We start from the raw sequence: 112,633 nt of genomic DNA, 5'->3' as shown, positions 1-112,633 counted from the left end.
ACATAAGTGTAATTGTCCAATAAACACATCTCAAAGATATGATGACAGATCAGGAGAGGAAAGTCTGGCCTCAAGGCCTAATCTGATCCAAAAAGGTCCCCATTTGCTCCCCATACTCTGCCCCTTGCTTCTGGATGATGTCCAGTTGGGAGCATGAGGAATGTTGAGTTACTATTTAGCAGCTGACTTGATGGATCTAATATAGCTGGGACTAGCAAAAATTTTATTTCTAGCTTTATGGGCTGAATCAAATAGCTCTTGGGTCTAGAAAATTATGCGCACATGCTATTGTCAGTCTCCTTTTAGAGACTTGGTTCCAGCCAAGGAGAAAGTGCATAAGAAAAGCTATTTTGTAAAAGAAAATGATTTTTTCTTGAAAGAAAAGAGTTTTTACTAGGTATTGTAGTAAATTGCCTGAAATAATGAGATGCTGTCTAGGAAAAGTAATTTGTAGTAGAATTGCTCCAGCTAACCAATCAAAACTTAAGTTTATGATAACAAAAGTGTGCTGGCAACAGACATTTACTGTAGATCTCTTTCATAGGAGACAATTAGCAACATAATTTGAAAAATTTTGTGTTCATGAATGAAAGTGTTATTTCCAGTTTAAATGTGTGGTACTTACTTTGAAAGTAGTTGTTATACTCCAGACTCTTCATCTTTGTGGCTGAGGGTAGTACTATTATTTCCTTCAGTCTAGGCACTTCACATATAATTTTCCTTAATGAAAATATGCCAGTTTTAACCTTTCAATGTTCAGACCGCAAAAGCAAAATTTTTGCAGTTTAATAAACTTTTTCCATGTTTTTTAAGATAGAACCAATTAGGAAATGACCGTGGGGGCGCAACAGATTAAATCGCTGAGCTGCTGAAGTTTCTGACCAGAAGGTTGGTGGTTCGAATCTGCATGATGGGGGTGAGCTCCCACTGTTAGCCCCAGCTCCTGCCAACCTAGCAGTTTGAAAACATGCAAATGTGAGTAGATCAATAGGTACTGCCTCGGTGTTAAGGTAACGGTGCTCCATGCAGTCATGCTAGCCACATGACCTAGGAGGTGTCTACGGATAACGCCAGCTCTTTGCCTTGGAAATTGAGATGAGCAACACCAGAAGGAGAAGCTTTATCTGTGTTTCGTTGTTTCTAGGCATTGAATTTGCCTTTGTATTTGTGTGTGCTGGAATATGCCCTGAGTCCCCACGGGGAGATAGGGTGGAATACAAATAAAGTATTATTATTATTACCTAGGAATAAAAATCGTGTTACATAGTGTTATAGCACTTTGATATCATTTGAACTGACACTGCTACATCCGAAGGAATTTGTAATTTCGTGAGGCACTAGACATCTCTGGCAAAGAATACTAAATGCTTTGCAAAACTATGAATCTCATAATTCAATAGGATGGCGCCATGGCAGTTAAAGTACTATCAAAAGGCTGTAATGATGTTGTGTGAAACTCTTTCATTTGCAAACCAATCCCCCCAAAAAGAAGAGAGGCATCACAGCCTCTTCTTCCAAATTATGATTCATTAATTATTATTGCCAGATGTGTCACCAGCTCAGGGAGGAGAGACCTTTGTTTTTCTTTTTCTTTTTAATCAATAAATATAGCAGTAGGTTAACAAGACTTAAATCCATATGACACCTTCAAGAAACAAGAAAGTCATAACTCTGTGCTTCAAAACAGCATGTATCCTGTGTTTATATGCATGGGATATATGCAGATTTAATTATCAACTTGTTTAATTAGCTCTAAATAGAATCCAGAGAATTAGGAGTGTTCAAGAAACTTCATTTAATTTGCTGTGCGGTCTTTATTTTAAACATATTGAACACAAATCAACATGTTTAAGTTTCATTTCAATGAAAGAGATTTAAACATACAGTCAGCCTTAAGCGGCTGAGGGGGAAAAGGAAGGGGTCTGAGACTGTTAGGAATTGTGGGAGTTGGAGTAAATTTTCCCCAAAATCCTCCAGTATTTTTTTGTTGGTTATAGAGGCTCTGTGTGCCAAGTTTGGTCCAATTCCATCTTTGGTGGAGTTCAGAGTGCTCATTGATTGCAGGTGAACTATAAATCCCAGTAGCTGCAACTCCAAAATGTCCAGGCCAATTTCCCTCAAAATCCACCAGTTTTCAAATTTGGGCATATGGGGTATGCATGCCAAGTTTGGTCCAGATCCATCATTGTTTGAGTTCATAGTAAGCTCTGGATGTAGATTAACTACAACTCCTATAGATCCCTCCAAAGACCGCCAGTATTTTTTGTTGGTCATGGGGATTCTGTGTGACAAGTGAGTTCCAGGTCCATCATTGGTGGAGTTCAGAGTGCTCATTGATTGCAGGTGAACTATTCATCCCAGTACCTACAACTCCTATAAATCATGGTGAATTCTCCCCAAACCTCTCTAGTATGTTCAGTTGCTGATCAATTCCTCTGTTTGCTGTGTGCCACAGAAAGCAATAGGAAAGGGTTATGGGAGAGGCAGTGAGCAGGATCATGCAAATTCCACACCAGGGGAGAGAATAAGAAACACTGGGATGTCTGTGGTGAAGGAAATATATAAAATCTAGGATGAAATTGTCCCGGTATGAAAGCCTTCACTTGGGTAGTGGGCAGTATGGTGTTTGTGGAGGACACTGGCAGGGCCCTTGGGCATATTTACGGCGCTCGCTATAACCTGCAATGTAATTGGAGGGAAAGCCATTGTGTCTCCTGGGTAGTGGGAGCTATAGCTATTTGTGGAAGTGGGAACTTATCTGTTTAAGTGGACACCTCAGCCCCCCCCCCCCCCCCACACACACATATATTTTAATTTTTACTCTGTGTATAGACAGATAAGTGAGGTCTATCTACTTGTTAAAACATTTAAGCACACCAGGATGAGGAAAGGAGTCCATTTAGTACAATTAAAAGCCTCTAGTTCATCCAGATTGTGTTGAAGCCTAAAAGCTGGCTTCCCATTCTATTTTCTTGGTTGGTTCTTTTAGACTTCTAAACACTTAAGGGAAAACAGGTCTATAAATAGTGGTGCGAATGTTTCCTGTGAGACATTTTGGCTTTCATTAGGTAATCAGGATTCGGAGTCCTGAAGTTAAGTAAAACCATCTTCATCCCATTTGGAGTCCTAATGTTTTTAAAAGCAACTTTGGCATTTTCCTTAATTCACCTGAAACAAGTTGGGTTTTGAAAACCTTTTCTGCGCTTCTAGAGTGACAAGGATCTAGACAGGTTTCCATGAGAATGACAGTTCGGCTTTGTGTGTTATATGCAAACTGGAACATTACGAGAATCAATCAGACAGGACTATATTAATTAAACAGTATCGCAGAAGAGTAAATGTGGGCCAAAAAAAGATAATGTTAGCCATCAAATATCCATAAGATGAACAGAGTGAGCAATGAGTTTACCTCCGCTGAAAGGAAACCACTGAATCACAGGAATGACATTCATCTCCAAAGTTTAATTTTAAAGAGGTGATTGCTTTCCTTGTTTTTATTGTGTGCTTTTAATTTGTTTCTGACTTATGTTAGCCCTCAGGCGAACCTAGCGTGGTGTTTTGGTAAAACTGGTTCAGATTGGGCATCCCCCCCGAGGCTGAGAGTGTGTGACTTACGCAAAATCATCCCATGGGTTTCCAAGGCTGAGTGGTGATCTGGACCCTGTTCTCCAGAATTACGAATTACATGCATCTGCACAGAAGAATTAATGCAGTTTAGCATCACTTCAGCTGCCATGGGTCACAGGATTTCTCGTTTGATCTCCAGTGTCACAAATTGCATCTGCACAGAAGAATGAATGCAGGTTGGCACCACTTTGGGTCAATGCTATTAGTCATGAGATTTCTAGTTTGGTTGCCAAAGTCACAAATTGCATTTGTGCAGAAGAATTAATGCACTGTTGAAGGTTTTCATGGTTGGAATCACTGGGTGGCTGTGAATTTTCCAAGCTGTATGACCATATTCCAGAAGCATTCTCTCCGGACGTTTTGCCCATATCTATGGCAGGCATCCTCAGAGGTTGTGAGCTACATTGGAAACTAAGCATGGAAGGTTTATACTGTATATCTGTGGAAAGTCCAGGGTGGGAGAAAGAACTCTTGTCTGTTGGAGGCAAGTGTGAATGTTGACATTAATCACCTTGATTAGCATTTAATCGCCTTGCAGTTCAAGGCCTGGCTAATTCCTGCCTGGGGGAATCCTTTATTGGGAGGTGGTAGCTGGCTCTGATTGTTTCATGTCTGGAATTCCCCTATTTTCAGAGTGTTGTTCTTTATTTATTGTCCTGATTTTAGAGTTTTTTTTAATACTGGTAGCCAGATTTTGTTCATTTTCATGGTTCCCTCCTTTTTGTTGAAATTGTCCACATGCTTGTGGATTTCAGTGGCTTCTCTTTGGAGTCTGACATGGTGGTTATTAGAATTGTCCAGCATTTCTGTGTTCTCAAATAATATATTGTGCCCAGGTTGGTTTGGCACCACTTTAATTGCCACAGATCAATGCTATGGAGTCATGGGATTTCTCATTTGGTGAGGCACTAGCTCTCTTTGGCAGAGAAGGCTAAAGTCCTTGTAAAACTACACCTCCCCAGGATTCCATAGCATTGAACCATGGCAGTTAAAAGTGGTATCAAGATGCATTAACTACTACACTATATTTGCTATCTTAGGCCCCATCTACACTGACCATGTGATGCAGTTTCATCAATTTCCTTTGTTAACCACCTCTCCTAACAGCTTGTGGCGGGGGACAACACAGTCAAAACATATCAACATAAAATACATACAACAAAATATACATAGTGTATATTAAAACAAAGAGTACAAAGATCAGCACATAATGGCAATAAAATGCAAATCCAAAACTCATTATTCAAAGGTGACTGAGTAGGCCTGCTAGAAGAGATGGGTCTACACCAGGCATGGGCAAAGTTTGGCCCTCCAGGTGTTTTGCACTTCAACTCCCACAATTCCTAACAGCTGGTAGGTTTGACCATGCCTGCCGTAGAATGAATGTAGTTTGACACCACTTTAACAGGTATGATTTAATACTATGGAATCTGCTGCTGCTCAATCACATAGTCGTTTCTGACTCTTTGTGACCTCATTGGACCAATCCACGCCAAAGCTCCCTGTCGGCCGTCGCCGCCCCCAGTTCCTTCAAGGTCAAGCCAGTCACTTCAAGCAGTATAGTGTCTAGATCCAGGGAAGTCATGCTTTCCCTCTATTCTGCCTTGGTCAGACCACACCTGGAATACTGTGTCCAATTTTGGGCAATGCAATTGAAGGGAGATGTTGAAAAGGTGAAATGTGTCCAGAGGAAGGCAACTAAAATGATCCAGGGTCTGGAGGACAAGCCCTTTGAGGAGTGGTTTAAAGAGCTGGGTATGTTTAGCCTGCAGAAGAGAAGACTGAGAGGAGACATGATAGCCATGTACAAATATGTGAGGGGAAGTCATAGGGAGGAGGGAGCAAGCTTGTTTTCTGCTGCCCTGGAGACTAGGATGCAGAACGATAGCTACAAACTACAGGAAACGAGATTCCACTTGAACGTTAGGAAGAACTTCCCAGCTGTGAGGGCTGTTCGGCAGTGGAACTCTCTGCCCCGGACTGTGGTGGAGGCTCCTTCTTTGGAGGCTTTTAAGCAGAGGCTGGATGGTCATCTGTCAGGGATACTTTGATCCTGCTTCTTGACAGAGGGTTGGACTAGATGGCCCACAAGGTCTCTTTCAACTCTATGGTTTAATTATTCACATTTGCCAAATGGACATGACATCGTTTTTCCTTTTCAACAACGGCATGATTGCCATTTATTTCCAAAAGGATATCTGCTCAGAGCCTGGGTACAGTTATTCTCCAATAGGGTTGTTGTGAGTTTTCCAGGCTATATGGCCAACGTTCCAAAAGCATTCAGTACTGACATTTCGCCGACATCTATGGCAGGAATCCTGAGGTTGAAGGCTCTGTTGGAAACTAAGTGAGCTTTATACATCTGTGGAATGTCCAGGGTGGGGAAAAGAACTCCTGTCTGCTTGAGGTACCTGGACACGTTGCAATTTACCACCTTGATTAGTATTTTAATGGCCTGCAGCTGGTAGCTGCCTGGGGAACTCCTTGCTGGGAGATGTTAGCTGGGCCTGATTGATTCTTGTCTGGAATTCCCCTGCTTTTTGAGTCTTGCTCTTTACTTACTATTCTGATTTTAGAGTTTTTTTGAATACTGGTTGCCAGATTTTGTTCATTCTCAATAACCTTTTCCAATAGGTTATGCAACATTCACACAAGCTTCAAACAGACAAAGAGCTCCTTCTCCCACCTTGGACTTTCCTCAGAAAGAGTAGTCTCACTTATCCAACATTCACTTATTCAACATTTTGGATTATCCAACGCAGTAGTCAATGTTTTTGTTGTCAATGTTTTCAATACATTCTCATGTTTTGGTGCTAAATTCATAAATACAGCAATTACTACATAGCATTGGAGCGTATTGAACTGGTTTTTCTGTTAAGTTTGTTGTCTAACATGATATTTTGGTGCTTTATTTTTAAAAGCATAATGTAATTTGATGTTTAATAGGTTTTTCCTTAATCCTTCCTTATCAGGGCCGTAGCCAGAAAAAAATTCGGGAGGGGTTTTGAAAATTTCGGGGGGGGGGGGGGGTTGAACCCCTGACCCACCCGCCAACCCCCCCCCGGGTTCAGACCTGTCAATATCTGCTTGAGATAGTGCCTGGAGGGACTCTTAATTTTTTTGCATCTCATAGACTTATCATGGGGATTTGGTTAACCAGTTAAAATTCATGAGTATTCTCCGCCTTCCCTATTATAGCCCCGCTTCCGGCGGCGTGGAGTGGAGCACTCTGACATCATCCCCCGCACCCGGTGACGTCAGCGCCGGGAGCGGTGTGGGTGACGCCGGTGCGTGGTGACGTCCCCTTACTTAAAGGTGCCCCGAGCGGAGGATGGAGGCAGAGGCAGCAGGGCTGTGGAGGAGAGAGGCGGCGGAGCGGAGGCCGTGAGCGGCGCAGCCTCTGGGGACCCGCAGGGCCTGGAGCCCGCGCAGCCTCGAGGAGCGGGAGGAAGGGAGCTGCGGGGAAAGAGGCGGGACAAGGTGCGAGCGGAGCAAGGAAGGCGTGAAGAGGAGAAGCAGGCGAGGCTCGGGCTCCGCAAGGCGGTGTGCGAGAGGGGGAAAGGCGCCTCCTCCTCTGCCTCCGCCTCCCTCCCTCCGCAGCCGCTCTGCTTGTGGTGCTGCAGAGAGGGAGAGACGGGCTCTTTTCCGCCGCGCTCCTCCTTCTCCTCCTCCCTCTTCTTCCCATGCCGAGCAGATGGCAGACCCACTGCGGGGACAGGCGTGAATGAAGGCAGCGACGTCGGGATAGGGAGCCGCCTCTTCTTCCCTTTCCTCCTCCCCTTTCGCCCCTCCATCCGTCCGTCCAGGGGATGCGCGGCCAGTGCCCTTCTCTTTTCCCGGAGCCCGATGTCCGCGCCGGCGAAACGGCTCCCCTTTCCTCCTCTTCTTCCTGCCGTTGCTGCTGCTGCTGCTGCCTGGGAAAATGAAGCGACACCCCCCATGCCGCTGCTGGCGGGGGTGTTAGGAGGAGGAGGAGGAGGAAGAGGAGGAGGAAGAAGGGCGGCGCTGCGCACACCGCAAGCCCCCGCCGGATCCCGCGCTGCGCCCGAGGAAAGGGGCTCGGGGCTCGGGCTGCTCCTGGGCGAGAGGGCTGACCGCTGGAGGAGGCAGGATCCGCGCCGCTGCTGGGCTTCTCGCCCTCGCTGATCGGAAGAGGCGAGCCCGAGAGAGAGAGCGCGAACGCCTCTCCTTCTCCCCGCAGAAGGAGGGGGAGGCAGCCTTGGCTCGGGCGCCCCCGTTTCTCCCTCTCCCTTGGACCCCGAGGCCATGGGGGAGAGGCTCTCCGGACTGGCTCCCTCGTAGGCTCACACACAGAGAGAGATTGAGGCTGCCTTCTTTCCTTCCTCTCCCTCGGAAGGGTTGTGATTTCCCCCTGGCTCCGCTCCCACATGCCTCGAGACTGACTCTAGCGTTGGCAAGCCTGCGTGTGGAAGCGCCTGGATTCCGTGTAGGATACAGAGAGAAATACATTACACCCCTCGACAGAAGGCCACGCGAGAGGAGGGTCAGCCTTGCTCACTGGACGGACCCCAGGGCGTTGTAAAAGGGGGGAAAAAATAAACCCTTGTAGGAATTGGTCATCCAAACCGCTCGTCTCATTGGCCATCATGGGGTAAGGATTTCTTCCCGACTCAGGGAGTTTTGAGCCCAGCACGTCCCCCCTTTGCGTGCCATGCGCCTCTTTGGAAGGCAGGCCAGAGCATTAAAGGGAACCCATAAGATGGAATGAAGCTTAGTTTTGGAATATGTTCTTTCTTCCTGGCTAGACAAGTGTCTTGCTCGCCCAGCAGCACTAAGATATGTGACCCAAAATAAGAAGGAGTATTGTATGTTAACTGGTGAATCTATAGATTGACTTCATAATATCTTCTTCCTTCGTGGCTAGGCAAGTGTCTTGCTCGCCCAGCAGCACTGAGATATGTGACCAGAGCCATGGATCCACTTTCCCATTAAGGCTTGGGCATGGCTAATGTTAAATACTACTGGATAGTTTGAACCATGTCCCTCCAGATCATTAAAGGGCACTCATAAGAAGGAATATTGTTAACTGGGGAATCTATAGCTTGGCTTTGAAATATCTTCCTTCCTGGCTAGGCAAGTGTCTTGCTCAGCCAGCAGCACTGAGATATGTGACCACAGCAATGAATCCAATTTCCTATTAAGGTTTGGGCATGGCTAATGTTAAATACCACTAGATACCTCACAACCTCTGAGGATGCCTGCCATAGATGTGGGCAAAACGTCAGGAGAGAATACTCCTAAAACATGGCCATACAGCCTGGAAAACATACAAAACCCTACCACTAGATAGTTTGAACCATGAACCACCAGATCATTAAAGGAGGAATATTGTTAACTGGTAAATCTGTAGATTGACTTGGGTATGTCTTCTCCTGGCTAGGCAAGTGTCTTGCTCAGCCATCAGCACTGAGATATGTGACACAGTCATGGATCCAATTTCCTATTATGGTTTGGGCATGGCTAATGCTAAATACTACTGCATAGTTTGAACTATGAACCACCAAATCATTAAAGGGCAGCCATCAGAAGGAGTATTGTTAATTGGTGAATCTATAGATTGACTTTGGAATATCTCCTTCCTTCATGGCTAGGCAAGTGTCTTGCTTGCCCAGCAGCACTGAGATATGTGAGAACAGTAATGAATCCAATTTCCTATTAAGGTTTGGGCATGGGTTAATGTTAAATATGACTGGATAGTTTTCAACAGACTTCACAATCTCTGAGGGTGCCTGCCATAGATGTGGGCGAAACATCAGGAGCGAACGCTTCTGGAACATGGCCAGACAGCCCGGAAAACTCAAAGCAACCCAGTAATTCTGGCCATGAAAGCCTTCAACAACACATACTACTGGATAGTTTGAAACACGAACCAGAAAACATTTGGGTTGCTTTGAGTTTTCCTCTCCTGACGTTTTGAGCATCCTCTCCTGACGTTTTGCCCACAGAGGTTGTTGAGGTCTGTTGAAGACTAGGCAAATGGGGTTTATATATCTGTGGAAGGTCCAGTGTGGGAGAAAGAACTCTTGTCTGTTGGAGGCAAGTGTGAATGTATTAGTTAATCACATTGACTAGCATTGAAAAGCCTTGCAGTTTCAAAGCCTGGCTGACTGCTCCCTGGGGAAATTCTTTGTTGGGAGGTGTTAGCTGGCCCTGATTTTTCCATGTCTGGAATTCCTCTGGAACATGGCCACACAGCCCAGAAAACTCACAGCAACCCAGTGATTAGGCCATGAAAGCCTTCAACAACACACACAATACATTTGTTGCTTTCCTTTGTTCAGCTAGGAATGCCCAGAACTCCTTTAATCTTATTTCCTATTTAGCCCAAAGAGGTGTATAGCTTCTCCTTTTTGCCAGCACATGCATGTTCAGTCTAAACGAAAATGTCCTCTGAAGCCCACATATTTTAAAATTGCTGCTCCTTTTTGGCCCTGTTGGCTGCTCTCGGAAGAGAGGGAAATGGTTCCTTAACCACTTGATGGGATTGATGAACAGCTATTCCAAAGTTCCTACTATGCTTTGGCTCAATGGTATGGCTAGATGGCATTTCTGAAAAACCTCCAAACCCTTCTTTCAGTGTTTTATGGAAGTGGAACGTAGGATCTAAGCCAGGCTTGGGCAAACGTAGGCCCTCCAGGTGTTTTGGACTTCAACTCCCACCATTCCTGACAGCCTCAGGCCCCTTCCTTTTCCCCCTCAGCCGCTTAAGCGGCTGAGGGGGAAAAGGAAGGGGCCTGAGGCTGTCAGGAATGGTGGGAGTTGAAGTCCAAAACACCTGGAGAGCCCAAGTTTGCCCATGCCTGATCTAAGTTGTCTAGTCTGTGTGTTGCTTAAAAATGATTTCTTTCTGTATTAAGACAGCACATACATGATCCCATTTTTGTGACAAAACACACCAGTATTAATAGGAACTCAGATCTAGCTCTTTCCTGGTGGTCTTTGTGGGATCTTCTAATCATTAACTAATTGTTCTGGAATAGTACTTCAAAGAAACCTGTGGAAGGTGACATCCCTATGCCCTGCTGCCAAGTTCTATATTTTCAGGTATTGTAATACCCCTATTTTGTCTTCAAGCGGGCATCTGGGGAAGCCACATAACATCTAGGAGTAGAGGAATTTGACTCAGAGTCCCTAGGGTTTTATACTGTAAAGCCCAAGTACATATTAAGAGGCTGACGAACCCAGCTGAAGCAGTCATTCTGCATATAATAGTTACTGTAAGGTAAAACATACAACTGTTATGTACAATTGTACTTATGTGAATTACTGGTATCAGGGATTATACTTAGTTTCAAGCTCTCACACATGAGGCAAGCAAAGGAGGTGCTGGAGACATTAGTAGAGCTGATGGGTGTTGCTTCCTTAGGTTTAAACTGTGTATGTAGTGTTGAATTGTGTAGTCTGTCTCACCTCAGCCATCCAGAGGCATTTGAGTGGAAGAAGAGTAGACAAGAAAAAATCTGCTATTTTCAGCTTAAAATGTCTTTCTCCAAGCTGCTCTCTCCACATCAGTGGTTCTCAACCTGTGGGTCCCCAGATGTTTTGGCCTTCAATTTCCAGAAATCCTAACAGCTGGTAAACTGGCTGGGATTTCTGAGAGTTGTAGGCCGAAACACCTGGGTACCCATAGGTTGAGAACCATTGTTTCATGTGTAAAAAAGAAGATATATATGAATAGAAGAAAAGATTGGAAAGAAATATTTTACTTGAAAAACATCAGCATAGACTAAATAGCTATTTCCAACTCAGATACACTCTGTCTCAATGTGCTCTTGAGGTTTTTTTTAAGTCTTAGTGGGCCTTGATGGTATACTCCAGTTTACCAGCTTCTTATTACTGAGAAAGTAGAGAGTATATGTTTAGAATTATTTCACTAGAATAGTTTCTTTCTTTTTAGGGAAGTGTGTGGCTTTTGACTTTGCATTGTTTGGATGCATGCTCATACTTTGTCACCTATTTTATTTTCCTTCTTTGAAAATTAGTTTTTCTGGCCTTGAAGAGGCTCACCCTTTCAGACAGGCCCTATATCCCAGGACCTGATCCCAGGTTTTCTGCTTTCACCTGTTGTGCGAGTGGGCTTTATTAATAAAAGACCCTCCCCATAAATGCACAGCAGAGTAAATTATTAGCAGTAGCGTGACCCAGCAACAGTAGCCAAAAGTGATAAAAGAACAATTGGTCCTTTCAGTGCTTGGCTTACATTTTTGTAATTAAAAATACCTAGTTAATTTTTAATATTTCTGACAAGTGTGTGGCTTTTGGCCTTGCATTATTTTATGTGTATTCATACTTTGTCACTTATTTTACATTCCTTCTTTGAAAATTGGTTTTCTGGTCATGAAGAGGCTCACTAAGGGCCCTTCCAGACAGGCTCTATATCCCAGGATCTGATCCCAGGTTTTCTGTTTTCAACTGGATTATATGAGTCCACACTGCCAGATAATCTGGGATAAACACAAAATCTGGGATTATATCCTGGGATACAGGGCCTGTCTGGAAGGGCCCTAATTGTCTCAAATTGAAGGGCCTAAATATATTTTGGACTAGGCCCAATGGTTGCACAGCTTCTCTGATCTACTTCTTCATGGGAAAGACAGAAGTGTTGTTGGACTTTGTATTGATTTTCATGTCATGTTTATGTGAATCTATTGGAATAATTCTTAGAAGTATGCTCCCCTGATTTATAACATAGATGTGTATAGTATTGATCTATAAGGCTGTAGAAAATCTGTGAAATAGAAAACCTTAATTACATTTTCCCTTTACCAAAAGGTATTGAAGCTGTGCATTGATGCCTCTAAAAAAAGATAATGTAAGATGGAGATAAAATCATGTTAATGCGTTCCACAACACAACATTGCTATCACAATGAGAGTTGGTGGTTTTCCATGATAGTGGTTCTGATTTTATTCAGAGAATGGATGGCTGTAGTATTTCTTCGCACTGGAAGAATATGTACAGAGGGAATAACGTTTAAAGCAGTCATTTTGAAGCACTAGTTACACATTTACAAAAAGAGCTACCATGCTTGGCATAGCTCTTGTTCAGAATCCTTTGACAAGGGTTGTGATTAAATCAGCATGCTTTCTTATTTCTGTTTGTGAAAACCAATAGAAGCAAGTTCATTTGACTGTATGATCAGCATGGTTGAACTTTACTCATCTACCATCAAGTGTGGAAAGAAAGCGAATACCCAGGCCTAGAGGGAAAATGCAGCAGTACGATGAAAATAGATATTCTTTACTAAATGTTGGTCTTGTAACAAAACTATTAAACATAACACTGAACTCTTGTTTGCCTTACATTTGTATCTAGTTCTCTGGAACTGTCACTGCTACATTTACAGATCAAAGACTTTCCAGGTTTTCTTTTGCGACTTTCCAGATACATAAGTATAAATATTTCATAATTAAATTATTTGTATACCAGCTAAGGCAATGCCATATTTACTAGAGAATAGATCGGGCAAGTAAGTTCCTAGCATTGCTTATGACCCCTAGACCTATTTTCCCTTCCCCTTGGCCCACCTTTTTTTTTGTGGTGGGTTAATTGTATCTCCTGAAATCCTTCAAATAGAGCAGTGGTTCTCAACCTGTGGATCCCCAGATGTTTTGGCCTTCAATTCCCAGAAATCCTAACAGCTGGTAAACTGGCTGGGATTTTTGGGAATTGTAGGCCAAAACACCTGGGGACCCACAGGCTGAGAACCATTGAAATAGTGCCTACCACCTTTCTAGCCCAATTACCCTAAAGACACCAGGTCCCATCTGATCTTAGAAGGTAAGCAGGGTCAGATGTGGTTAGTACTTGGATAGGAGCCCGCCAGTTAATATAAGGTTCTGTAGGCTATATTTCAGAGGAAGGAGATGGCAAAACCACCTTTAAGTGTTCCTTGTCATAGAAACTTTTTGAAATTTGTTATGTATCTAAGTTGACAGATGGTTTGAAGACACATGTACATATCACCACAACTTCTGTGTCATTTACTATTTTTTAAATCCGTTTTTCAAAATCAAAAGTGGATTTCAGAATATTCGTGTTATTATTTTTCGGCTTTTCATTTTTGGAAAGTCATGCAGCCCCCCCCCCCCCCCCCCATGGAGTCCCAGGGACAGAAAGTTTCCCATCTGCTGCTTTGAGTTCCCTTCAGGGTGGATAAAGCGGGGTATAAATAAATGAAATAACAATATAATAATACACATACAGGTGGACAGCCATTTCTATTTTGTAGAATACATCATTTCATTTGTGGTTGCTCATATGTGTTTAAATCAGTGTGACATGACATTGACAAAATGCAACTGCGGCACTATTGGTTCCTAAATTTAGGTCCCAGAACTTGCTCAAGATATTTTGCTGTTAGAGACAGACTAACAAATAGTCCTCAAAGTCAAGGTGCATATACTGAAGGGTGGCTAAGCCACATAAAGTTGAATACTCAAGTACTCTTCTTGGTTTGACCTCCATCGCCACAAACATTACCACTTTTTATTATAACAATAAGCGGATCTTTTTGACACCAAACAGTTCATTTGCTTTTGTTCGGGTTTTTTAAAAAAGCTAAATGAATTGCATAGGTTAGTCAGATAAACTTTATGTGCCACACATAGAGCAGATAGTAAAGGGATATTGAATCAATGGGATTACATGTGTGTGGCTTTATCATAGCACTTATATCTAGCAGTTGACTTTAGGTTGTTGAACTAACCTATGGCTAACACGTTTGTTCATTTCATTGGTTTACTATAGGTAGAGTTAACAAAAGCCAGCATGGAGTAGTGGGTTAAGTGTTGGACTAGGATTCTGGGTGACCTTGGGCAAGTCATACCTTCTAAACCTCAGAGGAGGGCCATGACAGACCCCCCTCTGAACAAATCAGTAGGCTGTTAGAGATTGTGGGAACTGAAGACCAAAACACATGGAGGGACAAAGTTTGCCCATGCCTGTGATAGATTCACCTTAGCGTCACAATGTCAGAAATGACAAACAAAATAGGTAGTTATTTCAGCCCTTGAGGCATTTCTAGTGTATACATTCATCAAACAGAACTTGCTTTAGTGCATGCTTTGGATCCCAACTATATATTTGAGCTATTTGGGTTGATTTATTTAAAAAATATTCTGACACTGGCACTATTGAAAGAATAATAATAATAATAATAATAATAATAATAATAATAATGAAGAGTAATATTTCCAATTTGTTTCAGTGCTCTTAGCCAGAAGAGTTCTGATGACCTCAATGAGTCAGCAGTTGACATGTGCCGTCTTTCATAGACCATGTGCGTAACAAGCTAATACAAATGGAAGCATATATGTGCAACATGTTGTGTTTTAACTTTTGGCTGAGCTCCTCATGGCACCTGGCCTGATTCCCATCAGTCATTGGGTTTCTCTAATTTTGACTCAGGTACACATGATATCCAGCTGCTACTGACCTAGCAGTTGGCTAACATTTCATGCTTGTACAAGATAGATTGATCAAAGCTCTCAAAGTGTACTATCAGATTAGCCAAGCTAGATGCAATATGCTTTTAAAGCACCACGGAATGATGACAACTTGTTGTTTGAGTAAAGGATGTGTGCATTGTTAAGCCCTTTGTGCATCTTCATTTCGTGTGGTACTTTTTCCCCCAGCTGCTGTCCTCTTCTCTGAAAATCATTTAAAAAAAAAAACATTCTCCGTTCAGTTTGCTTGGGATACAGCTAAAGGCATCAGATTCAATCTTAATTTTGGAGGCTAAACAGGGCCAGCTCTGGTTAGTACTTCAATGGGAGACCACCAATAAAAACCAAGTGCTGTAAGGGTATATTTCAGAGGAAAGAGTTGGCTAAGTCATCTTGCCTAATAAAACCCTGTGAAATGTATGAGATCATCGTAAGTCAGCTGATGACTTGAAGACATACCCATAGGTTTGGAGCCCTAAATAGTCATTTCCCCGCTTAATGATGGTCCCTGGCCAGTTCTTTTCTATACAGTTAGGACAGTTTTGTTTTGAGTGTTAAGAAGTACTAACACCACATCTAGTTTGACTCTTTCTTGCAATGTCAACACAAAACCAGGAATGGACTTCAACTCCCACAATTCCTAACAGCCTCAGGCCCTTTCTTTTTTTTCCCTCCTCAACCACTTAAGCAGCTAAGGGAGAAAAAGAAGGGGCCTGAGGCTGTTGGGAATTGAGGGAGTTGAAGTCCAAAACACCTGGAGGCCAAAGTTCACCAATGCATGGTCTGAACTGTGGTTTAATATAATCTAGACTGTGGTTTAATATAATCTAGTCTTGGGAATTAGCAATTTAGAAGCATTTCTATTTACCTCTGTTTATAATGTATCACCAAAAAAGGAAATTATACATTGCTTTGTGAAGACGAAACAGTATTGGCGGAAAGAAGCAAGGCAAAATACTACCCAACTACTTAATATTTTGTTTTAAATCCAGTAGTTACATTCCTGTAGGCAGGAAAGCACATAAAAGGGACAGCAAACATGGATTACTGTTTTGCAGCAAAGTTTGATGCCTTATCTCTTTCTGTTTTCCATTAAATACCCTTTGGTTTCTGTATCACAGTGGTTCTTAATCTGTGGGTCCCCAGGTCTTTCGGCCTACAACCCCCAGAAATCCCAGCCAGTTTACCATCTGTTAGGATTTCTGGGAATTGAAGGCCAAAACATCTGGGGACCCAACAGGTTGAGAACCAGTGCTGTATCGGTACCTAACAAATTATTTTAAAATTCATTTACCCTACTGGAAGTGCTTCTTAATTGCAGAGCTCCTTGTAAATTACATTCTAATTTACCTGAAATTCTTATTTCAAATATTGTAATTCTTTGTTAATAATTTATATGTTTGTAGAAACTCACCTCATTACTAGTAATGCTGGCTGTTCTATCTCCATGCAACTCACAATGTTAAGTTTGGCAAAGAAGAGCTAACAGAAGGAAAGAAAGAGGCAACAAGTAAGTGAAAAGAGTGATAGTAACTGCAGTGACAGCCATTTAGAACTTTCCTGTAGCTTGGAATGGAAACAGCAGATTAAACTGTGGCTTCATGAACTTGAAAGAGGCATTCTGGTATGAAATTCTGGACACTAGAGACAAACAGCCAATGTGATGTAATGGTTAGTATTGACGCTTACTTGGAAAATCTGTGTTCAGACTGCTGAGCCATATATTTAATCAAGTTGCACTCTTATTTTTCCTTTTTGTCTTATAGCTAACAAACCTCAATGTTTGCTATGAAGATAAAATCAGGTTACCTCCATGTGCGATATCCTATGATGGTTGGAGAAAGGATAAAGTATAGCATTACTGATAAAAAGAAACAATAATTGGGTGATGCATACAGTTGTTAGAGCAGAAGAGCTTATGGCAGCTGAGAATGACAGGATAGATTGTTTGGTATCAACTCAGTTAATTCCCATGCTTTTAAAACCAGTGTTCCTGTTTCATATGCTTCAGATAGTAAATACATATGGCAAGGAAATAGCTGCTTGATATGAATGCTAAAACACATTTCCAGTTAGTCATTATAAAACCTAGTGGGGGAAACATTTACACTTGAGTATAATGCAATATTTTGATTAGAAGATAATATTGTTTGTGTCATGTTGCCCCAAAAGTTAAATAGAAAGTGATGTGTACAGAAGATATCATATACCATATTTTTATGGAAGTATGTAACACTTCTGTCAATAAACATTGAGAAAAATACATTAGGATATTGTATAGCAGAAGTAGTGTCTAAGACAGTCTAAAACCACGAATCTGATTAACCAGGTTCTTCCCTAAGAACTGGACATTTGGTTGGGAGTCATAAGCTTAGTCACTAGAAGACATAGGAACCTGAACTAGCTTAATATGGACTTGTAGGTTCTGGTGAAATATATGAATTAGGGCCTCTTGCAACTAGATGCTCGCTTCCAGCACCTGTCATTTCGTTAATTTATTGTTGTGTGTCAGACCCTTTTCTCCAACATCTATTCTTTGTGTTCAGAAGCAGAGTTTTTAAACAAAGTTGTTGCATTCAACATGTAGTTTTAAGCCAGCAGACCTTCCTTACTGTGAATGAACAGTGTGCTTTTGCTTGTGGTATATTCATTTACATTTTACTCTTCGTCTCCAGATAAAAGTAACTGGAGAAGTGTTTTGTGATGTTCAAATCAAGAAGCTCCATCCATGGTTTCTGTAGTGTTGTGTCTGAACTATCATTTCTGGCTTGCTATTCTACTAACAAACCAAAATAAAACTAAATAAACATTTGCTTATGGCTATATTGATGTGCTATTTGAAATGAGACAGTATTGTCTTCCTATTCGTACCCTTTTGTATTTTGTCTGTTTTACCACAGAGGGTCTTTTAAATAGAGAAAACGGAATGGCTCCTTTGCACAGTGCTTTGGTAACACTAGAAATCGGCTAAAAAGCATCCATAATGTGTTGGTACAAGAACCTTTTTGCTAGGTTGGTTCACCTACATGCCTCAGAAGTACATAGCATATGTCTGCCTCATCAAATAGAGACATGAAATGTCATTACCATTGTTAATATGACATTAGTGAGAGTGAACGTTTAATGAATTTGATGCTCTTCATTATGTACTATTAAAGGTGCCAAGAGACATGCTCACTTTGTAAAATATATCATCTAAATATATCTCTGCAGAGGAAGAATGGTACAGTTAGAGTGATGAAAAATTTGCCACTGCTATAATATCATATGGAGACTGTAAACTCACCTCTTGGAAAAATAAGTGTTCTTCCTCATAAGCACAGTAGAGTAGCTTTGTGACTATATTGTGCCTCGGCACAATCCAGCCACATGATTTAATTGGCAGATAAGAGCAATCACTTGGCACTTCAAGCTGGGTCAATTGCCAGGTCATCCCATGTCACTCCACCTGGGGTTTAAGATGTATTGAGTATCTTAGAGCTTGCTTTCCAGCATTATTTTACTTTAGAGCAGCAAACATGGAAGGTGTAGGCCTTCCCCTGAAAGAAAGGTATAGGTTTTCTGTTTAGTAGCCTTTCTTGTGAAATTGACAGTTCCCTTCATATACAGTAGCCTCCATGTAAATCACATGTGATTTGATCTTGGGAGGGAATTTTGTGTAGTCAGGTCACAGCTTGTTCACAGGACTAAGCAGGCATGCTTATCTATCTTTATTTTGCCTTGTGATATAGAAATGGAAATAATGTTTTGCCATGTCCCAACTTGCAATTGAAACAGCAAATGTGCACAATCAGATTTATAATCAGATTTGGTGTGGTAATAGGTGGAGTTTGAAACTGAATGTGCAGTGAAGTGCCTAATTGAACAGAACTCCTAATTTTCACCATGTCAGTTCTCTCATGTGAACTGGCCCAAAGTCAAATCATACTCTAGTTTTCACAGGGAATTGAGGCTTTAAATGCCGTGGCTTATTCTTTCACAGTGTTGAAACTGCCACAATTCACTTACAGCTGTCAGCTTTCAGATGTTGTTGAGGAAAAAGTAGACTATAAGCATACTGTGGATGAGTTATCTTGTCTGCTTCAGTGCATGTGGAGTGTGTTGAAAATGCTGACATAGCAAGGATGTAGCGAAGTTTGCCTGGTGTTTTGGCTCACACATCCTCCCCTAATTTTCCAGGAGGTTGATGTTGAATAGTGATGTTGGTAGGGAGCAACTGAACCCTGTCAAAGGGAGCTCAGCATAAAGTTAAATAAGTCAAATTTGATATTCTTGAATTGTACATGATGTTGATGGTTGAAACAATAACTTTAAACTTTTCATAGGGAGCACTCTGTGTGCCTGACATAATGTCTGACATATCCTATTCTGTGGTGCAAGGGTGATATGAAAAGAGTAAAAACCAGCCTTTTAGCCCTTTTAAAAGCAAACATATTTCATAATTTTTGTTGGATGAGTTGCACCTGATGAGATTAGATATATGTGAGAAAAACTTTTTAATTATTTTTAATTGATTAGCTTTTTATGATATTGTAACATTCTTTCAGTTTGCAGAATCAGAATGAAATAGTTGCCAGTTTTGAAATCAGAAATAGCTGTTTTCAACAAATACGCCACCAATAGCAAAACTGGACATGGTGTTAAATTTAGTTTACTGCTTAAGCTTATTTTCCCTCCAGATAACATCAAAAGCTCTAGCAGTGTTGTTTAGCATAGAGATAATATATCCCTTTAGTCTTGGACAACAGTCTTGGACAATGGCTCCCAAAGTCACCCATGTAAGGTGGAATCGGGTGTCAAACAGGGATGTGTTATTGCTCCAACTTTATTTTCCACCTTCATCTCTATGATATTGCACCTTGTTGATGGGAAGCTTTCTAAAAGCATGGAGATCATCTATCAGACAGATGGCAGGCTATTTAACCTCAATAGACTGAAAGGCAATGGTAAATCCCCTAGAACAAATCTTGCCAATAAAACCACATGACACCTTCACCTTAAAGTGGTCATAAGTTGGAAACAACTTAAAGATCCATAACAACAAATATTCAGAAACAATTGTGTGCTGTGCGTTTCTAAGTGTAAAATAGAATAGCTTTATTGTCATTGTACTATTGCACAACAAAATTAAATGCCTTCTCCAGCACATACCACAAAACAACACAGCTATCTCTTCACATCCCAGCCACTACCGCACAGCCCCCAATGCCACATCAATGCAAAAGCATGGAGTTCAACATAGCCACAGCTCTAGGATAAAAGCTATCTCTCAGTCTGTTTGTCCTTGTCTTTGTTACCCTGTACCATCTGCCAGATGGCAATAATTTAAAAACAATGCTGGGTGAAATGGATCCCCAAGAATGCTCTGAGCTTTCTTAAGGCTGCAGGACCTATAAAGTTCTTCCAAAAAGAGGAGAGGGCAACCAATGATTCTCTTTGCAGTAGTGGTGACACTTTGGAGCGCTTTCCTATCTGCCACTATGCAGTTATGAAACCATGTGCCAATGCAGTAGGTTAAGACACTCTCTTTAGCACAGGGGTAGAAAGTCACCAGCAGTTTTTCATTCAGTTGTTGGTTCCTTAGAAGTCTCAGGTAGTATACTCTCTGCTGGGCCCTCTTAGCCAACGCTACCACATGGGTGCCCAGGTCAGATCCTCCTTAACAGTGACACCCAGGCACTTAAAACTGGATCATGAAAATGTGCAGTGCTTGTCAGAGAGGTCTGTAGGTGTGCACAGGCTCAGAATTGCAGATGGTAGATGAGTCTTACAAAAAGAGGACCCTTCCACAACCATTTACATTTTACAGGTCCACAGTGACCCTGTTAATGCCACACACTTCACATAGATTGTGGTGGTGGTGCCATAACCAGCCACATATTTCCCCCTTGTGAAGTCATCTTGTAAGAGGTGGTCATCAATCTCTAGTCCTTCCCAATATTCCCAGCCAAATGGTCATAGACACTCATAGATATTTCCTGTTACGTGGGGATGCGCTTAATTGTGAGGTTGTAGCTGCCGCCGCACTTCTTTTGATGTCCCTCTACCTGTCCTTCCATATCCTGGTAAAAGCACCATCTCCTCACTCCATTTACCACCTTCCCACCATAAAGACTCTCTTTCTGCTGGCTGATTTTGAGCCCCTTTCACACACTTTGCTTTTCAGATTTTAAACCCCTTTCCCAGTAATGCATGTCCTCCCACTCTCCTGCTGTCAGATTTTAAATCACTTTCTTAACAATGCATATCTTTCTCACTGTCCTCAAGAATCATATGTGGCTCAAGTTACCTTCCACCAACCTATTCCGTCCCCCACTAACTTCTCCCCCAACTCCACAGCTATACGATGGAGCCTTGGATCCACTTGCCAAAGGTAAGGTTTTTTGAACTGAGTTAGGGCTCTAAGAACCACATTTCAAGCAAATAGTCAAGAACATCATGTGTCTGGGTTGTAGCAGCTAAGAGGCAAGTTCTATTTTTTTTCCAGTGTGTGTAGACATGCCCTAGGTTTGGTGCAAGGAACACTGACTGAGCATGATTTCATTCTCAAAAGAATGATAGTGACTTTCAGTTTGGCTTAGAGAAACAGGCAGTTGGCCATATACTTGCCTTGAGTTCTGGATATTCCTTCATTCAGTTGTATCAGCCTCTGCCTGAAGTTGAGGATTGGAATGGCTACACCTTTGTTTTTCCTCTGAGAAAAAAGAGGAGTTTGGAGTGTACAGTTTTGAGGAAACAATCTTAAGGAAAGGCAAAGGTTTCAGCTTTGCCTTCTGCTTGTATTCTGTCTTGTAATTTGGGTCTGACAGATTAAGTCTTAGTTTATTTCATGTAGTAGCTAACCTGTACAGAAATGGAAGATTAACTCTTCTTAATACCATTTCCCCAGGGGGAAAACAGATTGAAAAGCCATCAGATCAGAAACTAAGTGAGACTGGCAGTTACAATGATGCTGTTCTACATAAGAACTCTGATCCTGACCTTTGAAGAACTATAACGCTAAGCATCAATTTTTGAGAAATTAAGGGCTTCTGATAAGTGCTTGAACAATAAATACAGATAAGTGATATAAAGATAATAAGCACAATATCACTGGCATGTGCTAAAGCTGCTTAATCCAGAAGATCCAGGAGCTCTTGAATGCTAAACACGATTAGTGATTGATTTTTTTTTTTTGGTACTGTTTTGTTTCATTTCAGTAGACATGTGGAATAAGCCACAGAGAACTCTGCCTTCCATTTAGGGACAGAAGTGTAGATTTACCTTTTTCCCCTTCTAAGCACACTGAAGCCAAGTGTATCTGTGTGCTTACAGAATACTATGGCATAAAAATCATAACAAATAGAATTGTAATGAATATAAACTTTGGCATCTTACCTAAGTTGAATATCTGTAAGGAACCTTGTCTTTATGTACAAAATAATGCATTATGGAAAATATATGGTATTTTGATTCATTGTCTGTTGGAGCCTCCGGTGGCCTAGGGGATAAAAGCCTTGTGACTTGAAGGTTGGGTTGCTGACCTGAAAGCTGCCAGGTTTGAATCCCACCCAGGGAGAGCGCGGATGAGCTCCCTCTTTCAGCTCCAGCTCCATGCGGGGACATGAGAGAAGCCTCCCACAAGGATGCTAAAACATCAAAACATCTGGGCGTCCCCTGGGCAACGTCCTTGCAGATGGTCAATTCTCTCACTCCAGAAGCAACTCCGGTTACTCCTGACACGAAAAAAAAAAATTCACTATCTGTTGACAAATTGCATCAATATATTTTGAAAACCCTGCAATAGATGCTTGTATACATTTCCACATTGTATCCCTACAAAAATTGTAGAAGTTGTGCTTTTGTGCTTTTTTAACCACCCCTTTATTTTCTGTGTTATTTATTGATTGTTGCAGGTCCATCTCTCAAATCTTGCTACCCTTTGAAAGGTAGAAGCTCATAGGTGTGTGTACTCAGATAGTGTAAAGTACCAGTGAGGTAGTGTAAATTGTAGTTTTCTATCCTCACTAAGGTAGAACTAGCTTTTGATAGGACATTTTATCTGGAAATTAACAGACTAAATTGTAGGGGAAGCACACCTATGAATAACATTTAATCATTTTTAATGAAGTCTCAAGAAGTGGATGGAAAAGGAGCCATTTCCATTTCAACTGTGGCATGGCACAGGATAGCAGTTGTTGAAAGGGATAGCATGATAATAGCTTCAACTACACGTGGAAAACACAGAATTCTTGGAAGAAATGAGAACTTTCTTGTCAGTTATTTTTTGCTTAGATTTTCCTTTATTTGAAAAAGAAGAATGCTTCTAAAGAGGAAGAACCTTTAGTTTTTGTTTGAGTTACACCCTCCCAATTAAAGAAGTTCAGACTGTGCATCACCCCCCTATTGCTAATTCAAAATATAGGCTGACTTCAAATAAAAACATGAGGTGTACTCCAGTTTTCATTTCCCTAAAGAGAAAAAAATCTTTAATCACAAGGCAAGGAAATTTGGACAATGTATCTCTCTTCTCCTTGGCTCATTCTATGGAAAAGAAGTGCAGGCACACACACAGAAGCTATTTCTACCTGAAAATCAAGTGTCCAGAGAAGGATGACCAAAAAGACCACAAGTTTGGAAAGCAGTCTCTGTGAGGAACAGCTTAGGGAGCTAGGTATGTTTAGACTGGAGAAAAGAAGGCTGAGAAGGGGACATAATAGCTATGTTTAAATATTTGAAGGGATGTCACATCAAGGAGGGGGCAAGCTTGTTTTCTGCTTCTATGGAGACTAGGGCACGGAGCAATGAATTCAAACTGCAGGAAAAAAGAGTTGACCGAAACATTAGGAAAAAAACCTCCTGATAGTAAGAGCTGATCAGCCATGGAATATGCTGCATTGAAGTGTGGTGGAGTCTTCTTCTCTGGAGGTTTTAAAGCAGAAACTGCTTTGATTCTGTGTTTCTGCATGATGAGGTTGCACTAAATGGCCCTTGTGGTCTCTTCCAACTTTCATGATTCTATCCAAACCAAGTATAGACACTGCACATCTTTTCAACTCATTTTAATCAATTACTATTATTGCAATACAAGAAAAAGTGACTTTTTTTTTGCATATTGGGGTCTTCATGAGTAGGATAGCACGCTATTTGGCATATATATGATTAACCTTATTGTATGTCTCATTGCATCTCATCCAAGGATGTATGAATGAGAAGGCTACCCATTTAGTAATAGCAAGGACAGGCACTAGTAGAAAACTTTCTCTTCAACGGCTAGAACGCTTTCTGTTTGTTTGGGTCCAGTCCAACTGAAAGATCCTATTTCCCCATATGATCCTGAGTTTTGAAATGTCGGGGGGGGGGGGCGTTCTCTCTCAGTAGCGTTAAGTCATTAAACACAACATTCCTACAAATATTGATCTATTGGATTAGTAACTTTACACAGGACTACACTGCAGATCTGCTGTCTGTAGATGGTCCTTTCAATTTGCCATCTATTTTGGCCCATCAGTAATGCTCTTTGATAGGAGTTTATGCTGTAGTGTTTATTTGGATTGGAAATTAGTGTTTTTCCTTTTGTATTTCCATTTCAAATTGGCATGTGTGTGGTTGAGCTGTTGTCTAAATGTCTTTGCTTCAAGAGTCTTAGATCTAACCACAACTTACTACTTTTAACCAGAGCATTTTTCCTCTTGGGGGATATATTTTATCTCTGTGTATAAAACATATGCTGGTTAAATGTTGTGGAACAGTAGAATGTGGATATTACTATAAAACAGTGATTCTCGACCTGTGGGTCCCCAGAAGTTTTGGCCTTCAACTCCCAAAAATCCTAACAGTTGGTAAACTGGCAGGGATTTCTGGGAGTTGTAGGCCAAAACACCTGGGAACCCACAGGTTGAGAACCACTGCTATAAAATAAAGTGATGTCTGTAACAAATTTATCAACTAGAATAGATATTTGGCTTTTTGTTTATCTTTGTTTTTCTTCATTTGGTTAGTCACTCGTTGATGGTTGTCAGTTGAATGTATGAACTTGTTCTGTTGAAAAATGTAGTGAGGTTAAGAGAACAACCCTTGGGTGTTGCATTTATGCTGGCTGACTTTGCATATGCAGAATGTCATGAAGATACATGGATGATCTAGTCCTAAGAATCTGCTGCAAGCTATAATTATAGATGCCAGTTGAACAGCTTTTAAAAGGAATTGCACAAATACATCAAAGATAGAACTATCCGTGTCTAGTAGCTATGGTAGCTATATATTTTCTCCAGTATCAGCAGCAAGATGTCTTTATATAACATTTATAGCAAAACGTGATATTATACCTATGTCTTATTTAGGGGGCTGCAATGGCACAGTGGGTTAAACCACTAAGCTGCAGAACTTGCTGACCAGAAGCTGGTGGTTCAAATCTGCAGGATGGGGTGAGCTCCCATTGTTAGCCACAGCTTCTGAAAACCTAGCAGTTTGAAAACATGTAAATATGAGTAGATCAATAGGTACCGCTTTGGTGGGAAGTTAACAGCGCTCCATGCAGTCATGCCAGCCACATGACCTAGGAGGCACCTACAGACAACGCTGGCTCTTCAGCTTAGAAATGAAGATGAGCACCAGCTCCCAGAGTCGGACTCAGCTAGACTTAGTGTCAAGAGGAAATCTTTAAAATACTTATTTATGAACCTCGTATAGGCAGCTAGTTGGCTACTGAATGAACATAATGTTAGGCTAGCTAGGCCTTTATTGTGGTCCAGCAAGACTCCTGTTTCTTAATTTTCAATAATGCAGCAGGACTAAATGATGGCAACTAAGGAACTTAGTTCCCTCTTCCAGTTCTTGTGGAAGAATAGTCATATTAAACTCACCTGGAAACTGAAGTTTATAGTAACAAAAGTTTTTAATCTTTGGGGCTAGCTGGTTGGAGAAGATTAGGCTCTCTTGCTGTCCATCCACAGTGAATGGTGACTAAAAGGAGCTTTCTTTCTCACCTGTTCTGACTTCCAGCATTCCACACACCAGACCTGGCATGCTGGTGCCTGCACACTTGTAAAAACTTGAAGCAAACAAGGGCTTGACAAAGATTTTCTGCATTACATCTGGCCTCTATAAGGGCAGGGCGGCTCTGGTTGCTTAAGAATAAGTCTAGGTAACATTTCAGGATTGTGTTGTCAAAGGCTTTCATGGCCGGGATCACAGGGTTGTTGTATGTCTTTCGGGCTGTGTGGCCATGTTCCAGAAGTATTCTCTCCTGACGTTTCGCCCACATCTATGGCAGACATCCTCAGAGGTTGTGAGGTATGGAGTGTGCTTGGCAAAGGACAAGAAGGTTTTTCCTCAAATGGATGTGTAGAAGGAAAGTTCATCTTCTCAAACTTGTTTGTATTCAAAGATTGATAGACATGTCTTCTCTGAGTGATCCCTCTTGCCCTGAGATGCTCCCCAGATGTTTTGGACTATAATTCCTAGTATCTCCAGTGCCTCTGTTCATCATACTCACTGGGCATGATGAAAGTTGTATTCTAAAATATCTGGTGCACGTCAGTTTGTGGGGAGACTACTTTAGAATAATATTGTAACTCCAATACTAGCTCCTACATGGAGACTAATATCAGGATCTCTATGTGGACAATTTGTACGTGAATTTATGTTTTTAGAATTCTGAAAAATATGTAAAATACAATAATTTGGGTTTAAACAAAATATTCTCCTGACCAAAAATATGTATAGAACTTTGTGAAAAGAATAGTGCTACATTTGCTACATTTTACCAACCAACTCCTCATCATAGAGCATATTATGTTCTACTCAGAACCCTTCCACACAGCCATATAACCCAGACTATCAAGGCAGGAAACCCAACAATATCTGCTTTGAATTGGGTTATCTGAGTCCACACTGCCATATATTCCAGTTCAAAGCAGATAATGTGGGATTTTATTCAGCTGTGTGGAAGGGGCCATAGTTGAATTGATAAATAACTAAACATGACATAATGTCTGAAGAACACTTTGACCATAATATTGGTGTTCCAAGGGCTGGTTATTTTATCATGGTAATTCCTATTCAAATTTTCATTTTGCTTCTGCTAATGTTTTCTTGTTCAGATAACTTTAGATCAGTAAGTTCAAAGATCCATAGGGCATCTGTTTGACCAGTCACAATCTCTCAGTTTAATGCATCTTTCATGATTCTTGGGATGATAAAATGTGAGGGGAGGGGAGAAAAAATGTAATATCCTGTTTCATTAAAAGTGAGGTGGGATTGTTGGACACATATGTACAGCTGCAGAAAAGATAGCTTTTAGATATGCAATTTAGCTTGTTGTATGTGTGTTTTTTATTTTTCTCTTCTTTGTCTACTTTTTATATATTTCCCTGTGTGTGAGTTGTTATTATGTAGTTATTTAGGTGTGTAGTTGGCTAGTAATTTTTATTAGTTTGTTTATAGTAGTGTATATAATATTTTGAATGTATGTAAGCCTCAATTAAAAATCATCAAAAATATGGGAGGAGTGGGATTGATGCCTCTGAAAGAAAGGTTTTTAAATAAGACAAACAAAGTGGATTGCATGTTTTTGAAACTAGCAGTATGATAACTCATTTTCACTGCATTGCATAGAATTAAGTTTATGCAATGGATTTTCCCGTATACTTTGTCTACATGTTTCCATACTTCATATGAACAAAGGATTTCATTATTTCCTGCTGTTCATTCTCTCAGAAGTGGTATATTAAACTTATTGGAACCTGTTGGGAGAGTGAAAACTTACTGAATTAATGCACTTCATAAAGAGAATTCTCATGTTTAAGCTTCAGAAATCTTCAAAGTATGAACTATATTCAAGTTGAAGTGAAGGTCATTGTTCTGATTCCCCCCCCCTTTCTTTTTTACTCGAAGAAGAGTGGTGTTCAGACAGAACACATCCATAGCTCACTTGGAGAGCTGGCTCAGTAAGAGTTGTTACAATACCCAGTTGTTCTTACGAACACTTTGGAGCTTTATTCTTTTTATAATTAGGATTTATAGTAGAGTTGGCTTGGACTGTTTTTATCTCATTTTGATTCTGCCTTGCTTTTTTTGGTGATGTAAACTGTACTTATTGGATTGGCGGTTCGACTTTGCAGTTTTTGACTCTGTTTGAGTCATTGTTTTTCTGGTGGTCTATTGAGTACCTTTAAAGATGTAAACTGTATCACTAAAATTGCTGAAAATGTTAGCCACTTGAAGTGCCTTTTGTGTGTTGGAGAATAGTGTTCATCAATCCTTCATCTTCCCATTCCACCTTGAGCCTTTTCAGACTCCTTTAAATTCATATTTCCATTTGGTCCTCAAACTGTCTCTCATGGAGCCTGTTTTTGCACCTGCTAAATGTCAATGGGCAGATCAGCCACAAACAATCCCATGACCCTGGGTTGGTGTCCTGATTCCATGGGCTGTCCTATCTGGATCCATCTCAACACATAAGATTCATAAGTGCCTTGTTGGACTTTGCACTGTGCCTTTTTGTCAGGTGGCAGGTACCTCACTCCTTACTGTCATCTTCACAACAGGAAAGTGATTGCTGGACATATCTAGATCATCCTCGGATTCATAGCTTCCACCAGATCCGTCACTCATTTTTCCAGGCTTTGAATGAAGCCCTTTCAGGCCTGGTTTCTGGCCTTTATTGACCCTCTGGCAGATTGTCCATGGAAAATACTAATGATACTTTGAGTTAAAGCTCACTCTCTGCACTGGTGTGTAGATCCAAGATGTGTTCAAATTGGAAGACCGTTCTAACTTCCCTAACAATGGAAGTCACCATCAACATTTCCTTAGAAGGGCAAGCAGCTCATTCTGCGAGGTTCATGGTAAAGGGCTATTGGTCTCAATAACTTTTTGTTCTTCTGTCCAGTGGCTTGTCCATTTCCTTTCTCAGGTGTTACTTGGCAGCTACATCATGGCATTTTCAATGTCTTGGAAAATCATTCTTGAAAGATTAGAAATTACACCTACATGTGCTAGGTAGGGCTAACCACCCAGTGGAACCAAAAACTAGTGCACTGCTTTCATAATTGTCCAAGAACCCCTTTAACCCATGGTTTCTTGTGACCTAAGACTACTCACCTGAAAAAGTGCCTTTCTAGTATTAATAACCTCTGTCAGAAGAGCCAGTGAGCTTTATGCTTGGTGGTTGGATCAAACTGACCTTCATTTCTATAGATATAAAGTAGTCTTGAGACTTGACAGTACATTGTTACCAAAAATTGTGTTTGCCATCCGTCTAAACCAGGATGTTATTTTCCCAGTGTCCTTTTAGAGTCTTATCACTGATTTAGAGCTAGTTTACCAGTTTAACAGCTGGTAAACTAGCTGGGATTTCTGGGAGTTGTAGGCCAAAACACCTGGGGACCCACAGGTTGAGAACCACTGGTCTAGATGTTGATAGACAACGGTTTCTAGACAATATGAAGAATTCTTTAGTGCTTGAGAGTCCAGTTCCTAGAGGATGACCTGTAGACAGATCAAGCCCCCATACCTTTTAATATATGGATCAAGCCCACATACCCAATGTATGCTAATAATAAAAGGGCACTCCAATCAAGTAATAGTTTTCTAAACAATTCTACTGAAATGGTGTAGCTGTATTTCTCTTTTCAAGGGTGTAATTTTGCAACTAGCCAGGTTGAAAGCACTCTAAATAAAAGGAGGAATGGAACATCATTTGTGACAATGTGTTGACTGATTATTTCCAAGTTAAGAAGCAAGAGGGCAGTATCTGCTATACTACTAATGTAAAAAAGAAAGTTCTCAGAAGAGATAAATAGGATCAGATTTAAATCCGAGCCTCTCCTGCATTTAGTGTGATTAAACTGCAGCCTTTGAAAAAAATAATGTGACTGGACAGTCAAATATTCCTAAATCCCGTTCATTTGCTTCTGGTCTCCCTTTTGTGTCTGAATGTAGTTTTTTTAAAAACAGGTAAAGATTTTAAAATCTTTTTTTAAAAGGTCTAAGTGCATTCCGTGTAGTTCTTCTAACATGTAACAAAATAAAAGGAGAAAGCAAATGTATAAAGTGCATGTCTGTGTCACAGTGACCTTAACAACTGAGAAGCATCTTGTCTAAACTTGGTTTCTAGCATGTTTTCTAGGGTTGATTTCTGTGGTCCCTACTTTGTCACATTTCACACTGGATAAATTCATTTTATTGACATGGCAAATTGTTTTAGATTGAGACATATGAAAAGCACATCTACATCCAAGTGCACCTAGCAGCTGCTTCAGTTCGTGCTCCCTACACAATTTCTCTTCGGACAGAGTTGTGAAGCAGGTGGGACCTTGTATGCCCACAGTCTGTTGCAGTGAGCAGTGAGGAAATATATAAGGAAAGGTTGAGTGGATTGGGCATGTCCAGCCTGATAAAGAGAAGAATGAAGGGTGAGATGATTGTATTATTTCAATATATTATAGGCTGTCCCAGAGAGGAGAGAGTGGGTTCGTTCTGTTGCCTCTGAGGGTTAGACTATAGGGAGCTAATCTACTTCCCTACAACAGTTTCCTCAGAAAGACTCTGGCACAAGGTGTCTTTAGACAGTGTTGAAGTATCAGTTGATTGTGTTGCCAAATGGCCACAAGTGTTTCGTCTACAACCATGGACCCACCACCATTATCTGGAGAAACTAGATCTCTCCTTACATGTGAGATATGTGTCTTTCAATCCCAGATAATGGATTTAAACATGTGAGCAATGAATTAATTTACTAATCATTAATTTGGTCCCGCTCCCTAGTCCTCTCTGACCATATTTTTATGCCCCCCACCCAGTTTTTAGAACCTTTCCTTCTGTCTTAAACAGTGTTTTCAGTATGTATATCGCCATTTGTGTTAAAGTTACTAAAATTGACACAATATTCCAGCCTTATCTTTACTAATGCCAAATAGGTTGGAAGTATTTGATGCTTCTCTTAGTGTGACCTTAGATATCACGGTAGCTGTTTTGGTGCAAATGGAAATCAGAAAGATGAACCCACCCAGCTAAAACAACATATGAGACTAGATATGGGTCAGATTCCTGATGTTCCTGATGAGGGTGGGCTGTAGGCTTTTGATTTTTCCTTTACAAGCACTTTTTAAATCACATAACGGTAATACTTCAGGAATAGAAGCTATATAACTGTGAGGTTGAAGAAAAGATTTTTGTTGTGGATTGCTACCATTTAATGAACCACTACAGGTTCATTGCTTTCTGATATCTGAAGAAAAGTTTCACGTAGGTGAATCAGCAGAAATGAGGTTGGAATAAGGCACTCTGTATCTAAGTGTAAAATATACCTAGACCCTGTTTTTTAAAGCAACTTCTAACTCATATTGCAGTCCTTCCACAAATTGCAGTCCTTGTAGAATATTCCCCTGCCTCCACCCCCAGGTAGTCACTCTGATGTCTTTTAGGAATTTGACAAAAATATATTTTCTTTGAATATTTAAATATCAGTTCACTGTTTTTAATCAATGGCACTTTTTAAAGCTGAACATATCTTGTATTCTTATTAATGAAGGGCAATATATTTCTAATACTTTGAGGAAAGGAAATACTGAAGGTGCAAAATAAATTTCCAGTCATATCTCTAATACTTGGTGCCACGGCTTCAGTAGTGCTGAAAGACCTTTTCAGGGAATATGCATCCTACTTTGTTTCTTACCCAAAATTCATTCATTTATTATTTAAGGCCTTCTCTTCTCCTGGCATGGGATTCAAAGCAGCTTTTGAAAATACTGAAATATTTTAAAAGATAATAATCAATTGGCGAGCACAGCCCATTGCAGTATGCTGATCCGTCAAAACAGTTCCATGGGGGGAAATTAAATATTGCAATGTCTATTAAAGCATTAACAACTGTTTTTGTAAGAGCCATTGGACAATTGATTTGGAAAGTATACACAAGTCTTTGTTAACTGAATGTCCAAATCAACTTGAAATCTGCACTATGAGAAATTGAAGTGAGGCAAAAATTATATAGCTTTTGATGCTATATTCCTACGTACAGAAATTATACTAGGCTCCTTGATGTTAATGAATAGTTCACATTCTTTATATATTTTTGTCTGGCTGTTGGGAGCAAATAATGTAACATATATTTCTATACCATATACAGTAGAGTCTCACTTATCCAAGCCTCGCTTATCCAAGCCTCTGGATTATCCAAGCCATTTTTGTAGTCAATGTTTTCAATATATTGTGATATTTTGGTGCTAAATTCGTAAATACAGTAATTACAACATAACATTACTGCACAACTTTTTCTGTCAAATTTGTTGTATAACATGATGTTTTGGTGCTTAATTTGTAAAATCATAACCTAATTTGATGTTTAATAGGCTTTTCCTTAATCCCTCCTTATTATCCGAGATATTCGCTTATCCAAGCTTCTGCCGGCACGTTTAGCTTGGATAAGTGAGACTCTACTGTAGCTTGATTGTGAAATATGGCTAAGGAAGGCAATAACCATAATGTATCACAAGACGTATGTTATTGAAGAGGAAAAAATATACAGGAGTTCAATTTCTAATTATGAGCTGAAATTTATTGAACATTTGAAGTTGTTTTTTTTTTAAAAGGAGATGGTCAAATTAATATAACTAGGCATCACTTTCAGTGAAAGAAAATCACGCTTGTAATTATTGACAGCCACTGTTAAACAGATTGACAGATGGAGGGTGGGGGAGGGGAAGGTGGTAGATCAGCAGTGCCTCTATATTTAGAGATGTCTCTTTTATCTTACTGTACAGCTGGCCACTCAATTTGTTTTAAAGGACTTGTGCCTCTCTTTCCTGTGAGTACTTTCCATGTGCTTCACAGTTATATTGCACACTCCATGCACATAAACCTGGGGGAGGCAAGTACGTTACTCATGCAGAGCCAAGTCCAGAGGGGCCCATGGATGGAATATCCAAATGACCTGTGTACCACTATCCTACGTCCCAATCAGATCCATCACTTTTACTTTTTGCCCTTCAGGGAACAACCCATCTACAGCACCCGAGCTCATGTCTTCCAGATTGACCCTAACACGAAGAAGAACTGGGTTCCCACCAGCAAGCATGCTGTTACAGTGTCCTACTTCTACGACAGCACAAGAAATGTCTATAGGATAATCAGCTTGGATGGCTCAAAGGTAAGCTGTATGGGTTTTTTTTTAAGCTGAAGTAGAAATGCACTGACCTTCAAGTGTAATTGTCCCTGTTTTAATATCTTAATATTTAACACAACACAGTCGGATGGGTTAAAGTGTGATCTAGAATAAGATAATTGTTCTTGAAGCTTGCTGTATGATAGAATATGCTATTACATTTCAAAAGGATTACTTATTAAACTGATGGCAGGTGTTCAAGCTTTGCTTCTGGCATGTCTGTGAAATTCACTATATACGGCTCAATGATATATCTCTTGGTGTGTTTTAATAAGTGTGTTTTATAATATATGATATGTGTATATACGAAATATATGAATATTTTTTAAATTGCATCATAATATAGGGCAATGCAGTAACATATATGTATGCTTTATTCAAATAATTAGCTCTAGTCAATATAGCAGACCTTGTTGAGCGTCCATAATTTTATTAACACAGAATTCACTTCAGGTAGAAAATATAGCCATGGTTTTTGTAATGCTTTATGGTAAATTCACATAAAGTCTCCAAATTCAGAGTATCATCTACAAATAAGATCTTGGCTATTTGACATTATAATGTAAAGTCTTTAACATAAGAGAGCTGTTCTGACAAACACAGAAATTCTTTCAGATTGGCATTGGACAAAGAAACAATCTAGTGCTGGAAGAAGAAGAGAGAGATTTTCAGTTAGGTGATAAGTGTATCAGTGAACAATGCTTGCTGAATTGCATATAGAGAAGGAAAACAATCTGATGCATTTACAGAAATACATAATACACACAATACATAATGCATTATGGGCAACTGGGATAGAAAGTTACTGGGCAAAAGGGTATCTTGATAACTTCACTGGTCTGATTTATTTTCCCAAGGGAATGGACTATGACTATCTGCTTACCAAAGTTGGTTTATTCACCTATTGTTTAGTTTACATCCTCCAGAATTTATCTTTTCTGACTAGAATGAAGAAACTGAAGCACAATCCGCTTCTTGTACACTTTTTCTCTTGTACACATACACAAAAATTATAGTTATTAGGAGCAAACTTCATAGCCATCATGGATCAAATTAATTGATGGTCTGTCCAACAGTCATCACTGCACTTGTCATGGCTCCATCTGGAAATTTATGTCCTAATTGTAAAAGACTATGTGGATCCAGAATAGGTTTCTACAGTCACTTATGGGCCCACCACCAAAACTCTACCCTTGGAAGACAATCATACTCTGCCATGAGTGGTCACCTATAGTAGTAGTAGTAGTAGTAGTAGTAGTAGTAATTTTATAGTTATTCAAATATGTGGTGTGATTTAAGGAGAAAAAAAGCGTTCCTTGCACAGTCTGCATTTTGACATTGAAAGATAGAACACAGAAGGAATTGGGAAATTAATGAGACTGAAATTGTGGCATTATCTCAATGCTCAGGACATGAGACTGAGGTGACTTTAAAACATCAGCATTATCTGCCTTGAGGTGTAAAGAGATTCCTTCTAAAATCCTCACTAGCTGATTGAGGTCATCTTTGGAGATGAGGCTTCTCAAAGTTTTGATAATTTATTTTTCTGCTGCTTAGAAAATCAAGTTCGTAATTATTGGTGGTTTGTATTCTTTCAGTATGATCAGTCTCCTAAGTCACAGAAAGGGCTAATTGCAGCCAGTATTCAGGGCAGATACTGATGCAATATAATATAATTCAATCACTACAAGATTCCTTCATTGAGGTCTGATGGTAAAGCACTGAAACCTATTCTGAGGATATTGATATTGATAAAGGTTTTCCTCTGACATTAAATCTAGTTTTGTCCGACTCTGGGGGTTGGTGCTCCCCATCTCCATTTCTAAGCCGAAGAGCCAGCGTTGTCCATAGACGCCTCCAAGGTCATGTGGCCGGCATGACTGCATGGAGTACCATTACCTTCCTGCTGAAGCAGTACCTATTGATCTACTCACATTTGCATGTTTTCGAACTGCTAGGTTGGCAGAACCTGGGGCTAACAGCAGGAGCTCACCCCACTCCCCAAATTCGAACCACTGACCTTTTGGTCAGCAAGTTAGCAGCTCAGCAGTTTTATCCGTTGCGCCACCGAAGGCTCCTACTGATACCGATATCCAATGTAATTAATGCAATAGTGGAGATATGTTCAAAAGCCCACATGGTTAACACTATTATCTAGCACTACCAACTGGATTTAGAGTTACCAAGCTTTAAACAAGTATACTCCAGTTTTGTTGAGTGGCAAATGTCAGGCTCCTTTGGTGTAAGTCTCAGTTTCTAATCCCAAGGAAGATGACCTTCAGATTCAGGAACTGATCTGGCTAGAAGTGTCAAACTTTCCATGTCTCAGACCTCAATTCAGGGCTTATTATTGCTTTCAAATTAGCCTTTCCTCATTCCTGGCCTGCAGTTTACTTGAGCAGGGTACATATGCAGTATGTAAATCGTATTCTTGGAAGTACTTGAAAAACACTGAATTCACTTCTGTCAGAGATGCACTAATTAGGTTGGCTTCATTCATTGAGGCTTCTGGAATAAATTAAAAATGGGGCTGTATAAACATTTTATTATTGAATTACAGCTTTTATAAGTAAGGATATTAATAATACATTCTACCTTTTCCCTTAAAAATCTGGTGATGTGCACAATCTCATGTGTGTAGTTTTATTTGACCAGTAAAAATGTGAGAACACATTACAAGATACACATTTCACAGGACATAAAGATTACACAGGGACTAGACTTCTCTCAGTCTCTCCCCCCCAACTTTGGCCCCATCTACACTGCCACATAATCCAGTTTCTGAATTATTATTATTATTATTATTATTATTATTATTATTATCATGTTTATTTATAACCTGCTTGATCTCTCCCATAGGAGACTCAAAGTGGCTTACATTAAAAGTATGACCGCGTAATTTAAAATATACAAATATGCAAACATTAAAAATAATTGAACATAACAGTATAAAAATTCACAGTTAAAATGCATTAAAACATATTCAAAGCTAATTCAGATTATCTACTTTGAACAGCCCGGGGCTGTGGCGCAGGCTGGTGAGCAGCCAGCTGCAACAAATCACTCTGACCAAGAGGTCATGAGTTCGAGGCCAGCTCGGAGCCTGCGTTTGTCTCTGTCTTTGTTCTATGTTAAGGCATTGAATGTTTGCCTTATATGTGTAATGTGATTCGCCCTGAGTCCCCTTCGGGGTGAGAAGGGTGGAATATAAATACTGTAAATAATAAATAAATGAATAAATAAATGACAGTCTAGATCCATCCCGGCCTATGTTGTAGGTGCATTCAAAATTTGATGGTGCTAACTGATGGGCTGTGTATCCCTTTCCTGGTTTATATTGTGTATCACAATCCAAAGAAGCTATTAACCCAGCCGAAAGAGAACTATTACAACTCCTTTTCCTTGCCCTCTATGGGACTTACCTGCATATTTGATATAAATGAATGATCTAAATTGGGAAAGGGTGAAAGAGGCCCTTGCTTCTGCCACATCTTGGATGACATATGGAATTTTCCTGCTGCTAATTTAAAGTGAAAATTGATACTGTATTGGATGATGCAGTTACAGAAGTTCAACATAATGCGCTTTTGTAAATAGTCCACGTATCCATACAGTTGATGCAATTCACCCAGTTTTCTTCTTAGCTGCTTGCTCTCTTTGTGCAACAAACACTTTTTTCATAAAACCTTTTACCTTTCTCCACAGTTGCCCATGTTATTTTGAAGTTGTTACTCCCATAAGGAGGTGACAGCTGCTTCCTAGAAATACAATATTCCTGAGTGTCTGTAATGGGTAAGCCTGCTACACTCTCATTTACATAGATCTCTAAATCAGAGAAGGGCAATCATAAACACATTACACATTTCTCAAATGCAATGGGGGCAAGATGCAGTCTTACTCATTCTTGTGTCTGTTACACAAAGAGTAATGACTTCATAGGGCTTAATGATAATTTAATAGTCTTGGTTGGGAGCAGTCTGTCTCACAATTTTCCACCATTGATAATGAATCTCACTAATAATTTGCAGATCTTACTTAAATTTGCAAGAGAGATTCTGCATTTTGTGATAATTACAGTATCTTTTCAGGTATCTGGGATATGTTTCCTTGAGTAGTGTAGTGAACTCTTTTATTTTCTAAAATTTATACCCCCATCCTACAATGAACAGGTAGTTTCCAAGGTGTGTTTATGATTTGACTGATTTATTTAATTCATTTCATAATTTCTTTTTGTACAGGCAATAATAAATAGTACCATCACTCCCAACATGACATTCACAAAAACATCACAGAAGTTTGGTCAGTGGGCAGATAGCAGAGCAAATACTGTTTATGGCTTGGGATTTTCCTCCGAACATCATCTGTCAAAAGTAAGTACAAGTACAGAACTTTTTGACTCCTCGGAATTGTAAAGTATTTGACAAACTGACTAAAAAATGGGCAAGATAGCATCTTGAATTGAGTGCTGTGCTTGAGAATCCTATTTTGGGAGAAAGTTGGGAAATAGATTCAATAAATAAATAAATAAATGCTGTCTACAAGGAAGAGACTATCCAAATGAAACCTGAAATTTCCACTGTTTTCCTCAAAGTACAGTAGACTCTCGTTTATCTAGCCATCACTTATTCAACGTTCTGTGTTATCCAACACAGCCTGCCTCCCACCTGAATCCACAGCTGTTTCTCTAGGCAGCAGTGCACTGCGGGCCAACACGCTCAACAACAACACAAGTACAGCCACACACCCAAACAAGTGGCAGGCTTGTTGTAAAATATGATGTTTTGGTGCTTAATTTGTAAAATCAAAACCTAATTTGACGTTTAATAGGCTTTTCCTTAATCCCTCCTTATTATCCAACATTTTCATTTATCCAACATTCTGCCAGCTCATTTATGTTGGATGAGACACTACTGTAATTAGAAAAAGCAAAGTAAGAGCCAGTGGTTTGAATGCTGGACTCAACCACATGTATAAGTCAAGGGCATGTTTGGGGGCCAGCATTATGAATTTTGCTATGATTCATGAATAAGTTAAGGGTAACACCTAAGGGCATGCAATAAACAAATCCTTTCTTCTCCTTTTAATAATGCATAGAAGGAACATACTTAGAAAGAGCTAAAGAGAAGAAAAGGATTTGTTTTTTCAGGGGTTACAGTTGAGTGTGTGTATAAATTCAATTGCATTGCTGATCCTTAAATACAGATAGGGAAAGGAATATAAATGAGGAAGAAGAATGCTGCCTGGAAAAAAGGAGGGACAGGAGAAGAGGAAGGAAAGCAACCAGCCTCTATTGTGAACCTCACAACCTCTGAGAATGCCTGCCATAGATGTGGGTGAAACGTCAGGAGAGAATACTTCTAGAACATGGCCATACAGCCCGGAAAATATACAACAACCCTGTGATCCCGGCCATGAAAGCCTTCGACAACACATATGGAGGGCTGCGTGCCTTTAAAGCAGGCATGGACAAACTTTGGCCCTCCAGGCCTGAGGCTGTTCGGAATTGTGGGAGTTGAACACCAAAACTCCTGGAGGGAGGACCCAAGTTTGTCCATGCCTGCTTTAAAAGTTTTTGAAACCTGCTCTCTTTATTTATTTATTTACAGTATATATATTCCGCCCTTCTCACCCCGAAGGGGACTCAGGGCAGATCACATTGACACATATAAGGTAAACATTCAACATAGAACATAGAACAGAGACAGACGCAGAGGCAATTTAAACCTTCTCCAGCTTCCAGCTTCCAGAGGGTATGCTTGATTCCAGCCACAGGGGGAGCAGCTGCTTCATCATTACTGTGACGGCACTTCCTCATTCCAACGGCAGCTGGATGATTTTTATGGTGTCGTAAATTACCCTCCCCACATATAAGTGGTACCTAAATTTCCTACTTGATAGATGCAGCTATCTTTCGGGTTGCTTAGGTCAACAACAAGCAGGGGCTATATTTTATTTTTTTAAATAAATCACACTTGGTCAGAGTGATTTATTGCAGCTGGCTGCTAACCAGCCTGCGCCACAGCCCGGCTCCTCTTAAGGCGGGGACATCCCAGAATTATGGGGCAACCACTGGCTGCAATTCTTTCTGTGTGCCTTAGTTGTTTCAGATAACATGCTAGAAAAAGATATGGAAGGAAACTTTTTGTGTGGTGCATTGACGCCAATTTAAATGTCATTGGTCAATGGCAAGGTTTTTGTATTGACTAGGTCATTAAGGCATTGAGGAAATCATTGGGCCTGAAGATTATATTTTCTTCATTATTCTATTGGAATAATATAATACTTTCTAACTCTAATACGAAATACAGCAGCCAGGGCATGCTTCCTTGATTAGCAAAATGAACTTTGCATTGATGCCAGTCACTTCTTTTTGTATGTGGGAGGGTTAGGCACAGTGTGGTGAAATTGCTCCCCACCCCATAGAGAAAGTAAGAGGGCATGCTGAGGATTTTAAAAAGATGTGTGTGTGTGTGGGGGGGGGGGGGGGGGATTGGGGCACAGCAGAGTGCAGCTCTCTTCAGACTGATGAGGCAGTGTGTACACTATGCATTTAAGGACATTGCCCAATCTGCTCTCACCTACTGTTAGGATAGGCAACCTCCCTGCCCTATAGCTGACATGGTAAGTGATCAAGAATTACGTTGTGCAAAACATCTGGAGGCTAGGAGATGGCTCAACCACAGACATTGGCTCTCAATAAATTAGGAATTCCAGGCCCTGAACCTGGAACATTCTCTATGCAAAGTATTTGTTTTTTCACTGGGTTATAGCCCCTCAAATCTAAAATAACACTGTGAGTTTTAAATAGCATTCTGTGTGTGTTGGGGTCATTTGCCCAACAGTGCTCCAGGGCATATTCTAGCTACAAATTGCTTTGAGTATTTGTTACAGTTCTTCTGCTCCAGCAAACATATAAACAAGCTGGAAATGCACAAACTCGTCCTTCAGTTAGTGAACATATGAATAAACCTATCTGAGGACTGAAGACCAATGGTAACAATACACCATTTCATCTTGTGGAGCTCTTCCCCACATGTGTAACAGTTTTCTTCATAGGTTCATTTGCTCCATGAGAAGGTGGTAGAGAAAGGAAAAGTTTGGATCCAGTCCAAGCAGCTGATACTTTGAAGTAAAGAGCCATTTAAAATGGATTGAACCAGATTAGGGAAAGAAACAGATATTCTCCCTCAAAATAAATAAAAAAAACAAGGTCTTCTTCTTCCTAGCGTTTGTCCCACAAATTCATAGGGTCTGCTTTGCCTGTTTTTTACACATGGCTTTGTTTTTGGCATTCCTTAAAAAAAAACCTTCATGGTTTTGACAGGTTGCTGCAACTGTTTATACTGCAGCTGGCGCATTGCATTGCCTATCACTGCAGACCGCTGCCCCGTTAGTTGGTTAACCAGACAGCACTGCTGGAAGCTGGGGTCAAATTTTTGCCAGCCAAAAAAAATGAACAAGATAGTTTCAAAAAAAGTGTATTTAATATTGGAAAGCCGAAGAAGAATCTAGTATGATAAAGTGGAAGTAATTAACCAGTTCCATAACAACAGTTTCTTTCATACTTCAGTAGAATCCCAATTTGACTGCGGTTCCAAAAAATATCCCACCCAGCATCTTAAGTGTTCCAAAAACTTCAAATCAACTTGTTAATGGGGGAAAATTCCTACCATTCAGAAAAAGCTTGGACTACATCAGTGATCTCATACAGTAACTCTGTTTAACTAGCATATCAAAAATTCAGAACACATCTGCAATGCTGCATTCTGCTTACAGAATGTCAACGGAAGACTAATCCGTCATTTTCCATATACTTTCTATAAACCATTATTGATGACCAGAATACCCAAGAAAAGTGGTTAATATATCAGTCATATTGGGGACTGTTTGGTCAGCCAAATTCTGCTTTGTAGAGTGTATAATCATACAGTCTTTACTTTCAGTTTGCAGAAAAATTTCAGGAATTCAAAGAAGCAGCACGACTAGCTAAAGAGAAATCCCAGGAAAAGATGGAATTAACAAGTACACCCTCACAGGTATGTTCTAGTCTCTCTTCAGATTGCATTGTGGATGTACCAATGTTAAAAAAAAACCTACTTTGACCCATCTGCTGAATGGGTCAAGGTGGTTATGCCCCATGGGAAGTATACATATAATATATATATTTATATATACATATAATATTCATAATATTATATTGTAATATGATATAATACTAATAATACAATGTAATAATATTAATTATATATTATATTTTACATGTAATATTACTAATAATATTACAATATATTGATACAGTACAATATAGTAATTTATTACCAGTATTGTACTATGCTAATAATATAATATTGTATGTAAATTTAATTTGTAAGCCGCTCTGAGTCCCCTTCGGGGTGAGAAGGGTGGCATATAAATGTAGAAAATAAATAAATAATAAATAAATGGGAAGTCAGGTGCATGGCTGTCCACATATGGTTTCAGTTCTATGTCTGGCATGATTTTTTTATATATATTTGAGAGTGCTTTGAGGATCAGCAGTTCTGTTGAAGAACAGTTGAAGAAGCAATAAACTGCTCAAGGTGGTGGTCCCTGGACCAGTGCAAGTTCCTAAGGCTTTGACTGCTAGTCGCTAATAGGTTTTCAGGGAAAAAAAAGAAACAGTTATAGCCAATGGCCACAAAAATGGTGCCAAAGCATAGCACATTGGGAAAAACTGGCTAGGTCCTCTCATCTTGAATCTTGAGAAGCACTGCAGTTAACTATAGATCAACAAAATGATGAGAATGAACCAATTAATTTCAGAAGTTGTAAGCTAAAGATGGAAATAAAGAAGTAGGTGAATGAATGTTCATGCCTACTCTACATCCTTGTAACTACAATTCCCTTAGAGCAGGCATAGGGAAACTAAGGCCCAGGGGCCAGATGCGCCCCCCCCCCGGGTGTTTACCTCAGGTCCTCCTCATTTTCCGTGTCCTCTTGGCAGAAGGACATAGTGACCTGCCGTGTCCTTATGACAAAAACATGGAGGAGGAAGGCACGTAGCAGCCAAGAGCCCTCTGGAGAGCTCTCAGCCATCGTGTGTCTTGCCCAGCATAAGGTGGGGGTGAGCGGCCCCATCCTTATGTCGGAAGGATGGCTCAAGGAAGGCACGCAGCGGCAGAGAGTCCCCCAGAGCACTCTCAGCCGGCGCCTGTCTTGTCCTCCTCCCAGCATAATGCCAAGAGGACAGCCCGAGGATTAGGGGAGCAGGATCAGTGCAGTCACCCTGTGTCCTGACTTCCTCCCAGCAAAAGGATGGGGTGAGCAGCTCGGCCCCCCTTCCTCCTGGCCCAGCCCACCAGCCCGGGCCCACAATGCGGCCCCAAAGCAAAAAGGTTTGCCCATGCCTGCCTTAGATCATATTTATGGCTTAAGTAGCTTGAGATTTTGAATGAACTACCAGTAACCTGTGTATTTGGTTGCCTCGCATAATCTGTAGAAAATAGAATTTTTATAATTCTTATGTGTGCGTTTTCAACTTCCCATTCTATTTTCCCATAGTTGTCCTGTCAAAAGGTTTGTGTGTGAGAGAGAGGACTGTAGTCATCTTGTCTCCATCTATTTTTCATTGAAATTTTTTCTCCAAAGATTCTGGGCGAAAGCCACCATTAAATTGCATATGTATTGTGTACTACATCTCACCTTCTTTTTTATATGTAGTAATCTGCTCGCCTGTATGAACATATTATAATGGATGGTATTTATATTTTAATGTATTACGATTTCTTTGTGTGGAAAACAATATCCTACTCATTTTATTAATTTATATTCAGGCAAAATCTAAAAGCCACTGCAAAATGGGTGATGAAAATAATGTGTGTTTGTAAATACATACTACAATTGCAGTGCTTCAATTTCAGGTTACTTTTGTCAGAGATAATTGTTATATCTTTGCTGCTGTTGGTCTTTACAGTTACAATTTACTTTGTAATATATAATTTTGAATAACCACTTGAAATATGGGTCTTTTATATTTTTATATCTGTCCACCTTTTGGTACTCCCTTATCTTTGCAGGATATATTCTGACATTGTCAGCTTAAGAATAATGGTTCAAATTATCTTTGCCCCAATTACTTTTCTCATGTACCTTCTAAGAATCAGATTATAGTTCATGCAATCTCTTTTGAAATAAAAATTATACATGCCATCTAAAAATTATGTACTCTTTATGTTAAAATACAATCCTATGTTTTCAGGTATTCTTTAAGAGATTGCCATTGACTTTCATTGAGCACATTCTCGCTTCTAGGGTTACAAATGTGCAGAATGTGCAGAATACGAATAGAAAACCATTTTAAAACTTCTGATACTTTAAAATCATACTAGGGTAAACATTTGGGTTTTACTGTGCTAGGAGATCCAGTTTCTCCATTTGATTCAAGTTGTCAGACTTTTGGCACTCCAGATGTTGAGCTGTAATTTCCAACCAAAAGGAAACAAAGGAGAGTCTTCAAACAAACAAAACACCAAAGGAAAATCAGAGAGGAGAAAATTCTCCAAATTGGCAAAAAGCATTCATACAGTGATAAGAAATCCTGTGAGGAATATGGGGGAATACAAAAGAATAGAAGCCTATAGAGCAGTGGTTCCCAACCCTTTTTTGACCAGGGACCACTTTGACCAGGGTTACGAATCAGTTTTTGGTCAACTTCAGCTTCAGCTTGGTTATTTTGGGTGCTGATTCAGAAAATTGCATTGGATAGACCACGTCAGCTCTAGTTTCTGATACAGAACATATGCCATCCAGTAGTCGTCATCTGTTCACCCACAGAAAACAATATTTAATAATCAAGAGCTGATGTGGTCTATCCAATGCAATTTTCTGAATCAGAACCCCAAATAACTCTAGGAACAGGCCTAAAAATGAAGACATCAAGGCAGCCCCACTTCCAGGCACCACATGGAATGGCTCCATTCAGGGAGAGGGAGGAGGAGGAGAAGCCAGGAAGCTTGTTGTTGTGCCTTTTCGTGGGTAGTCAGCCTCTCCCCTCCCGGCATCCCTGTTGTCTCAGCATTATAAGAGGGTTTTGCGAAACCAGCCACTCTCATTGCAATGGTGCAGTAGCGGTGAGACCGTGGACCAAAGGTTGGGAACCACTGCTATAGAGAATGTAATATAACAACATATGACAACTTACTAGGCCATAGATAAACAAATGACTACTGTATAATTGTTTTAGCAGAAAATATGTGACAATGATATAAATGATAAAACAACAAAATCCTAGTAAGCCAGTGTACATTGACATCAGCATACAGGAAATGCAATATGGTAGTGTACCGCCGCTTATAAAAAAAGATATACAGCCCAATAACAACTATATAATAGCTGCTTCAATACTGATAAAAAGGTAAAGGTTTCCCCTGATGTTAAGTCCAGTCATGTCTGACTCTGGGGGTTGGTGCTCATCTCCATTTCTAAGCCGAAGAGTCGGCGTTGTACGTAGACACCTCCAAGGTCACGTGGCCGGCATGACTGCATGGAGCGCCCTTACCTTCCCATTGGAGCGGTACCTATTGATCTACTCACATTGGCATGTTTTCGAACTGCTAAGTTGGAGCTAACATCGGCTGCTCACGCCACTCCCGGGGTTTGAACCTGGGACCTTTTGGGGTGCAAGTTCAGCAGCTCAGTGCTTTAACACACTTTGCAACCGGGGCTCCTCAATACTGATAAAGAGTCCTAAAACCACACATGAAATTCCACAGTTAAAGCTAAAGCCATATAAATATTAAAGTCTATTCAATCATCCATGTGAGTTAGACATGTGAGCAGTACTATAATTCCCACAATCCCTCAGCATTGGCTCTACTGGCTAGAATTGCTGGAGGTTGCAATCCAACAGCATTTGGACTGCACAAAATTTATTTATTTATTTATTTAATTTCCATCATTTCTATGCCGCCCTTCTTACCCGAAGGGACTCAGTGCGGCTCACAGTCTGGCAAGATTCAATGCCAATATACAATACAAAGGATAAAAACATAAGCAATTAAAACAATTAAACAGTTTAGCATAATATAATAAATACATTTAAAACAATACAATATAAAAGACTTAATCCATTCATCCGCAAAACCTTGCACGTAAACCTTAACCCGGACCGGGTCATAGCCAACACAATTCACTCACTAAACGCTTGCTCACAAAGCCAGGTCTTCACCTTTTTCCTAAAACAAAAGCACACTTTTCATACAGATCTATTTGGAAGTCAAATTTCATTCATTTTCTGTTCTGCTTATCTGCTTCAGGTGACCCCTTTGTGACAAGAGTATCTTTGTGCCAAGTTTTAGCAAGTCTAGACGTAGGCAATACTCTGGATGCTTGCTGCCCTAGTCTGACAGCCTGGCAGCCTGGATCACATTGCTTTTAAAGGGCAGTGAGTGACAGAAGTCATGTAGGGACCCAGAGAAGTGCATATGCAGTTTGAGTTGCTAACACTAGAGAACTTTCCCTTTTATCTAAAATACTTTATTCTATTAAGTCTAAGAGTAATTCAATGTTAAATAGCATGAGCAACTGATAACTTGCATAGTCATCTTTGACAGCATCATATATATTTTTTCCTGCCAGGTGAGCTCTGTGTTCCCAATCTGTAAATAGATCTCAGTTAGTATAAGAAATATTGACTTGTAACTTTTGGCTGAATTCATGTAACTTAACAGATGAACTGTCAAGGACAGAACGCCACAAGATCAAAGATAACAGAGTTTATTGGATTTACAGAACTCAAAATGCCTGTAAAAGACAAGGGCAAGGCAACTTTAGCCTTTAAAAACAAAAAGGGGCAAGAAAAACGTTCAAAAGATAAACCGGATTAAACCGGAGTTTAATCCGGGTAAAATCAAAACAGCTTGCTTCAGCCTGGGGATAAACAAACAGAAGCTGGGAAACAAAGAGTTCAAAAGAATGCAACTAATTGGCAGCAGATGCCTCTCTGCTGCCAGCACTATGTTTTGAGTAACTAGGAGTCACTCCTTCACACAGCAAGGCAAATGTCCAATACAAACTCAGCAGCCAAGGATTGAAGCAGTAGCGTAGTCCCAGTTCGTTCCGAAGGTCGAGAGGCAGAATCAGACGTTTGCAGTTTTCCAAGTCCAATAGGAGAAAGCGAGCCCGTAGTCAGTTTTCAGTCCGTAAATCCAGAGTAGCAGATGGCGTCCGTCAAGAAGACGACGGAAGGTCAAAGCTATTGAGATTAAGCAGAGGTTTTGCACAAACAAAAGCCCACACAATTCCTCCCGCCGTCTGAACCCAAATTCCAAAACAACTTACGTATCAGCACACGAAAACACACCAGTCTTCAGGAAAGCGTCCCACACAGATCCCAAGCGTTCGTCCAGATTACCTTGCCCAACGCAATTTGCAATTGCTCCCAAGCCTCATTTTATGCCAGTTACAAATCCTCATCACTATCAGCTGCCCTCCTTAACCCGGGCGTTTCCTCATCACTTTCCTCATCAGAGCTGGAACACCTCTGACTACGCCCCACAGCATCCCCAGCTGTGGATCCCGTCCCATCCCTCCAGCTTGTCCATGGGTCTAATCCTGAAGGTCCCCATTCATCTTCCATCCCATTATTGCCAGTGGCACCCAACTCCTCCCTTACCCGAGTCCAATCCATCTCATCCTCTTCCGAGCTAACCAGCTCTTCCTCCATTCTCTCCGTGAACCCCTTAAAAGATTCTTTGTCAGATGGTTCTGCAAAGATATCTCGCAGCCTCTTTCTTTCTCGCTCCTCGAGAGTATCTGACTCTCGAGGAGTCTTACGTCCACGTCTGCCAGAAGCAGAGCCATGAGGCTCAATCATAACACTATCCCCTCTCACAAAGGCCTCCTCCCCCGAAGGCGGAGAGGTGGCAGTGATATCCTCCGCTATAGCATTACGACGACTGGAGGTATCCAATTTCAACAGCGAACGATGGAACACTGGATGGACCTTTAAACTAGACGGTAAACGCAAACGAAACGCAACGGAAGAAATCTTTTTAACTATAGGAAAGGGACCCAAATACCGAGGCGCAAACTTTCCCCCAGCCTGTTTAATATGCTTGGAAGACAACCACACCAAATCCCCTTCTTCCAACTCCTCCCCTGCCTGCCTGCGGCGATCGGCCTGAGTCTTTTGCGTTGCCTTAGCTTCCAACAGTAAGCGACGGGCAACATCATGCAACGCAGCCATTTCCGAGGAGCGGTACACAGGGTCAGAAGAGACCACATTGGTCGACGGCGCCACACCTCCCCGTGGGTGAAAACCATAAGTCAGTTCAAAGGGCGTATGCTGACTAGACGTGTGCACCGCATTGTTGTAAGCAAACTCCGCCACCGGTAGCCACTTCACCCAAGCAGTGGGTTGATCTAAACAAAAACAACGTAAATATTGCTCTAAGAGCCCATTAACCCGTTCCGACTGACCATCCGTTTGCGGATGAAACGCTGAAGAGACGTTTAACTTAGTACCTAAGCACTCATGGAAGTGTTTCCAAAAGCGTGACACAAATTGTGGAGCCCTATCCGAAATAATCACCTCAGGAGCTCCGTGCAAACGGTAGATGTGCTTAGTAAACAATAAGGCCAACGTAGGGGCCGCCGGAATGGTCGAACAAGGAATAAAATGAGCCAGCTTGCTAAATAAATCCACCACCACCCAAATACAAGTATAACCCCCAGACTTAGGCAAATCTGAAATGAAATCCATGGAAATGATTTGCCATGGCCTCTCAGGAACAGGTAAAGACGACAACAACCCTCTAGGGCGCCCCACAGGCGTCTTACTCTGCTGGCAAACAGCGCAGCTGTCACAAAAGCGCAGAATGTCTTGCCGCATCTTTGGCCACCAGTAGCTCCTGGTAATGAGCTGCACGGTCTTGAATCTGCCAAAGTGCCCAGCCATGGGTTCATCATGGTGGGCTCTAATTACCTCTAACCTGAGGGCCCCCACTGGTACATAGACCTGCCCCCTGCGTACCAATACTCCGTCTTGGTCTTGTAGGTGAGGCAGTATTGTACGGTTACCTGCTGACAACAGCATGAGTTGTTCCTGAGTCCACACATCTTCTCTTTGAGCTTCAATGATCTGGTCATGTAACCCGGGCTCATTATCTACAACACATAGAGAGGCAGTAGGCAAGATGGTTTGACATACTACCTGCTCATTGGTCTTAAACTCCGGCTTGCGGGACAAGGCATCGGCCCGCAAGTTTGCCTTCCCTTCCACAAATTGCACCTTGAAGTTAAACCTGGAGAAAAACAAAGCCCATCGGATTTGACGCTGGTTTAACTTTTTAGCTGTTTGCAAGTGCTCCAAATTCTTGTGATCAGATCTGACCACGATTTGGTGTCGCGCCCCTTCTAGCCAGTGCCGCCACACCTCAAACGCCACCTTAATCGCCAACAACTCCTTCTCCCATATGGTATAGTTCTGCTCAAATGGTGTTAATTGCCGCGAATAAAATCCACAGGGACGCAAGGTCCCTGAGGAATCTCTCTGAGACAATACAGCCCCCAACGCGTAGCTAGAAGCGTCCGCTTCTACCACGAACGGTTTGTCAACATCAGGGTGTGTTAGTATGTTGTCTGATTGAAAACTAGATTTTAGTTGCAAAAACGCGTCGTGAGCTTCCCGCCCCCACACAAATGGCTGTTTCTTACGCAGGAGCTGCGTCAAAGGCACCGTGAGCTTGGCAAAATTCGGGATAAACTCCCGGTAGTAATTAGCGAACCCTAAGAACCTTTGCACATCCTTCTTGGTCTTGAGCTCCTGCCATGAGTTGACGGCGTCAACCTTATGTGGGTCCATTTTAAGTTCCCTACCTGACACTACATGACCTAGGAACTCCACTTCAGGCACATGAAAGACGCACTTGGAAGCCTTGGCGAAGAGCCCACTAGCCCGCAGGCGGTGCAGAACCTGCTTGACATGCTGACGATGTTCTTTCTCGTCCTTAGAAAAAATCAAGATATCATCCAAATAAACTACCACAAATTGATCAATTAGGTCCCTAAACACATCGTTTATGAACCTCTGGAAGACCGCGGGCGCATTGCAAAGTCCGAAAGGCATGACTCGGAACTCGTGGCATCCGAAACACGTGTTAAATGCCGTCTTCCATTCATCACCTTCCCGTATTCTGATTAAGTTATACGCCCCCCGCAGGTCAAGCTTGGTAAAGACCTTAGCCCCTTGCACCCTTGATAGCAGTTCCGAGATTAAAGGTAGCGGGTACCTATCCCGAATGGTGTATTTGTTAAGGATACGATAGTCGCAAACCAACCTAAGGTCCCCAGTCTTCTTGGCCACAAAGAATACCGGCGCCGCAGTTGGAGAGCTAGATGGGCGAATAAACCCCTTGGCTAAATTCTCATCTAGGAACTCTCGTAAAGCTTGCCTTTCCGGTACAGTCAAGGCGTACAGCCTTCCCGCTGGCAATCTTGCACCTTCCGCTAGTTTAATGGCGCAATCATACGGCCTATGCGGCGGTAACTTGTCCGCTTCCTTTTTACAGAATACATCAGCGAACTCCCCATACTCATCAGGCACTCCCTCCATATCAGGCTGAGTAGTATTCAGAGTACAACAACCCTGCCTCTTTAAGGTCAGCTTACGTGCCACCCAATCCACTTGTGGATTTACTACGGCTAGCCAATCCATCCCCAAGATCACATCGTATCTGGGCAAGCTCGTAATATCCCACACAAACGTTCCCGTTACTCCCTGCACTTCCCACATTACTGCTGAGGTCTCATGGTTAATCACCCCAGTCTCCAATAGTCTCCCATCCGCACCTTCCACCCACACGTCGCATGCCTTGCGCACTATAGGAATGCCATGCTTCCTAGCAAACTCAATATCTACGTAAGAGACCGTAGCCCCTGAGTCCAGCAGTGCCAAAGTAGAAACAAGTTCCTTTCCCCCAACAGATAACGTAATGGGTACGAAAACATGCTTCTTCCCCTCAGCTGACTGCTTTAGAAGCCCTAATGCGTTGGACTCACGTCGCACTAGGGCTGGCCTTTTCCCGACAGCTGGGAAGGTTTCACATTACAGTTTTTGGCAAAATGCCCAGCATTCCCACAGTACAAACACAACCCCAGCTGCCTCCTACGGTTCTTTTCTTCAGTAGACAGCTTTTTAAAGACCCCAAGCTCCATAGGCTCTTCCCCCATCACCACAGGTGCCTTGGTTACATGCATAGGTGGCGCACACATTGCTTTTGAGTGCTTACGGGACTCGAACCTGGCGTCCAAACGCAGCACTTTAGCTACTAAGGCATCCCAATTTTCAGCCGGCTCCAAGCGTGCCAATTCGTCCTGGAGGTAATCACTTAAACCAGCAGTAAACAAAAGCATGAATGCATTTTCCCCCCAATCCAGCTGGTGACGGTACAAATTAAACTTATTTAAGTAATCCAAAACAGTCCCCTTTCCCTGTTTCAACCGATACAGAGCCCACCCAGCATTCTCCGTACGGAGGGGATCCCCAAAAGTGTCAGTTAGAAGCTTCTTGAAATTATTCAAATTGTCTTTGACTGGGTCATTTCCCAAAATCAAATTGGTGGCCCATTGTCCTGCAGGACCAGTCAACAAACTCAAAATAAATGCCACCTTGCTAGTGTCCGTAGGGTAAGCATGAGCACTGAGCTGAGAAAAATAAAGCTCAACTTGTGCCAAAAAAGTTGGCAGTTTGCACCTGGATCCGTCAAAGCGTTCAGGGGTCAAAACATGTCCTTTAACAGCATGGGCTGCTTGACTGACGTTAAAGGCCGCCTGTAATTGGTCAAACTTAGCCTTTAACTCATCCATCGTCTTCCTGACGAGATTTATTACTGCAGTAAACTTTTTTATGGGCGTTGGGCAATCTGTCAAGGACAGAACGCCACAAGATCAAAGATAACAGAGTTTATTGGATTTACAGAACTCAAAATGCCCGTAAAAGACAAGGGCAAGGCAACTTTAGCCTTTAAAAACAAAAAGGGGCAAGAAAAACGTTCAAAAGATAAACCGGATTAAACCGGAGTTTAATCCGGGTAAAATCAAAACAGCTTGCTTCAGCCTGGGGATAAACAAACAGAAGCTGGGAAACAAAGAGTTCAAAAGAATGCAACTAATTGGCAGCAGATGCCTCTCTGCTGCCAGCACTATGTTTTGAGTAACTAGGAGTCACTCCTTCACACAGCAAGGCAAATTTCCAATACAAACTCAGCAGCCAAGGATTGAAGCAGTAGCGTAGTCCCAGTTCGTTCCGAAGGTCGAGAGGCAGAATCAGACGTTTGCAGTTTTCCAAGTCCAATAGGAGAAAGCGAGCCCGTAGTCAGTTTTCAGTCCGTAAATCCAGAGTAGCAGATGGCGTCCGTCAAGAAGACGACGGAAGGTCAAAGCTATTGAGATTAAGCAGAGGTTTTGCACAAACAAAAGCCCACACAATTCCTCCCGCCGTCTGAACCCAAATTCCAAAACAACTTACGTATCAGCACACGAAAACACACCAGTCTTCAGGAAAGCGTCCCACACAGATCCCAAGCGTTCGTCCAGATTACCTTGCCCAACGCAATTTGCAATTGCTCCCAAGCCTCATTTTATGCCAGTTACAAATCCTCATCACTATCAGCTGCCCTCCTTAACCCGGGCGTTTCCTCATCACTTTCCTCATCAGAGCTGGAACACCTCTGACTACGCCCCACAGCATCCCCAGCTGTGGATCCCGTCCCATCCCTCCAGCTTGTCCATGGGTCTAATCCTGAAGGTCCCCATTCATCTTCCATCCCATTATTGCCAGTGGCACCCAACTCCTCCCTTACCCGAGTCCAATCCATCTCATCCTCTTCCGAGCTAACCAGCTCTTCCTCCATTCTCTCCGTGAACCCCTTAAAAGATTCTTTGTCAGATGGTTCTGCAAAGATATCTCGCAGCCTCTTTCTTTCTCGCTCCTCGAGAGTATCTGACTCTCGAGGAGTCTTACGTCCACGTCTGCCAGAAGCAGAGCCATGAGGCTCAATCATAACATGAACTACCGAATACTAGATGAGTTCTCAAGCACAGATATAGGTGTGTGTATGTAGGTGATAAGGTATATTAAATATGCTGCAGCTAGAGGGAAAAGAATTTTCCAGCTAATATGATTTTTAATTCAAGTGTGACAGGTTTTTGATCTCCCTTGGTTAAAATATATATACTGTGACAGCCTGATATGTAAGAGTTGAAGTCAAACACACTACATACACGGTGTGAGTGAGTTCCTCATATTCATGTGATTCCTTATATTCATAAATCTGATATACTACTTCAGGTCTTAAGCTGATGTATAAAATATCATTTCCACTCGATTCTGGAATAATTACTTGACGTTAAGCCTATTATATAACTATTTGAACACATTAAAGGCAACACATGCAAACTGTTGTAGTTTGAGCACTGTAATGTGCAGCTTCATTGAAAGGATATTTGTTTTTCCCCAGTGGTATGCTGACTGGATGAATAGATGGGATATTAGGAAGGCATTTCATAGATTCATAGTTGTCATTTCATTTTCTAACTTTTATTAATTGGAACTGTATTGGAATATATTGCTGCTTTCCCCAGGCTGTGTGCACAAGTGCACAATAGCTATCAAACTATATTTTATTTGTTAAGAATATGGTATGCAGAAAATTCAATTTGTAATCATAACTTGTTTTCTTTAAGGAATCTGCAGGTGAGATTCAATCTCCTCTTACGCCTGAGAGCATTAATGGGACAGATGATGAAAGAACTACCCCTGAAGTGACTCAAAACTCAGAACCAAGGGCTGAACCAACCCAGAATGCATTGCCATTTGCGCATAGGTACAGCTTCCATTCGCAAATCCTTATTAAGTAAAAGTCATGTACTGTCCTGTATGGGCCTATGCATATCAAGAAAGGGGCATTTGGGCAGGAGTATGGCATTGAAGGTGCTATGCAAGGAACTGTCTTTGCTTTCTGATTTACTAGTGCTAAGTTTCAACCATTTTTGTCTCTTTGCTAGTGGCAACGACTGCTGCAAATCTGTTTAGCTCCACAAGTGTGGATGTTTCTTTTGCATGCGGGTCCCACCTGTGTATTTCAGTGATAGCATTTTCTAAAACTACATGAAGTGTAGAATGCCTGTTTTGTGAATTTCAGAGTGTTGCCCTTTGAAACTATTTCATAGTTCCATTTCTATGCTTTCTATGAGACGTGTAATACAAATCATAGATTTAAAGGACTTCTTTCTATTACCTTTCATGTGATTTTTAACAAGTCATACCAGCAAAAATTTTTTACAGTGTGTTATGCTGCTATTTAGTGTGCTAGCCAGTTATGCCTTTTCCAAGACAGTTGGTTGAGTTTTTCTCCCAATTTCTGATTCCTCGCCCCCATCAAACATTCCCAGTCCTTGGTGGACTGTCTGATAATACCCTGTTGTCCATGGGTGTTGTAGTTTAGAGTAGGTTACAATCCATATTTGAAGTATTGAGTTGTTGATATGTAGGAGTAACATCCATCTTAGCCTTTTATTGATGGAATAATGGAAGGCAAGAGGCCAGTTACAGTTTTGAAGCCTTGAAAATAAGCTAGAAGTAGCCTTTGGTTAAACAAATTTTCAGGCTGCTCACTATATACAGCATTATGCATAGAAGGGCTGAACTTTTCAAATGTATTTTTAAATGTTTCACAATGTTGCACTAAAGCACATTCAACCGAAACAAAGTTGAATTACCATATGCTACTGTCGTTCCAAAATGGGGAACTAGTTTCAATTGTAAGAAACATCAGGATTTCTGTAGAGAGATCCTGAAACATGAGAGTATGTTTTAATTGCAAGACGCCTGCAAGATTATCTGTCTGCCAGTTTAAATAATAACCTCTTTGAAACGGGAGAAGGGAACCAGGATTCAGTGTTACTTTTCCCACTCCCTTTTTAAAGAGATGCTTGACATATGATGGAAATCATATGCCAATCACATGGTGAGAACTATGCATGCAACCTACATGCTTAATATAGAAATCTTGACAATAATTCAAGAAAATAGCACCCATTTTTTTCTGAAACATATTAAAGATTCTAGTCATCATGGCTGCTCATTTGAAATGTATGAGTCTTTGAATGTTGAATTGTGTGTAGAGATGTGGTTAACTGCAATGAGTTTGATAGGTTCATAAATTCTGTTCTTGTCTATTACAAAATAACCTATTTTAGTACTGTAAATTATGTGCTTTTTGATGATATAAGTGGATGACTTGTCACTCAGACTAAGAGCAGATACTTTGCATATTTCTAAAAATGAGAAATTGTACTTCTGCTTACATTTGTGAATTTCTATATTGGCAGTAAAGGAACACTGAGTTTTCAAACCTGCAGAGCATTTTTTTTACAATTTTTTTTCTGCTTCAATATATATAGTCTTGAATTGGTCTTCCAGTATTGAATTTTCTATTGAAAGAAAATTATATTTATTTCCTCGATGTCATCTAAACAGTTTTTTTCTAATTTCATTATAGTTAAAATTCAGCAGTAAGTTGTGATTTAGCATGCAGAAACAACACTCTTGTAATCTATGATGGATTATGTTTTACTTCAGTTCCATTTTATAGGCTGCTCCTTTGTTCTCCATGGAGAAAATTAGTTTTGTAAATACTCTTATCTTTTATATGAAAGTTGTGTTGTCAAGAAGGTCAAGAGAATATTTTTGGTACTATTTAGGGGTTTAAATATTTTGATACTGTTGTTCACTAACACAAATGCTTCTGTTTTCTGTGATGGATGTTACACCTTAACTTTAAATACAAGTCTGGAATGGATTGCCTTGTTATCTTGTTGTTATATAAGAACATATATTGAAGAAAAAAGTACAAGTCCTGGCTTTCTTCATTTCTGTCCTCATCATAGTTTTTAGTCTGGAGACAAAGAACACAAACAAGAATTTTTGGGTTTAGCTCAGGTTTAAGGACCATGTGTCCTCCCTGCTTCCTAACGTATGCATTCATTCATTCTTTCTTTCTGACTTACTCCTTTCTGTTTTAGTATATATGTGGCAATTCCTTACCTTGTAAAGTGAAAAACAAGTATGCTGTAAGTGTAGTGTGAGAACTCTCATTATATCCAAGAATAAATGTTTCCCGGTTTACTGTAACTCATGTTTAACACAACAGCACAGAACAGAAACATGGTGGATACAATGCAAGAAATTAATGACTATAATACTGCACCTAGTTTCTAACATCCTGAAGCCAAGCTCTAGTTATATATCTGAACAAGGTTGAAGAACTAAGGCTAGTGAGATGTGCTACTTGTAATGCAAGTAGTGATTGCTGCTCCCAGATCAGTATATATTTAGTAAATGTCATGTGAAGAGCCTCCAAGCGGACTGTCTTCATTCATTGAGGCTGAGAGATTCAGCTGAGATCCGGTTTAAAGAACATACTATAAAGCCAGAGTTAAACCAGTGACCATCTATTCTGACACCAGCTGTCTTTGGGCTAGGATATACCCTGTTTCCCCGAAAATAAGACAGTGTCTTACATTAATTTTTGCTCCCAAAGATGTGCTAGGTCTTATTTTCAGGGGATGTCTTATTTTTCCACAAAAGAATTCACTTTTATGGCTGAATTTTTTTTAAATGAAAATTTATTATCTACTGTACAGTAGTTGCCATCACAAACCAACGTAACCAAACTGTGGATCCTTTCAAGAATTTCTATATTATATTTTATTGCTAGACTGTTTTTAAATTACTGGTTTAGATTTCTGTTCGTATGTAAATTTATGTTGTTGTTGGGCTTGTCCCTGTGTAAGCCGCCCTGAGTCCCTTCTTGGAGATGGAGGTGGGATACAAGAATAAAGTTGTTATTATTATTATTATTATTATTATTATTATTATTATTATTATTATTTCTTGTTACTACCTTTCTTTCCATGTACAACAATCTATGGTATGTACATTTACCGATCCTGCATGCTTCCAAACAAAAACTTTGCTAGGTCTTACTTTCGGGGGAGGCTTTATATTTAGCAATTCAGCAAAACCTCTACTAAGTCTTATTTTCCAGGGATGTCTTATTTTCAGGGAAACAGGGTATGTTATGTTAACACTGCAGTTTAGAATTGTCATGCTCCTTTTTTCGCTTTCAGTAATAGTGAGAGACGATGTAACCAAGACCACAATATGTAATGGAGGCATTTATAACTTTAAATCTCGATGCAGTCCCAGAGGAAGTCTCAATTGAAATTGTAGCTCACATTGAGAGGCTGCCCCAGTCTCAATGCTTAAAACATATTTTGATGGGCAGTTTCTTAGAAGACTGAGGTGCAAAGTAAAAGATTTGAAGATGCCCTTATTACTCTGCTTCCTATCTTGATTCCCTCATCTTTTTGGCTTCTATTTAAAGTTTAAAATAAAAATGATGGTGTCCAACCTTTTGTCCTTCAAGTTTTTGGGACTCTTAATTCTCAGAAGCCCCTCCAGCGGGTTGGATGCCACTGCTTTCGACCTTAGTCTGCTTTAGACCTTGGCTTACAAAAATATCTTAATCAGGGCTGTTAACAGCTAAACCTGTCATTATGTTGCCAGTACTATTGAGCTGTGCCCCTCATAGAGCATGATAGCAATATGCTATGGATGAATGATACAGGCTTTATGTGTGCAAAGAGAACTGTAAAGCTATTTGTGAGATGTTAGTCGCTGTTTATAAGGCACAAACATATTTTCTTTGGAGAACCGATATACATCTAAATAAATAAATTCTCAGTATCACTATTGAAATTCCTGCTCTCCTCCAGCTGCCAGAAACAGCTACCTGAATGATGTTTAATGCTTTGATATGATGCAGAGTTTTGAAATAAAGATCAAACTGCACATTATGCAGATGATCAACATAATTTTTAAAGCTTAGTGCAGCATCCCTTTCAATTAAACTGGAGAACTTTTGATAAAGCAGTTCTCCCATCCATACATACATATCACTTCCTCAGTGAAAATCTCTGCACACATCGAATTAAATTATTTGACATTTGGAGTTTGAAGGCTAGCACAAAATTGAATGGAATCCCCCCCATCCCCCCCCCCCTGTGTTAATAGCAATAGGGAGAGGGGGCTGTTTATGGAAATGGTTTAGCACTGCCAACTTCAACATCTCAAGAAGAGGTTCTTCCTTTGTCGTATTTTGACCTGAAGGTTATAGCATATGATTTGTATTTGCATTTCTGCACATAAATTTAAACTTTCTGAAATAGTGACAAAGAGATAAAGTTTATTAACATGACAAAGGGATTTACTTTTTACTTTGATCTTCCAAGAAGGTATGATATACCACATTTACGCGAATCTAAAGTGCACCTTTTTGGGCTAAACCACTACACCAAAATTGGGGTGTGCATTCGCGTAATATGGTAAAGTGTGGGTGGACGTGCACACAGGAGAGGCAGTGGGAGTGTGCACCGGCCTCCCTGTTTGCCCCAAGCTGCAGCCATTCCCATCCAGGGTTACCTGATTCTCTGATGTTACTTTCCATTGCTGGAAGATTTGTGGATCTAACAGTTTTTCACTTTAAAAGGAGGAATTCTAAGCAGGAAGCCACTGTAATGCACGCCTCTTTTGAGCCAAATTACAAACAGTGCACTTTTTACCACTGCACATTACATTTTCCATTTGAGTAAATACGGTATTTCAACCAACATCTTTACTTTGAAATTGTTTATAAAATTAGAGTCTTCGGAAATAACATTTGCATGTGAATGGTACAAACATTATTATTGTATTGCATTCTTGGGAGGCTACCGCTCGCTGTTAGTTCAGTCATTTCTCCTCCAGCAATGGCTGTAGGTTCATTTTTCCCCAAAACATATATATAAAAATGAAATGGGGACTTGCAGGTGGAATTCCAGAAGAAAAATGGTGCAGTGGGAAGTGGATCTAGGCATCCACACAGATATGCTTCTTCTTCCCTCCATCAGTAACTCATGGTCAAAACAGAGGGCCTCATCCAACCATTTCTTGCTAAGGAAGGAGTCTCCACATGGCTATCACTGCAAATCACTCCTGATGCCTTTTTGTGAAGAGGTGCTAGGTTTTCAAGATGAAGCAGAATGTGTTTCATCATCTAAATGTCCTTTTAAACTTGAGTCATTAAGATCATAGATTATTAAATGGCTTTTTAAAAAAGAGGGGAATGATTCACTAAAGAAAGAACAGAGGAAGTCCAGAAAGGAATCTTGAGAAATCAGTTGCATGAAATGTAGCAAAGACTGTATTTTGTTGAAGTGGAGAACAAGGCTATAAAAGGTTTTATTCACTTCCTAAATGTCCGTCTCTTGCCTCCTGCACTGTAGTAAGAATGAACTTGGTTCTTGATTTCTAGATTTTTCTCTCATTTAGAAGTTATACATTCATTGTAGCACAGCAACATATGTCATTTTAATTTTTAACATAAAGCTCACTTGTCCATCATTTACATGTGTCTATCACCATACTTCAGTAGAGTTTAAATTTGAGTAGATACCTTCAGGTTAACATCTGGGCAAAGCAATTTGGGGAGAGAGTAAAAGGGTACATAATCAATGGTGACAAAGTCACTTTTTGGTTAGTTTTCATGGCCATTGGAGGTCATTATTCTGAGGGAAAACTCTTTTCCTGTTTTCACGAAAGCATCATTGTTTTGCCTTCACTACAGCTGGTATTTCACCATTGGAGAAAAAGCTATAGCAAATTTTCCCAAGGCGAAATAACCTTCGTATTTTCAGAGCAGAGAAAAAGTTCCCCTAAGTCTTTAAGCTATCTTCCTACATCGCATTGCTGTCTTACCCTAAAATAATTTGATATATTCATATAAAGCAAGCATGGGCCAACTTGGGCCCTCCAGGTGTTTTGGACTTCAACCCCCACCATTCCTAACAGCCTCGGGCCCTTTCGTTTTCCCTCTCATGCCTGATAAAAAGAGTACAATTAGTTAAAAAATGAGCAACATGCACAATAGTATTCAAGTATCTTTAGTCAAGATATATTAAAGCTTAAATGTGTTACAGTTGGATTGTAGTCAAAATAATTCCATAGAATTTGTTGCTTATAACAAAGATTTCATGGGTGTTACTGGAGGGAAGGATATTAGAGGCAAATATGAAGTACTTTGGCCACATCATGAGAAGACAGGAAAGCTTAGAAGAAGAGAATGGTGCTGGGGAAAATGGAAGGAAAAAGAAAGAGGGGTCGACCAAGGGAAAAATGGATGGATGGTATCCTTGAAGTGACTGGCTTGACCTTGAAGGAAATGGGGATGGCAACAGCCAACGGAGCTCTGGCGTGGACTGGTCCATGAGGTCACGAAGAAGCGACTGAATGAATAAACAACAAAACATGCTAAACATTTTTGTTATGTTACATCTCCTGCCCATTGTATTTTAAAAATAGAGAATGTAAAAGTGTTCTGGTCCTGATAATGTAACCATAACCAAAAAGTCTTATTAGTTTTCTGATAATAGATAAAATATGTTAAATAATCATATACAGAGGAAAAGCTGTGTCATCTTAAATGTTTAACTCTTACCATGATTATATTGCACTTTTTATTATGAAACTCCATAGAATTTTGCTAGACTGCCAGCCAGATTAATAAACCAATTCAGATTTAAACCATCTTTTACATTATTAATTGTTCTTTCTGCAAGAAAAATATCCCACTGGTTGAAAACAGTGGAGACTGTTGCTTACTCTCATTTAAAAGCTGCGAATTAGTGCACAGATGGAAGATGGCTTCTTGACGATTTGGAATGACCTTCTGAAATTGCTTCTCATCAGTGACTGGAAGATGCCTGCTAAATACATTTCAATATCATAAACCTTTGTCATACCTTTTGTTAGACTATCTCAATATTCAGTGGGTTGGATCCAGTGAAACTATCCAACAGATGAAAGACTTTTTCTGTCAGTAAGAGGCTTTTGATCCAGTGAAGTTTTTCTGCTGGTCTGACTGATAAGGCGGAAATCTTTCTAATCCTCTCCCCTGTCCTTGTAGTCTCCTGTGTCTCTTGAAAATCTGCTCCAGATAATTGTGGGGAGTAGAAGCTTTCTGGCACAGAGTAGGCGTTAGCACTAGTGACTGCAGAGACTGGAGAAGATCAGTAAAAAGTGCCTCCCATATTTCTAACAATGGGAATAATTTGGACCGAACAGCCCTTAGTGCTGCTCCCACAGAGACTCTGGACTCAAGGCAGTGGTTTGGAAAATACATTATAGTCCAGCAGAGATTTATAGTGATGTAATTGTTTGCCTATTAAAGTAAATTGGATTATTTTTCTGTACAAAGTTTTGGCATCAATTTTTGATTTATTGCCTAATTGAGGAGGCTCCTTCAGTTTGTTTAATTTATTCATTCATTTCAATTGCTTATTTATTTTTTACTTCCTCTGTATAACAAGTAATGCATATATATTATTGTAATAGAAACATGACTGCTATCATTAAAGAATGTATGCAGAAATTTTCATTTTGTAGACTGACTTGCGTTTTGTTGTACTGCGAGTGCACTTCGGTATTCAGAACTCTACATTGCAGCAAGACTTTAAAGTGAACGTACTAACACACTTTGTTAGGTACTGTGGAAATAGCTGGAATTTGAATGCAAATGAATTCTAATATTTATGCTACCTCTTTGTGTGTATAGTTTAGTTAGTTTAAATTGTTAACTTCTGGTAGTAAAAATGTGTGAAGGTGTGGAATCATTGCTACAAAGGGAAAACAGTACTTCCAGGCTTGTATTGATTTTTCTATCACTCTACTTCCATCAATTCCATTCCCCCTTTTTACTTACTGTTGCTTCAAACTCCTAGACTTCACATCAGTTATTTTGGTGCAGAGCCAGCGTCCTTTTTTGTCTAGCTTCTCTTGCTACCTTTGTGCAGAGGGAGGCATGTAGATGCACAAATAATGACTTTTCACTCAGCTTTCCATTCTTGTCAGCTTCTCCAGTCTCGGTAACGTCAGGACTGCAGCCTGAAGCAATGGTTCTTCTGCATGTTGAACTCACCACAATTTCGATCTTATGAGTCTTTAAAATTCTCTTTAATGCATTTGTTCCCTCCTTTTCAAAGACAGTAATGGCAACTTATCACTGACATGCTTTGATATTTATCATGCACTTATAAAGAAACTCTGCTTATCAAATGCAACTAAGTCTCAACACACACTTAAAAATTAAAGTGATATTCATTGTATGTTGCACAGATTGTTGCTGTGGCCAGAGCTATGAAACACAACAAATTATGTGTTGTCAATGGCTTTCATTGCCAGGATCACTGGGTAGCTGTGAGTTTTCCGGGCTGTATGGCCATGCTCCAGAAGCATCAAGAGGCGAAACTCAGCGGTTATGAGGTCTGTTGGAAATCTGGCTACCAGTAATAAAAAACTCTAAAATCAGGACAGTAAATAAAGAATAACACTCAAAAAACAGGAGAATTTGAAGCAGAAAACAATTGGGCAACTAACACCTCCTAACAAAGGATTCCCCCCAGGCAGTAAAGAGCCAGTCCTTGAAGCTGCAAGGCTATTAAATGCTAATCAAGGTGGCCAATTGCTACATTACCACTTGATTCAAACAAACAAGACTTCTTTCTCCAACCCTGGACTTACCGCAGATATGTTAACCCCTCTTATCTAGTTTTCAACAGACCTCACAACCTCTGAGGATGCCTGCCATAGATGCAGGCGAAACATCAGGAGAGAATGCTTCTGGAACATGGCCATACAGCCCGGAAAATTCACAGTAACACAATAAATTAGTTGGATCCTAAATGCAGCTGAGTTTAGTTTCATTTGAATTCAATGAGAAAAGTTATTTGTTCTAAATTTAGTCTGGAACCACCTTGTGCCATGTAAACTCCTATTCGATGTTAATTTTGATCCAATTTCCCAGCTTATCAATGAGGAACTTACTACACTGGAGTTTTACTTTCCATTTTTATGAAATAAAATAATTAATAAGCTTAAGCGGCTGAGGGGGAAAAGGAAGGGGCCTGAGGCTGTTAGGAATTGTGGGAGTTGAAGTCCAAAACACCTGGAGGGCCCATAGTTTGCCCATGCCTGATCTAGCAACTATATTTGAGTAAATGCTGGCTAAACTATAAAATAAAATAAAATATGAATCACTCCACATTTTCAGATTCCTTTCCAAAACTAAAATACTTTTCAGTTAACATGTATAGAACTGGTGTGGTTTATTTATTTAACCCATTTCAAACCACTTTTTGTCTGTAACCATAGGGGTGTACAGCTATAATTAAAGCAGCAACAATAAATCACAAAATGCGAAAGCAAGGAAACAATTCATTAAAATGCATGGGCTAACAGGCAGGTTTCCAGCTGATACCAAAGTAATTGTAGTTTTACTGCTACTTCCATTTCAATCAGGTGGTTTTTATATAGTTACGGCTCCGCAGCTGGAAATGACTCTATATGCAAGGTATTTGGAAAAGAGCTTATTCTGAGGATTTTATGTCATGGGCAAGGTAATATATATATGTATAGAGAGAGAGAGGCATCTACAGGGAATCTGAGTTTGCTCAGAAGTTAATAGACAGTATAGCTTGTTGAGAATCTCTGTAATTTTATTTTGTCTGGCAAACACAGTTTACATTTCTGGCTCCTGTATTCTGAAATAAGTTTCCTCATCTCATGAGAGTAGCCCCATGTACCATAAATTTTAATAACCCACTTGGGATGCAGTATGAGCCACTGTGGCCAGACTGTTCCTACCAGGAATGTTCATTGCTGGGACTCACCAAGGATGCCCCAGTTGGCAATACCCTGCTTTTTATCTCCACAAGGAGACTCACACAAATAATCCCCTTTACACACAACTTCCTACACAATAGTTCTTTCAGAGGCAGTGCAATCTAGTTCAGAAGCACACAGGGCTCTCATCTTGTTGGAATTCAGCTTCAGCTCATTTGAAATAGTCAAGCACATTTCTGACAGCACTTCAGCATCTGCAGAGCTTTTCCTGATTCTGTTAACAAGGAGAAATACAACTGGATGTCATCAGCTGAATTTCTGACAACCAATTCATAGAGTCAGTGTAGTAAGATACCACCATGGGGATGGGCAGACTTATTAATGCTGAATGCACACAAAGGAGTATGCCAACATTTTGATGCAGGTCTCACTTCCAGAAAAACTAGCACTAAACCACCATCACCATAAAAAAGGAGGGAATTCTTGTTAGAGCATGTGCACTGCAACCAAAAACTATATAAGGGGATAAAAACTTTCATATTTAGACAAGGCTTTTAAATTTATTTATTTTATTTAGTATATTTATATATTGTCTTTCTCACCCCTAGGGGGACTCAAGGCAGTTTACAATGCATTAATGGCAAGAATACATTGCCAAACATACATATAATAAAACTAATAACTAGACACAGTTAAGCTCCCACTGTCAGCTCCAGCTTCTGCCAACCTAGCAGTTTGAAAACATGCAAATGTTAATAGATCAATAGGTACCGCTCCAGCGGGAAGGTAACAGCACTCCATGCAGTCATGCCAACCACATGTCTACTGAAAACGCCGTTCTTTGGCGCCCCAGAGTCAGACACAACTAGACTTAATGTCAGGGGAAAACCTTTACCTTTACCTCTACTTTATCTAAACACAGACATATAACTATAAATTAAAACAATTAAAACCATTAAAACATAGGCACATACAACATTCAACACTAAGACAAAGCATTCAAAACATCCTAATATAAAAATTAAAATCTCATATTCCAGAAATTGTACATTGTGGCCATTCCGATTATCATTGCACATGTTTCCTATTTATTCTTTGCACTGCCTTACGGGCCAAAGAAGTAAACCAAAAATATTTGGGAGAGTTTTAGTGGAAAATGTAGCTTTGCTTCTTTTTCTGTTTTTTTTTACAAGTGGCTACATAAATTCCACCAAAATTAATAAAAGTTGGAAACAATATACAAAGCTAACCTTATCCCTGCCATTGTGTAGATCATGGAGGTTGTCTTATGCAGCAGCTTTGCAATGTCATTAAAAACCAACAAATTATTGTCAGATTATTCTGTTTGTTATTATCTTTACTGCCAGCAAATGAAAGCATATGAGATTTCCTTCTGAAGGTGGCAAAATCATGTTCATATGTCACCATTGCCTCAGGCAGCAAAGGGTGTTGATTTTGCCCAGACTGTAAAAGCATGTTGATGCAATCTTGAAAATGTAATGAATAACATTTTCAGAAAGTGCATAACATTATCTATTAGCAGTGAGGAATTAAGTATGACCTCTGTCTCTACCAGGATCAGAGGCAACAGGTGTAAGTGATTCTTGTACAGCCACATTCAGTATAGCGCTAATAATAGACATAGATGTATCAGCTTCCAAGAAAACCTTCATTATATATGCCCTGCGTATGTTCTATCAACATCTGGTAAGGCGATAGGTAGGGCATATATAATGGAAAGCATCTTTTTCTCTACATCCTTACACTTGTTGCAGAAAATATGCAGATTGAGAACCAGTGTGGTGATGTGGTTTGAGTATCGGCCCAGGACTCTGCGAGACTGGCGTTTGGATCCCTGCCCTTGGGAACCCACTGGATGACTTTGAGCAAGTGAATTTAAGATAGGGTTGTTATAAATCCAAATGGGGTTAAGGGAACATAACAAACCACACAGACTGGGATACCCCAAATATACAACCACTATATGAATGCCCAAATGTTTCCAGTTTTTTTGGTGTTTTGTGTTCTGCTCATTTTTTTAAAAGTACATTGCAGTTAGATTCTACTGCTGCTTGCACAGATACAATGGGCATCAGACTACCATCATTTTTTTTGCATATCCACAAATGCACCATAAATTCACAGTAGGTGACTGAAGACTGGATTTTTCCAATCTATAAGTAAAGCAGACCACCAAGAGACCGCTTCAAGTGTTGCAAATAAACTGCATCATTATTAGCACCATTTTCCATTTGAGTAGTTGTTTAAATAGAACCTGCAGAAGAAATGTAAAGGAAAAATTCAGGAGCATCTTGCTCCTTTTGTAAAAGCAAGGTGAAGAGGTTGTTGCTTTGGACATGTGGACAAGCAATAAACAGAATAAGTCAATCAGTGTAATATGGCTCATGGCCCAGTGGCAATTACAGAGAAAAAGTTGTATGCTTTGGCTAGAAAGAGTAGTATTACTTCCCTCCAATGAGTATATATATTTGTAATTGGGGGACACTAAAAACAAAATATTAGATATATGAAACATATTACAATGGCCCTTTGGAAGCAGGTTGAAGAGCAAACCAGTTGTTAGACAATGAACACAGAAGCCAGCAATTTAAATCTTGGTATTACTTTGACCATATATTACTGTCTAGATTTACCAGTGTCATTTTTCAAACACTCTAAGATTTGGATGGATTGTCATTGTGGCACAAAAACGCTAGCGTGTTTTAGGAATTCCAAGTAAAACATTAAGTGTAGACTTAGATGAGAAAAAGAATACACAGAGTAAAAGCCCTTGGTATGGCATCTTGTTGATAAACCATGCATTAAAAAAGACAACCAAAATTAAAAGAGATTTGTTCCTGGTGTTCAGGAAATGTAAAGATACAAGTTTGACTGCATAGGTTACCAATCACCAAAGATAGCTCATAGACAAGAGGTGAACCTGCAATGCTTCAGCAGTGTTTCCTTTCATTTTTCTTGATTCCAGTAGTAAAGTAACAGCATTTAGATCTAATGTAATCTGTTCCTATTAATTGATACTTACCTGGTCTTATAGTTAGATCAGATGTCAGCACAGTGAAAATTTGAACCCTTATGGCTTATACAGTAACTTTTTCTAAACAAATTTAGATAATTATACTCTTAGTCTGCATTAAATATATCAAGCCAAACCATTTGAAATCAATTCAGCTTTCTATTTAAGTAATGAAAAAAGTTATGTGTGCACTTACACTTTAAATCAGTGGTAGGGAAATGATGGCCCCAGACAGCATGCAACCCTTCCCCAAAACCCTACATTCCCCAAAATACAAAAATAAATGTAGGGGAAAATAGCCAGAAAGGGTCTATTGCCACTGTGGGTGGTCAGTAGGAGACTAGTGAATTATATTTCCCCATCCCAAGGGGGGAAAGTAGAAATAGAGATTAGATCTGACTTGTAGTAACCTCTGGGTCAGATTTTTCTACCAGTTTGGGAGTGCTGCAGGTCATTGTGTGTCTCTGGGGCAAAATTGGTACCCACCTTTAAGGCTCTTCCTCGCTATAAATAAAGACATTCTTTGTAAAGATCTTTTCTCTTTCTTTTGGTAATCACATACAAAACTCAGTACAGGTAGCTGTAATAAAGTTAGACATATTTTATCATGTTGTGAAAGTAAGACCCAACCACACTGCATTGTAGTGAAACTCAGTAAACGTGTGTGTGTGTGTGTGTGTGTAATATACTCTGCTGCACAGGCCCAACATAGAGTGGGATGAGCACTCAATACCATACGTCAGGTATGTAGTGGGTTGGATCCAGATGTAGTTATTCGTTGAGTAGTCCCCACTTAAATCTGTGGAGTTCTTTAGATTTCAGTGATCCTAGTCAGTATTGGGTTCTGTTGATTTCATTGAGTCTGCTGTAAGAATGACTAAACCAAATGATTACATTTGTAGAGAAGCCTCAGCCAGATTATCTACACATGGTCTTAAATAAATAAATGAAGTCGTAAAGAAACCAGAATGGATGTCCAAATAACTTTCAACTGAGTTAAGATTTTAAATCACCAAAAAGGAGTTCAACCAGATCACCCAACACATATAGGGAAAAAGTCCAAAATATTAAAATGCAAAATCAGTTCAAACTTGCTAGAGAGATTAAAAACAATTAAAAGGGGTTATTAGGTTATGTCAGTAAAAAAGAAAGAAAGAAAAGAGAAACAGTAGGGCCTCTGTGTGGAGAAGGTGGTGAAATGCTAACGGGATAGGGGAAAGGCAGAGCTGCTCAACACTTTCATTGCCTTAGTCTTCTCCTAAAAGGAGATTGGTGTTCAACCTGAGCAATATGGAGGTGACGAGGTAATAGAGGAAATGCATCCCAAAAGACGTAAAGAAGCAGTTAAGGAATATCTAGCTACTCTAAATGAATTCAAGTCTCTGGAGCCCGATTAACTACATGCAAGACAACAGTGTGGTGCAGCAACTAAAAAAGCCAATGGGATTTTGAGCCTCATCAAAAGGAGTATCGTGTCTAGATCAAAGGAAGTCATTGTGCTCCTCTATTCTGCTTTGGTCAGGCATCACCTGGAATACTGTTTCCAATTCTGAGCACCATAATTCAAGAGGGATATTGACAAGCTGGTACATGTCCAGAGGAGGGTGACTAAATGATCAAAGGTCTGGAGACCATGCCCTATGCGCCCAAAGAAGATAAAGTTGAGAGGAGACATGATCACCATGTTTAAATTTTTGAAAAGGGGGCAACTTTTTTTTTTTGCTGCCCTGGAGACTAGGAGCAATGGGTTCAAATTACACGAAAGGACATTCCACCTGAACTTTAGGAAGAACTTCCTGATCGTGAGAGCTGTTCAACAGTGAAACCTTCCGCCTTGGAGTGTAAGCTCCTTCCTTGGAGGCTTTTAAACAGAGGCTGGATGACCATCTGTCGGGGATGCTTTTCCTGCATGGCAGGGGGTTGGACTGGATGGCCCATGTGGTCTCTTCCAAGTATTATTCTATTATTCTATTCTATGATTCTATTGAGCAGAATGAAATGTATGAAAAGGATCTGTTCACAAAAAAAGGTTCAGTTGTCAAAACCAATTCATATTAAATATTCCAAACAGATTCATATTCACATAAGGCTAGTAGGACCATGCAGCACCTTTAAGGTCCCAAGGAACAGCATTTCCTCATCCCCATAGAAAATAAACACAAGGTCTTTGCCAGTGAGTGTAAGAAATAAGATGACTTGCATACCATCCAGGAAAAACAATATTTCATAGAATAAAATGTAGTCATTATTTGCCTACAAGTTATTTATAGCATCCTAAAGGTGACATTATTATGGACTTCTGTTGACAAGATTTGTTCTAAGGCTGATTTGCCCAAGGCCACCCTGTAGTTTTCCATGTCTGAGAGGGAGTTAGAACCCTGCTCTCCCAAAGTCCTGAGTCCCTCTTGGGAGAAAGGGCAGTCTAGAAATAAAGATTATTATTATTATTATTATTATTATTATTATTATTATTATTATTATTATTATCATTGAAGCCATTACACCACGCTGGATTTCTACCAAACATATATTTGGCAAAAAATGTACTCATATATGCCAACATTTTACTGCTCCCTGGCTTGTTAGATCCTGCTGTCCTGCTGAGATCTGCGAGCATTTATAGTTGTGATGTACAAATTCAGCAACAGAATATTCATGCATTTCACTTTCTCTAAGGGAAATGAAAGATTCCCTTGGTTATGAGGCTGGGATGCAGAAAAGCAAAGGACTGGAAAGCTGAATGGGAACAGAAGGCTTGGAATAAGGATCCCAATGATAAATAGCTGAATAAAATTGTTCTATCTGCTTTTGTTTAGGATTGAATTGCAAAAGAGAAAAGTGAGGGAAGGAAATCAGAAAGCCATGGAGAAGGGTGGATGGAATGCCTAATGGAGGAGAAGAAACATCAGTCAGAAAATAGAATAGAAAACCCTGGGTCTGCTAAGCCTACAAAGCTACTTGCAGCTTTTTACAACCCCCCCCCCCCCTTTAACATATCAAATATATCAGTATAAAGCAAGCAGGAAAAATACAAGTATGCTGACATAAGGCAAATTCCAAAATTCATGCCTTAGATTATTCGATTATCATAAATGCACAAAAATCGTGGCACTAGCTTTTGAAACCAACATTTTTTCATCAAGCAAAGTTGTTTTAAAAATCATACAAGATTAGAACCACATATTCCACATCTTATGAGCATTAAGAGCAGGTATAGGTGCTCACAATGCAACCATTATCAGTTTCCTTAGGGGTCTTTCACTCTACATAACAAAATGCTGTGATTCCCCCTCAGTTCCCATGGTTTCATCCCATAAAGATTTGGGACAAGCAGTTTGAGTAGGAGCATTCTCTGGATAAATAGAAGCAATCCAGCTATGGTATTTTATTTGTTTGTTGTTTTTTTTAATTCTATTTTCCCCAAACACCAGTTAGCCAGGCACTTGAAATGGAACTATAGCACTATAATTGTAGATGAAGAAAGTCTTACTAAAGACTTCAATGAGACTTTATCCCAAAGAAGTGTACATAGGATTGCCTAAACATCTGAGCTATGAATCAGGAAGTCTGCAGTTCACTTATAAAAACATTCCACATCCCACCCTATATCAATATCTCAGAAAGAAATAGATGTAACATAGGTTCAAAAAAAATGTAAATCTGAAAAAAGAAGCAATTTAACCAAAAAACACAATAAGCAGTTTGTCATTCAGAACACTTTAAAACAGTTTACAATGTATACAGATTTGGCAGAATCATGAGGCAAACCCCATATGCTTTAATAGAAAACCATATTTTCATCTGACATGTTTTAAGACCAGCATTGATGCCCTTTGAAATGAAAGATATTGAGGTATCATGATAGAGAAGGCTGTCTTCACACAGTACATTGATCCCACTGGTGTAAAGAGAGAGAAAAGCCTCCAGAAAGTCTCCTTTGTCCAGCAAGAGTATATGGGAAGAGGTTGGCATCAGATCCCCTCTGTTCTTGGAAGCTAAGCAGAGTCGGCCCTAGTTTGTATTGACCTCATCAGATGGAGGTCCAGAAGCCAGGGGACAGCTTCCTCACCTTACCAGGGTTGGTTGTGGGCTGCCATCCCACGACATTTCCCGTCTGTCCCTGGCTTCTTCAACGAGAATGCGAGTAATCACCCATATCCTCAGAGCTCCCTTTTAGCACACTGGCAGGACAGAGCCCAACAGAACCCTGCTGGAACTCATATGATGGGCTCCGGCGTACCCTGCCTTGGCAGCGTGCTGGTAGCACGCTAAGATGGGAAAAAAACCCTGTCTGATGAAGTTCTACGTGAAGAGATGGTAGGTTATATTTCAGAGAAGGAACTGGCAAAGCCACCTTTGAGTAGTCCTCGCCTAAGAAAACCCAGTGAAATTGATGGGATCACCATAAGCCAACAAGCAATGTGAAGGTACATACATGCACTCTCCCTCAGCTATTGAGATTCTAGTCGAACTTTCATCTCAATCCCACCTCTACCATGAATTCTAGCTACATCACATTCCATTTCCCAGTTTGTAATGTGGACAATATAATTTTCAGAAATGTTGTAAGAATTATAATAAAATAATACATGCGAAATCTATTGAAATAGTTGAATGCTTGAGAATGCTATATAAATATGTATTTTTGTTATATATTTAAAGCTATAAGAAGTACAAGATCATCCTCTGAATGGCTGTTGAATTGTGATTGACCCTCCTATCCCAGAGACAAAAAATATTTCTGTATCTTATTAACAAGCCCAAGGGAGAGAATCAAGAGTGTTACTAGCAGGAATAGTGAAAAGAACTCAAGTATTTGGATGACAAGACTAAATTAGACAGCAGGAGAAAATTTGGAGCTTATGGCAGCCTGTGACATCATTAATCAAAGGAAAATGCTGCATAAAGTCTACCTTGGACTATGATTTTACAAAAACTATCCAGTCCTTCTGTCAGGCTCACTTCAAAGGATCAGTCTGAACGCAGATCAAAGATAGCTGCTCTCAAATTCAATCTTTATTGAAGAATACATGACTTTGGAAAAGTCGAGAATGACCTAATGTTTACATACATCTAATTTTATCACTTCTGATGCAACGTAATATCACACGCAAATATCATCATCAAACCCCACCTACGGGATCACATTTCTACCATGATTTCTATTCCCACACACTACAGCAATTATAATTGTTTATACTTTCAACTCTGAGTTCCCAGGCTCATTTTATCTCCTCCCGCCAGGTGCTTGCAGGGTTGTTTTATGTTATGAAGTCAGATTCAGGGCTTGGAAATTCAGCCCTGGGATCTGGCTCCATGACATGGCGCCCTCGTTCTCGTCGTCCTCCTCTTCGGTTCTTCTTTCATCATAGTTCTGAAACAAATCAACAATAACTCTATGTGTCCATTTTGTCCAAAGTCCCCATATACTTTTTCAGTAAGCTGCGATGGAATACTGGGTGTATTTTCCCTAAACTTTTTGGCAATGCCAACTGGAAAGTCACTTCATTGATAACACCCTGTATTCTGAATGGTCCAATATATTTGGGGCCCAGTTTTCTTGAAGGTAGCCCCAATTTGATGTTTTGGGTACTTAACCACACTAGATCTCCTTTATTTAATTTATCGCCTTCCACCCTCTTTCTGTCTGCAAACGCTTTATACTTTTTGTGTGCTTCCTTTAAGGATGCAGTCACTTGACTCCAACATTCTAGCATTTGCGTTTTCCACTTCCCTGCCTCTGTTTCCTCATTTTCTGTCCACCTTGGCAACTGGGGTAAAGGCTGTATTTCATACCCGTAAACTACTTCAAAGGGGGTTTTATTTGTTGCTGAATGTATAGTTGAATTAAAGGCTAGTTCCGCAAAAGCCAACCACCTAGACCAGTCATTTTGTCTCAAGTTAGAGTACATTCGAAGGAACTGCCCAAGCGTTTGCTGAGTACGTTCTACCGCCCCGTTTGTCATGGGGTGAAAAGCAGAACTTAGACTCCTTTCTGCTCCTAGCATTTCCAAGAATTTTTCCCAAAATTTTGCTGTGAACTGTACTCCTCTGTCACTGACTACTCTACTGGGACATCCATGTAGTTTGTAAATATGATTTATGTACAATTCAGCTAGTTTCTCAGCCGATGGTAGTTTCGTCAGCGCTATAAAGTGAGCCTGTTTAGAAAACAGGTCTAATACTGTCCAAATATAACGATGTCCTTTGCTAACCGGCAGTTCTCCCACAAAGTCCATAGCTACACATTCCCAAGGTCTGGTAGGTTCCGCTACTGTTTGTAACAATCCCATAGGCTTCCCTCCTCCCGATTTATTTCTGGCACAATCATCACATTGAACAACATGATTCTTTATGTCCTTCCTCATTCCTGGCCACCAACAATGTTTTACTATTGCCTTTGTTGTTTTTGTAATTCCTGTATGACCAGCGCTCTGGTTGTTGTGAAAACGATGCAGAATCTTAATCCTTAATATTGCTGGGATATACAGTTTCTTGTTTACAAACCAAAATCCCCCCTTCTGTTCCCCCTTTTCTGCGTTGGACGCGATCCATTGATCTCCTTCATAAGACTGTTTAAGTTCATTTCCCCAGTTTCCTTCCCCGCCGAGTTCAACAAAAGCCATGTCCTCCTTTTGGGTTTGTGCTCTTGTCCTGACAGCTAAGCCCCATTGTTTGTCAGAGAATATTGTCCCCTCTTTTGCTGTGGTTATGCCTTCGTGTTGAGGCATGCGTGAAAGAGCATCTGCCAAGACGTTCTGCTTCCCTTGAAAAAACTTTAATTGGAAATCGAACCTGCTGAAGTATTGCGCCCATCTAATTTGTTTGGGGGACAATTTTCTAGGAGACTTTAAATACTGTAGGTTCTTATGGTCAGACCAAATTTCAAATGGGATTCCGCTTCCTTCGAGGAAGTGTCGCCAGCATTCTAAGGCTTTTAATATGGCTAATGCCTCTTTTTCCCATATTGGCCAACTTTTTTCAGTTTCGCTGAACTTCCGTGACAAATATCCACAGGGTTTTAAGTTCCCATTTTGATCTTTTTGCAATAGTACTGCCCCATACGCACAGTCTGAGGCATCGCAATGGATTATGAAAGGGCTCCTGATATCGGGGTGTTTTAGGATGGGTCCTTCAGTGAAGCATTCTTTTAAGGTTTCGAATGCCTTTTGGCATTCTGGCGTCCAACTCAGTTTGGCGCCAGGAGCTTTCACTTTTGCTGTCTCCCCTTTCCCTTTTGTTTTTAAAAGTTCTGTAAGGGGTGCGGTTATTTGCGCGAAACCTTTTATGAAGGGTCTGTAAAAATTTGCAAACCCCAGAAATGATTGTAATTGCCTCCTTGTTTGAGGCACTCCCCATTCTTTCACATCTGCTACTTTAGCTGGATCCATAGCTAACCCTTCTGGAGATATCCGATACCCCAGAAAGTCAATTTGAGTTTTATTGAATTCACATTTGGACAGTTTTGCGTACAGCTTTGCTTCTCTTAGTCTCTGCAAAACTTCCCGGACCAATTTTACGTGCTTTTCCTTATCTTCAGTTACAATCAAGATATCATCAAGAAATATGAATACCCCTCTGTACAATAACGGGTGTAGTATTTCATTTATAAGCTGCATAAAGCATCCCCCTCCGTTTTTTAACCCGAAAGGCAAAATTTCGTATTCAAAATGGCCGAATGCGCAGGAAAATGCAGTTTTCCAAGTATCCTCCGGTTTGATCCTTAATTTATGATACGCTTCAATTAAATCCAGTTTAGTAAATATGCTCCCTTTCTTCAATACGGTAATTAAATCCTTGACTAAGGGCATAGGGTATTTATTGTCCTTAGTAATTGCGTTTAAATTTCGATAATCAATGCACAATCTTAGGGAGTTGTCTTTCTTTCTCCTAAATAACACTGGGGCCCCGAGAGGAGAATTGGATGGCTTAATGAAGCCTCGCGCCAGGTTTTTATCAATGTATTTCCTTAATTCCTCCTTCTCCTGCACAGACATGGGATACACTTTTGGTTTGGGTAAGTTTGCTCCTGGGGTTATTTTAATTTCTACTTCTATATTCCTTTTGGGAGGCAATTTACTGGCCTCTTTCTGATTGAAAACATCCACAAAGTCCCTGTATTCAGGTGGCAATAGCTGTGGGTCTATTTCCCCTGCTTCATCTTCCTCGTCCTCCTCTTCTGCAATTTTGCTTATCTCCCATTGCATCTGCTGTTCTTTGAATGCTAGGCTTTTTCCTCTCCAATCTACTTCAGGATTTGCCTGTTCGAGCCATGGTATCCCTAATATTACGTGGTATGTGGCAATAGGGGCTATCACAAAGGATATTCTTCCTTCCCATTTGCCTATTTTACATGGGATTCCTCGTATTTCCTTTGTAGATACTTCCCCAGCAGCGACTGATCCATCTAGCTGCGAAAATGCAATTGGGGAGTCAAGCGCCATCTGCTGGCATTTCAGCGCTCCTGCTAACTCCGGGGTTATAATATTTCTAGAACACCCACAATCCACAAATGCCTTGCAGGTGGCCCGATTTTCTAGCCCTGAGAGGCAGATGGGCACTACTATCATGCGGTTGTCCCGACTCACCAGTTTTTCTGAAGATTCTGGGGCCTGCACCTCCTCTTCCGCGCGCCTCCCGGTTGCTGGCTTGGGCTTTGGGGCTTTTGGCGGCTCCCCCTTCCGGGCCCAGCATTCTGCTGCTCGATGGCCCGTCTTCCCACATACAAAGCATCCCGGTTTAGGTTTGTTGTCGTCTCCTCTGGAGGGAATCCCCGGCCTCCCTCCGGGTCTTTCCTGCTTCCTCGTTTCTCCTCGACCCCTCGCCACCGGTCTTTGCTGGCCGCTGCTGCTCCTGAAGCGCTTTACTTGGGCCAGGGTGGATTCGACGCGCCCCGCTAGTTGAATCCATCCCTGGAGCGTTTCGGGGTCGTCTCTGTGCGCTGCCCAGCTGAAAATCTCGGGGCGCAGTCCCTCTTTAAATAACTCCACTTTGGTCACTTCAGACCATTCTGGTACCCTTTCCGCGAGGTGAAGGAATTCCTCTGCGTACTCGGGCACTGTTTTGTCCCTCTGCTTTATTCCTTTCAGCTGGTCTCGAGCCCTCAATTGCTCTAGCCGGTCTCTGAACCGGTTTTCCAGTGCGGCGAGGAAGCGGGGCACTGACCTCAGGCATGGGTCGCGTCTGGCATGAAGCTGCACATACCAGCTGGCTGCTCCTCGCTTTAGTGTGTTGCCGATGGCTCGAACCCTGCTTGCCTCGGAGGGGAATGTGTGTGCATTGTCTTCCATGTATCCTCTGATGCTAATTAGAAAAAAGTTCAGTTCATCTGATTCCCCTCCGTATTCCAGTTTGAGATCTTCCCTTCTAGGCATCCATTCTGCGGCCCGTTGATGCTGTCTGGGAGGCATGGGGAAGGGTTGCATCAGGTTTCCTCGGGCGGCTCCTTGGAACACGCCGCGCCCCACTCCGGTGGTCATTCTGCGCGGCTCCCGAAAGTCTGCCGCCGCCGTCGGCTCTTCCGCCCATCCGCATACTGGCCTTGCTGTAGCCCCCTCATCTCGCCTTTCCTCGTCGTACGGCACATCCTCCTCCTCTTCCTGGATCCCCCGCTCCTCTCCGCCTTCGTCTGCTAATCCACTGGACCCGATCCCTGGCCCCAGTGGCCTTTCCACCCCGACGCCCATTCGGGGGGTTGGGAGCTCTGTTGGAGATGGCAGCCTCAGAGTTCCCAGGGCTCGCTGACGCTCCACTTCTCGCGCCATTCTGTCCCGGAACTCCAGCTCCCGCCAGTATTCCTCATCTCCCTCGTCCCTTGCCGCCACGGGACTCTGCGTTGACGCTCGCTGGCCCCTCTGGCTCCAATCTCCTTCTTTACTTGGTTCTCTCTCGGCCCCATATCGGCTGGGCTCCTTTTGGAGATTCTCTTCCAATAATGGCACCAATCTCCCCACGGTTTCCGACAGCCTGGATAAATTAGTTTCCAGGATGGATAACCGCAGGGCCACGGTCTCCGGCATACTTCCTCCAGATCCCCAACTGGTTTCTGCAGCCGCAGAGACGCCTCTTCCTCCCCTGGGAATTCTCTGGGTCACGCCGTTCGGCCTGGGGTATCCCGTAGAGGAAGCTATGGCTTGCAGCGTTTCTTCTCTCTTCGGCCGGGCCCCTTGCAAAGGCCTCTCTGCCCCATTTGGGCTTTGATCTCCTTCTTCACTCATTATCACTTCACTGCGAATTCCGCAGGAGGGTGAGAAATGGATTCTCGACTTTAATGTCAGGCTCACTTCAAAGGATCAGTCTGAACGCAGATCAAAGATAGCTGCTCTCAAATTCAATCTTTATTGAAGAATACATGACTTTGGAAAAGTCGAGAATGACCTAATGTTTACATACATCTAATTTTATCACTTCTGATGCAACGTAATATCACACGCAAATATCATCATCAAACCCCACCTACGGGATCACATTTCTACCATGATTTCTATTCCCACACACTACAGCAATTATAATTGTTTATACTTTCAACTCTGAGTTCCCAGGCTCATTTTATCTCCTCCCGCCAGGTGCTTGCAGGGTTGTTTTATGTTATGAAGTCAGATTCAGGGCTTGGAAATTCAGCCCTGGGATCTGGCTCCATGACACCTTCCTAGGAAACCGCAGCTTCTATGTGAATTTTCAGGGCAGGAAAAGTAGATGGAGGAGGCAAAAGAATGGTCTACCTCAAGGCAGCATTCTTGCACTGACCTTGTTTAACATTTTTACTATCAGCCACAACCACCACTCACAAAGAGCTTTATACAGTATATGTGGATGACCTTGGCCTAACAACACAAGCAAAAAGCTTTAAAACAGTTGAAAACCAACTAATGCCCTGACAGATCTCTCCAGCTGCCACAAAGATAACCATCTGAAGTCTAACCCTGCAAAGACAAAAGTGTGTGCTTTTCACCTATGTAATCGTGAAGTCAACAGGAAAGTTGCCTGTGAAGGCCAAGAGCATGAACACTGTTACTACCCTAAATATCTTGGCATCACCTTAGATCAAACACTAATATTTAGGAAACACTGTGCGAACACCAGGCACACACCAAGCACAAAGTAGCTGCACACAATAACATCCTGTGGAAACCTACTGATAGTGCATGGGGTGCAGGCCCAAAATTAATAAGAACATCAGCCCTGACGTTTTCGTACTCAACTGCTGAGAATGCCAGCCCCATTTGGCATAAGTCTGCCCACGTGAAGCAATCGAATACAGCACTGAATGAAACATGTAGAATAATCACAGGATGTCTTAAACCTACACGTGCTGATAGACTTTATAAGTTTGCTGGCATTGCCCCCCCCCCCCCCGATGTGCGACGGGAAGTTGCTCCCAATTGTGAGAGAAATAGGGTTGAACACTGTGAAAGCCACTCACTGTATGGTTATCAGCCTTCTCCCAGTAGACTCAAATCAAGGAAAAATTTCATGAGAACCACCATTTCTCTTAATGTTCCTTCAGCAACAACAAAAAAAATCAGGCAATTCCAACTGGATGGCCCCCCTCAAGGGTTGTCCTCCAGGGGCAAACCACGAATAGGCAACTTGGAAGTCCCTGAACAGACTCAGAAGTGGAGTTGGTAGATTAAAAGACAACCTGGCAAAAAGGTACTACCTAGAAGAATCCTCCACCTTGTGTGATTGTAGAGCAGAGCAAAAAATTTAGTACCTGTATGCTTGCCCACAATGCCCTACCAACATGCACAGAGTTTAAAGCTACAGACAATGCAATTGCTGTTGCCCGTTTTTGGTCTAAAATTATTTAGCTGCTTGAGCTCCCTTTATTTTATCAGTTTTCTACTTATTTATTTATGCAATGCTTTTGACACAAAATTAATAAGCAAGGGGAAAAAACAGGGACCCTAGGTAATTCTAATGTAAGAGCCAGATATCTCAAAAATAGAAAGATTTCAAGGTGAAAAACAGGACAAGGTATTTCTGCGGAACCTTTAATGGTCCCATAGAAATGGGAATTTCAACAGATGTTGTTTGTGTAACAAGAGCCACCTGTTAAAATTCTCTCTTTTACACAGTTATTAAAGTTACAGGTTGAGTTTCCCTTATCCAAAATCCTGAAATCAGAAGTAATGTACTCCAAAACCCAAAATTGTCTATAAATGTGCTGCGATAGTAACACCTTTGTTTTCTGATAATTCAGTGTACACAAATTCTGTTTCATGAACACAGTTATTATAATATTGTGCATAAAATTATATTCAGGCTATGTGTACAAAGTGTATATGAAACATAAATAAATGTTTTCTTCAGACTTGTTTTCCATCTCCAAGATATCTCATTATGTATATGCAAGTATTCCAAAATCCAAACAAAATCTGAACTACATTTGGTCCCAAGCATTTTGGTTAAGAGATGCTCAACCTGAACAAGAACCCTGGCTGATTTTTCATTTGGAAATTCTAGTGAAAGGAAAAAGTTGGGAGAAGAGAAGAGTGAGCTTGAGGAATTGTAGAGCTGCATTGTATAGCAACAAGTGAAGTGAGGTTAAAGAGAAGTGTTTGTGGTACCTCTATACTAGGTTGATTCCACTCAAACTGTGAGGGTTTTCCTCTTATTCCATTGTACTGGTGTTCTTTTAGTCCCTGAGTAGCTTTTGTGGAATATTGTCAGACTTTTGCAGTGTGTGAATTAGTTTGCTGGGAGGAGTGGTGGAATGGGATCTGGATTACAGAAGCATTTGTGTGTGATGGGTCTTCTGTCTGATTGTTGGCTATAGCAAAGCTGCCCTATTATGGCCCACATAGGTTGGGGAGGTTGATCCAGAAAGATGTTTTTGAGGGGTGCAGATTATTGTAGCAGGGATGGCAAAGTAGGAAAATCTCACTTTAAATGGCTTTTGGCCCATGATTCTTTCAACCCACACCATTGTTTGCGAGAAGAGCACTGTAGTTCTAATAACAAAGAATTATTATTATTTATTATTATATTTATTTATACCCCATTTAATCTCCCCCAAAGGGGACTCAAAAGCAGCTTAACATAAAAGCATCAGCATAAACATTTAAAATATACAAATATATGAACATTAAAACATGATTAAATATAAACAGTATTTTTAAAATTCCCAGTAAAAAACTATTTTAAAAAAATTCAAAGTTAAAAACCACAGCATCCCCTGTACTGATCTTAAAAATCTTCATTTTTTAAAAGCCTGTCTGAATAAAAAACATTAAGCCTTCTGCCTGAAGGACATTCTGGCTTCCCTGGGGAGGGAGTTCCAGAGTTGCAAGGCAGCCACCGCTCTCTCTTTCTCACCAACTGTGCTTGAGATGGAGGTGGGACCGAGAGAAGAGCCTCTCCTGAGGATCTCAGGGCCCGGGCAGGTTTGTACAAGGGGATGTGGCCAGCCAAATAGCCTAGAGCTTCAAAGATCATAACTACCAGCACTTTGAACTGTGCCTGGAAACAGACTGGCAGCCAGTGGAGCTGGGACCACTTTCTTAACCAGTGATAACATGGTGCAGTAGTAACAGCAGATTATAGGAACAAAGTCACTGAATAAATGTGAGGGAAAGCCACTGTATGACAAGGCCCATCCCGGTGAGACGGCCCAGAAGGATACCATGATCAATTGTATCAAAAGCCACTGAGAGATCAAGAAGAACCAACAGGGACAGATTCCTCCTGCCTAGCTCTCTTTGTAGGTCATCCATCAAGGGCAGGGGTCCTCAAACTTTTAAAGCAGAGGGCCGGTCCACAATCCTTTAGACTGTTGAGGGGCCGAATTATCATTTGAAAAAAATACAAACAAATTCCTATGCACACTGCATATGTCTTATTTGTAGTGCAAAACAACAACAATGAAAGAACAATGCAATATTTAAAAATGAAAACAATTTTAACCAACATAAACCTATCAGGATTTCAATGGAAAGTGTGGGTCTGCTACTGGCCAATGAGATAGTCAAGTTAATTAGGATTGTTGTGGTTGTGTGCCTTGATATTTTTATCAATATTATATGTATATACAATATATTATATTAAAAACTGATATAAAAATATTATATTATAAAACTGAGGGTGGGGGGCAGGTAAAGGACCTTGGAGGGCCGCATCTGGGCCCCGGGCCTTAGTTTGGGGACCCCTGATCAAGGGGAACAAAGTTGTCTCTGTTCCTTAACCAGGCCTGAAACCAGATTGAAATGGATCTGGATGAGGGTTAATAAGTTGATTTTAAATCCAGACCAGACAGAAGCAAGGCATCACCTAGGACAGATCCATGGTTGTCATGGAGGCCATGAAGTCCTGAGCCACTCCCGACAGGGAAGTCTTAGCATAGATGTTGAAGTCTCCCATTACTATTAGTCATTGATACGCCAATGACAACCCCGAGATCACCCCAGCTAGCTCAGAAAGGGAGACTGGTGAGCAATGAGGTAGATGGTACAGCAACAGAATCCCTATTCTGTCTGGGTTACCCACCTTTAAGTAAATACACTCGAACGCTGTTGACTGTGGGATGGGGAACCTGGTCGGGGGATGGAATCACGATAGACCACTGCAAATCCACCTCCCCGCCCCCCAGGCCTTGTCTGCTGCTGCACAGAGAATCCTGGTGGACAGAGCTGAGAAAGATTAACCCCCAGTCTCGTCCAGCAAGGCATCTGTGATACAGACCAAGTCGAATGCTCATCCAGGAGCAAGTCCTGGATGGTAGTTGTTTTTCCGTTTACTGACCTGACATTCAACAACAGCACTTTCAAAGATGAGTACTGTAGGAATGCTTTATTAAAGGGAATTTAGAATACTTTTGATAAGAAGTCAAGGGAGACAGTCCTCTATATACACTTGGGGAATTTTTTTGGTTGAATCACATACTCATGTTGGTCCTCAAGATGGAAAGGTGTGATTCTCCATGGCTGTTAACTCCTTCCCGATACCAAATATCATGCAAGTGTTTGCTTTCCCTCACATTTACTCAGTGACTTTGTCCCTATAATCTGCTGTTACTACTGCACCATGTTATCCCTGGTTAAGAAAGTGGTCCCAGCTAATCAGGGATCATAGATTGAAAGGGATGCCACCATTATTCTTACTGATGACAAATAAAGCTGATTTAGAGTAAGGGAACTGTTTTCCTTGCCTTTTCACATGAGACAGGAGGACATGATAAATTTATTCAGATGACTGTGCATCTTCAACAGGGGAACATATTTGTGAAAAACTGCCAGAAAATGCCAGGAAATGATTTCAGCACTGATAAAAGTATTAATTAAAATCTGAACCTTTGACTCAACTCTATTATTTCTCCAGTCTAGACTGATACAAACATCTTAAACGTTCAGTGCTTATGTACCCCTTAGCTGCATTAGATAAAACAGGCATCAGACAAAACTTCACTTATCCAATAAAGTAAATGTCTTTCTAATCAGACATGTTTGTACCGTACAGCAAAACAAAACAAAAAAAGGGACAACTGAGCCTCCCAGGGCATAAAATTTGTGTAACTGAGGTATAGCCACACACACAAAGAAAACTTCCCTATCAGCTAAGCATCTGTCCATGATGGTTGACAGAAGTCAGTGCTTTTTAATTTTAAACTGCTCCCTAAAGCAGCATTCATGTCATCTGTAATCTAAAAATGGGTTTCAGCATGGAATGATTTCCCCAGTCCATGGTGTCCTTGCTTGGCTTGTGAGATGGCAAGGGAAAATTATTTGAGTCAAGCAAGCCATCTCTGTTGCAAGCCTGTTGCAGTGAGAGCAGACACAGTCTCAGGGACATGTTTTAGGTGTCTACACATTACATAATTTATAAAGGGAACCTACATTCCTTCAAAGGAAGAGGCACCTGGTCCTTTCCAGGTCAACGAGCACATTTATTTTAAAAGGACAGACCTGGTTCCTGTGCTTATGCAGCCTTTATAGCTCATGGTCATGAAAAGCCAGTAACAGTTTTCATGCAGAAGGACTAAAAGAGTGCAGCAATTTATGGTATCTTCACTACGATATGTATTAGTTTGCATGCTGCACTCCTCAACATAAGCACAGGTCTACAGGTCTTTAAGGAAAAAAAAGATGCTTCTGTATCCAGACCATAATCTGTGCAGCATTTAAGTAGAACCAGCATAGTATAGTCGTTTCAGTGCTGGACTAAGGTTCTGAGTCACATTCTTACAGTCTAAAAAGAAGACAGTGGCAACTTCTTCCAAATAGAATAATAGAATTATAGAACAATAGAATTGGAAGAGATCACACGGGCCATCCTGTCCAATCCCCTGCCATGCAGGAAAAGTACAAAGTCTCCCTGATAGATGACCATTCAGCTTCTGTTTAAAAGTTTCCAAGGAAGGAGCTTCCACCACACTCCGATGCAGAGAGTTCCATTGTTGAACAGCCCATATGTGAGGAAGTTCTTCCTAATGTTCTGGTGGAATCTCTTTTCCTTAATTTGAATTCATTGCTCCTAGTCCTAGTTTCAAGGGTAGCAGAAAACAAGTATGCTTCCTCTTATGACACCTGTTCACATATTTATACATGGCTATCATGTCTCCTCTCAACCTTCTCTTCTGCAGCCTAAACATATTCAGTTCTTTAAGACACTCCTCATAGGACATGGTCTCCAGATCTTTGATCTTTTTAGTCCTCCTCTGGACATAATAATAATAATAATAATAATAATAATAATAATAATAATAATAATAATAATAATAAACTTTATAACTCACCTCAATCTCCCGAAGGGGCCTTGACACGGTTCACATGGGGACCGAGCCCAAGAATCAATAGATAAAAACGGAACACAATAACATCATATATAATTAAAACAATAAAATAAAATAAACATTCATACAATGCAATGCAATGTAATACCTTCCAGCTTGTCAATAAATCTTCCCGAAAAGATTCTATAAGTTGAAGTCAACTTGAAGGCATATAACAACAGGAAGGAATCAAATTCTTTTTGTTACTGAATCCTACATAGAATTTTGTTAATACCTGTCCATGGCACTACACTGATAATTGGTCTGGTTGGTTGTGGGATTCTGGTAATTGTTGCCTCCTCACCCGCCACCCCCCCAAAGTTTTCTAAGATCTTAGTCAAGTAAGTTAATCAGTAGTGAGTAAGAGACATTTCAGTCTTGCATAGTAGGCTTCCAAGTTCTTGATGAAAAGCTTTCATTTCTCCAATATTTTCAGCAATTTCAGCATCGTGTAGTATTTGAATTGTAAATTTGATCTGCCCTCCCCAGTTTCAAAAATTATTTATTTGAATTACACCCTTCGAGTGTGTGTTTGTATTTGTGTTCATGTTCATTGTGTACTATAGAAAGTAGGCACCGATTCTGCCCTTCCAAAAAATATTGGGAGGAAAGTGAAGTGAAAAACTGTTGCATGAACGTGAAGATATAAAAATTATCCCTTTGTAAAGTTGCAGTTGTCTTCCTTAGAGCTAATCCTATGCCGTCTGCCATTTCACAACAGTGGTCCAAAGGGAACTAATTTTTGGGGTTTTTTTTGGGGGGGGGGGTTGGATAGTTAGAGGCTGCACTTGAACAGAAATCTGTGGCATCGTTGCTATGAAATTTGGCAGATAGGTTTCCTCAGAGAAGAAAATCATTTCTTGCAAATTCTGCCAAGCTTTTGCAGTTCAATTTTTCTTTAAAAAAAATCAAACTTTAAAATAACATAACACAAAACCAATGGAACTATTTTTCAGCCTAAGGATTTATTACACTGGCCAACACACATTTTGGTGCATCAAATATTAGCCCTGTTTCTGAGCTGCTGATTCCAAAAATGACACCAGTTTCCCTCTATCAGCTCTAGGTTTTAAGATATGGAATATATGCCACATACCAGTTGCCTTCGTCTATCCCATAAAATTACGTGATAACAATATCTAAGAAACTAGTGCTGATTCAGTCTATCCAGTGCAATTTTCTGAATCTGTGGCCCAAAGAACTCCAGGAACAGGCCAAGAGACCAAGATATTTTTGTTGTTGTTGGACTATGTTATGGTTGCAATTTTTTTTCAACTCAAGCAAAAAAGAAGTGACTATTTTTTGAGGGTTCCAATAATTGAATTATTAGCTATTGAATAAATTGCTCCGCTCTTGAATATTTAACTTGTGAAATAGTTTTTAAGAATTACACTATGTCTATAATTTTTGCAAAATGATAGATGCATGAAGGCTGCAGTACGTATTACACAGTGGCTGGCATAGTGAGTTACTTTCAGAGGTCCAAGAGTCAGTTACAGTGTGGGGTTTTTTTAACCTTTTTACATTTCTTTGAACAACTGCTTCTCCAAGTCCCTTCAGTTTCAGAAGGATTTGTTATACAGTATGGGAGTTGCTTGAGCCAACAAAGTCCAAGTCCCCCTTGGCATGCAGAACTAAGGTTGCTGTTCATTGGGTCCCAACAAAGGGGAGTCATTTCTAAATAAACACAGAGCATTCAACCGAAGCAGTCTTCACCTGCATTTTTATACTCCCTTCAATACAACTGATCCACACCTGCAAAATAATAAACATATCCTTGTCTTGATTCCTATGCTGTTGGTACACACAAGGTTCTTCAGCTTCCAAAGTGAAAACCCTCTATTTGGGCTTTAATGCAATTTTTCAAAAACAATTTTTGCTTCCTTCTTCCTTGGATTTTTCCCCCCCAATGGGTATCTTGAGCTTGAATCAGTATTGTGGTGGGGTGGTTGGAAGCATGAACTTGTTGTCTAAGTCTGTTAAGCAGGTGTAGTTCCCGTTTTATTTAATGTTCCGTGTATGTATGTAGAGCTCCACATATTTCAGCACCTGAAGGAACATCTCATTTCAGAAGCCCTGTGAATCTTTGATTATTCAAATATGCAATTGTCTGTACACCTCTCTGACCCATTTTCTGCCTTGTGGCCACTGTATATTAGCAATAAAGGGTGTATATTAATCAATGAAATATGTGCCTTATGTGGGCTCACAGGATTTGGGGGCAAGGTGTGGGATGCAAGGGAACGTGGTTGAAGGGAGGGCGAGTGGTGCATGAGTCTGCAGAAGAAGGGACCAGAATTAAGATAGAGGAGACGGAGCACGTTTCATAACCATCACCCCCTTTTTAACATGACACGAAACCACCAAGAGAGGCTGTTGGGGAGGAGGGAGTGTGTGCTACCAGTATGCTTCCCACCATGGACTTTACCCACTTCCAACCCGTCAGGTTCAAATCAAGGATCAATGCCCTCCCTCACCTAAAGGACCCCCAATCACCACTGACTGTATTTCTCCCTGACTCATTTCAATGTAAAATAATCACATTCACATTCTCACACTCTCATACTGTTCCAATTTGGCAAGGACAGTTCCAATTAATACTCTGTCATCTCACTTTTTCTATTGGCAGACAACAGCAATTTTACTCAGGCAGAATTTTGGCTATTAAGCTGGGATGTGCTAGAAGGAGGTTTTAACGTGTGGGTCCTGCTTTTTCCCTGATGTCTTTATTAGTACTTTTAATTGGTTTTATGTTTTAAACTGTATGTTTTGTTTGATTCCCCTGAACAAGGGAACCTGGTGAGGGAGCCATCCAGTGGGAGTGCAGTTGGGAAATAACAATGATAGAAAAACAAGGAAGGCCATTTGTTGATATATGAATATGCATGCCGGGAAGAGGGGGGGGGGAAACATCTGTAATTTACGGTGCTTTGATCCATTTAATACATTGACAATGGTAGAACACCCTTTTGTGCTGATGGGTTTTAGGGGAGGCAAATGTTTGGCATTAAGATCAATTTCAGTTCACATTACAATTGGTACGTGTGTCATTAAGTGGGATCAAACTGAGGCAGGAAACTGCACACTGGAGCTGAATTATTTTGCAAGATTCAACCTGAGAGAGGTCTCAAATTGGGAAAGCCTTTCATCTGGTATGTGCAGTTGTGATGAAAACAAATGATCCCTGAGATTTGAACATTATCTGGAGGGTTCTTCTGGGATAAACATGTTGAGAAAGGTTGTTATAAACACTTGTCAACTGAGTGACCCTGATAGTGACACTATCATAAACTGAAACTTTTTGATAACTTGTAATATAACCAAATTATCCTGTGAAAAGTAGTGTTGGTTGTTTATGTTTATTGATTACGTTTTCATGTAACAATGTCATTTATCATTACCGCATGGTTTAGTCCTACATATATGAGTTGAAAGGAGCTTGTCTGATCCTTGGGCTTGTGATTACCCCCTGCCCTCCACTCTTCACTTGCAACCAGGAGGAGGAAGGAACTAGAATTCAGTTACATTTTAGCAGATTCCTGGCTTGTCATGCAAATGTAGCCACAAGCAAGAACTTTGGCAAACACAAAATTGAACTCGGGCCTCTTTCTGTTCCTGGTGTGCTTGCTTACCTTCTGATGTCTGTAGAGGCTCTTGTCTTGTTGGACACATAGTGATACATAAGTGAAACCATTAATCTGTCAAGCCCATTCATGCCTAGTGTCCCAGATAGCCCTGAGTGTCTTTCCAAGCCCTGTCAGTTGAGACTCTTTTTTGCTGGGGAAGATGAGTCATGGGTCAGAAAGCAAAAACAGCACTGTGATGTTATGATTCCTGCTATTGTGACAATTCTTTCATTTTGTCCATAGCTCAGCAATCAGCAAGCACTGGGAGGCAGAACTCGCCACGCTCAAGGGTAACAATGCCAAGCTTACAGCAGCTCTGCTTGAGTCTACTGCCAATGTGAAACAATGGAAACAACAGCTTGCTGCATATCAAGAGGAAGCAGAACGTCTACATAAGCGAGTGAGTTTAAAACGCTTGAATATGCAGAGTTCATGAATTTGCCATCTTGTTATGAGCTAAGAGGAAATGTTGTAAACCGTATTGCCTTAATAGGCTACCCTTTCATCTAGGAACTATTCATACAAACCAACTTTAAGGTCATAAAATGAAATATAGTTTATCATGAAGTTTTAGTGTGTTAGCTTGTTTATAGATTATACTCCGTCCTACCCTAATTTGATAAGAAATTTCTACAGTTTTAATGTTACCATATATATACAACAAAATTTAACTGATGAATCACTCCAATATTTTAATATGTATTATTAAAGAATGTATATTGTGCTTTGTCTGGGGTACAAAGCCAGGGTGATTAGTCTGGTGCCCTTGGACAGACTCCGAGAGAAATTGAACACCAAGGACCAAGGAAAAGTTCACACAAACGTGCGTGTGTCACAATTCAGCTTGGCCTTTTGGACACTGAACTCTTGATGCTGCTTTTCTGCACATCAGGATGTTCCTATGGCAATTGAAATTTGTATCTAATTGCCTATCCTACCTACTGTTATGTGTGCAGACCTTGTCTACAACTCAACATATTTGTATGGACATGCCTGTTGAAATGATTAAAATCAACATAAACAAGCTAAAAGATAAATTTATTACGCTGACTTCACTGAGTAAGCAGAAGAGGCACAAGAACAAACAAACTTAGAGATAAGTAGTAACCAAGAGGATGGAATAGAACATGGACTTAAAGAACTTTGAAGCAAACACAACTCTTTCACCTATGCTGCATCTTTGCCTCGTCTTCAGTGCAGCATTAGCTTCGTAAATTTATATGGTAGAGAAGTGTGGATATTCAAAATTATCCTGTTTCATTGATTTTCCCAACCAAGCCTAAAGCGCCTTCTTTAGATTTATTTATTTATCATGTCAGAAGCGAACCGAGGGTACAGTTGTAATGTATTTTAAAACACAAAGTTAAAAACTTGGTGTTATACTAAATGTCCCTTGACCAGTAGCTGACCACTTAGAGTGTCTGTGGTGTTACTATAAGAAGGTCCTCCACTGTGCATGTGGAGGGCTCAGACTGCATTGTAATAGGTGGTCTGTGGTTTGCTCTTCTCCACATTTGCATGTTGTGGACTCCACTTTGTAGCCCCATTTCTTAAGATTGACTCTGCATCTTGAGGTGCCAGAGTGCAGTTTGTTCAGTGCCTTCCAAGTTGCCCAGTCTTCTGTGTGCCCAGGAGAGAGTCTCTCATTCGGTATCAGCCATGGCTTGAGGTTCTGGGTTTTAGCCTGCCACTTTTGGACTCTCACTTGCTGAATTGTTCCTGCAAGTTTCTCTTTAGATCTTAGAAAACTGTTTCTTGATTTAAGGCGTTGGTGTGCCTTGGGGGACGGGACGGAGATGTCACTGCCTTGGTCCTTTCATTGTTGCCTGCTACTTCTTTAGATGGATCTGTCAGTAAGATGAATCAAGTATGAAATATGAAATATTCAGCATAAACAAAATAGATTGGAACATGTAAAAGGCTGCTACTCTGGTTTTAAATCTTTTAAAATTTTAATTCATCTTAATTTTTTCCAAGTCCGGTTTTAATAGTTCAGTTAGTTGTGAACTGTCTAATTTGCTGTAATATTTTATTATTGTCTGGTGTCGATGTTTAATGTGTTATTATTTAATTTATGGTAGTCTTATTATTTGTTGGTTGCACCTTATGGCAGTGAATGTTTGCTTTATGTTGTTAACTGCCCTGAGTTCCCATTGGGGAGATAGAGCAGATACAATTGAAGTTTATTATTATTATTAATTATTAAGTCAAGATTAGAATCTGCCTGGACAAGATGCTGTAATGATAATGACACACACAGCACTCTCGGTGCATTCAGTGTAAGAATGCCTATCAGTTCTGATGTCTAAAAAAGAAACACTTCTGCAAATACAAAGCAAAAAGGCATCAGCACATCATTCAGATTGGTTGGCCCACTTGATATCAGTGAGCAAAACCAACTCACAACCCCTTCCTCCCCTTTCAAGCAGTTTTGCACAAGAGGTTTTTTTTTTTTTTAAAGACTTACAGAATCATAGAGTTAGAAAGTCCCTCAGGAGCCATCGATTCCAACCAGCTGCTCTGTGCCCAACATCTAGCTACTATAGTATCCTCAGAAATTGCTGTCCAGCCTCTCTTTGAAATTCAGAGAAGGAAACCTTACCACTTTTCAGGGCAACTGATTCCATTATGAACTGTTATTACTTTCAAGATGTTTCATATAGTGTTCAATTGAAATCTACTTTCCGGTAGCTTAAAACCATTAGAAAAATTAATAAGTGATGACAGAACGTTATGTATGAGGAGGGGTGTTTGGGGGAAGAACAGTAAGATACCATTTGTGAGTATTCACATCTGTCATTTCAGTTATGAAATTGCAGGTAGAAAACTTTCTGTGGCTCATGTTTTCACATCATCTGTCACATTGAGCCCATCTGCTCTGTTTGTGTTTTTTGTGCAGTTTTGCTACAAATGTATAACTTAAAAATATTTTTAAAATCTGTTCTTTTGGGTAGGTACAGAGAAATGCATCTTGCATGTAAATCTGTTAAAGCACATCACTGGATGCAAAACAAAATCTATCACATATTCTGTTCTCCTTGGAGGATCACTGGAAAGTATTTATCACAGCATGCCATACTGATAAGAACCTTTCGGAGGATAGCGGAGGGAAGTTCTGAAGCTGTCTTAAGGGGTAAAGAACACATCAAATGCAAATGGATGTAAACAAAAGCAGTGACAGCTGCTTTTTCTGAAGAAAAGTGGCTTCAGAAAGGTCCATTTTTAAGTGGAAATGTGGTGAAAGGGAAGAGCATGCTTAACCTTATCCCTGATAGATGATTTTCTGCTCCAAATAGAGTCTCCACAACTGCTTTTCTCCCCATGGGACACTAGATGCAGGCAGATGCTTGCTTGGAACCCCATTTTCAGTGGACAGAAACTGGTAGCCTGAGTTGGAAAGGGAAGATGTCTATGATAGAAGAAAGTGTGCACCCACTCCTTCCAGACAACTAACTCTTTGCTGAAAATAGCCTGTTCCCATCTTTTTTTTTTTCAAAGTGGCAGAAGGGCCATAGTCTAATTGTAGTTGGTCCCTCAAAGACTGTGTCACTAGCATAGTTGACTCTGCAAAGGGAACCTGGATATGTTGTTTCAGTAAATTTTAGGACTGTCCTTTCCCTCCCTACATCTGCAATAGCTTGCTTTGCCTCGACTGATCATGAGGTGAGAAAATTCTTTCATGAAATACAGATCTCCGAGCGGGGACTTCTGTTTGCCTTTCTTTTCTACACAGTGTCTATGCCACATTGCCTAGTAATGTGGCTTCGGGTTCTCCCCTTTTCTCCAAAAACTACTGGAATAAATTGTAAACAATACAATGTTAAGTCATGGAGTTGATTGCATGGCATGATGATTTCCCTAAACATAGCTATAAATTACAACAGTAAAAGTTCGCACAGCAGGCTGTCCTCTTTGGGATTTACTAATCATAGTTAACAGAACTGGATGAACTTATACATGCAATGTTCTGAGGAAACGTATAATACTTTCATATTTAAAAATCAAATCAACTTCAGTTTTCATCACGTTGGCGGCTGCAGATCAGGATAGGGTTGAGTAATCAATGTTCTTGTTCTTATAAAAGGCAGAGGCACCCACTGTTTACCTCATTCATATTCCCACTCTCTTTAAAAGCACAGTTGTTGAGTGAATATAGTCAAGCCCCGGATAGTAAATCCAATGGCACATTTTTTTTTCTCAGATCTCACAGCTGATGTGTACCACTTGCCTCAAAAATCTAGCTGTTATGGTATATTAATTTTGGTGTAATATTGTTCTACGCAATCTGGAGCCAATCATAGCTATTTATTTAGAAAGTGCCTTTTTTAGGTAATGGTTTTGTTTTTTATTTGCTTCCTATGTAGATGTCATTGTTAGTCTTTTCTACAGAAGTCTACAAAATGAACAAGATTCTTTGTCTTTAGGATTCTAAAAAACTTTTGAGTTTGATCAAAGGAGAATAGTACATGTAGTGGGGCTCCCTGCCAGTTGGAGTGTGCCATAGATTGCTGTGTTACAAAAAAAATGCATTATGATTGTAAATAATCCAGAGTTAGACTTGCAAACCCCAGTCAAAGCAGTGAAGTCATTAGTGCCTGTTGTTTCTTCTTCAAAGTCAAATTACTAAGAAAGATAGCAGAAAAAGCCCAGGATGGATGAAAATAAGTCCTTATAGTCATTTGTATACTTAGTTATGACTACAGTGGTTATTATTATTTTTAAACGTAATTGCCTATTAACTTTTAGGGCTCAAGTGATGAGCAGGCACAAACCTATAGTCCCCAGGAGGTTGTCCTAGTTGATTTAGAACTTGAGGATGAAGCTTGAACAAGGAGTAGTAAACCTCAGTAGGTCTCGAGTCTGTTTTGCTCCCTGGGATCTGCTTTGGGCCGACCAACCACCCACCATACAACCAATACTATCTTGCTGCCAAAAGTCAGCATTTTGATTGCCTTAAAAGGGGACTTCAAAATTCAGTGATACCACTCTAGTTCCTTCTCTCTTTCCTCAATCAATATATGCCGGCATGGGTTTGATGTAATTCACATCCTGCCACTAATCTGTCCTGCTCAGTACATCATTTGTAGATACACACCTCACAAAATATATAGATATTTCACAAAAATATGCAACACATACTAAAACATACACTAACATTTTTAAGTCAGGTTCTGCTTTCTTACTCAACGGATATGTTTATGATTAAGTTAATGTTCAGTGCTATTTCTTTTTCAATTTTTCAAAATTATTTAATTTTCCAAATTTCTACGAAGTCTTTGATATTTTTTTCATCTGCAAGCTGGTTAGTTTATACATTTTTGCCATCACTATTTTTGGAATTCCTTTCTTTTTCCAGATTTTTGAATAGAAAAAGTTTGCTGCTTTTGTCATATATGACAGGATTTTCTCATGTTGCCATTTTATTTGATTATGGAATATTCTTAGTAAAAAAAGTTCAGGGTTGAAAGATGGTTTGTAACTGAATATTTTCTGAATTATCTCATGTATTTGTTTCCAAAAGTCTTGTGCTTTGTTGCACATCCACCAAGGATGATAGAATGAATCTTCTTGCTGTTTATACTTCCATCATGGATTACTATATCCAATACACATTTTTCTAGTTTAGCCCCAGCTAAAGTAACTAACTACCATCAGTTGATCATTTTGTAGGTTTTTTTAAAAAAATTATAAGATAATGTAAAATTCAATTCCTCCCATAAATTTAATATTTCAGAAGACCTCTACTCCTGGACCTTCATATAAGAAATGATGTCATTCATTTGAAAATGAAGAAAATGTAAATGTTGATACAGTATATGACATTTCTTCTGTGCCCCTCTTTCTATAAGAGAGTTGTAGAGTTGCATTTATTTATTTTTTAATAAACCATTCATTATATTATAAGTTGTCAATTTTGTCAATATAGGACATTTCTTCCTATATCAACAGAGGATTAAAAATCATTTTGAAATATGACTTTACTGGTTAAGAAGTTGTAAAGAAGTTAAAACTTTACTGGTTAAGAAGCTATAAAACCCAATTGGATTGGGGATCATGAATTCTCATTTACATACAGATTCTGCTGGGATCTCATTCTTTCTTTTCAAATGTCATATTCATTTTCTATTTAATGTGCATTTTAATGCATTTCTTAGAGAAAACACAAGAATACTGCTAAGGTTTCCTCTAAGGTTTCTGTCGCTTTGGTTTCAGTTCTCATATTTTCCTTTGCTCAGGATTAAATCTAGGACTACAGATTCTCGGACTGTCACAAACATTTAAGGAATGCTCAATTTTGGAATCAAGTTTGAAGTTTAGCAGATGTCAAACTAGTCAAACACACACACCCCGGCTGCCAATGTCTGCTATTGCGTGCCTCTGTAGAAGTTTTTTTCATTGGCAGGACAATTGTTATTATCAGTGAATAGCGCTAGCGGCTTTGCCATTGGAAGTAAATTCATGCATTTTATCCCAGACTTTGAAAGAGCTGTCTAAGGTGTCAAACTATTTTGTAACCAGGGTTTGGAATCTTAAACAGTTTCCTTAAAGTTTGGTTTTAAAGCATGGGTTGGCAATTGTAGTAACTGGGAAGCCACCTGCTGCCATTAGCTGTTAGGGGAAGTGGCCACCATAGACATGCTGGAGGACATATAGTGGATAGAGCTGTATGTATCACACAATGTCTCAGGGGTTCACAGAAGTGCAGCCCCAGGGTTTTTTTTTTAATTAGCAGGAGCTATAGAAGCATCTACCAACCCCTTTGGACTTACTTCTTTCTTCAGTTTTGGTACAACCTGTATGATAGCCAGAAAATAAATGTTTTTTCCCCTAACAAAAACATTTATCTGTGAGCTGTTGTAATCCAAAGTGTTTGGAAGTGGTTTGGTTTAGAATTGGCAAGACCCCTTAGCTTTACAATAAATCTCTTCCAAGTAGACAGAGAAATCAGGAGACTTTGTTTTAGACTAGTGGTGTACAACCTGTAGCCCTCCAGGTGTTTGGGACTCCAACTCCCAGAGGCCCTCGCCAGCTTGTCCGGTGATCAGGAATTCTGGGAGCTAAAGTCCGAAATACCTGGAAGGCCAGAGGTTGTACACCACTTGTTTTAGATCAACACAGCCACTTTCACTTTCAGGCAGTTCGGATGAGAGCCTGCACTTCAAAATTTATTGCTTTATCTGTGGCGCCACACATCCTACTTCGCATTTGCTGAGCTGTCCTCAATTCACAAGTGCCGTGTGAGACACTGTCCTAATATTAATTTTAAAATAAGATTCTGCTTCCTGTCTGATCAGCTTTTGTACATAAAATCAGGCACTGCTAGTGATGCAGAATCTTATTTATGCTTCTATACCTAGGTTTAATAAGCGAATAGTGGCTGTGTGCAGTGTATTTTTAAAGTGCTGTTTTAAAAGACTGCTTCAGAAGCCCCCGCAAGTGCACTTGACATCTGAAGTGATCTTGTCCCTCACCCTAAAATTCTATTTGACTGGAGAGGAAATCTGTGTGTTTGAAAGCGGATACTAAAGTCACAAGTATGTGTTGTATTTAGATCTCTTGGGTGTGACAGACAAGCTCTTTCATAATGTCTTGGAAAGACAAAAAAAAAGTAGCAAGAGTAACTCCATCTATTAGATGGGAAATGAGATCTGTGATTAGATATGATGATGTTTCTGGTGTCCATGGAGTCTCTTTTGATTGAACTGTTAGTCCTTGGATGGCTGGACAGGCCTCTGGAAATGCCAGAAGTGGTTGGGCAGGAGGAGAAGGTTGCGGAGAGGAAGGGGAAAGGATCCTGTTGTGCTACTAGTAGGTGTTAGCCACCGCAGCCCTGAATTGAGTCAGCTGGTATCTCACATACTTAGCTGCTATTATTACTGCTATGGAGGGTATATTTTCTCAATCTCGAAGGCTTAGACTGTTCAAGGTTTGTCATTTGCTCTGTTAGATTTATTAAAATACCCAATTCTGTATACATTAGAGCCCCTTTTAGCCCCACTCATCAGTTCTCTTTCCTTTCTTCCCCGCTCAAGTGCCCCAGTGCTCTTATCTCAAGACTGATTTCTCTCTTTTTATCTCCACTGGAAAATAGGTGCTCAGTCTTTTCTTGCCCACCATGTTTCTGTTTTTCATCCCGTCTGCTCCACTGTTTTCTCCCTCCTACCTTCCACTCTCTTTTCTTTCTCACGAGTCTTTCTCCCTCTCCATCCCAGTGCTTACTCAACAGGGGTAAAAGAGTCCCAGCCCCAGCTACTGCGAAACTGTGCCAGAATAGGTGGCCTCGTTACGAAGCTCATTGCCATATGCAGCTAAGAGGCAAAAAAGCTGTCCCTTCCCGCACTCCATCCAGGGAATTTTATGAAGTGTGGGAAAGAGGAAAAGACACCTTTCTGTTTTCATGAAACTAAGTTTTGAACTGCAAAGATAAGGATTTCTTAGCTTTGTGAAACACATCTTTCACCTTCCCAATCCCTTCTCCCTTAAAGACATTTACTGTTTTGAACAGCCACTGTAATTTCCCCAGTATCTACTTCTCCCAGCCACAGATTTAATGGATAGACACATACATTTTCCCTTCAGCACGACTCAGAAGAATGGGTCCCACACAATTAAAAATAGTCTAACTCTGCTGGTGACCATATTGCCTCCCTCCTCCCACAGTGCACCTGCTCTTCCAGCTCCGACGTGTGTTGTGTGAAGGGCTAAAGGGGAGGAAGGCTAGATTTATGAAGGCTTTTCCGTGTAGAACTCTGGATTCAGAAATGGTGCAGCTAGCTTATCCTTCAGAGCTCTGCCTTGTGCAAGGCAATCAAAGACAGAAAAAGTAGCTTACCAGAGGCAGAGCCAACTAAGGACTTCATTATACCAGCAGGAGAGAAGCAGAGGAAAGTGTTGCGAAGAGTGAGGAAAATAACTTATCCTGATCACTCCCGGCAGGGTCCATTTTTTGGGAATGGCTAGCCAATTCTCTCACACCAGAAGTGACTTGAAGTATGTTCTCAAGTCACTTCTGACACGACAAAAAAAAAAAATAAAGCTGGTGAATGCAGAGGATGACATTTGATTCAGTTAGAAAAGCATTTGAGTTAGATAAGAGTTTTGGAGTTAGACTAGGGTTGGAGTGGGAAATGAGAGTTTTGGCTGGGGGCTTTTGTATGGTTGATCCTAGTTAATTTGAGGAGTGTGGGAGAGGCTGTGTAATGTTTTAAATTTAATAATAAATATTTAATTTGCTTTGCTACATTTAACTTTTCTAAATAAAGTTTTGTTTTTATTAATTTTGGCCTCTGGAAACACTATCTGTGAGTTTGGATTCAGACAAAGGGTGTGTAGTGGCAGCACTGAATGTAGAGAGGTGGTGTCCACTGAGATTAATAGTTGTATATATCCTCATAATATCTTCAGGGCATTTAGATGGTCTTACAGTTGGTGGAACAGGAGGAAGCCCTTACATTGTGGCAGAGGTGAGGATCAGAGTGCCATAACATCAGCAATTCCTGATTCGGTGTTGTATTATATTCATATCTTCATACCGTCACAACAATTGGAGTTAACCCTAGTATTTAAAGAATGCCTCACACAGCTTAGCTAGATGCCACACAAGTCTACTTAATTCAGCATGTGCCAGTGTTTTAAACAAGTACTAAAGAAAATAAAAATGTCCATATTGCCCTTTAATTGTATATTTATTATCTGTATATTTTTACAGGTGACTGAGCTGGAGTGTGTGAGTAGTCAAGCAAATGCTGTCCACACTCACAAAACAGAGTTAAATCAGACAATACAAGAATTAGAAGCGACGCTGAAGAAAAAAGAAGAGGTATTTGCTTGCTTTAGTTCATGGTCATATGAAATAGCCTTCAGAACATGTCATTTATATATTTCATGGTGTTAAATGTTAAAATGACTGTAGAAAATGCTATGGCTTTCTTTATGAGTAATAAAGAAGAATCAATATTGCAGTCTGGGTCTGAACATAATGAAAAATCATCAATCAGTTTCTTAAAGTAAGCTCAATGTGTATCAGAAGTACACCTTATGCCTCAAAATGAGGGATAGCAAACCTGTCGTGTCTGCTCCTAAGTCCACTCCCCCTCCACCCAAGCCTTGAGGCTGCTGCTAGTGTGAGTCTTTAAAAGTCTAATGAAGGCATTGGTGATATGGTTACAGCTGGGGAGGGAAAACTTCCATTCCTTGAGATTGGCTATGCTGACTGGGGGAATCCTGGCGGTGTGATGACACCTCCTCCCCCATGTGAAGCATAATCAAGACCTCCAGCCTAGATAATAGCTAAGGATCTGCTTCTGGTTCAGGTGGCCAAATGTGTTGGACTGGAGCATTGGAGGCAGTGGTGATGGAAACCATCCAGATCCTGTCATTTTGACTGAACCTGAGGATAAGAATGACGGGGGGGGGGGGGGGGGGGGGAGAGGGAGAGAGAGAGAGAGATTGAGAGAGAGAGAGAGAGAGAGAGAGAGAGACATTTCAAGCTCTGGCCAATAATTTGGGGATGGATCCCATGGGCACAGAACAATATCCTGCCTGTAATAAAGGGTGGCAGTGTGTCATCCTGTTGCACTGTAGCCTTGGTACACCTTTTCACCCAACACCACAAAATGTCCATATAATTCATTAAGTAAACGTTTATTAATGAATAATTATAAAAGGAAAAAGGCAAGTCAAAAAGGAAGCAGTAAAAGTACAAAAACTAGTTCAAGAGTCCACCTGCTTTTGAACCAAAGCATCAAAAAGCAATCCACCGAGACTTGAGTTAGCACCAAGCAAGGCAATCCTTAAACAGGGTATTGACCAAAGTTGCAGCCATAGACTTGAAAACAGGAACACAAAAAAGGTAAAACCTGAAGATCCAGACTGAAACAGGAATCAAACGAAGAAGCTTGAAATACATGAACCAGGAACTTGGTACTAGAAAGCAGGAGCTGTTTCCCTTTTTTACAATGTTGTTCCCAGTAAAAGCCTGAGAGTCCAGAAACCACTTAAAAGGCCTCAATCCCTCCCATGACATCATTTAGCACACACATGCTTTTCCTCTCCTTATCTCTAAGCCTTTGAGAAAAATGAGTTTGTCTTTGTTTAATGTTCTGCCTCCTAATCTCAAAGCAACTGGATCTAGAAAAACCTTCATCTCCCCCATTCTCCTCCAAAGGCCACTCTGGCCTATTCTCATGGGAACTGATATCACTTTCTCCCATTGCCTGAATGGCCTGGAGAGTTCAAAACATCTCCCTCCAGGCCCCTGCTATCATCTAGAGACTCCTCAAAAATTACAGGTTGCAACCCATCAGCCCCTTCCTCGTCCTCTGAGTACTCAGAAAGCTCATCTGATGCTTGCCAGGCTACAACACATCCCTCCTGAAAGCAATGCTCCTTTCTGGGCTCTAGACAGGTGTCTTTCAAAATGGAATAGGGTGCAACATCTCCCAAGCCATCCCTTTTTCTCTCCTTTTCCAGTTTTCATTCTGTATCCTGTACAGAGCTGGGTTTTTTTTCTTTATGAGTTCTCCTCTGTGTGTATTTAAAAACAACGTTTCTACAAATCTCATGGTTTCCCAAATAAGTTTACTCCCTCACCCCTATTTCCTAGTAGCCCCATTTTGGTTGCAGTATTATTGTCATGGTTACCTGAATTTGCTGTTAGAAGGCGTGATTGCCACTCTTTGACTGCATCTAGAATAAATAGTCACTTGTAGTTCAGATGTGGAAAATATGAGTTTTTTACAAGGAATAACTCGATGAAGTAAAGAGCAAGTATGACCCCCAGTGTCAAGCTAATTAATCAAATTAACTAGACAGGTCCATGTAACAGAAAGCAAAATTTTGTCATTGTTCAGAAGTGTGTTTTGTTCTTGACATTTTAGAATGAAAAATGATTAATCACAATGTCTAATCTTGCAAATGTCCTTTTGTTTATGGAAAAATTGAACATGGGCTGATTCTACAGCACTTACTTATTCAAGAGGCAGCAGATCGGCATGGTCTTCTTAGACATGAGAAAGCATAGTGACAAACGAGCAGACCTTAACCTGTTTCCAACAGATTGCCTTCATATTATGGTTTGAAGCAATTGAAAAGCCTCCTGCATTAGAATTCGAGATACTTTCTCTGGAGATTATGAGTGACAGAGTGACCCTTCCAGTGTGGGGCCATGCATTGATAGGAAGTTCAAAAGCCTCTGTACTGTCTCTAGCGAAGCGCATGCACTTCCCCAAAGAGTGAATAATAGGCAGGGATTACCGTTTATACCGTATCTATAGTCTCAGAAGCACACTATTCTTTTCTGCCAATAATTGGCACCAGATGTTTCAGAAGAACACTCCTCACTGCAGTTCCAAAATAACTTGTCTTTGTGGACGATTCTTCCTAGTTTCCTAACTGGTAGAATTGTATTACATTGAGAAGTGGTATCATGTTCACCTCTTCCATGAGCCTCTACTTTAAATGTTGCAATCCTCCCTATGGTATCTCCAGAGCTTTTTGTAATGATTCTAACTGCTGTAATGAGGCAGACATTTAAAAATGTCTCATGCTGCTGTTGTTCATTTTAAACTTGGCATCCCAGGAGTACAGTCTATATATTAATTTCATAAGTCACCAGACAGTCTTCATAGCACAGCTGTATCGTCATTGCATTTAGTGACATGGTTTCACTATTTCTTTAAACTCAGTGTTCTCCAGATGTTGTTGGACTGTGTAGCTGCTTATGATGGTAAAAGCTGCAGTTGAACAATAGTTGGGCTGCCACGTGTCTCTAATCCCTTTGTCTTAATTTTCTGTCTCCTTCATTCTTACATAAACTTTCTTACATATACTTCCTAGAATTCAGAAAAATTAGAGGTTTTTTAACCACAGTTCCCACAATGTCCCAGACATCTGGATAAGTGGCCATGCTGGCTGGGAGATTCTGGACAGTATGCTCCAGAAAAAGAAGAAGAAAAAGATTCCCACACTTTTGTCCTAGGATGCATCTACACCAGTGGTTCTCAATCTGTGGGTCCCCAGGTGTTTTGGCCTACAACTCCCAGAAATCCCAGCCAGTTTGCCAGCTATTAGGATTTCTGGGCATTGAAGGCCAAAACATCTGGGGACTCACAGGTTGAGAACCACTGCTCTACACTACAGAATTAATGTGGTTTGAATACCACCTTAACTTCCATGGCTCAAAGCTATGGAATCATGGAGGTTGCAATCATACAAAGTCTTTAGCCTTCTCTGCCAAATTGTGCTGGTGTCTCACCAAATTACAACTCCCATAATTCCATAGCATTGACCTTTGGCAGTTAAAGTGATGTCAAACTGCATTAATTCTAGTGTAGATGCACCACCCGTTTATATATTAAGTGTATTGCTATTGCCCCAATCTATGGTAATCTAAAACCACATCTGAGCAAGTGTCTCCCTCAGTAGCAGAATGTGCTGAAAACCCGGCTCCTTTTTGGACAGCTGTCTCCTTCTTAATAAGTTTCTGTCGCTGCTGCATAATCAATAGCCATGTTTATGGTCCTGGAGCACAAGAGCTACTCTTTCTGGGAAATGTGTGTTTTAAGTAGGATGCTGAAATTCAAGGCCATAAGGCTGCCCAAGTGGCTCTTTGGGAGATGTTTGAAGGGAGACGGCAGCCGTCCGGTCCTCCCCCTCCCCCTCCCCCTCCCCTCCTCCTCCTCCTCCTCCTCCTCCTCCTCGCGCTGCACACGTACTTGCTGCAGCATTGGCAATGCTAAGCCCTATCTTCTGTCCGCTGGCATGGGATTATGTTCTTACATATTGATGTGCAAAGAATATTTCTTCAAGGTAATGATCAAATATGGCATGCTAGACTATAACAGAACTAAAGCCACAATGACATTTTTCCCTGCATTTATTCAGCAGCACAGACATTTATGTAAATTCATTACCCAAGTTGAACTACGCAGCATGTATTGCTCATAGTTGGCAGGTGAATCATTGAAAGGAGTTGCTGACTACAGGACTTATTGTTTTAGTAACCAGCTGCTTGGTGTCAGTTCTGATACAATAAGGTTGATTTGTACAGGATGAAAGTTCGCGTCTTCATTAAGGTCAGTTTGGGTAATGTGTTCCTTTATTCCCCTTAGGAAATAGAAAAATTGAGAGAAGAAATTGATAATGCTAAAGAGATTCAGGCACAGAGGGACTCCTTAACTCAGAAGCTACAAGTAAGTATCAAGATGGGGAGGGCTGTGTCTGTGGAAATCTAAAGATGTGGAAAATTGCCATTCAGGGTGCCAGTGGCAGTAATTGCCTCCCAGCCCCCTTACTTCTTATATTCCTTCAACAGTGGTAGAGCATTGCACATAATACTGTATATTTAAATAAGGCAGGCTTGGTCATAGTTCAAGGGAAAGCCTTGATTTGCCTTACTAAATACATGCTGGAGTCAAAGAGCACAAAAATCCCCAAAAAATCTGAAAAGCTGAAGTGATAAACACTGGTGGGAATGGAGAATTGTATGCTTTTTTTAAAAAAAAATGTCAAATGTGTATCTTGGAGTGAAGCAAATAAGCATGCCCTCCCTACATAGCTGACAACCATACCAGTTGGGTTATGCACAAATGGGAGATGGAATGTTTTTCTAAATATTAATAGCAGACAAAAGGGGGGATGATGGTCCTACAGTCTCCTCGCTGCCGTCCCAATCCACATCATTTCTGTTCCTATCTGCTGTTTGCATTGGGAGAAAAGTTTTCAGTCATGTCAATGGAAGAATTGTGGTAGGATGATCGATTCTCTGGCCACCTCAGAGAATGAGGAGAGTTAAAGCCCTCTAAACTCCTACCCAGCTCTTGATCAGCATCAGCCACTTGCATGTTAAGAAATAAAATGTATAGACTCATAGTTTGCATTGATGGCATTTGATCTAGTCAGTCACTGATATATCTGCTCACAGATAATCTTAAAAGTACATCCAAGATCATACTGGAAGAGGGTGCCTATGGCATCATTTCCACAGTGAGGTCAAAGTCACTATTTAGTAGTTCATCTGTCATAAGGAGTGTTTGCTACAGATTTGGGAATAGTTTTGAGGTTGTTGCTTGAAGACCTGTGAAAGCCTGAGAAACCTGGTTTGCCTGGCTATAACAAATAACAAACATTATGAACATTATAAGGAGCCCCCGGTGGCACAGTGGATTAAACCGCTGACCTGCCGAACTTGTTGACCAAAGGGTCAGCAGTTCAAATCCGGGGAGTGAGGTGAGCTCCCACTGATAGCCCCAGCTTCTGCCAACCTAGCAGTTCGAAAACATGCAAAAGTGAGTAGATCAATAGGTACTATTTCTGCGGGATGGTAATGGCACTCCATGCAGTCATGCCAGCCACATGACCTCGGAGGTGTTTATGGGCAATGCCGGCTCTTCAGCTTAGAAATGGAGACGAGCATAACCCACAGTGTCGGACATGACTAGACTTAATGTCAAGGGGAAACCTTTACCTTTTTTATGAAGAGCACTGCTTCTTAATCTGTGGGTCCTAACTCCAAATGGGGTCCCCTTAGCTCAATTTGGGGTCATGAAAGATTTGCCAATAGTAAAATGTTTCTGAACACCATCCTTTTATAAAAATCCATTAGCAACAATATAAGGTGTTTACAATGGACTCCACAGAAAATGTTTTAGCTGTGTACCACAAAAAGGAGAATCAGCCTGTTTAGCAAGCCTCACAAATGCTCATTTATACCTTTTTTACATACCTATAAACCGGGGGTCTCGGGGCCCCTGGTAGCACAGTGTGTTAACTCTTCCAACTCTACTATTCTATGATTCTATGATTCTAACCTCAGTCAGAGCAACCAAACAGTGTGCTCCATGGGATGCTGTTCTCTGCTCAGGGAGTGCCAAGTAAATCCTGTGTGACTTTGGCACCCAGAACCAGCCCTCTATTGTGCCCAAATGCAAATAAATGGCAACTGAAATAACTTTCATTTGCATGAAGGACAGAATGGAAATACAGGGCATGATGAGGAGGAAGAGGGAGATTTATGCCTGATTAGAAAGGGAGCTATGCCCACTTGGCAATGGGTTATGCCCCTTCTTTGTTGCAGGAGCGCAGGAAACAAATGTTCAGAAAAGAACCCCAATGCTTTCTGGGCAAGGTAAAGGTTTCCCCTGATGTTAAGTCCAGTTGTGACCGACTCTGGGGGTTGGTGCTCATCTCCATTTCTAAGCCAAAGAGCCGGCATTGTCCGTAGACACCTCCAAGGTCATGTGGCCGACATGACTGCATGGAGCGACATTACCTACCTGCCGGAGCGGTACCTATTGATCTACTCAAATTTGCATGTTTTCGAACTGCTAATTTGGCAGAAGCTGGAGCGGACAGCAGGAGCTTGCTCCTCTCCCTGGATGAAAACCTCCAACCTTTCGGTCAGCAAGTTCATCAGCTCAGCAGTTTAACCCACTGCGCCACGGGGGGTGAAGTGCCCCCAAATAGCATAGTTTTCAGAGGCAAGACAAAGAGATGTTTAAAACTTTCTGTGCTGGCTAAAAGTGTGTATGTGAGAGGAAATCATATCCACCTTTCTTTAGGGGCAGCTGGATTCTCTCATGTCCATGAGGCATGTTCATGAGGCAATATATCCACTCTGGGTTTAAGTCTGAACCTTGTGGGAGTTGTCCAAGATGCTGACCCTATTTTGTGGAAACGTTTTGGGACATTGGACACTTCCTTTAAAATTGGATCAAAACCTAAGATGGGTTCACCACCCCATTGACATGGCAGCCCCCATTGGACATCCTGCCAAAAATCCTGAGATTTTTGCTCCAGACCATGGACTGCATTTTATATTGCTTTTTTATAACAGAAAATGAGACTTGAAGAGAAAGTTGGGATTAATTTTTGCTGACGCACAATCACCCCATAAAAAACTCTTCTCCTGTATATCTGTTAAAATTTATGGTAGGAAATTTCATGTCCACAGCTCTTGGAATCGCATTCTTTAGCAAATTGTTATAGGCATTGATGCCTTTCATCTCTCCAAATGAACATTTGTGTTAGCACTTTATTGCCTTTAAATTTTCACACTTGAGTTCTTACAGTCGCCTGGTCAAGTTTCTTGGTAATGAGCAGAGGGATAATAGTCGTGTCCGCATGATGTCATGGTCTATTATTAGCAAGATGCTGCACTGTACATTTTCATTGGATTTGCGATATATCATTCAGTGGGGGGCGTGCCCTTGAGGAACTTCTAAAACGGACTCATAAATAAGTGGAATGAAATAATCCTTTGCAAAACTGTTTTATGGAGTGATGCTTTCTTCTTCTTTTTTTAAAGTTCGTTGAGAAACCAGTATGTTACATTTTAACCATAAAATGAATACAAAATCTGGCTTTTAGAATTGCCAGTCATTGAATCACTTTAAAAACATTAGCATACATATCTCCTGATCAATCCTAATTAGAAAAGATCCATTAGTGGGCAGTGCACATGTTGTTTCTTCAGTGGCTGTACTCAGCATTTTTTTCATATGACATGTGTCTTGCCCCATTTTCCTTTGGTGATTTTCATGTATGAAGCCTGAGCATATATATGAACATGATTCTTGGTCATTGTGTTGTCGAAGGCTTTCATGGCCCGAATCACTGGGCTATATGACCATGTTCCAGAATGTTTCTTCCACTCTGAACGTTCCATAGATATATAAACCCCACTTGCATAGTTTCCAACATACCTCACAACCTCTGAGGATGCCTGCCATAGATGCAGGTGAAACGTCAGGAGAAAATGCTTCTGGAAAATGGCCATTCAGCCCAGAAAACTTACAACAACCCAGTTCTTGGTCATGTTTGTATGACTACTTCTGTATCGGAGCCTTGATCCCCATTGCTCTTTCAAATCAGTAGGGAGAGGACCGGCAGCTGGACCAGAGAGAGGGTTATTGGCTTTTTGTGAGAGAAGGTGGCCATGGGATGCCTTAAGGCCCCCCTTAAAGAAATCCTCACTGAAGCCATAAAGAAATCCTGTTGCTTGTAATGTTCCTGTTTTCAAGTCAAGGTGTCAATTTTAACCTGAGACCCAATACTTTACGCTTCTTCCATCAAAACTCTGTCTGTACTCTGAGACCATCTGCTGGAGTCTTCCTCAAAGTATCTCCTTTGACAATGTCTCAGAAGGAAATGACAATGAAGATGGCCTTTCAGTCTTATTCTGCCCCGCCCTCATTATAAAAAAGCCCTCCCAAGGGTTCATCTGATCCCAACATCATCATATTTCTAACGGACTACAAAGAGATTTGTCTACTCCCAAAGATGTAATGGGATGCAATTAGATCAGTGGTTCTCAAGCTGTGGATCCCCAGATGTTTTGGCCTTCAACGCCCAGAAATCCTAACAGCTGGCAAACTGGTTGAATTGTAGGCCATAACACCTGGGGATCCACAGGTTGAGAACCACTGAATTAGATGATGTTAAAATATCTGACTCAGGAAAATGGGTTCTTGGGAGTTGTTTTAGGTATTATTTTTACTGTTTTATATTTTGTCTACAAGAAGCTTAGAGAAGATAAGGAGAACCTTGCTCTGCAACTGAAACTCCAGTGAGCCCAAACAAGTGAAGCTTGAAAATGGGAGATGCATTGTGACATTTGCAGGGCCAAAAGTTTGACCATTTTGGCTCAAAAGCTCTACAATCTTCCAATTGAATTCAGGGCAGACTCCACACTGTAGCATATTTTATGTTATGGTTTATTTATCATGTCAGTAGTGAATTGAGGGTTATAATGTATTTAAAAATACAAACAAAGTTAGACATTTGGCAATTATACTAGATTTACTTTGACCAGAAGCTGGCCACTTGGAGTGCCTCTGATGTCACTGTGAGAAGGTCCTCCATTGTGCATGTGACAGGGCTCAGGCTGCATTGTACGTAGTACATGGTCTGTGGTTTGCTCTTCTCCACACTCACATGTTGTGGACTCCACTTTGTAGCCCCATTTCTTAAGATTGGCTCTGTATCTTGTGGTGCCAGAGCACAGTCTGTTCAGTGCCTTCCAAGTTGCCCAGTCTTGTATGTGCCCAGGAGGAAGTTTCTCATCTAGTATCAGCCATGGCTTGAGGTTCCTGGTTTTATTTATTTACTTATTTACTTCTTTTTTACCCTGCCTTTCTCACCCCATTGGGGGACTCAAGGCAGCTTACAACACTGGCAAAATTCGCCTGCCACTTTTTGACTCTTGTTTACTGATGTATCCCTGTGAGTGTTTCTGTAGATCTTAGAAAACTGTCTCTTGATTTAAGGTGTTGGCATGCTAGCTGATATTTGAACAGAGGATGGGCTGGAGATGTAACTGCCTTGGTCCTTTCATTATTTGGCTGTTACTTCCCGACGGATTTCAGGTGGTGCAATACCAACTAAACAGTATAGTTTCTCCAGTGGTGTGGGGTGTAGATATCCTGCGATAATGCAACATGTCTCGTGAAGAGCCACATCCACTGTTTTAACATGGGGAGGTGTGTTCCACATTGGGCATGCATATTCAGCAGCAGAGTAACAAAGCACAAGGGCAGATGTCTTCACCATGTCTGGTTGTGATCCCTAGGTTGTGCCAGTCAGCTTTAATATGATATTATTTCTAGCACCCACCTTTTGCTTGATATTCAAACAGTGCTTCTTGTGAGTCAGAGCACGGTCTAGAGTGACTCCCAGTATTTTGGTGTGCTGCAATGTTCCAGTGGGATTTCTTCCCATTGTGTTATGGTGACTATCCCAATGCCACATAAATAGTATAGAAAACTAATACACATGTAACACTGTTTTTGCAAATTATACTTTTGTCTGTTTCTTCTTTAAGGAAGTCGAAGTACGAAACAAAGACCTGGAAGGACAGCTGTCTGATCTGGAGCAGCGTCTGGAGAAAAGCCAGAGTGAACAAGAAGCTTTTCGCAATAACTTGAAAACACTTTTAGAAATTCTTGATGGCAAAATCTTTGAACTAACAGAACTACGCGATAACCTGGCCAAGCTAATAGAATGCAGCTAATGGAAATGGGATCTCAGTGCCAACCTTCTTAAAGATGCACTGTCTCTCTTCATAGGACATTGTTGGGCTCTGCATCAAAGTTGCACAAAATTAGAAAAGCGCTCCTCCAGGAGGGCCTGTTTTAAATTTTCAACAGTATATTTCAGTGTAAAATTTTAGAATTCAGCTTGTAGCTAGTTGGAAAAAGAAATAACTTGAATTACAAATTACCTCCTTGTATATAATTGGCCATAGATAACTCGAAAGATATTAACAGTAATTGAATGCAATCCTTTTCTAATTATTAGCCAGTGAAATAATGAGAAGTGCCCCAAATGACATCCCTTCTAGTGTTAGACACGGTAGATGACCTCTTTTGTTTTATTTTCTTTGTCGGGGTTCCCGATTGCTGTGTTTTTGTGCAAAAACTTTGTGACAACAGCCCTGTCTTTTGTTGTAATCTTAAATCATTTTCTCAGGATCTTTTGCACTGTGGAGAAGCAGTGCATTACCAATTAATTCTTGCCAGGAGTGAGAGAGCTTTGCATCTTTAATTCAAACCTAGCGAATAACCCGCTTGTATAGAGTTCTTCCCCTTTTTTATACTGGAAGATACTGTATTTATTTATGATGTTCACTCTGGTGTTCTTCAATATTGTCCACTGAATGGTTTACTTTCCCCTGTTTTTAGTCCTATGTATGTAGATGATCTGTAGTCCATTTTGTTACACATTTTGAAGCCAGTCTATGAAGACAGGTGAGTCCCTGTCCACCCTCAAAAATTAATAATCTCTATACACCAGGCATGGGTAAACTTTGGCTCTCCAAGTGTTTTGGACTTCAACTCCCACCATACCTAACAGCCTCAGGCCCTTTCCTTTTACCCCTCGTCCACTTAAGCGGGCCAAAGTTTGCCCATGCCTACTACACACCGATGAGTATAAGGGGCAATCTAGTCATATTAAATGTCACATAGGTTTATTACGTATTGTTACTTTGATATGTTTATTTAGCAAGAAACCTCATGTTGTAGAACTAAGTCGGGGCATTCTCTTAATGTTGACCACCCCTTTTTTTTAAAAGACCCTGTAAATTGGTAGGGAATTGACACAGGACTTCTCTCTCGCTCTCATTTTCTCTGTGTTGGATCTTCACGTCACATCCTATCAAAAACAAAACCACACCAGGCAATATTCTGAACTTCAAACAGGAATTGAATTCAGTTATCCTCAGTGAACATCTTTTAAAGTTGTTTTTGATGTAATTTACAAAAGACTTTTTGCCAAAACATGTATTTCTTTATATATCTTTTTTATTTTAAAGAGGGGGGAAAAACCCTGAAAAGTAAGCCAAGTGTCAGATGTCTGCTTACTGAACGGGAATGGCATTATGGGACAGTCTTGCTGTGAATTGTCTAATATTGGAGAGGATTTTAAAACACGAATGGAAAAAGTATCCACCGCAAAGATGCACTGACCTTTTTAGTTACACCCAGATTAATTTGAATGTTAAATACAAAATCCAGCTGCGATATAAACTCTGTACAATAGGCGATTTTGTTTCCACTTAAGGACTGCTATTCAAAACTTGATAATATAAGTCGGGTTTTTTATGTGTGTACTGTATGTATATACTGTATAATACACGCATTCTAATTTGTATTTAAAGTGAGAGAAGATACATGGTTTAATTTATAAAATGCCATTTTCTTTATCTGTAATTGAACAGCTATCTCCTGAAAAGTCAGGACTGCTGTTTAACGAAACACTAAATTATCATGTATTATACTGTATGTACTGTACACATGAGTTACATTTCATCCCTATTTTAGAGTATTTTATCACTTTATTTATTATTGAGGAAACATTTCTTCATTGCATTCATAGGTAAAAGCTTTCTATGGTGAGTTTTTTTAACTTAATAGTTAGATGTTGATGATGTGTAATTTTATGAGGTCCAGGACAGTAGTGATATTACCTGATTTTAATTTACCTGGAGACGTTTGTACCTGATTCTCTTGCAACTCGAGTGTCAATTGGAAACATCTTCAGAAAAGTATAAAATTGGTGTAATTGTGAAAGGAATGCAGTATGTTCATGCTGAGTGTTCTTAATTATCACACGTTAGAACATAAATTTGATGGCAAAAAGTTACATTATTTTTAATGAGATCAAAATTTTTAATACAGTGACATTTACCAGGTGGGAAAAAACTGTTTACAGACTATTTCCACTTAAATGCTGTGTATATGTGTGGTACAAGAAACTGCTTTGTATATGTACACACACATATGTATATATACAGTACACGGAAACATTTAAATGTGCACATTTTTAATATTTTCCTACTGAAATTAAATTTAAAAATTGGAAATCAATATTTGAAAATTTCCTTTCTCATGTATATTAAGATATTTGACTTTGGGTTCGTATGTTTGTAAAAATAAAATCTATGAGGGCTGCACCATTGAATTCCCGAAAAAAGTCATCTAATATGTATATGGGATAAGGTGGATTTAAGTGCACATATAAATAGAATCCTATTAAGAAATATTTTAATGATCATTTACAGTAGGTGGGCATTTAGAAACTGTACTCTAGAAATTGTACACTGAAGTTCCGAATTAGGTATTCATACCTACTGTAGCCTCTACACTTCTGTATTAAGATAACAATTGGCCTACTGGAAAAAGTTTTCCTTTTTCTCTGAGACAGGTATGACTTATTGTATTTATTATAAGATAGGCTGTGGGGAATGTATATGCCAGAAAATTATGTTGAGTATCATAGACTTTGAAAAAAATGCAAAGAACTTACATAGGAGAAACAATCACATTGTGTATAACTTGTTGGTATATGACAAGTATGGAATCTTGTTTTAAAAAAATCTTTTAAAACCCAACAAAATACAATTTTTATTTTGAAATACAATTGTTGTTCTGGAGAATGTAATTTACTCTTCTTTTTTCCCCTTCTTCTTGAACTCTTTTTAAGTATTACAGAACTGTTCAATGGATGGCAGCATTTACCTTAACCCTTCAGGTGCTACTGGATTTTAAATTAGAGTGTCATGTTGTGCAATTCTGACTTTGACATAAAACGGTTTTTTAAGTATATCCCTGTCTGGAAGCTGATTATTGCAGCCTCTTTCTCAGAACTCTGTCCCAGAACATCGTGGCCACTTTGGTCTGCCAATGCCAGCCTCAGAACTGGATGCTCCCAGAGCAAAGAATTCAGCCGGGAAGATAGTGAGCCACAATTCTTTGACTGCAGCTCCATCCTGTCAGTGTTTGCTCAAAGGTTAAGTCACTCTGCGTCTAGTGGGGATTCCTCCGTAATAAATATGCTTGGAACTGCAACTTTAGTAAGCCAGAGGATGTAAATTTAGTTGTCTAGTTCTTTAGGGGTGCATTAACAATGGCCGCAAGTGCTCTGGTGTTCCGAAAGTGATACTACAATGTCTTACAACATAACACCGGTAAGTGGCACTCTATTTTTCTCTTGACGCTGAGGACAGCGTGTGGAAAATGGCACAGCAGCACTGGCCATGTGAATAGTTGAGCCAGTTCTGTGTTAAAACCAACTGCACTGTTCACACACACCATAGTGTGGGACTGCTCTCCAACTTTACCTAATGCAGGGCACAACCAGGTTAAGTGGCTGTGCCCCACATTGGGGGCAAGATGTGTAATGTAAACTCCACGGAGCTGATTCTCGCTTGCTTCGGGCTAAAGTGCCTATGTAGAAATGCCATAGAAAACCCATTTTGAAAATAAATTAGAATGTATAGGAAGTCATTTTTCTATCTGCTTCCAGGAACATCTCCCATGGGATCAGAAATACATGGTTGGTGGACTTAAGTGCATGGTTGGAGTTGCCTGCCCATAAACAGAACTCCTTCCATTTGCAGGAAAGAGTTGCAAACTGCTAGGAAGGAAGGCAATTTTTGCTGTGCTTTACTTCCATCAGTTGCTTCCCATATTATTTCTCACATTATAAAGAGTATTCAGAATAGCAACTTTTCAGAGCTCATTATGGACTGAATAAAGAATCATCAAAATGAACTCCCATTTCCTCCAGTGAAAATATCATGGTGATTCTGAATCCAAGCCAAAGTTATTTTAGACATTATTTATTCATTACTATATTGTTATAAATAACAATGGTGTGTGTGATTTTATGAAAATAGTGGTTGCAGCAGCTGTATGCATCAGCATGCCATGCAGAGTGAATGTGCAACACGTGTCAATGACTGGGTGGTGCTCTGCAGTGTGGAATTGCAGGACACAACTGCAAGATCAGTGTATGTGCAACTCAGCCTCTACTGCTAATAGACAAAAGCACCTGTAATCCTTTGGATAATAATCTGTCTTATCTGCATTTGTTGTTTATTTGTTCAGTCACTTCCGACTCTTCATGATCTCATGGACCAGCTTATCATACTATACTTATCTGCATAGTATGACTTATATATGCATATGTCAATAACAGCAACAATTTATTGATTAGCCAGTTGGCCTTATCAAAGACAACAATACAAAACCAACATACAATTTACATCTGGTTCAGTTAAAATAAAATACAGATATACAGGTGTCTGCCTGCTTGGTGCCATTGTACTTTAGCTAAAGATCTATCCATCAACTATCCTCGTCTCCCCTGCACTGCACCCCAATCTGATCTATGTACTCTGATCTCCTTTTAGCAGCTTTAAACAAATACAGGGCCACTTTTGATGTCAGAGTGGGGTTATAACCAGCTAACAAAAATGAAGTTTTGGCCTCAATAGCCCAGCTTGTTTTATTACCAATAAAAGGCCATAAGTATTGTTTCCTTTCTTTTTTATATAGGTTACAGTTGTGCAAAATGTGGTTCAAATTTTCAACTTCAGGGCTGCCACAAATACATAATCTTTCTTCATACGGGATATGATTGAATCTGCTGTGTCTCTCCATGGACTCCATTTGTTCGAATCTTGCCCTAGTGAAAGTGATTCTTAGGTGTCTTGGGATATCTGCTTTTAGGTACAATGCCCTCTGGAAATTACGTTTAAAGCGTCCTAATCACTTCAGAGATCCTGTATTAGACAGGGTGGCTATGTCTTTTTGGGTTTCAATATCTAGGATTCTTTGGATTACTGTCCTTTTTTCGGCATCCCTATTCTGGTCTGATGAAGTAAATTGTAATCCACAGGAGCAAAGAAACCTTGATAGTTGTTCTGCCCAGGAGTCTTGGTTAAAGCCATATACCTGTTTCCATGACAGTTTTGAGGATATAAGTAGTGTCCCATAACAGGGATAATGATGAATGAGCACTGTGAATAATCTTGGGCCAAAACACTACCAGAACATGATGATAATTTAGGAACAACCAGCTCTTTAGACTAAAAATCTGCTTGCCTGATTGTGCAGAGTAAGATTCTAATATCCAACTGTAGGACTACTGAGATTTATCTTATTTTTCTCCAACACATGGGTTTGACAATTAGTTTTTGATATAAGGAAAATTGACACAGGTGCAAAAACAGAAGCAAAATACAGATTATTGTCCTTGCCTGTCAAAACTCGATGAACAATACCCTGAGCATCCAAGGGCATTTTTAAAGATTTAACACGTATCAACTTAAGATGACTGATGTTTATGTCTTTTGATTTTACACACTGAAAAAGTAAACAAAATTAGTATAAATGGGACTTGCAATAAAAGATTCCCATGTAATGTTCCGATTGCTCGGACTTCCAGGTAGATGACCATCCTTTTCTCCAGGAGACCATCCAGATGAAGGTTTTTATTGTGCAGTCATAAGATACTGTTGGCTAGAGTCTTCTATGGTAGTTACTCGTAAATGCTTAAACTAGACTTGCACACTCATAACGTTACATATTCAATCCTACGTAGTTCTGTGTGCGGTGCATGCCTGTTTTCCTTTTCTCTTCACTTCTGAAGCCTCACCAAAGCATGCTCTCTGAATATGTTACATACTCGCTGGACTGTTATATTTCACTACATCAGGGTTTCCCCCGCCTCCCAAAGAAGCTGTATTTTGGCAGGCTTTAGATTTCCGAGGCTTGTACCTGTACATGTATTGTGGCCATTTCCCCCCTACAGTAGGGCTCAAATACAGAAAATAAATATGTTCTAATTATATAAAATTATTTAAAGAGAGCATGCCTATTCAGATATGTCAGCTGTTATTATATCTTCCTTTACTGGACCCCTTT

At 40.4% G+C, this 112,633-nt stretch overlaps 1 protein-coding gene across 1 annotated transcript; it reads left to right on the top strand.

The window, feature by feature from the left end:
- The first annotated feature begins 6,980 nt into the window (after positions 1-6,980).
- homer1 (homer scaffold protein 1) lies at positions 6,981-109,528 on the top strand. Its single transcript, XM_003216350.4, has 9 exons — positions 6,981-8,239; positions 33,072-33,228; positions 37,482-37,613; positions 41,187-41,279; positions 52,966-53,105; positions 86,670-86,826; positions 96,136-96,246; positions 100,538-100,618; positions 106,246-109,528. The coding sequence occupies exons 1-9, from the start codon at positions 8,235-8,237 to the stop codon at positions 106,432-106,434; spliced, it is 1,065 nt and encodes a 354-aa protein (XP_003216398.2). The 5' UTR covers positions 6,981-8,234; the 3' UTR covers positions 106,435-109,528.
- The last annotated feature ends 3,105 nt before the right edge of the window (positions 109,529-112,633 follow it).

Source organism: Anolis carolinensis, chromosome 2 (genome assembly GCF_035594765.1).
Source record: "Anolis carolinensis isolate JA03-04 chromosome 2, rAnoCar3.1.pri, whole genome shotgun sequence".
Classification (NCBI taxonomy): domain Eukaryota; kingdom Metazoa; phylum Chordata; class Lepidosauria; order Squamata; family Dactyloidae; genus Anolis; species Anolis carolinensis.
The sequence above is the reverse complement of the archived record's forward strand: the minus strand, read 5'-3'. Positions and strand labels throughout refer to the sequence as shown.

Coding starts and splice junctions, on each gene's coding strand:
- homer1 (XM_003216350.4), top strand. Junction 37,614..41,186: donor CCGAACATCATCTGTCAAAA/GTAAGTACAAGT, acceptor CTTTACTTTCAG/TTTGCAGAAAAATTTCAGGA. Junction 86,827..96,135: donor CAGAACGTCTACATAAGCGA/GTGAGTTTAAAA, acceptor ATATTTTTACAG/GTGACTGAGCTGGAGTGTGT.